At 47.0% G+C, this 144,179-nt stretch overlaps 5 protein-coding genes across 8 annotated transcripts in view; 2 read left to right on the top strand and 3 right to left on the bottom strand.

Moving 5' to 3' along the window:
• Window positions 1-19,851: 19,851 nt before the first annotated feature.
• LOC135243426 (ORM1-like protein 3) lies at window positions 19,852-26,782 on the bottom strand. Of its 2 annotated transcripts, none has more exons than XM_064315249.1 (4): window positions 26,480-26,782; window positions 25,122-25,310; window positions 24,045-24,196; window positions 19,852-22,976 (listed from the first exon to the last, which is right to left on the bottom strand). In XM_064315249.1, the coding sequence occupies exons 2-4, from the start codon at window positions 25,293-25,295 to the stop codon at window positions 22,841-22,843; spliced, it is 462 nt and encodes a 153-aa protein (XP_064171319.1). In that variant the 5' UTR covers window positions 25,296-25,310; window positions 26,480-26,782; the 3' UTR covers window positions 19,852-22,840. The 2 variants fall into 2 exon arrangements, with proteins under 2 accessions (XP_064171319.1, XP_064171317.1); XM_064315247.1 differs by having other exon boundaries at window positions 25,122-25,307; window positions 26,480-26,781.
• Window positions 26,783-39,419: 12,637 nt separating this feature from the next.
• Window positions 39,420-64,695, top strand: wnt3 (wingless-type MMTV integration site family, member 3). Its single transcript, XM_064315886.1, has 4 exons — window positions 39,420-39,826; window positions 56,227-56,468; window positions 59,925-60,190; window positions 62,148-64,695. The coding sequence occupies exons 1-4, from the start codon at window positions 39,747-39,749 to the stop codon at window positions 62,625-62,627; spliced, it is 1,068 nt and encodes a 355-aa protein (XP_064171956.1). The 5' UTR covers window positions 39,420-39,746; the 3' UTR covers window positions 62,628-64,695.
• Window positions 64,696-65,287: 592 nt separating this feature from the next.
• On the bottom strand, window positions 65,288-106,031 carry LOC135243306 (vesicle-fusing ATPase-like). The gene is made up of 22 exons (XM_064315038.1): window positions 105,954-106,031; window positions 102,388-102,473; window positions 98,635-98,734; window positions 97,782-97,821; window positions 93,746-93,912; window positions 92,815-92,922; window positions 91,765-91,840; window positions 90,845-91,000; window positions 87,998-88,197; window positions 85,196-85,361; window positions 84,839-84,913; window positions 83,856-84,043; window positions 80,710-80,805; window positions 80,222-80,339; window positions 79,246-79,403; window positions 78,380-78,446; window positions 77,155-77,234; window positions 74,105-74,239; window positions 73,778-73,891; window positions 70,059-70,114; window positions 69,140-69,225; window positions 65,288-67,427 (listed from the first exon to the last, which is right to left on the bottom strand). Exons 1-21 carry the CDS (start codon window positions 106,014-106,016, stop codon window positions 69,195-69,197), a joined length of 2,280 nt encoding a protein of 759 aa, XP_064171108.1. The 5' UTR covers window positions 106,017-106,031; the 3' UTR covers window positions 65,288-67,427; window positions 69,140-69,194.
• Window positions 106,032-125,917: 19,886 nt separating this feature from the next.
• On the bottom strand, window positions 125,918-135,292 carry LOC135243383 (26S proteasome non-ATPase regulatory subunit 11A). The gene is made up of 13 exons (XM_064315170.1): window positions 135,134-135,292; window positions 132,816-132,917; window positions 132,253-132,449; window positions 130,871-130,928; window positions 130,392-130,586; window positions 129,482-129,626; window positions 128,764-128,824; window positions 128,269-128,331; window positions 127,782-127,907; window positions 127,643-127,678; window positions 127,441-127,492; window positions 127,048-127,190; window positions 125,918-126,720 (listed from the first exon to the last, which is right to left on the bottom strand). The coding sequence occupies exons 1-12, from the start codon at window positions 135,222-135,224 to the stop codon at window positions 127,048-127,050; spliced, it is 1,269 nt and encodes a 422-aa protein (XP_064171240.1). The 5' UTR covers window positions 135,225-135,292; the 3' UTR covers window positions 125,918-126,720.
• Window positions 135,293-137,816: 2,524 nt separating this feature from the next.
• LOC135243669 (cyclin-dependent kinase 5 activator 1-like) overlaps window positions 137,817-144,179 on the top strand; it is a 7,356-nt gene continuing 993 nt past the window's right edge. Inside the window, exons 1-3 of one of the 3 annotated variants that reach the window (XR_010326741.1) lie at window positions 137,817-138,582; window positions 140,120-141,725; window positions 141,966-144,179. The exon at window positions 141,966-144,179 is cut by the window's right edge and continues 993 nt beyond it. Coding sequence is in view for 2 of the 3 variants with exons in the window: in XM_064315650.1 (XP_064171720.1) it covers window positions 140,338-141,249 (912 nt within the window). In the remaining variant the exon portion in view is untranslated. Of the gene's footprint in view, window positions 138,583-139,748; window positions 139,793-140,119 lie in introns of all 3 variants that reach the window. The other 2 variants (XM_064315650.1, XM_064315649.1) reach the window with 2 other exon arrangements.

Raw genomic sequence — 144,179 nt, forward strand, 5'->3', positions numbered from 1 at the left:
ACTCACCAAATGCTTCCAATCTTGTGTTTTTAAGCAAAATTTTAAAAATTGGCTCTTTCCCACAGACAAGTGGCCTTTAAACCTCTGAGAGATGGTACCGTCTGACAGGCAGTCATGACAGCAAGTGAGTGTGGAACACTTCGGCTCTCAATTTCACAAGCACAAGCACACTAACAGCAAGCAGAAGTCACCGTAAATCCAGTCTCATAACTAAAAAAAGCCAACTGATTGGATAAAAATGCATTGTTTTTCTTCACGCTGACAGATGGTTCTAGCCAAGCCAGTACATACAGTGGAGCGATTCCGATTAGCCCTGGCCTTGAAACACCGCTCAAAGGTCTTCAGTCACAATTTCGCTTCCCTTTTACATGAAAGACCCACCAGCTTCAGCCCAAAAAGACGGTGAAAAGCTCCATTAAAACCAGGTAGCGTGACCGCTACGGCGATCGAATGAAACAAGCCAAACGCAGCGAAGGAAATCACATATTGCACTTTGCCTACCCTCTTATTAGGGAGTGAAGTCCTCTATGTGTACTCTCTCTCTCTCTCTCTCTCTCTACGTCTCTCTCTTTCTGTCTCCTCTCTCTGTCTCTCTCTCTTCGCCTCCTTTCTATCTCTCTCTCTCTCTCTCTCTCGACGTATACCTCTCTCTTCTCTGCAGGCCCTGCGCTCTTGCAGTGGCGCCTGGGCATGAATATTTCACACTCCCATCTCTAAATGAGGGCCCGAGGAGAGGATGCAGGCTGGCCAGCCCTTCAAACAGGGCAGCAGGGCCACGGCTAGAGCAGCTACTTTCATCCCAGGAGTCCCTGTCTGTTCTGTGCTTCCTCTCCCACTCTCTACCTCTCTTTCACTGCTATTTTCATATTCTCACCCTCGCTCTCCCTCTCTCCTACTCCCTCTCTCCCTCACACCCTCTCTTTCTCTCCCTCTCTCCTAATCCCTCTCTCTCTCTCTTTCACTCTCACACCTTCTCTCTCACTCTCTAAGCTGAAATTATATAAAATACATGTCAATTACAGCACATCCAACAGCAGCACAACTGCAGAAAGGCAGACAGGCACAGCATAGCTTGGAAGGATCGGGAGGCCAATAATCTCCACCCCAGGGCAATGCCTATTTTTAGACAGTGATTGCCACTTTAGATTAGTGTCTGGACTGGGAGTTTGCTGACCCCCGTTCGGGTCATTAGAACAGCACAGGCGAGGCAAGTACCCCAAAGATACCCCCCCATTCTGATTTGTAAAGAAGAATACCAGACAACAGTCAAGGGGGGTGGGCATAATTATTATCTGGAAATAACAAGAAAACAAAAGAAGAAATAATATTCTGGGCTACATGCATTTCTGACCCCAAAAACAATGCACTGATGAAACTAACAAGCTCACAAATGCTGGAACTGGAACACAATAAGCCAGATCAGTACTTTTAAGAACCCACAAATAAAATTAAATCCAATAATAAAACAAAGGTCCCCAAACAGAAAATGAAAAATAAGTATCTAACCCAGGGACAGTGAATTTGAATGAAACAAAAATGGCAAACCAAGTCCTAAAAATATGTCACACGTGTTTTCGCTTGGGGGAGATGCAATGCAGATCCTGAGAGAGGGGAGGCATATGGGGAAGTGAACTGCAGGCTGTAATACATGCAAATGGAGCCAATTTGAGTCAGAGAGGTGGAGGGATGAGTGGGCTCGGAAACAGCGCCAGGACAGCCAATGAGAGCGCGTCGCCAGAGTTAGCGCAAAACTTTCAGCAGAAACGTCGACGTCAGAATAATCAGCCCTAGTCTTTTCTTTATTCATGAAGAAGAAGGTGGAACGTGGCCTCTTGCCGAGCACCCACGGACTGACCAATCTGGGCACTACTGCCCTCTAGTGAAACAACACGAGAAGTACAATCATAACTCAGTGACAGATTTATGGACCTGTGGCTTCTCGAGACACGTTCTTTGGAGCACAGAACTTTTTTTTTTTTTTTTTTTTTTGGTTTGGCAGCTTATCTTCTCAAATCACAGCAACTGGCAGCCCTCTGCACAACCCTGTAATAATGTAGGTCAGAGCTATTACAAAACAGCAGCTCGAGCCCAGGGCTCATAATAGAGCAGTGAAACCGCGTCAAAGGCTACGCTCCTCCTGCTAGGAGTAAAAGGTTCAGGGAAGGAGTCGTTGTTATTGTCTGCCCTTGGACTGACCAGTAGAGGGCACTCTGCACTCCAAGCCCCCACAAATTAATTTAGCAAACCGAGACATAACCAAGGGAGACTGAGGTTAGTCTGTGGGAGGTCCAGCACGTCCCACAATGCAACACAAAATCTTTGCTAACTGGCTCCTCCTCAGCTATGTCCAACGCGCTCCCAGATCATTGACCACAGGTCAGCACAGAAAGGTAATTAAAATGGCTCAGCTTTGTGTTCAGACAGAACAGTGATCTTTTTGCACATGCCACAGTAGTCCTCCCAGAATGCTTTGCATCTACACACACAAACTCTATTTAATCCTGCAAACTGTATCAATGGTGTCAAAATGTAAAACTGAAGTTATTCTCATTATCTGAGAAGCCCTCAAAATATGTTCCCATTCATATTCATTTTAACTGTTTGAAAAGGTAGGAATGTGTGCTCTCTTGTCCTCGAGGCAAATGCGATATTGCATTTGGTCATTCACTCTTGACTGACTCACTGTGTACACACTTGGTGTGTGTGCTGATGGGAGCCAACAAACTTCGACACACCCGTACACATTGTAAATCTGACAGTGTGCATACAATGATATTTAAATCTGCCATATGCCTTGACATGATTTGCATAGCAATTCTTTGGTGAATATCATGCAAATGTAAATTGGTGGCATATGGCATAAATCCACTTGTCATTAGAGTAGACAACTCGTGTGCTGTCATTCTGTCCTGTAGTCCCAGAACAAATTCCATGACTGCATTCATAATAGCATCCGGAATTGTGAATTTCTCTCTAATTAAGGTGTGCATCTGTGGTGCTATTTCAAAGTCAGGTACTTTATATAAACAGAAAAACGCCCAATGTGGCACTGCATGTTAAATCTTTTAAACCATGTGTACATTTTAAAACACATGGCAAAGGTTTCACCCAAGAACCTATGACTTATAATGTTAATTCTCATTTAAAAGTGCAAGCTGTTTCTATTGATAATGTATCCATAGACAGACAAAAACTTCAAGAGAACAGAAAAACAAGTAGGCCTATGTATGTTATTTTTAGTATGTTCATGCTTGATTTTCTGGGGTCTGTTTTGGCCAGTGGATGCTGTGAAGCACATGGTGGCACATGTTTTGCAAAACGAGCTACATAAACACCGTTTGCTTCGATTTGACGGTGTGGCACAAAGCGGCAATTTCCATCCGTAGCGGGTCCTCCATTAAAAGCACGCGTGTGAAATACACTGTCCCTCCAATCGTTCTGCTAAACCTCTTTCTGATTGCTAAAACAGGTTTCACATCACGATAAGACTCGCCGCAACATTCGAGCATCGTACACCGGCGGCAAGCGTAATGAGCCAAAACCACGGTTATTTTCTCTGGGAGACGCTCGCCGCCTCCGCAGAACGCGCGGGATAACCGGACGAAACGGCACGTCGTCCGCCGTCGAGCGCCGACGCAATTCTCCGTCTGCAGCTCCTCGCCGCGGGCAACGCCGCGCTAAATTATTTTTCAGGGTGCTTAAGGGCGAGGAAGAGGTCGCGCTTCCGACGTTCTCAGGAGCGAAAACACAACGGAGGGAAATCGTTACTCTCGGGATGGCGACAGTAAAAGGGGAGGGGGGGAGGAAAGCAAACACAATTAGCCTCTCGGGTCAGACAGTGATGACTGAACGATGAGAGCGATGAAACAGAGCGTAGAAGAGACTGAAAAAAAGGATGATCTGGACCATAACTAATTTTGGAAAGGGTCTGAAATGGAAGCACCTGAAGAGCTGAAGAGAGGTGGCGGCAGATTGCTTTACGAACCTCAGAAGGGACGGAACCTCTGTGCCACGGGCTGTCAATCATTTGAGCTCTAAAGACACTGCTGCTCATTGCAAGACACCTTCGGTTCAAATTCAGTAAATTAATTCTTCTTGCCCTCTACGAGGTATTCAGTGTGGTTCTTAGATGACCAACATGTTGGTGCATACCAAGCAGGCAGTTAGCTACAGCCTTTGATTGTCTGTGTATTGGCTATTCTATATCAAGCAATGTAATGCCTAGCACTGTATAGCAATAGACAGGATCCTTGATTCACCTAACACAGGTCACCTGCCTCATTTCTGTATGGTTTGTGCCCCTAGTGGTATAAAATGGAATTGCTACAGGGGCAGTCCATGAGTCGGTCACTGAGGGTGTACAAGAGTATCTTGGGCAACACCCTAAAATCACAACCATAAAAAGGAATGGGTCTCAGTAATGAAAATAAGCCTAGTGTGCGCGCGCACACACACACGCACACATATACACAAACACGCGCGCACACACACAAACACACGCACACATACGCAACAAAAACACGCACAGGCACACTCAAACACATACACGCACACGCCCTCCAAGCAAAGCACCCGGTCTAAGATCGTACTTTCTCGGCTGAGATGCGCTAGCGGCGCACTCGGCTCAGACTTCCTGCTCGATTATTAATGCAGCCACATGAACACCGCCCGAATGCAGCTCATTGACATCTGCTGTGGAACCGGGGCGGACGCGTTCGAGCAACGCAGCGGAAAATGCAAGTGGAATCGCTCATTAGACGGGAGGAGAGCCTGCTTTCAGGGGCCAGCAACACAACACAGCACGATAAACATTAACTGCTAGTTTCCTGCGGTAGCTGTTTTCCCCCCTTCGGTAATGAACCTCTGTAATGAACATGCATTGTTTACCATGTTTGAAGAGGAGGTAGAAAAAGCAGCAGTTCATAAACTGCTGAACATTCCATCTCAGTCCTCACAGGGATTTCTCAAAAACCTAGTATTCAGGGCCTAGCGGCTTTCAACATGGAAGCAATAAAATCTACTTGAACTTGACTAACAGAGTATGACAGACTTCACCGTAAACATTGGATCTACCAAGTTTTCTTTCACTCAGAATGACTCAGGCATTCTCAAAGATCTTGATTTTCTGGAGATAGCTACATAAAACCTAACTTGCGGTGGCATCAGTGAATATATTTGTCTGTGACTTGACATGACAACATCTCACCCAGCTAACAGGTGACAATCCTCTTTTGAATATTCTAGGTGAACTTTCGGGGGATTTTGGAATATTCCAAAAATGTTGCCATTTGGTTACAATATGTCATGGTTAGAGCTTTTGATACATTCTGAGAGGTTCCAGAAATCCCCGGGCCCTTGTTTGGTTATGATACAACATCAAATTCAGAACTTCCAGAAAGCATTTGGGTACATTTCAGCAAGGTAACTGGCTTGGTGACCATGTGACACCATTTTCAGGACTTGCAATACTTTCAATAAGACCACAGAGAAATACTGGCAGAGGACAGTCGTCTACAGCTCAGAGCGCAGCAGCATGTTACACTGAACACAGATGTACGCTCGGACTGGGGCAACAGCCTAAACTTGGGCTGCTGTCAAGTGCTGACGTTCTCCTGGGGGGGAAGAAAACCCCCAGCCAGACTCTGCGTCGCTTCCCTCAAAGACCGGGGCCGTTCGGCTGTTTGGCGTCAGGCTGCTCGCTTTGATCAGAGACAGCCACGCTCTCCCTTCTGTGTTCGTCTCCCCAGTCAGACCCTATTTTTTATCCAGCAAAAAAAGCAAAACACTGTCGAGGAAGCAACGAAGCCGTCGGTGACACGCTGAAAGACACAGCTTGCCGAGTTGACAACGCAGCGTCTTCGGAAACGCGTCGGCGAGAGATGACAGCTGTCACAGCTGTCCTAAACCTGATGCAAGTGCCATTATCACCTTTTTTTTTTTTTTTTCAAAAATAGGATATCAATTATTTTCAGCAGCACGAGACTGAAACACACAAACCTGAAACTCAACGTTCACTCTTTATTTTCCGACGTTCATGAATATGTGCCAAATTGCACAGGGAGTAAAAGCTAAAACATCACAGACACTCCCAGCAAATGTTTCTGCTACATTCCCATCGTCTTCAGTGTAGTGTTGAAAGGAAAAATTAATTTAAGGAAATAAACATCTCACAGTCTCTTAGATGGTACAGTAAGGAATGGAACGACAGTATACCAGCATCCGAATCATCATTAATGATTACTAAGGAAGCAGTCATAACTAGGGCCTACAGAAGTTCTTCCGTGAGCAGCACTGCATAGCCTGCCATCACTGCAGTGCTGGTGTAGCCTATTCTCAAGATTCCTGTAAAACAATCACACCTTTATGGTACATTAATCATATGGTACATTAATTATCACAAGGGAAGCTTCTAACGTGCGGACTGATTGGACTTCAAAGCAAATGTGCACTGACACTCCATCACCGGATGTTTACTCCACAGTAGCCTAACAATGTGCCCAGAGAATGTGCCTCAAGAATCCCACGCTTGATTGGGTTATTTACTACGCTGAGAAATTCACGGCAGAAAACATTTTTCTTTTTCATTTTTTAGAGGGTTAGGGTTAAAGTATTTTCCAGAAACTTAACTGAAAGTTTTCTATTTTCACAAATGGCCAATTAACCTGTTAATAATTCCTGTTTCCTTAATTCCAGAACTGAAAACATTTACATGCATCTAAAGTCACAGGAAAATTATTTGGCCTTTTGCCATAACACACACAGTCAACTGATTCACCAATCTTTTTTCCTTGCGACTTCTACATTGTAAGATTTAGAGATATACCAAAAATAATAAAACAATGTTTTGTTGGACACTGAGGTCAATGATGAATATAAATTTTGATAAAAATATGCCTTCACAAGTGCCAGCGCTGAGGAAAACTACATATACTGGCTTGCCAACTCCACTGTTGTCTTGTAGGCAGAGATGGAAAAGGTCTCATGAACCCCATAAAATACACTAAATATTTTTATAACTAATTAAAATGTTTTGAAATGGCCGGGCCGGTGACAGGAGACAGTATTTTAGCTTCACTCGTTTCTAATTTCAGTCTTCTCCTCCCACTCACACCGCGAGCAGCATTGCAGAGCAAGTACTTGCCGTTTTATTTCGGGGGCCGAAACAATTCTGAGTCTTAACATTTTGTGAGGGTGTTGTGACACTGCGTCAGCGTCTCCACCGCCCCTCGTTGAGTCGCACGAACGCGACTCCCAGGTGCAAATGGGAGCAGAGCGAAAGTGTTCAGGCCCAATGCTTCTGAACGCGCTTTGTTACAGTTCATCGGCGCCGAGCACACCGGTGTTACTGACACCACCACACGAGCTGCTGACAGCCAGAGACATCGAAAGCTGTGAAAGAGTTCAGTTATTTCAGTTATTAGTCCTGGGAATAATGTTTTTTTTTTTTAATTTGCAGTTTAAAAATATGATTAGTCGCATTAATTTGTTTCTTATTCCTCAAAGTCACACTAAAGTTATTTATTATCCTCCTCATTGTTATGCATAATATGACATAACAGAGGAGTCTTGGCAAATTACATAGACACACAACACAACAGAATAAACGCAGAAGAAACTGTGGCTAGAGAACCCTATATTCAGTACTATATAATGAAACTGGGTTTTTTATTGTGGGTCAGGCCTTACCAGAATACCAGGATTGCACTGCTGGCCTTTTATAACATGGTTTGTTTATTGCTGACCAAGGGTACCTGCACAGTAGCTCACAAACCCAACATGGCAATGTGTGGTCTCTCCAGTGTTCACTGGGAGAGAGTTAAAGATGTACTGTACTGCGGAATGACCAAACCCAAATCCCTTCTTCAAAGATATGTAGCATTTGGTTGTACAAACTGCCAGTACAATGCTGTATCAATAGGCACTATGTTGATATTTATTATGCAGGGACACAATAAGCAGTATCCTCTGTTTTATGAGCAGGCAATTTCCCAAGAAACCTTTGCACACTGTAGCCCTAGAAGTTAACCTGCACTTTCAGTTGACAGCTTCACCTCGCATGAATGTATAGCATGTGACCTCCACGCCACCCCCAACTGGAAGCTCCTGCTCAACAGAAACAAAGCAAGTCCTTACAGAGCGGCCACACCAAGGGGAAGTCAGAACAGGGGACCCACAATGCTTTTCTTCTTTTCACAGTGGAGCAGCAGATTCTGATTTATAGGGCCCACGGTACAATGTCCTTCTGTCATTTTTTGCTCAAAAGATGGCATAAAATTAATTTATTTTAATTCAATCACTTGATGAAGAATGGTCCATTTGACTCTGGTAATTGTTGGCCTACTGCAAAAATCAATCATTATCGAACCGCACAATAAAAAGTTAAAAGTATACACTGGCACCACTCAGTCTAATTTTTTTACATCGCTAAGGCACAAAGACTTTTCGCATGTGGAGATAAAGAATTTCAAATCTTACACAAAATGGTATTTGAATTATAAATGGAGCTGCAAAATAAGGACTATTAAATTATGGTAAAATAGGCAGGTAAAGGCCAGGCAATATTGCTCGTCTTGGCAGGGGTGTCATTGTGAATGTAAATGAGAGAAGGCAGATATTCAGTTACAAAATCACGCACACTGTTTTCTCCCAGTCTAATACCTTGGATGTTTTTCCCTGAATAAAATATCAAAAAAAATTCTCAGTCGGTCAGCATCTACATCATCAAAAGTATGGGCAGATCTCTCAAATCTTTCTTGCAATGGATACCGGCCATACTAGCAGCTCCCAGACACAGGGTGGGACCCAATGGAGGATTGTGGGAGAGACTTAAGTGGTCACATGACAGTGAATGAAAAAAAATCACTGACTACACTCACTACAGTATAATGCACTTCCCATTGACATGTGTAAAAATGAACCTATAATGCAAACGTCATGGTTGCAGTTGTTCATTTTAATTCCATATTTGGACATGTCTGGCTACTATCTAATAATGGGTGGTCACAGTAAATGCATTCACTCACTGGAGTCATGGGTTGAGAGAGTTTACTGTAGGCAAAATGTACAGCCTGGAATGAATGGTCTGTTTTCATCATTAAAAATTCCTATGCTCTTTGAAATCCCACTGCACCCTATGGCAGGCATAAATAATTGCTGTGCTGTTGCAGGGGCTTTAGTCATCTTACTTGAATGTGGTGTCTATTGGGATGTCTGAAATGGTCGTTTCTACACAGTGGGTCAGATCACACATGCTAGACGAATCACACAAATGAAAACATGTTATATCACCTCTACAGACATTCACACTAATCAAACCAGACACAGCATAGGGGAATGTACATGTAAGGGATTTCTCACACACACACATACACAGGCGCACACACACACACACGAACACACGTGCACACGCACACAATTTTTGAACATATCTTGACTTGGCATAACTTATTGTGATACTTGTTTGGTGAAGGTATGAGGACGGAGTGTGGCACAGTGGGTAAGGAACTGGGCTTGTAACCGAAAGGTCGCAGGTTCGATTCCCGGGTAAGGACACTGCCGTTGTACCCTTGAGCAAGGTACTTAACCGACATTGCTTCAGTATATATCCAGCTGTATAAATGGATACAATGTAAAGTGCTGTGTAAAAAGTTGTGTAAGTCGCTCTGGATAAGAGCGTCTGCTAAATGCCTGTAATGTAATGTAATGTAATGTATGCACTGTATTCCTTCCCAATACTTTGGGCCAGCAGTGCGTGGGAGCTATCAGGGTCTTTCACAGAAAGCAGGATTCTGAAAGACAGCTACAGTCTCCGAACTGTGGCTCCCATCATGCTGCTTGAGTACCATACAACTCTGGTTCTTCCAGAACGTACCATAAAGCACTTATAGTATTTCTAGAAAACTCTCGGGGAAAAAATAGGAAGTTGAAGAGCGAAAGGATGTGGCAAAAAAAAAAAACACTTTTAGCTGTTGCGCCGTTCTCAGTCACACAGTGACTGCTTCCTGGCTCCACCACAGAGACATGGATGACTGCATTCACACATTATACAAGCGCAACACCCATATTTGAGGGCACAGAATTTCCAGTCCCCCTGTTTGTCTGCAATGCCTGCAAGCTGATTTGTCTTTTTTTTATCATCACTGTCATTTTGAATCACTAATTTATTTCTTATTCTCAAGAAAAATTGTAAAAAAATGTTTGTTTGTCAGTCGCTCTTACAAGTGCAGTAAGAGTGACTGACGAACATTGACATGTACTGTCAGGTCTTAATGACAAAATGGATTGTGTGCAAGAGCTGTAAGAAAGGGCATAGATGAAGCATAGCGAATAGCCCGCAGCCTGGTATCAAATTTGGACTGTGCCAGTGCCGACTGCAGCCGGCAGCCATGCAGGGTGACACACGATTGGCTCTCGCGTGGACCAGGGATGGGAGGGCTCCTGCCAGCCAGGACAACAGTGTCACGCAGCAGTGCCCCCTGCTGGCCGGAGGCCGAATAACCCGCAAGTCAGTCTGTTCCCCTGGCTCGCGTGAAAGCACGTGATAAGCTGTGTGGGTAAGAAGCAACGGCTGATGTCACGTGCGTGGGAGGGAAAGCCCGTGCTTGTTCGTGCTCCCCCGAATCAACACAGTTACGGACGGTATGGTGGGTGCTGCAAAGCGAGCAAGTTTGGCAATTCCAAACTGGAGCAAAAATGGCAAAAGCATAAAAAGACGCAAATAATATATCAGTGATGAAGCTCGAAGCTGAACCAGAAAACCATAAAAGTGTTTACGATCATGATCTTCTTTACGGGGTACTCTTAAACACAGCCATAAAAATACTACAGCGTACACTGGTGTATTTTCTCTGTGTATTATCTGATACTACAAAACAGGAACAAGATTAATCTGTTTTCCATGAAACAAGGAAGAGGCTGAACACAAGATCTCATTGGCCACCACAGGGGGCCACCACAGGGGGCCAGTGCGATTGGGTTTCTGTTTCTCATGAGTTCTATGGTGTTTCATCCTAAACAAGGTGGGCAATGCCTACTGCTGTGACAATTCAAAGTAAGAAGTTCTTCACTGTGAAAAATGCGCCTTTGTCTAATCATATTTGACACACCTCAGAAATAGGCTCAAAAACATTTTGAGAAGTACAAATTAAGTGAAATATATACTTCTTTGATCAGTGCACTGTCTGTGGTAGACCTTTCATTAAAAAGCGTGACACATTTTTGCATGCATTAGCAATATACCGTGAATTCCAATTGCAATTTGCAGCCGAGTTCTTCTGTCTGTGTAACTCTTACTATAATTAGCTCACTTGATATATACGTTCAAGAAGTTCTGTGAATGCGCAATGAAACATTTCAGTCTTAACAAAAGACTATTCCTCGGTTCTAAAGGGAGGCCCCAACAGTGGAACAGTCTAAGATTGAGACGGCTAAGAATGAACAATTTGGCAAAATGAATGACGAGAGAGCCGGGTATCAGCATGTCTCTGTATGGCATTCTCATGCCTTCTGATTTCTAAACCCATCCAATACATTATCCAACGGCAGACGCACATTGCAGTGGACGTATTGCTGGCACAGTTTGGAATTATGCAGTACATACACACACATACACACACACACACACACATATATACATGCATAAAAGGATTGGAGCAGGCCAGTTGCCAAGACGTATCAAACATCAATGTTACAGAACGCTGTCACCCCTGTATATTAAAGGTTGGCTAAATAATTTTATCTTTTATACATTACCGCCAACCTGCAGCGGCTGTACATTCATGCCTTCATCACTGAGCACAGTCCATGCACCGCCTGCAGTCATCAAACGCCTTGCCTAAGCATCCCACCTCCACCTTCATTCAATCTGAATATGCACCATTCACTGAAACATCTACTATCACATGGAGCCTGGATTCATAAGCAGACAGAATTACAGAGGGCTCAAACTTAAGAACACAGGAATATTTGGACGCCAAGAACAGGCTGGCAATTCAGTCCTAACAGGCTCATCTGGACAGCAGAAGGATAAAGTACTGTCTACACAGCATGTGCGTGTATTGCATGTACAGCCTACCTGTAGGCCTGGGTGTTCAGGGATAGAAGCCAGCAGCCAGGGGCAAGATTGGGGCGTTGCCGATGAATAAATCTACAAAAAAGAAAAAAGGAAACTCATAAGAAAACAGGCGAGACATATAGTCCCACACAGTACAGTTTTAGCAGTGTTAAAGTATATGCTTTCATTTATCCCCGCAAAAGAGTATCGATCGCATCTTGCCCCTTCGTCCAGTTAATTTATGAAGGGTACCGTATTAATACATTTAGTGGCCACTGGAGGTTTTGCCCATGCATACATTCTCCGTCCGCACAGAACCAGTCGCCCATTTATTTAATAACCACTCAACCCCCATCGCCTCTCGGTCCCCAGCCCAGAAAAATGAGTAATCTCATAAGGACACTTCCATCCTTTATGGTTTTAATCACTTCATTCCTTCACCCACTGCCCTTTAGACTACAGCTATATATATCTGTGTCCCCTGAATGCCTCCACAAGGAGATTTTTTGGAAGAATACCTTCCATTAAAGGTCAGGGCAGAGTCGTAAAAAACATTGCGAGTCGTTCTTCCGTTCTGTTTTCTGCTTGTAGGCGTTTTATTGAAAACGAATGAGATTTCGTTCGTGTGGAAGAATTATATTTTTGGGTGGACTAAAAAAAAAAAGTCCAGTCCAGCTTTTATCTTATTCGTTTCATTTTATTTTTTTGTTCTATAGAATTTTCCAGATGCGAAACAGGCCTATCGTGACTGCTGCATGGCTTCATGAACTTGAAAATCAACTAAATGTGCCTTTGGCCCTCCCCCTCAGTCTTGCCTACGGCGAGCCGCTCCCATTCCGCTCGTACCGATACGAAGAGGCGGGCGGCGGCACCGTAGCTGCCGATGCGTTTGTCGCGGCACGGAAGCAGCGGAATGGCGGGGTCCAATCTGGTAACAGCTTGAAGACGCGGACGAGCTGTCTGTCCCCTCCGACGCCAGACGAGCTGTTCCGAGCTGTCACAGGCAGCTAGCGGAGGGAAGTGAGAAGAGCCATTTAAAAAACCACTAACACACTTTCATGGGGAATCAAATAAAAATAATATCCATTTAGGAAAGATGACGCCCGCACAGTCATGGAGAAGACAGCATTGCATGCACAGAGATACACTCACACAATCACACCCACATGCACATACACGCACAACACTCACACACACAAGCACACACACACACGGGCACACGCACACGCACACGCACACACACACTCAGACACAGACACACAAGGGCACATACACACAGGCATACACTCACACACACACAGGCACGCACACACACATGGGCACACACACCCACACACACACAAACAGGCAAATACTCACTCTCACACACACAGACACACACACACACAAACGCATACACAAGCATACATTCACACACACATGGGCATACACTCTCACACACACGGGCACACACACAAGCATACACTCTCACACACACACACACACACACACACACAAATATATCACATGCAGGCACACACTTGCTCACACCTTCATGAAATTATATAGAGAGATTTCTGAGGAATATCTGATCATTTATAACCTACTTTACCATGGGAGCGGTACAGCCTTAGCTCCAGCCTTAGAAAACTACATTTCCAGAAGCAACATATAACTAACATCAATACAAATACTTAGTAGTCACAGCCAATCAAACGAAAGCATCCAGCTGGCCTCTTAACCTCTAGTTAACCCCACTCAAGGTCTAAACCTTAGCAAAGATAAACAGAGTCAAGGCTGAAACAACCACCAGAGCGGTTAGGAATTTCATCTCCCGTACCAAGACCAACGCCTCAGATGGGCAAGGTGCTGTGAAGCAGGTAAAAACCCCAGTAAAAATATTACCTACGCAGGGATCAGTAAAAGGAACAGTATGTTCTTCTTGTCTTCTGAAAGAGGCCCCTACTTCACGGGGAAATTTGAAGAATGTAAATTATTCCCCTAACCTAATTCTTCTGCATATAGCATACATAATTTACATATGCAGTCACTGGCAAGAACTAGTCTGAGGGGATTTGAATTGCATTAAAAAGTTTTAGTTTTTCAAGGCTTTTTGGAAGTGAGCCTTGGGTTTCATATTAAGTATGTGAGCTACCCTTTAAGTGTTTGTGTTTTTTTTTCTTACCAGTGTATATGGTGTACATGTTATCAATATGAACTTGTATCTTTCTTGTGACCACAAACCTCAGAGGGGTGTCTCATGGCCCAGCCTGCAGAGCATCGACCACACGCTCATCACGAGCTGTGGCATCCGGCTGTGCGCCCTTTGTCGCACGTCTCTCCCTCTGCCCATTCTACCAGTCTCTCTACACAGACCTGTCCAATAAAGCTGAACAAGCCCTAATATATATATATATATATATATAAAACAACCTCCATCTTTATCAGTGTTGTTTAATAACTGAAATGACTACATTTGAGAATTCTACAAATGAGAATTTTACATTTGAAATAACATTTGTCAGTATTTGGAACTGAAAACACTACGACGCTAAAAACATTTACCGTTCTTAATGGATTTAATAAACCAAACAAATAAAATATCCTTTCATATCCTTTTCACATTAAAATGACTATTTCAAAGGTTTCAAAGCTGTTTTTAATGTTCCCAACAAATCATATTTTTAATTTGTTGATATCACATCTTTCAATCTTCCTCTTCCCACTCTCTGAATGTTTCACATGGGGATCAAGGCTGTGGACACCAAACACTTCACTGACTGTAAAACTACAAACAAATCTCAAAATACACTACTTCTTTTAAAATATACATTATCTCAAAAGGGTCAATTACTTGTGCAGTATATGTACTCACAAATTCTGCATGTCAAATGGAATTTGAATGTTTGATTAATAACAAAAGACTTAAAATACTTACATTTTATGCTTGCCTCAGACTAGTTATTCAAGCTTCTACTGACACCTGGTGGCATCATATTGATATTGATTTTATCCACTCAATACCTGAGGAATTGCACACAAGCGAGTGCAAAACCGTCCTTTTCTCTCAAGATAACACTCTAACATATTAGAAATGAAATGCACACGTGTTACAGTGTCTGTACACAAACAAAACTGACAGATTTTGTAAAGAGGGAAAGCAACATTTTTTGTAATGTCACCATGTCCATAAAGAATTACTCTCACGCTAAAAATCATTTTGGTATTTTTCCTTCCCGAACTTGGTCTTCCAAAACTCCCACTCCCCACTCTCACCTCTTCGTAAGTTAGGTGCGGTGAAAACACGTGTTTGAGACTTCCGTCGTTTTTTCTTGTCTAACACACAGCAGGTTTGGCTCACCGCCACGTGCTTCGTCTTTGAACACTTCTTTCCACAAACGGTTTTGCTTCTGTGATCAGGTGTCCACATTGTCAGCATTTAGGACCAAACTGATTTCACCTGTTAAGTCCATAATTTAACCACAGAAAAATGTAACCTGTCTAAAGCAGTCATTTTCCATACAGAACACAGCAAAAAATGAAAGAAAAGGCTGAAAAGATCAAACCATTCAGCAGTTCTGGGAAGTTCAGAAGGGAACATTCATTCATTCATTCTTCATGGAGTGTGGAGCCATTTCTGACAGCATTAAGAATGTAAATCATCCCGCAGTGAATTTGGGCATTCCTGGTACAGATTAAATGTTCACATTTTCAAATTTCTAAAAGTAATTTCATATTTCATACCGTTAAACAGAAACTGTCATTTCAATTTTCTGTCTCTTGCTACTAACACACATGCATTACCTGCACATGCATCTTCAGTATCTCAGCGAGAGGACGTACGAAAGCGCGCCGCATGCACTTTGAGGTCAAAGGTCATAGGTCAGAGGGAGGAAGCCCCCTGGGAGACGGTTGCCAGATTACAGGGCAGGATGCACAGGGGAGGGTATCTGCGCAGGAGCAGGAGGACCAGGGGGATTTTCCTCACATCTGGACATGTATGTTATATGAAGAATGAGGCAGTGAGAAAAAATTTACGCTCGTCCAACTGCCTTAATTTCAGCCCATCGGCCTGAATTACATACAAATACTGTCAGACACATAGTACAACTGCCTCTCTCTCTCCCTCTCACTCACAATCTCTCTCGCCCACTCTCTCCCTCTCATACACGACCTTTCTCCCACTCTCACCCTCTCACACGAGTGCTCCCTCCCTCTCACATATAACCGCTCCCTCTCCTTATTCCCCACACACACACACACACACACACACGCGCGCACGCGCAAAAGCAGCGAAAGAACCAAATGCCCCAATGTTTTTTTCTTACATGAATACACAGCTTTATTATGATGTCTCAAAATACTATACAAAGGCATAATAAAAATAATATTTTCAACACGTCAAAAGCTTTATAAAGTTTTCTACCTGATCAGAGTACATTCTGTCGAGACTCTAAACAAGAAAGAGTGTGGCAGCTTCTACACCAGGGATCTCAAAACTCCAGCGTCTTCTGGTTTTGGGGGCGTTCAGTGCCAAAGTGCTTAATTTCACTTGATAGGCTGGAGTCCACGCACCTCGTTCCCAAAGACTGAAAATGGCTGCTGACCGAAAAGAAGCTGCTAAATTCTGCAGACACAGCGACCGTCCAGGACTGGAGTTTCAGATCCCTGGTCTAAGTACAATAACTATTACAACCCATTAGTACCGTGATTTCAACCAATGGCTTGTCTGCACCAGGCTTTACAATTCAAAAGACCTCCATTTCCATCCATCAGTAAACAAGGTAGTAAAACCTTAAAGTGAAACTCGCCTTATGGGTAATAACAATCATCCTTTCAAAATTAAAACAATAATTCTGAAGTCAATAATACAGACAGATAACTCAAATACGTTCATGCTATACTGTTTCGGCACCTACAGTTAGTGTACATTGTTTCAGTGTACCATTAAAGAGATTTCTGTACCTACCGGCTTAAATTAAATAGATTTTTTTGAAGACCTCCTTCTTCAGTCATCAGGCTATAGCTGTTGACTACGTTACGCCAAACATGCATACAATGACCCAACAAATATATTGGCTAAACAAATGGAACTTTACACTCTCTCAGGGGTGTACTGGGAGCCCTAAAGCAAAGTTGGATATACTGTGTTTTTATTTTTTGATAACTCTTCACTACTTTAAGTCACACACAGTTCATCTGCGCTAGAACGAGTGTGCTAGAAAAGCTTCCGCAGACGCCACACATGATGCTGTGCATGACCACTCCAGAATGCCTCCAACAACGGCTGCGTTCCCATGTGAAAGCGCACACTCACAGCGCGCAATGCGGCTGCAGGGGACTGATCCGCACCGACAGGACGCTGAGGTTCTGTTCCTCCTCCTGTCTGAGAGCCCAGCCGGCACACTCACACACTTCCGGGTGCTGCCATTCTAATCCATGCCCTCAACCAATCACCATGCTGCCCTAGCAAGCTCTGTCATCGCCCGGGAGCTCCCGCGGCGCTCGTCGTTGTCACAACGAGCTCCGTGGTGACGTTGCCGCCACGATTTACTTCCAGGTGACCTGTGCCCTGACTTCTCCAACCAAGCTTCTCCTAGCCAATCAGCATTCAGCCCAGGGCTCATCCCCCATTCTATTCTGGGGAGTATTTTCCAGGATTAGAGAGAGAAAGAGAGAGAGAGGCACACAGAGAGAGAGAGAGAGGCAGAGAGAGAGAGAGAGAGAGAGGGACTTCAATTCTCCAGAGCTTTCTTTCTAGTGTGTTCACCAACACTATTTGCACTTTAAAGCTGAAGACATGGAAAACAGAGAATGAAGAAGGTAGTGAAAGAAGAAAAGGCCATCGTTTAAAAAAACGAATAAATGAAAAGCCCTTCAATTAATGACAATTAATCAAATGAGGAAGTGAGTCATTCCGCTTAAACTCCGTCAGCGATGACGATGACGTCTTCCCCGTCTGAAGTGAGTAATCATTAAAGGCCGCAGTTACACAGGCTCCCGAACGCACAGTGCAAACCACTCAGCCCTCTAAGTCCTGCATATCAACCAAATAACAGAAAATACTAACTGCCCATGTATAATTCATCCCTGTATTTCAGCACTCTGCGGATAAACCCTAGTCTTTGGCAAACCCGCATTAGCTGGGGAACTGGAGAAGTCGGAAAACGCTAGAAAAAGCCCATTTTCTCTGGCTCTAGCTGCTTGTGAAGCCACAGCCAGCACTCCGCGTATAAAACTGCAATAAAAAGTATAACTCAGCTGCAATTTGTCATTTGGTATTAGGAGCCCGACCACAGATCTCTTTATAGCAACCAGATGGTCAGCTTCTGTGCTGCTTCCATACATTTTGAAGCCTCGCACTAGGAGGCGATGGATGCTGACAGCACTTTATGGATGTTTACGACCGCTATGATGCGTCCAAGGCAGATCACTCATTTCCGCTGGCACAGTCCTCGGTCAGCCCACTTCATGCATATTCATACAATGCATAAAATTTCAACAACTCAGTCTCAGCAACAGAGAGAGACAGAAGTTCCATTGTCAAGGATACGCAGCTAACCATCTGGGTAGTCAATAGAATCTGTGGCCTAACTTTCCCTGAGGCGACACGTTCATCCTTTTAATGCTGAACAGGCTTCAGGCTCCTGGATATTCTGTGCGGACAAAGTTGGCAACCTGTTTCCACGCAAGTGACTGGTCTCGGCTACCTAGCAACATCACAAACCAGCTGGCACCGGAAGCCCCCAGTCACACAACCATGGATACATTTCACATGGTGACGCATTTCCCAGACAACGTAATACATCATAAAGTGCTGGAATAATTCTTTGCGTGAGACTGACTGTAAAGTGAAGGTATTCCAACAGCAAGTGACCCTTCAGGCCAAGCTGAGCTTGTTTCACTGAGAATATAACACTATAAAAATGTGAAGAAGCCCTTATCCCTCCTCTCTCCCTTAAAAATAACTCATCACCATCATCCGTACCCTCCAAATAAACATGTAGCGCAAGCCCTCGACTGACGCGGAACAGAACCTGATTGGGCTTCGGCTGCGCTCCACCCTTCCATCTGCCCATCTGATTGGCGGGAGGGTTTCGAATGGGCCGAATGGGAAAGCAGGGCAGAGGAGAGGCCGTCGACTGCAGGCCATCTTTCACTGGGTTGCTGGATTTATTATCAAACTCTGTAACCATGCAACCATCAGATTCCGTAGCCAAGCAACAATCAAATTCCGTAGCCATGCAGCCTGGGCAGAGAGCGGTCTACTCTCCTTACAGTAGCCAGCAGCCATGCTCCCTTATTCATTTCCCATAACCCACCAATAAATACACCGAAGAAGAAGACGCTGAGGGCTGTGGGAAACACGGGGAAGGAGCTGAAGGACGAGCCCACGGCACTGGACCTGCAGAAGCAGTGAAGACACATGACCTGTAGTCTGCAGTCCAAATGACGACGTATAGCCTGCCGCAGCACACACACAAGTGAAACACAGCTTCCTAATTCAGTCCCTTATTTCAATACTTCACAGCCTGTTGAGCTATGGAGACAGACCAACATGGCTGTGCGGCTTCACTTGATACAGCGTTTTTCGCAATGTACAAGATTTGCAGTCGCCACGGTAACAAGTCGCCAGAGAAAAGGAGGGAAAGGGCACTGTGCTGGTTACAAGCCAGCTTGCTCTGCAACAACTGTCGACATCAGGGCAAAAGACAACGCACCTGCGCCAAATAATCCTTAATAATACTGCACCGACGTGATTAAGTCATTACACAAATAAAAACAGGTGGAATAGAGGATTCCAGTCGCTGTATGATTGTAATAAAAAATAAAGTGGATTTGAATAATTCACATTATACTATAATAACACCTGTTTAAATAATCAGGTAGACAATAATTTATGAATTAATTTCTTCCTCGGGTATCGTTGTTAGGTGTCAGGACCCTGAGTTTAAGTGCTTTTTCCAGTAATGAGACCAGAAGTCATGCCACCGTAACCAAGTCAATGGTCTGATTCCAGACAGTTAATGTGGCACAGCCAAGACTCAAACCTGCCGTACCTACGCATTTCTAATTTAGTCACAACGAAGAACACAAATACAAATAATATTTGCCGCAGAGAACACAGAGACTTTTGTACTTAGATTTAGGCCTACAAAGTAAAGAGATTTCTCAATTTACATCCTATTTAGTTAAGTTGCGGAAACCGCATACCCAGTCCTGCAAAAGGTGATGATGTTCTTCTTGAAAAGGTCAGAACGCACCAATCAGACTTCACCAACATGAGACCGCCCAGAAGATCATCGCCTACCCCCTGCCATGGCTACAACAGGTCTTCCACTTAGCCAGCTCGAAACAGAACACACATCAATGACCCCGTTAGCTGCAACGGTTACATTGCTTTCGCCATTTAATCTACTGAAGCACATGAACTGCCAAAATCCCGGAATGTCAGTATAGTGCCAGCCACCCCTCCTCCCCCGCAGAGGAGCCCCCACCTCTCCGGGCACAGGCACCAGACTCACTGGACACACCGCGGGGCCCGGTTCGGGGCCCGGTTCAGAGCCCAGCGGCCCGTCGGCGCCGGGGCCTCACTCTCACTGCCACACAGTGCTACGGCATTACATCATTTTCACCCCAGTGACAAAACCCAATGCGCTCCAGTGCGGAATTCAGACCGCGGCCAGACATCCAGGAGGAGCTGACAGACGGACGCTCGTGCTGCAGATCGGACTGGGCAGCCCAGCCAAGATTTCACAAGTGAAACTGGGCCAGTGGAACTCGGCTGAGGCTGCAGGGACATCCGTTCCAACGACAGAGGTGTAAACCTGCTGGTCTGAAATAATCCACAGTAATAAAACTATACGGCACAAAATAAATCCCAGATTGAAGAACAGCTGGAAGGTTCTATGAAATTGTTTTTAAAAATTGTAAAACTGTCAACTAAGTAAAAGCCTTCCCTCTATTACACAATTCGTGGCCTGGCTGAAAAGACCAGGGCGTCTGCTGGTTTCTGTCCAGCCCAGCGCACATTTAGTTCCCCTTTTAAAATGCCTTCTAACGACAGAGAAAGCCAAGCTGACTGGACACACTAAGTGACCAGTACCACTACAGGGTAAGCGCGCACTTAGCCAACATGCTAAAACTGCAGATGTACTCCGCACCCAGATACAGGCTAGCGTACAGGTCCTTTTTTTGCGAGGTCTCTATGGCTATATCCTCAGGTACTAATGTAAATATACACTCATTTCAATGTAACACACTAACATGTAGGTCAAAATCTCCCGGGTGCACTTGTGACTGTGACAGTTTAAGTGCGTGGAGTCCATGTGACGTACCATATTCTCAAAGTGACTTGACAAAAAGAAAAAAAAAACCGTAAATCGGACAAAAATTGGAAATCAGTAGTCCCAGTGAGTCGTGCTCTGGAGGGGAGGTCTTGCACTCCCATCCGCTCTCAGCTTAAAGTTTGCAAGTCGAGACAACGGCGTGAAGTTTGGGCGATGGATTCGCCGCGTTTGCAGTCTGGCTGAAAGACAGACAGCTGAAACCAGGGGAATCAGCCCTACAGAAATGGGAAAAAAAGTGACAAATCGTTTCGAGTTGTGCGGGCAGCAGCGGAAGAGAGGCAGAGGTAGGCCGGCGCTGAGAAAAAGATTCTGATTGGGTCGTTGGCCAAACGCTCGGCGCGCCGTCTTCATTGTGTGGGGACCCTCTGCCGGTTGAAAAAACCGATGAAAGAATACCCATCCAGTCACTCAGAGATGCTCCAGGATAAAAGCAGGACTGTGCTTAATAAAGTGGCCACAGCAGATTGGACATTCTCCAGATTGACCAAGTAAACAAGAGTGATGACATGGCGAGGGCATTGGGGATTATCTCCTGCAAGGGACTATATGGGTGGGATTATCTCCTGTTTGGGACTGCATGAGTGGGATTATCTCCTGTAGGGGATAGCATGGGTGGGATTATCTCCTGTAGGGGACAGCATGGGTGGGATTATCTCCTGTAGGGGACTGCATGTGTGGGATTATCTCCTGTAGGGGACTGCATGTGTGGGATTATCTCCTGTAGGGGACTGCATGGGTGGGATTATCTCCTGTAGGGGACTGCATGGGTGGGATTATCTCCTGTAGGGGACTGCACGGCTGCTCTTTTGGCAGACAGGCGTTGCTCCTCCCACATTCCTGAAATGCAAACAAACTGTGCTTGGACTGACCCAGGTTCATTGCCGACTTTTGTCACATTCAGACTGACGGATGAGTAAACTGATCCTGGTTCAGCCGTTGAAGACAGGAAATAAACACCAGAGCAATGAGAGCAGAGGAGCTCACCAAGAGGGAGGCAAGGACAACAGTTGTGATGGAAGAATTGGACAGTGACCTCTGCTGGTAGATTTAGGGTGAGCCCAGTGGTATTCTATGACTACAGACTCAAAAGACGGCAATGGGGATTCGTCCATAAATATCACAGCGGTTTTCAGCCAATTTCAGAAACCGCCTCCCCTACAAAGCCGCTGCTACACGTGCGTTTTGCCAACAAGGCCAATAAATACTGCGAAATAACTCAGAAGTTCGTCTGTTTGTCTGAACCCTCTTGGCGTGTCTATGCGACGTCGACCCCTGAGCAAGCAGCCTTATGTTGAGACACGTCAGGTGGGCTGAGAGTCTGGGGATCGGTGGACATGTCCGCCTCCTCCTCCGCCTCCTCGTCCCTGGTCCTACTCATGGAGAAGGAGAGGGGCCACAAAGGGAGGGGCTGCCCTTGGAGACGAGGGGTTCCAGGAGGGGAGGGCCCGCCCCCGGCCCCTCAGTACTTGTTGATGCCGAAGATGCGGACCCCGTGCAGCTGGGGCAGTTTGGGAATGAGCACGGTCAGCAGGGAGACGGTGTTGACCACAAAGTGGACCCAGTCGTACTTGGTGTAAAAGCTGGTGAGGAAATACCTGCGTGGAGGAGAGGGAAAAACAGAGGAGGGTTAGAGTGCTGTGGGACCCCATCTCCATCCGCTCAGCAGCAAAGCTCCAATAACACTAGCGCCAATAGCACCAGAACCAGAGGCTTCTCTGATAGACCACTGTTTGGGAACAGTGTGACATAAGCCCATGCTGCTATTATAGCTACCTGTAATTACTGGGATGAGTGTGCAGGCTGGTACACTGTAGGTATGTTTTCACTTAGGGATAATCACTAGGTGCATTGTGCATGCTAAGCTAAAATGATTATAGCAGCATGGGTATTTTAACAGTGTCTTTTCTGTTTGCTGCTCACTTATTGAATTAGTGGCTTCCTTGTACTTCTGCTCTTGTACTTGCTTCTACTGTTACATGCATTCAATGCCTCTATCCATCACAGCCTTGTACAGTAAGTCACTCTGAGAAAGAGCTTCTGCCAAACAGAATAGGGAATAAATAAAGCAATCAATCTTTGTAAAACAAATTTACACTCCCATATTCATACTTTCCATTAAGTCTGAAATGCCTTTGATAACGGCCCTGACTGGGAAGAGGCCGGTTTGACCCAGCACAAAGCTCAAACCTCCCCAAATGGAAGGGCCTCTCGGGAGCCCTAAACGTGTCACAGGACATGAGCGATGCAGCTGTAGGCCGACGGTTAAGCGTTGGCGAAACGGGCGGCCCTCAGCTGCACTGGCCCCAGCTGAAGGGCTGCAATGGGGGGCGGATAACTGATTTATGGGTGTAGGACCTCAAGAGCCAATCACAACAGTGGGTGGAGGCAGTGGAGGAGGGCTTTTTACAGCATGAGGGGTGGATCCCAGCAATGATTAATGGATGCGACCATATATGGAGAGGTAGGCGGAGTCTGTCGGTTACAGATTGATGGACAGAAGAACATGGGACAAGGTCAGTGATATACACTACTGTGGGTGTGCAAAGGCTGAGGAGATCTGCCACTGACATACGTGCCTGTGTGGAGGCATGCTGGGATATATGAAATAGTGGAAGCTGCTGTGGTGGGGGGGTGGGGGGTTAGGGGCGGAGCCTAGTACTCACATGACAATGGGAGTGATGGTGAGGAATTTGCGGGAGGCGGTGAACTGCACGCCGTAGTCCATCTGCTCCCAGTGTGTGAGGAGGCGGGCCTTGCCCTGGTCCGGGGTCTCAAAGGGGGTCCCCTTCACCGTGTGCAGTAAGAGGTACATGCACTGGGAGACACCGGGAACAAGGAACCATAAGCCCTCCGCAGCTCCTGAACGTTCATGCAGCCTGAGCACGCTACTGAACACGCGCTCGTTTCTGCAACCTGAAAGCGCTCCTGAACACGCATGCGTTTATGCAGCACACTCCTGCACATGCACGCTTTTATGCAGCCTGAGCATGCTGCTGAACATGCACGTGTGAATGCAGCCTAAGCACCCACCTGCACATGCACGCTTTTATGCAGCCTGAGCATGCTGCTGAACATGCACGCGTGAATGCAGCCTAAGCACCCACCTGAACATGCACACGTACATGCAGCCTAAGCACCCACCTGAACATGCACGCATTTACGCAGCCCAAGCATGCTACTGAACACGCACACGTTTATGCAGCCCAAGCAAGCTACTGAACACACACGTTTATGCAGCCTGAGCACGCTGCTGAACATGCACTTATTTACACAGCCCAAGTATGCTACTGAACACGCACACGTTTATGCAGCCCAAGCAAGCTACTGAACACATACACGTTCATGCAGCCTGAGCACGCTGCTGAACATGCACTTATTTACACAGCCCAAGTATGCTACTGAACAAGCACACGTTCATGCAGCCAAAGCATGGTACTGAACTCGCACACATTTATGCAGCCTGGACACTACGGAAGCTCTAAGCCCTTTCCAGGCCATTTTATCATTGTAAAAGCATCCCTGCTTTGATTTCATTAAACCTCAATACTACCCAGTATATAAAAGAGCCCACAAAAGCTACAGACTCAATTTACAATCAATTCAGAAGCGACACTGTGGCTTCTGTGTGTTCAGGCTTACATTTTAGTCGTTGCTACGCCCATCTGAGAAACATCAACTTTCCCTGCTTTTCAAAGCATTTCCTGTACAGGCGAAGGCAGCGAGCAGCTCGGCCCTCTCACCAGGTTGTGGATGAGGTTGGTGAGGGTCCAGACCACGGGCACGCTGGCGAAGGGGATGCTGAGGAGCACGATGTGCAGCAGGCCGATGCCCAGGACGTAGGACAGCCACATGCCCCGGCTGTTCATCACCTGCGTGTTGGGGTTCACCTCGCTGTGCGCCGTGCCCACGTTCATCTCGCCCGGTGTCTGCTATTCCGCACACGTAGGGGCCACAGCGACGCGCGTAAGTCAGTCAGTCAGTCAGCCAGCCAGGAAACCACAACGTAAACCGATAAAAAAGAAACGGGAAAGGCAATGGAAAAGCAGCAATCTGGTGCGTGTTCCCTGAGTCCAACTCTAAATTTTTTAAAAAGTTGCCTAATGTTAGCATTACTGCACTGCATGAGCGACTTATGGACACGTAGTTTACTTGTGTTGTTAAAAATAGCTATTACCAGGGTTTAAAAAAAATTACTGTATAAATAATGATACTTCAGTACACCTTGCTTAAAAAAACATTTCTACAAGAGGCAGGAAAACGTACATTGTGGCAATAAGCACTGTTTTTAGACAAATACTGAAAATATACCGATTATATTCTGGACTTCACATTGCTACAGACTTATCTTTCTTGACTGGTAAACTTAAAGCATTTTGCCAATGTCTCGTTTTGTGCAGCCGCCTTAAAGTGGGGTCAAGTGCGGCCAGATCCCCCTTCCAACTCAGCTCGACATAGCAGTCTGCTCAGAAATAAACCTCACTGAACTGAGTGCTGAAATGTAGAGCATACTTTGAATGAGAGTTCGCAACGTAAGGATATTTTCAGCGGGCCTAGCTATGTCTGAATAACTCAAGTGGTGCTCCGGTGGTGTACAGCAGAACGGAAACAAAAAAAAACATTCACTTTCAAGTCACGCAAAGAAGCACCAACAGGAGTACCAACTGCGTAGCCCATGTAACCTCAGACATGCTAATGTTTCACACGCTGATTTAAACTCACTTGGCTTCAATGTTTCAGAACTATTTTAGAAACAATGTCGCCTACTTCAGCTTCCCTGACTGAAATATCGTTTCAATAGTTCAATGTTCCACGTTATGTACTCGATGTACCTTTGGTTCAAAGGTAAAACAGCACTTGACACACTGTGTGCACAAAACAGCCACTGTGCGCCAGCGGACTTCAAGCACAGCAAGTGACACAGTTCCATGAGCGACGTAACGGTAAACGATTTAGCCTACTGACCACCCGTTCTCCAAGGTTTCCGCTATTTTGCCACACTGCTTCCCCCAGATTAACATCTTTCCCTTACGATCAACTCGTGTAACTGTAAAATAGTTTCAATCATAAATAGTCACTTTAGTCCACGTTTAATACTCACAGATAGCACTTGCGATCCTCGCTGAAGACGTTAAAGTCGTTTCGTACCAATCCAGCTAACGCTAGACTACTTAAAAGTGCAACTACTGTGAAATCAGTTTTTATATTTGAAAAGTCAACTACGCAAAACTTAATTTCTCTTTCATTCCAATGTATGCTCAAGTCCTTGCGCGACTTCTGAGATTTTCTGTCATTTGTACTGCGTTTCATACGAAATGCATTGCTATTTTATTCCCCGTCACTTTGTTTCCTTTGCGAACAGCTGGTGACAACACAGCTGAAACCTACCACAAAACGTCATCACTTTTAGGGTACACAATATTCTTAACGTCACATGGGAGGGAGCCCTCGATGACTTATGGGAACTGTAGTTTAATTGTATTATCCTGTACGCTCGAGTGTCGATTCATGTCAGCATTAACTTCCACGCTTAAATGTATCGAGAGATCGCGAAATGCAGGGAGAGGGATCACCTACACGCACGCACGCGCACACACACACACACACACCTCACAAACACACAACTCAGACCGTCACAAAAACACATAAGCGCGCAGACAGACACAAACATATGTTCTTTGCACAGACAGCAGTCAGCACACTACATGCTCATAACAACGAAGCCCTAAGGGGACTGCATGAGGTGTTGGGTGTCGTGATTGCGTATCATTTTCTTACACACGTCTTCTTTACATGTGCCGTCCCAGAGGGACAGAGTCAGGTTCAGCTGTGACAAATCCCCTCTGGTTGGCACAAAGCGGAGAGAACACCTGCCGCAGGACACAGGTGGGGAGCTTTGATGGTCCCGGTCCCCCGATTCTCCCAAAACACTGGCGTTCTGACAGGCGGCTTTACAAGAGGCTAGTGATCAAGAGCCTGGCACATGAACAGATGACGCCATTAATCCAGAGAGCAACTCAGGCGGCGCCCCAAAAGCAGGCATGTGCAACCTGCAGAGTAGCTAATCAAAGAGAGGGGTACAGCAATGACTTGTTCCAGATCCACAGCCTCCCTACCATATAGCCAACTTCTCACCCCAGGCTCAAAGGTGAGCTACCTTACAGTATGTTCAGCAGTTGGTCATACAATATGCCTCCATTTTTCTTCCCTCTTTCACAATGACAACCGTCAAATAGGTTTCTCTGCTGTTCTGTGGAGTTGTACTAGTGCAAGGTACACTCTCAGAAAAAAGGTATGAAAAAGTAACAAAACTACCTATACACATGTCATTGGGGTGATACCCCATACATAGGCTACATAAAATTGTACTCCCAGCCAGCAGTACATTTGCACTATTTCTGCCTATAAAAGGTACTTGTACCCAAATAAAACATTATTGTGCTTTCAGGGTACATTTGGGAAATGTGTTCCCTAAAGAACAAAAATGCACCACCGGTACCTCAATTTCTGAGAGTACGCTATAACGGTTATTTGTGACCAATCCAATTTTCATTCCAGATGATTTGAGCCCTCTAATCCGTTCCCTGCAATCAGCGAGATTACGTTCTTTCGCTTTAAAATACTGCTGCTGGTCCGTTTCTTCTTGCATCGTTTAGCCTACATTGCTGTAGCATTTCTTAACAGCTTGCCAAATGATTTAAAAGCAAGAGCTGTTAGGTTTCTGAGTTCGGGACACTCTCCAAAACACCCCTTCAGTCGAAACTCTGAGCGTAACCTTACATTAACTTAAAACCATTTGATCCCTGTTGCGCCACCATCATAACCGCCAAAACTGCTGGCTGAATGTGTGGTTACACCTTGAACAGCTGAACTTCCCACCTCAACAGGAATCGGCAGCTGAACTTCAAACAGTCAAAGCCTTTCTCCCTACTAAACGGCGTGGCCACGCTTTAGATACCTGTAGCAACAGGCCCTTACGATGACCTCTCATGTCAGCTAAACTCTGTTTAACACTGGTTAGCATTAACAAAACACAGTGATACGCGATAAGGCATATATGATTAACCAAACACCGTGAATAAAAACATACCACGTCATACACTGATCAATTTATTGGGTAGCATATCCAGATTGAATAAAGATCGTAAGGTTAGGGTTAGATACGCCTGTCTTGGTAAACTACGTGAAATTAAAAGCTAATGTTGGTAGCACATCTTAACTTTACTTACTTATTCGTGTACGACACGAATCTTTCTTCATCTTTCTGGACAGTGCCTCGCTTGTCGAATAGCAAAACACAATGTTCCCCTTTAGAAGTTGCAAACACTAACATTAAAACAGCACCATCAACATCAAACAAGCACCGTCGCCTCCGGAAATGCGGGAGCTTCATGAAAGTGGAAGGCAGAAGCGTATGTGCTACATAGATTGTAGACTTTCACAAATATCACTAGACATTCAAAAATTGGAATCGATAAGAAATAAAGGATGAAGATGTCATTTTCATTAGTTTGTGTGCATGTACTGTACGTTTCACAGCACAATTTATAAAGTAGCCTAGCCTCTGGTTGGATGGGGCCCTGTGAGAGGCCTTGAGCAGGCTCAAAACTGCGGGTCAGGCCAGACCACAGAACTAAATAAATTATAAATAAATATTTTTAAAATAATATGAACGAACGATATGTTTATATCATAATTATAACTAATTATGATTAAGTTCTTATACAGTTCTGTGGTCGGGACACTATGATAGCTACGTTTTAAGGGCGGTTGAATTGTATCTCCAGAATGAAAAAGCACAATCTGCTTTGTTGCCAGCACAGATGTGCATTATGCTGCGCTTGCCAGTGCTTACGCAACTATATTGACTTCTATTCTGAAAATGTATTTTTGGTAAATTCTATATTTAAACATGTTTGGCTTTGATTTATTGCGAACTGGGGTCACAGGAAAAGTATTAATTCAATGACATGATTTAGAATAATCTATATAGTTATTTGTATGGCTATGTTTTTACCAACTGCATCCAAAGGACATATGATCGATTTTTCCATAGATTTTCCAAATGCACAGTACTTCACAAAGTTGTATGTATCATATAGCCCTCCTGGTATTGTCCTATAAAATTTGCTGTTTCACCTATGACCTAGAGGGCAATCTGTAAAAAACAGTCCTGGCCAGAACAATGTTCCAGGTATTGCACCACGGGAATTACGTTTTCTCATACTTTCAACTGCAAAAGAACACTTGCTTGAATCTGTTATCAAAACTAAAGTACAAAGTACATCTCAGTAACACATATTAGAAGTTTTAAAATATTTTCTTTCTAAATGAGTTGGTTGTGAATCTGGTCCCTTCTCTTGAGGATGTGCATGGGCCTGTGTCCATGAAGCTGCTAATCTAGAGTGCTAACCATAGTCAATTCACAAAGTGCTGATCTAGGATCAGTCTCACCGTTAGCTCATAATGGATAATGCTGGCAGGGGACAGACTGGTCTCAGATCAGCACTTTTAATCTGAGACCCTTAATGAACGTGGGCCGCAGTACGCCGGCTAGATCAGCGCTTGGGTTACTCAGCGCTGCCGTCGCTCTGATAATAAGCGTCACAACAGTCGGGCCCCGGCAGCGAAATTGTGCAGGACACCTTTCAACGCCCCCTTCTGTCACTCGGCTGCATGGGGCCTAGATTACTTACACCCAGTACCAATTGTAGTACCTTGCCTGGAAGGGCAGAGTATTTCTCCTCCGACAGGGATCCTTTGCCCCTGGTGGAGCTTTGGGTGCGCTCCTGATCCTGTTAGCAGCGCGGCTCGTGCGCATTAGGGCAGGCATTGTGCTGCAGAAAGCCCGGCTCGTCGGCTCAGCCCGCGGTTCTGGACGTACCTTCGGGACTGCATTCCAACGGGGCTGTGTCACCTGCTATCAGAATCCCGAAAGCCACACCAGAGAGAAGATGGAGGAGGGCCAGCGTCATTCACTGTGGCGGTGCAACTCTTGGCGGGAATGGCGGCCGATTGCGTCCTTCTGCAAAGCCTGGTGAAGAAGAGCCACATGCTTTCGTTGCGCCGTGTGTGTGTGTGTGTGCCTGCATGCGTGTATGCACTTAATTGATTCATCCATAAATAGTTCAATTACTGTTGCAGTTCATTACCTTGTACTCTTGATGGTCTGAAAAAGTCCTTAGCTGGCCTGGATACAGCCTCTCTCTTGTCCCACATCTCCATGCCTAACTGCAACCCCAACCCTGAAACTTCACTCAGGTTGGTGTATTAGAAAATGGCTGAATGGGAGCCTTGCATTGTGAAGGCTGAGGTTTGATTTATTGTAGCTTTTCATCCAGCACCTGCTCTAATTATGTTCATTACCACTCAAGTTCTGCATGGCTGCACTCTTTATAATAAGCAAACACCTGTCTGTGGGGTCAGTCCTGAGATAGGTAAAACATGGTTTCTGTGTGGAACACATATCAGTGTCTCCACTGCCTTGCTCACAGTCACACCCCCTAGGCTATTTAATTTGTACTTCTAAAAGTAACTTGATCCTGCAAAGGTTTGGTTTACTGTGCCCGCGATACGCTCTTTTTATTATCGATGTCATTGTATTCTTTCTCTTTACAACGGTGCATCATAGTTTAAGAGCATTCTTGAGTTGATACGAAGGATGCCAACTAATGAATGTGAAAATTTACTTTCTTTAAAAGCTGCTCTATATTATTGCAAATATTCTATTCCTTCCTGTCATAAGCATCTGAATAAGCATCCGTCTTAGTGGCCTGGATTCAATAAAATTGCTTTTGCTTTCTACTGCACAAACGCAATTTGGTGATCTTGTTAAAGAAAACAGTCTAATTTTAGGGCACTGAAATACTCCAACTGAGATGTGAATTCTGGAGCAATTTTCCACAACATGTTGGATAAAGAAAATGTCTGCTAATTCAAAAGGAGGAGAACAAATAGCCCCAACCTCCTCACTGGATTCAATCCGACCAAATTAAATTGCCTTCAGCACAGATTCCCATGTACACACTGTTCCTCTATCCACTACCAAGCAGTGGTAATGGATAGAGGAACTGTTTTCTCTGTGCTCTGCCTGAAATACCTCCTCTCAGGTTGGGGGCTGGGGCTGAAGACCCTCTTCCTGGGATCAGTGTTAGAGCAGGCTGAGGTAAAACAGCTCTTCCTGGGATCAGTGTTAGAGCAGGCTGAGGTAAAACAGCTCTTCCTGGGATCAGTGTTAGAGCAGGCTGGGGTAAAACTGCTCTTCCTGGACTCAGTGTAACAACAGGGTGGGATTAAATGGCCCTAATTTTTGCCCCCCTAGAATTTCAGAATTTAAAAACAATAAAAATGAGAAAAACAGAAGAAATGAGCCATAAGAAGGAACATCTCTCATTCTGGCCTTGTTTTTATTAAATACAGCCAACAGGTGTCGCCAGCACCACAGTGTGAAGCACACTGGACTAACACCACCATGTTCCTCCTAGTCTGAGTGGACTCTAATGAAAATCAGCCAAGAAGCCACTGTCTATTCTCCTCTACTGTAACTTAAAACAAGGGCCTGGAAATTACAGGTAAGAACATATGTAAATATATTAAACATACACTATAATATGTATAAACATACTATTACATATACCTATATGTAAAACATCCTGTGACCCAGAAAGCCACACTTGGGGGCTTCCAATTTGCGGTTAGCAACAGGATGGACATCCACTCAAATAGAAGGCCTTTATTATTAACGAAGAACATAGGTTCCTTATCCTGATGTTGCTATCCTAAAGAATAGCTGAAGCAACCTGTGATAGAAGTTCACATGCCCTGTAATGTTTCTCAAAATTATACCAGCAAGGATAGACGTCCTATTCCAACTGCCCATAAAGCAATATTAAGAATATTGCACAGGAAGTATACTGATGAAACCTGCTTCCAGTCTAACTCCTGTTTTTTGCCTCATAGCAGATGCCCTACTTAATTTGCAAGTCCGGAGGACGGAGTGTGGCACAGTGGGTAAGGAACTGCGCTTGTAACCGAAAGGTCGCAGGTTCGAATCCCGGGTAAGGACACTGCCGTTGTACCCTTGAGCAAGGTACTTAACTCATTGCTTTCATATATTCCAGCTGTATAAATGGATACAATGTAAAGTGCTATGTAAAAAGTTGTGTAAGTCGCTCTGGATAAGAGCGTCTGCTAAATGCCTGTAATGTAAATGTAATGTAATGCAAGTGTGGAAGAAAAAAAAAGAAGAAAAAAAGCTTACATTCAGGAGAACTTGAATAGTAACTTTTACCAGAGTTTCACTATTTAAAGCCATTGTGTCAATAACTTTTCGCAATAAAATTATGGTCTGTAGGGGCTGTTTTTCATTGACATTCATTTCACTTACTCTTCAAGTTACAAGTACAAGTGTTTCTACTTTCCAAAGTATACATATTTCTGCTTCCCTTGGATACATTCATTTGGTTTTTATTGAGATTACTTTCTAGTATATTAAGTAATAAATGAGACTTTTTAACACATGCTAATTGACACGATTAAGTACTTTACAGAACATTTTAGTTTTTTTTTTAGTCTTCCTCCAGTCAATGATCTAAGCCAGACTTACTGCCAGCCAGATTAGGGTCTGTGAAGAAATACAAACTACACTCTGTCACAGATTGCCAAACAAGCTGGTTAATTACAAACTCTTAATAGTGCTCTTTAAGCAACAGATTTCTAATGATTTGCCTAATTGTTCATGGTCACAATATTGAATTAAACAACTAATTGATAAAATTGCATTGAAAGTAATTAATCTTGGCTATGTTTAAAAGTAAAAAAGTATCTTCGCTAAGATCACCTTTCCACACAGGAATTAAAGCAAGGGACTGTCCTGTGTTCTCATATCCTGATTTGTGTTCCATTAAAAGCTCAGTTAAACCTGAACTTGGTATTCCTTTAAAAGCTCAGTTAAACCTGAACTTAATTTTTAATTTTTTTTTTTTTTTAAACATGAACATCTGTGCACGTGTGTGTGTGTATGTGCATATGTGTGTCTGTGTGTGTGCTCGTGTGAGTCTGTATGAGTGTGTGTATGTGTGTGTGTGTGTGTGTGTGTGTGCATGTTTGTGTGAGTGTGTGGTGAACAGTGGTCATGTGTGTGTTTGATTGCTAGTGTGTTAACATGTGTGTGTCTCTGTGTGTGTGTGTTTGCTTGTGTTTGTGTGCTGATGTTTATGTGAGAGAGGTGCACACGGGACCCCTGCCATGCCTGTTTCTACGGCGACCCAAAGGGGGCTCTAACCAGTTCCCAGTGGTTCTCAGACCTCTCTCCCGGTTTGGGGAACAGGGGTCGGTCACAAAGGAGGGACATGTGTTCAACCCCTCCCACCTCCCACTCAATCTGCAGGGCCCAAGACAGACAGCCAATAAAACCCGGATTAGGAGGGCGTCTACACATTGCACTGTAGCAGAAAAGTTTCTACACCCCCCACCCCACCCCACTCTGCCCCTCCACTCACACACACTTCTTTTCTTTCTTTCTTTTATTCAGTTCTTCATCTTCTTCCTCTGCCTCGTCTCCTCCAAACTCACAGTATTTAAACACTCCGCACAAAGGGGTCTTAAGGAATTACACATTTGACTGAGGAAATCCAGCAAGTGCTAAAATCCCCTTCCTCCCTCCCCTAACTCTACCCCGTTCCCTCCCAATGTCCTGTTGCAGTAATTGTGTCTCCTCCATGGCATTCCTCCTATGGTCCTACACAAACACACACTCTCTCTCACACACACACACACACACACACACAGACAGAAACACACACCCATACTTTGGGCTTGAGCCTGGTTTTACAGAGACACACATGCTTAATATGGACATGGACAGTGCTTGTGTCTCTGTTGCTAATGTGCACCATGAGACTAATAACATATTCTGGGCTTCTGTGCCGTCTGCATGAAGAGGATTGCTTTGCGGTTCCAGAGCTGAATCAGCATGGAAGCATGCTGATAATTTTATAAGCAGCAAACAGCTTTCCAAAGTGCTGCTCTTTTTGGTGGAGCGCTCCTTTATAGGAGCCAACACAGACTGCGTACAGAGGCCCTCCACAGGACAGGCCTGCTTCAGGAGGTCCAGGACGGGGAGGTCACGCTGGGTTGACAGGCTCAGCGGGCAGAAACAGGTTGCCGCGGTAAGCCCGGCGGGCGGAGGAACGAACCGGCTCCGGCTGCAGAACCGCCAACCGGGCCCGAAAACGGAACCGCGGTCTGAGCGGCAGACCGGAGCACGCCGCACCTCCGGCAGGTGGAGGAAGAGGAGGGGAAAAAAACGCACCGGCTGTAACTCAAAGGAGCGGCCAACACTTCGCACGCCGCGGCGTCCGCTTCCCCGTTTCAGACCCGATCGGACCGGATCCTACGCAGTGCTCATTTTGGACAGGACCACTTGAAGCCCGAGATGGGGGGGAGGGGGAGGGGGTGTGCAGTTGGACAAAAGAGGGGAGGTCCCCGTACAACCCTTTTTTTAAAATTAAACCTCTGAGCATTTCTTTTTCCCGATGGTGCTCCACACCTATTGGAGTCCGCCACTCAGCATTCCGGGAGTCGCGGTATTGAGCCCCGCTAATTAAAACACACTTAAGCCCTACAATTGGGGGGTGGGGGGCAGGATTTTTTTGGGGGGGGAGAGGGGATATGGGACGGGGGGCTGAATTCATGCCGCTTGTAAACACGGCGGAGGGAGGAGAGAGGCACGGCCCAGAGACTTTATTCACAAAAAGAAGAGTCAACAGCGCCCCCCCTCCCTTTAAGAATTACCCCCTTCAGAGAGCCTGCAAACACAGAGGCACAATACTGTGGGGTCTCCCTCCCCCCCCCCCCTTCTCAATCACAGGCAGGACAATGGGAGAGCCCCTTTGCCCCCACCACCTCCAGACAGACACTTCTTTTATTGAAGTTCTTTGGTGTTTTAATCCCCAGCTTCCTCCAGGGGTAATAATGGACTCCCAGAGACAGCCTTTTCCAGCCAAGCCTCCAGCCCCCACCAGCCCCCACCCCCACCTTCTCCCGCTGCTGGATCCATCCAGGCCGCTAACACTGCCCATTCCCCTGAGCTAAATGTGCTGACCACTCACTCTCAACACACACACACACACACACACACACACACACACACTTAACTATATTTAAATATAGCTAGACTACCACAGTTTAGCCACTGTACATCACCCCTGCGTGGGTTGAAACATGATCATTTCAAACTACCATACCGACACTATGGGCTTCTCTCTGAAGAGTCTCTCACCCTATCCCAACCACACCTGCACTATGGGCTTCCCTAACCCTACCACACCTGCACTATGGGCTTCCCTAACCCTACCACACCTGCACTATGGGCTTCCCTCTGAACAGGTCATATATATTCTTAGACAATGGGAGGAAAACCCAGTTTGCTGAGAGCTTCTCAGCTGGTGTAATACACACAAGGCTAATAACGTGGTAGCTTATGGTTGGGGGAAGGCTAATATACAGCATGCCCTCAAGTGACAGCCGGTTTGGCTTGGATGAAGTGAAAGAACAGGGACTGCACCTGGTCATTAGCCGAAGATGCTAAGGACAGAAATCAGGGATTGAAATTGGTCTATTCCACATTACAATGAACTTTCTCTCAGAAATGATGAGAAAAAAGGAGTTTCAAAATGTAAAATGCTGTGTGTGTGTGTGTGTGTGAGAGAGAGAGAGAGAGAGAGATAGAGAGAGATTCCTGTCATATGAATTGTTGCATACAACTCGAGCTTCTGACGTATTGTGTCATTATATCAGATCTGTGTGAATAGTAAGCTGAAAGATATGTGTATGCTATCATTTATCTTGTCCATTAGCACTGTTCACTTCAAGCAAACCTGATGCACAAGCACCCAATAAAGCTATGCTGAGAATGCCTACTGTGTCTGACCAATAGGTCTTTAATAATATGATGTAACAGCTTCACAGGTGTTGCACAGCGATGCTTACAAATTTGCAAACATTATAGATGAGAACTTAGTAATTACTAGTGGCTGGGACACCACCCTTGACCTCAGGGCTCTGTACCAGGAAAATGTCGTTAAATTCCTTGACTCTGATTCGCTCCAGTTGAGCTCCAGCTGGATGAGTGTCTACGATTCTAATTATCACTCTGCACTCTGAAAACGCAGCCCAAATGCTGCAGCACCCAGACACGGGATCGCTCGGAGCCAAGCATACGCAGATGTCTCTCCGTAAACCGTCTTTGTGACAGTTCTGTGTAGAACTGAAGTGAACTGAGAGGTTGGCGAGGCAAGGCCAACGGTCAAGGGGACCGTATAGCGAAAGGGCGGTCCTAATTTCAGAGGGCGGGGAATGAACGCGGCGACCCCGCGGACAGGGTAATCGGCGGGTCGTGGTCGCGACCGCAGACGCATCCTTCCCCCGCTCGTCACTCATATGGCGCTTTCCTGCACAGAGCTGTCACAAAGACGTGGGGAATGATGACGAGCAGAGGAAGGATGCGTCTGCGGTCGAGACCAGGATCCGCCGTTTACCCTGTCCGCGGGGTCGTCGCCTCCCCCCTGTCCCGGAGACGCCACGTTCATTCTCCGCCCTCTGAAATTAGGACCGCCCTTTCGCTATACGGTCCCCTTGACCGTTGGCCTCGCCTCGCCAACGTCTCAGTTCACTTCAGTTGAATTTATTTTCGTCAATCATTCCCCGCCCTCGTCAATCATTCCCCGCTCTCCCCACGAGACGAGCAATCCATCAGCTCCCGAGGGTGCGTTGAGTCCAACGCCTCGACCTCGCCAAATTCGAACGCCGGGGCCAGCAACCGCACGGCGGCGCCGCTGATGGAAAACAGACCGCGTTCGTCATGAAGACTGGCCAAGCTGGGGCGAGGCTTCATCTGATTGGATACCTCAGTAGTAAAACTGTTTTGGTAAAGAAAAAGAGTCTGATGCAGTATCACAGGACAGATAACCCATTATTCTCCACTGCAGGGGTGTCCAATCTCATCCAAAGAGGGCCGGTGTGGGTGCTAGTGTTTCTCCTAGAGCAGCACTAAGACACCTGAGTCTACTTATCAAGCTCTTGATTGAAGACCATGATTAGTTAAGGACTTGAATCAGGTGTGCTAGCGCTGGGCTAAAACAAAAACCTGCACCCACACCAGCCCTTTTTGGATAAGATTTGTGCTGTAATTGTGCAGGAATGGGGTTGACTGGGGTGGTGGGGCCCAATGTGAGATCTTCTCATGGGCCCCAAAATCCCTGGCAGTGCCTCTGGGTGAAGGTGCAGGACCTCATATTAAGTGAACCCACTGTGTGGCTCTTACCAAACCCCCACGTCACACCATCCTAAACAGCAAGTTAAAGGGGTCCCCTGGCCCCCACCTATGAAGCACACAGGGACATCTCCAGCCATTGCCCTTTTAATTGCGAAAGACGGTGACATGGGGTGGGGGGAGGGTTCAGTCGTTATCCCGCTTTGCGTGCAGCTATCGGAGCTACGAGGAGGAACGTCCCACTCGAGACCCGCTGGCGTGCTACTGGGGGGGGGAGGGGGGGCGCGCCTTTTGATACGCCGGCAGGTGGAGGGGGACAGGGAGTTGTGTGCCAAACGGTGAGTTCACCAGCTCCAGCAGCAAAAGGAAATGGATCCCTCCTGCCTCCCCTCCCAATGCACTCTACATGAGTCAGGGGCGCCACCTAGAATGCAGTGACCAAACACCACATTCCTTTGATCAAGTTACCTCGTATAATAGGTCCTTGAAATGAAAGATTTTACTGTAAATTATATTTATTTTTGAAGATGCCATAGCCCCAGAGCACCTGAACAGAATCTTGTTTTATATCCACGCCATTAGCCAAAGGTGTTATGAAATATTGGCTTAGCAGGTCCTGTTCTCTGTACTGATGAGCAATGCTTTTGATACCTTGACGGTGACACTCATATAATTGCGACTTTGTATATCAGTAGCTAACGGTACACTTGCTTCCTACTTGAAATGCACTTTTTGAGGTCAACCTGGCTTGACGTGTCATGGAAATGAACTCAAACTGTGCGTACTATGAGAAAGAATGGCAGAATATAGTGCAAAGTTCAACACACCTGTGACGCACCACAACCTTGCCCGGAGTATGTTGTAATCCCACACACCCGCCATTCGAGAGTTGTGCGTCAGAGGTCGGAGGTCACCACAGGGGGCAATGTCTGTCCTGAATCTATAGCTTACGGTGGTTGATCAGGTGCCGTTTGCGGTGTCTTTCCAAACGATTTCCCTGAGGAGGTTCTCTGCCTTTTCACTCCCTCTCCCTCTCTCTCTCTTTCTCCCTCCCCCTCTCCCTTCCCGTCCCCCTCCCTGAGGGGCGTCAGTGTTTACAGCGGAAAAAGCGCTGCCTACGGGCCGCTTGGGTGTGCCACACCGGCTGCCAAGCTCATCCGTGGGCCTTTTATGGCTTTATTGCCGCTTTTGTGTCTATATTGCGATGGGGCAGACTACCCGCTGCCCCCCCCGCCCCCGCCCCCGACCCCCAACCCTGCGGCAACACAACCTAACTGCCCTGCTTGTATGTGTGTGTGTGTGTGTGGGGGGGGGGGGTTAAATTAGATTTGGGGGAAGTATCTCCAAAATTTCTTCAGATCGGATGGGACACTTTTTTTAAGCATGTGCTCCGCCCTCTTTTATTCTTGCCACTCCCCCCCCCCACCCCCGCCCCATAGCCCTCCATCTAACCCCCCCCCATGACTAGAAATATCATAAGCTCTCCCCCCTTTCCCTCTCTCACCCTCCCTCCCTTTTTTCTTTCTTTTCCACATTACCAGGGGGTGGTTAGTGATTGACAGGAGGGAACGAATAATAATTTTTTTTTTCATAACCCTAGGCCATCCTCTGTGATTGGCTCGCCGGCTGACATCTCTAAACGTTGTTCCTCTTCTTTTTTTCTTTAATATCAGCCCTCGCGATGAGCCGACCGGGTGGGGGGGTGGGGGGGGGGGGGAGAATAGAAGGAGCTACCTTAGGGAAGAAGCTCAGAGAGAGGGAGGGAGAGAGGACAGACAGGCAGGAGCATACGCGCGCGTGTGTGTGTGTGTGAGGGAGAAAGAGTGCAAGTGTGTGTGCGTGCATGTGTCAGAGACACTCACACTCCTCACTGCAAGGAGACACACACACATCCATTTTTCTGTCCTGTTTGAAAAGAAGGGGAAAAAGAGGGGATAAAGAATCTTAATATTATCCCCCTCGTCCCCTAATCAACTTTTTCCTCCTCTGTTTTCAATTTTGGGATTTTTTTTTTTCAATTTTTTTTAATTTTTTCTTACCTGACTTGGAATTTAAACTGATCAATTTACCTATCTGTCAAGGCAAGACATACCTCATGGATTTATACCTGTTTGGATATTTTATGTGCGTGTGGTTGTCCAGTTCCAGGGTGCATGGAGGCTATCCCATCTGGTGGTGAGTACCCCAACCCTCAGCTGCGTATCTACATAAACAGAAAACACAACACTGGCAGGAATCACTTCTTTGGTTATCATCTGAAGGGCAAATGCTGTAAACTTTTAATTTGACTACACGAGGGAAAAAGTTGCTTGATCCAAAGAAATCCAACCTCAACAGAGCTCTTAAAATACGAAAGATCCTCCCTGCTATTCCCGCAGTCTCTCTGGGTCCATCTCTCTTGTTTTACAAAGCCACTTGCTGTGAGAGAGGCTGATCGGAGCTATTTTACGGAAGTGTTTTTTAAGTCTTTGACTCTTTGACTGGATGTTACATTCGACGGTGGAGGAGACAGGGATGATACAGGCTCACGAGCAGCCTGATCTGGGGCATTGTCTCCTGGTGCACCCCCTGCAGAAAGCTCCCAGCCCAGTCCCGACAACAGAGCGTTAATTGAGGAATTAGTATGATTATCCCTGCGCCGGTCTCAATACATTGTGTTAGCCCGGCCGCAAAAAAAAAACAAAAAAAAGAACAACCACACGGCTTGAGCTCTGAACTAAAAAAAAAAAAAAGATGAAAAAGCGTGAGGTCTGCCCTTTCATTTCATTTCAGCGCCGGTGCCGCTCGCGTTCGACCTGAGGCTCTGTTAGCGCTCTGTTAGCGCGTGGCGTTGATTTATTTCTCTCATTAAGGGAGCACCACTCGGGCTGAGACCGGGAGCCTGTTTCTGAGGCTGCGGAGACGTTGGGAGCTTCCCCCATTTTAAAGGCGACGTCTGTCGGCGGGGGCTGAGACTCGGCCGCCCGTCCGTATTTTGTTCTCGGAGCCGCTGTACCCCTCAGATGCGACTCGGTCTCCCCTCACTGTCGACTTGATTTCAGGGTGCTGGGGCGCCAGTGCAGAACACACTGAATTTGTATTTTAAAAAAATCCTGTGCAGCTTTTTTTTCAACGAGTCTAGATTGCTTCGTACCACAATAATTTCCAAGTTATTACTTCTGTCAAAATAAGCCAGAAAACTGGTTTTGACACATAAATGTTTTATTGTTTTCTGTACATACCTCATACATGGTTCAAATTATCGTTTCTCTTTTGTGAATTCAGCTAGTATCACTATTTGTTAACGGCTGCATTCAATTCAGAGAGCCATAAAGCAATTTAGCACTCTCTGGAAAGTTCCAAATATATATCTGGTGTTTCAGTTAGGGCTCTCGTGGTTAGCATGGTTAGCGTGGTTATCGGTTTTGCGTACGCACTTTTTCCCAGATTAATGCTGTTAGGTCTTCCTTTGTGAAAGGTTGTGATCGCTCAGACGGCCGGGCCTCGTTTTCCCTACTTTGCGGGGGCGCGACTGGCGTGCTCCCCCCCCCCCCCCGCACGGTCACATATGGCTCTTAGCGCAGAGCTCTTCACTTAGCGCGGCTCGGGGAAAGCGATCCGAAAAACCGAAAAAGAGAGAAGCAGCAAACCAGCCCCCTTGCTAAAGACCGGTGACAAAGAGATGTGGTGATGTGGATCAACGTACCTCAGGGGAGACAGCGCCACGGTTCGCACGTGATCCTCCTCCGTCCTGACTCCTGGCGTCCTCTGGTTTGGTTCACGGGTCGTCGGAGCCGCCAAATGACTCATTTGGGGTACCTGGCTGCGCGGTGCCACCAGACACAGCTGACAGACGCCGCGGTGCGTTCTGTCCGGAAACCACCGAAATGCCCCCGGGAGGGGCCTCTCATGACACAGGTGTGACTGCCACCAAAACAATCCTCCCCCACCCCCACCAAGCCAGCAGAAAGTCTCAATAGGTACCGAAATCAAAGTGAAAGTTCAAATGAAAGAAAGAGAGAATGAAAAAAGTCAAATAGAAAAACATTGCTTGAGGTGAGGGCAGCCATATATGCTAGACAGGAAGCATTGCCCACTGTCCTTGCCATGGACACACACACACACACACACACACACACACACACACACATATACACACAAACAAACTCGCAGAAACGCACGTGCATACAGGCACACACACAATCGTATGTGTGCATGCAATGCACATTCACACGCATGTACACAGACAATGGCATGCACGCACACACACAATCATACATGTGAAATCACTGACATGCACACACAGACACAAACACACACCCGCGCACACTGCTCTGTGTTGCAGCTCTGACGGGGCAAAAACATCGCAGGAGTTAACCACACAATCACAAGATGGCGGTTTTTAAAACATGACTGCATAAAGTGGTTTTCAAGGGAAAAGGTTAAAAGGCAAAGGGCAAGAGGGCTCTTTGGACCAGAGCGGTGTTGGGAAAAGTCCGGCAGAAGGGCTGGGGTGATGTGGCTGTGGAGGGTCAGAGAGACACAGGCGGTGATTACCCCCAGCCTGACGGCACACCGAACGACATGCACCCCACCCCGTCTGGCGAACGGAGGCGGCTCGCTTTCAACAGCCCCCCAAACCCCCCCCCCCCCCCCCCGCAGCTCCGCAGCTCGCCCACGCGTGCTCCACATGAAAGACGCAGCCGGAGGGCTTCTCTCCGCGCCGCCCGCTGCCGCTGCCGCTGCCGCTCCTTCTCCCCCGAGTGTCGCCTGTTCAATTACATCATGCCGGCTTAGCAAAAAAAAAATGAAAGAAAGAAAGAAAGAAGAAAAAACTTTCCAAACCAGAGCGAGGCCGCCTGGTGAGGCCGCGGCTTGTGTGTCGCGCACGGTAGCCTGAGCCCCGTGGCTGCGGACGGGTTTCCAAGCAACACGGGAGATCGGTTACAGGCGGGAGCCAATCGAAATTGCCGCCGACCGCGAGCCCGGTGTGTGGAACCTGACGTGCGGCTTCTGTTCCATCCTCACACGTCCACCACAGCCTGGAGCTGAGCAGCGCTAGGGGCTAAGGGCTGAGGAAAGGCTCCCAGCCCAGGCCTCGCCCCAAACACCATCGATTCGTTGGTCTCCGGGGAAAAAGAAAAGTTGTAATAAGGCATTTTATCACCACACAGTGATCAGTGATCAAAATTGGCGATCGAGCTAAATCTGGCACATTTACATCACATAATAGTGATGTTGATCAATGTGCATTGTCCCTGTCATATAAATAAATAAATAAATGATAAATAAATAAATTCAAAATAAAGAAAAAGAGTGATGTATAAATCTAGTGTTGAACATTTCCATAAGTTGAAGACCTGTTAGAACCATCTGCAGTGTTTCTGCTTCGCAGGTCTGTGAAGCCCTTTCTGATGGCATTTTGGCTCAATCAACCAAGAAACTGCTGTGAAGAAAAAGAATCCATTCAAAAACACACAGCAGCAGCACTTCTTTGTCATATCTATTTTCATTTATGACACATGATATAATACAAAATATTATAGCTTTTTCTAAGGGAGTCGATTATATTTCAATAAACAAAAAAAAAATCTATAATGTTCCATGGGGATCTTTCAATTAATTAATTACATTGCAATGAATTCCCTTAAAATTGGCTGAATTCAAATGAAATTGACTCTGACTACATAATGAAAGTACTGGCAGCAAACTCCATTCTGCCACCTCCCAAACAGTGACTGATTTGGGACAGTTAAGGAGAAAGTGGTGATGACGAAAGGGCAAACAAGGGACAAACACCATTTAAGTGGGTCAGCTTTAATTGGGAACCAAGGAAAACACTGCATGTGCTTCTGTAAATAAGGCCCATTGAGCCATCTGACAGCCAAGAGTTCCTCCTTCCTCCTTCACTGAGTGTGCTTACAAACAGTGCAGTTAATATGTAAGAAACTGGCACAGTGCAAAGCAGCACACACACAAAGCCTTATTTTAGTAGAAAATATTCGCTTGCTTTAAGTTATTTTTTGCTTCCATTACCCCACCTACAAATCTTGAAATTAGTAAAACTGCCTCACCTCCTTGGCTATTTTTTTGTCTTATTTCACAAGAAAGTAACAAGAACAATATTTTAAGCCTAAACATAAGACTAAAATGCTTGTTAAGATTGCCTTTTTTTGTTTTTTCAGTGCACACACACACACAGAGGCATATTACATGTGTGTGTGTGTGTGTGTGTTCTTACCACTCACTCTTACACTTCCATTATCTCTACATTACTGCATAATAGACGATACAATGGCATCCTGTTAGATCTAAAATCTGTTAGGTGTCGATACAGTGGGGTAATACTGAGCACCGTTAAGGCTGTTCCAGGATGAGACTAAGCTTCCCATACTTCAGGGGCTGTGTGATTATGGAGCATCACTCTGAGTGGCCTCTGTGAGTCAGGAGAAGTTCATTAATGTGGGGTAAAGGTAACAGTGAAGAGAGAAGCCATTGGTCAGTGCGCGCGCGTGTGCGTGTGAATTCGAGTGAGTCAGGGGTCATTCTTTCAGTCCGGCCTTTCCTCGCCATTGTAAAAGCAGTGGAGCAAATCCGATCTCTCCCAGGGCAGCCGTGGGGACTGGGCCCTGGACTGGCCGTCCCCTGGAACCGGAATAATGACACGGATCTCATCTCCAGGACTCAGGAATGCCATTATCCCCCTGCCGCCCCCCGCCCCCCCGCTCCACATCGGATGGGTTTAATGATTCCTGCCGCGGGACGGTCCGCTGTTTGCGCTCCCGTGCGAGCGGATCAAGGATGTTGGGGATTCGCAAACGCTTCAGACGGAGAAAGGAAGGAAAACGAAGGGCTCACAAGCGAAGGAGTGATAAGGCTCCAGCGACAGCCACAGAAATGCACAGCGCAAACGCACCACACGGAGACCGGACGCCATTTTGAAGTGCACAGTCAAAGCGGTCCAAACTTTCCACAGGACCTCGCTGACAACCTTCACTCTCTTCTCTCTTCCGCAACCCCATACAGTCAAGAGAGGTTTTATCCAAGCTCGGAAAGCAGTGGGTTCAGGTAGTAGACTCAGTTAATGAAGTGGCCTTTGTTAGCAACCTCTCTATAGGAGTGATGTGCGCGAACTGCACAGTTGGCCTTACAGCGAGAGAATACGGGAGTACGTGTGAGAACTAGGGCCGGGATGTTGTACTACTGAACGAAACTGGCCATTCCGTACAATTCGGTGGTATTTCTTGTGACTGGAGTGCTTTCCCATGATGCAATGCTCTTCTGACAGGCTGACAGTTGTGTGAAAACGTCCTCCCTCCTCCGTGTGGCCTGTAGGGATATCAGCCCTGCAGGAGCCTGCATGCCCCAGCAGTGGGTGCTTTCCTCCTGAACCCAGTCACCTCCTACGCATCTTAACCACCGGCAGTGATTCAACCTGCCATGCAGCAGGGGCTTTCAACCCAACCTGATCCAGGGACCCCCACATAGCCTCGAAGGTCTCCAAGGGACCCCCATTACAAGTTAAAATGGGATAAATAAATAAAAAAAAATTTTAAGTTTCATATTTTAAAATATTTTCCCAAATCTCTAGTCAATGCAAAGCAAGTCTGGCCAGGGACTCCTCAACAGTACGTTCAAAGACCCCCAGGGGTCCGAAAACCCCCTGTTGAAAAGCCAGGGTTCTGAAGTGTAACAGACAATTTCAGGCAGCAGTTTATCTCCACCCTACTTGGGCTTTTTGTTCTAATTCTGATAAAAAGATCACTAGAAATAAGTCTGTAAAATCTGTTCACTCGAGGTCAAAAGCTGTGCAGTTAGAGAATGTCCCTTTAAGGACAGTGTGGCTTTAAATTCAGGGCAGCAGGTTATATAGACCTACACAAAGAGACAGGGTGCTTTTCCCAGAAAAGCAAAATGTCTGACATTTTAGCTACATTTCTTGATAAGTACATGGATGACAGCCAGAGACTTTTTGTGTCCCTATAAGAAATGTTTCACTGTGAGTCCATCTACAAGTGAACCAGTCTAGGTGTATACAGTCAATGAGCTCATTTAGCCAGTGTATCCGCACACATGCACACTGACGCTCCAGGACCAGAACTGACCAGCCCTGCTGTAGCAGAAAGAGCAGTTGAGACTGGTGATGAATCTGTGGCAGTGCAGTCTCTCTCTGTACTGGTGCCGTGCTGGGTCTCACTGATGCTGAATTGCTGTGGTTTTATGTGTCATTAAGGCAGCGGTATGGTCCAATAATACTGCTGAATTTCATTCTTTGCCTCTGATCAGGACTGATTCATACATCAGGTGGGTGTAATCTCTGGTCGATCAAGGGGTATTAATTGACTAATTAACAATCGGGTAGACAAGAAAACCAGCTGCACTACTGGCCTCAGATTTGAGTTTGGCGCATACTGGTGAAACAAATCTGTCAACAGTGACATGACAGAAAGATTGCTAGTGTCTTAAATATCCAGTGCCTCCTCAGTGAGATCTTAACTCTCAGACTAGAAAACCACCTCTGCTTTTCCTGTGGCTCTCAATGTTCTGCTCACTCATGAGGCACTAAAGACACAAGCTAAGAGAGTAGAAGAATATGCCACCAGCTCAAACTCTATGACTCTAGTTTTCTACAAAAAAATTTAAATAAGCACCTACTGAATTTTAGAGAATTCAAAAATCGGCATTAAACACTAGCCCTCCAGGAAGGAAACTGCCAACTTCAACCATCAGACAAAAATACACCGTGGCAGATTTAAAACTGTGGGGTTTGCAGTCTATTGTCTCCAAAAGATTTGTTGAATGAGTGAACACAGGCATGGCAATGGAGATGCATGTGCCAACCTCCAACATGCTCCTCTCCTTGCACAAGGTCCAGCAAAATGATTTTTAAAATAGCTTTGTGTCCTTTTAAGTTCTAAGATCTGCACACGTTTTCCTGTAATGTCATGTCAAAAGCAAACTTTAGACCTTAAAGACAGGGAAAACTGGATAAGGAGAGGAATGTCATATTTCCACAAATGCGCACACACACACAGGCACACGCAGACAGGCACGTGTACGCACACAGACACACATACACACACACACACACAAAGGCAGCTGCTTCTGAGGTACAAGCTCTACCTTAATTAATTATCACGAAAGTGACACATCTTCATCTTGATCCAGAGCGTGCCATTCTCAGCATGTTGAAGCACTTTAAGCCTCCACAGAGAGAGGAGCAGTCACTCACAGACTCAGAAGGGCCTTAATTGTACATTTTAATCATCAGTTTATACAGACACACAGAGGCTGGTCGCCAAGTAACGCCTGTATCTCGGGGTAAAAAGGTTGGGCAGAGAGGTCAATGACCTCACTCTAGTTATCTCCCTGCCCATCATGCATTAGGAAGGGTGGCTGTCTGGTCACATGGGTTTGACCACAGAGCTGGACTGTGGTTGTGGTTGTGCTCACCACTGCAACCTCTTTCTCTTAAACGTGACCGGGCTGGTCCAACATTGTATAGTATGATAGTGGCCATCAGTCACTATCAGAAGACAGCTCTGGCACATTCTTAGTTGTGCTCTCATGAAGTAATATGGCACGAGCAGCAGTGCTGTATGGTGAATACACTCGTGGCTACAGGGGAGCTGTTAGGCTGGACGCAAAGCCATACAGCATGTCCTGGAGTGCCGTATTGCTTTTATAAAATGGTTACAACGTACAGAAACTGATACAATATTATTTATTTTGGAATTCTACTTCATAAGTAATGGTTTGCAAGCCAAGTGACATTGATTACAAACAGACAGTTTGAGTAACTGTTACAATATCAGATTACAATACAATACCAGAAGTGAAACCAACTGAGGCACCAGATTTTATGTGGAGCTATTGCTGTTGGTCAGTGTTGGAGCATTTCTGTTGGCCCTTTGGCTTGTGACTGTACACTTAGTTGGCTTGAAGGTAAATTCTTCAAAAGGGCAACACTGGGTGTGCTAGGTGTACTGCACCATCTGATGTCAGTGTTAATCAGGAGGCTGCACTGGGAGATTGAGGGCGAGGGTTCAGAGTGGATGACTGTGGGATTGAATTTCAGCTGGTAAAAGGGCAATTAATATGCCAGGGGGGACCAGCAAAATATTATCTGATAAAGTTATCAGTCCTTGACTGATTGATCCAATTAACATTTTTCACTCTCAAAGCATATGGTTTATTCTGTTTGTCCTGTCATCTGTCAAACACCACAACAGAACTACACTGAAAAGGGACAGCATTCAGTGATTATTTTAAACTCCATTTCTTTAGGAGAATCTGCAGTATAGCTCAATGTAAAAGTCTAATGAAAGTCTATTACTGGACCATACCAGCTACGATTTCCTCTGCTTTCACTGCAAAGGTGGAAGGAATCCCCCCCCCCCACCCCACCCCACCCCAATCCCCCTCCCCAGTCCACATTTTTACCACCTTCCATCAGCTGGGAAGGAGGAGGGGGGGTGCAAACAAGGAGAGAAATGATGGTTGGGACATTTTTCAGGAGTCCCTATCACTCTTTATCTGATCAGCCTGGAGCTACTGGACAACAGGTCAGGGCTGCAGAGAAGGGAAAACTAGAAACTGAACTACTGGGACCGTGCATTCCAGGTTCTCCGAGTCCCGTCCAAGTTTCGCTAGCCCCTGGCGTGGATCAGGCCCGCTGGGTCTCCCTCCTCTTCCTCGTTTCTGCTACTGCCTCAACTTGGACGTGAAAGGGAGAGTTGTCTCAACGAGTGGGTGAAAAAAATAGTGTCTGATAAAACCATGCTAGTTTTGTGACCATGTAAGTTACATCATAGCCCAGAGCCTAGCCTTCCCATTAGCCTGTGCAAGGGGAAGCATATTTCAGCTTGTCCTGTGGTAAACTTTATGCACATTAAGCTGACGTCACACTGGCCCTGGAAAATACTAATTTAACTATCAGAATTAAATATAACAGAAATATATAATACTATCTATAAGATACAACCGAATGTGGACTTATATGGGCAAAAAGATCATTTATATTTTAATTCTAGATTCTATAATTATCCTTAATTGTACTAAAACACATACTCAACTAATTTAAGACCTCAAAGACAGAGGTTAAATATGACATAGCTTCACCGAGTGAAGTAGTAAAAATTTGTAGTAAAATAATATTAATCCAGGAGCTCAAAATGTTAAACAATCAAAATTATTCATAGATTCTACGCCAGTACCATAACTAGTTAACAGCAGATATGTCACACGCTTAATTTGACGCGGCTCTCCATATGTTACATAGTACCTCCGCCACAGGTGGATTGTGGGAAACTGTGACTGCCCTTGCTGGGCACTGCGTGTGGGGCCAGTGCCACGTCCTGTGCTTGTTGCCTTGTGAGGCATGTTGGGAAAGGTAATGGGCCTACATGTAGGAACAAAGACACCCTGCTCACCTCCCCTTCTCCCCACCGTCACCCAACACAACATCAATGTGAAGCTCTAAACAGTGCCTGGGGAGCAATGGCGAGAGGAATGGATTCTGACAGGTTGGGTCTGACTCTAATCCCTCTCAGTTCTTTCAGCTCTCTCTCTCTGTCTCTCTCTCTCTCACACACACACGCATGCATACATACTCTCTGTCTCACACACACCTTCTCACACATACACACACGCATGCACCCACACACTCACATTCTGTCTCACACACACTCACTTTCTCACACACACACAAACTCTCACTTTCTCACACACATACACACACAAGCACACACAGACACATACACACACTATCCTGAGAACAGGAAGATAGGCGTCCACAGATTCACACACCTGTGAAGCTGCTGCTGGGTCTGGCTGGGATGTTGTCACTGGAGAGCACGCAGAATAGAACAGAACACCACCTTATTGTCCACACAGGCATGGACATCTTAACAATGCTTCATCTTCCACAAGCACACCTGTGTGTGTGTCTGTGTAAGTATGTGTGTGTGTGTGCGTGCATTCCAAGAGCCGCCCACTCACACAGCTGAAGAGACTGTCTGCATCACTTGGAGAAATGTCATGTGTTACAGAAAGGTGGGCTGTATGAGTATCTGTAAATCAGTCTTTGGGTAAAAGGCGATGAAATATGGCAGACAGGACAACACATGTCAAAGATCACAGACTAGAGAAAGTGGGTCAAATTTGGTGGGACTGCTAAGCGTAGGACTGCATACGCAAGCAGCATGAGAGGGAAAAACAAACGGAAGTAGCCGAGTAGATGTGTCCCAAATGAGACTATGAATATTAAAAAAGTTAGTGAGAGCATGACTGAGAACACCTCATACTACAGCGCTCTGCGCCGCTGCTAGGGGTCCAGGGGGCCGCAGCTTTTTTGGTTTATAGGGCAAGAGGTGCGTTTAACCACTTGGTCACCTAAAAGACATCGAGCAAGTAAAAAAAAATTATAAAAATTGAAGAATAAAGAACAATTTTCATGCAAGGCTTGGGAGACCTCTGTGGGTTTAAGGTAATTTTGGTGTCTGGGTGGGTGCTGAGGTCATAGGTCACAAGTTCAAAAGTTGAGAAGGTCCTGGTTCTGATCAAAACTGTTCAGGAGCTTAATCTAGAGCTTCAAGTAATGTAGTCAGATATCTCGTATATAGTTCTATATAGTCTGATATTTAATGCTAACAAGGGATTTCTAATTATCCAAGAGAATGAGCATGGTTTAAATTTCCCCTATTGCATTAGCCTAAAAAAGTACTGCACCTTGAACTTGAATTCCTTTAAGGGGAAGGGGGGGACCATGTGTCTCAGTCTATAGGACAGTGCATATGGGACTCTCAGTCCCATATGCAAATCCCCCATTCTATTGTGGGGGGGGGGGGGTCCATTTCTCTGTTATGGTACTTACTTACAGTGGTCCCATCTCTTCCTGTAAATTGTTCTACTGCCCCCTGTGTGAACAAGCTTGTAACTACATGAGTACAGGTTGACTGCTATCCTTTTCTTACATAAGGGAGAGATTTTCTATAAAATATAATTTAGAAATGGCAATGCTTTTATTGGATATGTATAGTAGTGAGTGGGCATTATTTTCCATAATCAGAAAAAACAAATTTGCGCAAAATAATACATTTTGCATAAGACAAAGATAAACGTTCCATTTTGACTGGACCATTCCTGATGGTGAAAGCTATTATTCATCATTCATCTTAAATTATTTTAAAGGTCTTCCCCCTGTGTGCAGACACTATTATCCAAACCTACATGCTAGAAACAAGAGGATTTCCAGAGTAATGAGGATGGTAAAGGGAAAGAAAGTTGCTTAGGTGCTTAGACATCAGTAGCTGAGACACATATTGCACAATTAAATGCATGTTATCCCTAATGACAAAAATGGTGTCATTTCGTAAGACACATTGGCCTGGACTCTAACTAATGTTAGACCCTACCTTTGAGTCATGACCAAATGCAAGATTTTTAAAAATACTTTTTCCTGAACACTTGTATTGCATTTCAAGTGAAATTTAATGACAAATGTTGACAGTTGCTGTTCTCAGCCTATACATGTTGTTCAGTTGCTTCTGATTTTCTACAGACTGATGAACAACAATACAAGAGGCTCGACTAGTAAAATAGGGCAACGAATTTCGCTGAGCTTGTATTGTTCCTGTATTTACCATCAAAGCACTTAGTTGTCTAGAGACAAGCATAATAAGACATAATTCAGCGCACGGCCAGTTTATTTCCCTGACGTAAGACAGAGCAGGGAATAACCCTCAGGTCCAATGTCAACGGCGCTTTTGCCTCATTTTGTCCAAGATGCACACTGTTGAAGCCGAACTGAAAGGCTATTGCGTGAGCGATTCTCTCAACATTGCAACATCAAAGGAGCAGCGTCGGCTTGGACACATCAAGTGAAAACGGGAGAGGATTAATTATTTCGACATTACGAACAGCTCTCATGGCCTTCCATGAAAATCCTGTGAGCCACTTTACCCCCAGGAAACCCAGAGAGCTTCTGAAATGCTACCTCAACGGTTGCTTACTTGCTGTTGCTTGTTGTCGTTCACAACAGGCAAATCTCTGCAGTTTGCAGCTATGCCAGGATTTTGCAAGAATATTCTATCTGGGCACTGTGCATCCACACAGGCTCTCTTTTGAGACAAGGCAAGTTCAGGTCTGTTTGTTCATTAGATCTTCGTCCAGTATTGATAAACTGATAAAAACAAATGGAATAAGAAAATTCACCGAAAATGAATTGTCATCAACCACAGACCTAACATGACTCAGCCGGGCCTTGAGGAGCACGCGTCATTTGAAGGCTGTAACGCAGGGAAGCCCCGCGTCTTTCTCTGCACCCGCGTTTCGAGGCGCCCCGTTCGCTCGCGCCAGAGCGAGCCGCGCGGCTGTACAGCGATCGCGTCCCCGATTACGTCCACGCCGCGTCGCGGCACGCCATCTGGGCTTCCAACGCGACCGCGAGTGCTGGGACCACACGTTCCCTTCCGCTGTGGAGCCTCTGGCCGGACGGAGCTCGTACCCGCAGTCCACGGCGCGCCCACGCAACAACCACTGCAGTGGGTTCCAGCAAACAAAACCTGTGATCGCGCTGCGCACGTGCTGGTTTGAAAGCCAACCAGTAAAGCCCAGAGATTGATGTGTGCCTGTGGTGTCCAGGGCCCACAGAGCCCACAGAGCCCACAGAGCCCACAGAGCCCGTGCACTCTGGAATGACTCCGGTCAGCCACTCACTCACCGGCGGGGGAACGAACACTCCCTTTACATCTTGTGAAGGACTGGAAGTGATTTACACACCCCCTCTAATGTCATGGGAGGTGTACGTGGGGGACCCTGTCCGTGGTTCACTGCACCTTAGGAAGGACATTCAGGCACGTCTGCGCAGTTTGGGAGCTGTAAGGAGCAACACTCACCGAAAATTACGCGGGCATTATGGCTGTATTAGCGCTTTGTATCAGTTCACCGCAAATCTTATAAGAAGCAGTTGTTCTGTCACAGGTTCACTGGCAGGGCGGACGTGGTCAGGCAGGCGTGCGTTATCTGTCGCAGGTTCACTGGCAGGGCGGGATGTAGCAGTGGTTCTCTGTCACAGTTTCACTGGCAGGGCGGGATGTAGCAGTGGTTATCTGTCACAGGTTCACTGGCAGGGCGGATGTAGCAGTGGTTATCTGTCACAGGTTCACTGGCAGGGCGGGATGTAGCAGTGGTTATCTGTCACAGGTTCACTGGCAGGGCGGGATGTAGCAGTGGTTATCTGTCACAGGTTCACTGGCAGGGCGGGATGTAGCAGTGGTTATCTGTCACAGGTTCACTGGCAGGGCGGGATGTAGCAGTGGTTATCTGTCACAGGTTCACTGGCAGGGCGGGATGTAGCAGTGGTTATCTGTCACAGGTTCACTGGCAGGGCGGGATGTAGCAGTGGTTATCTGTCACAGGTTCACTGGCAGGGGGGGCGGATTAGATGCGGGAGCAGTGGTTATCTGTCGCAGGTTCACTGGCAGGGCGGGATGAGCAGTGTTTCTGTCGGTTCACCAGGCAGCAGGCTCGGTTTGGCAGCTGGACGTCAGTCTGGCAGGCGGGATGTAGCAGTGGTTATCTGTCCGTCATGGCACATGGCAGGCGCCGGTATGGGAGTGCGATGTTGTTTCCTCTGTCGCAGGTTCACTGGCAGGGCGGGATGTAGCAGTGCTTATCTGGCAGTGAGATAAAGCAACAGGGCACACTGAGCTTTTTGTAGCTTTATTGTGGTATTTAAAAGGCCCAGCAAAGCGCAAACTTTTTACTTTTTTTTCTTTCGCAAGTTCGGGGGGGGGGGGGGGTCGCTTAATGAGAATAAATCCCTGCCTGCTTAAAACTTTTTCGGCTTTCTCTCCTAAAGCCCCCAACCCCCACCCCCCCCCCCCCCCCCCGCCCCAATCCCCTCCTCCCTACCTTTGAGAGCCTTTGCCTTTGCACACATAATACAGGCAAAACCCGTTCGGTTAACCCCCCCCCCCACACACACACACGGGAGCTCCACCCGCCTGCCTCTCTCCTGCAGCTGTGTTTCTGAGCTGCTCAGAGCGCGTGGGGAGGGGGTGGGAATGGGGGGCATGAGAGAAGCATCTCGGGGCGGAGGAGCTCCTCGTGCCAACGTGCTGACACGTCAAATTTCAGCCAATCAGAGGCGAGATGTGCAGTGCCTCTGTCGGCTGATTAACATCCTCCCGATGGGGGGGGGGGGGGGGATTGCCTCAGCCGTGGCTTCTGTAACAAAGACACAGTGCCCTGGTGAACTCTCACACCCCCTCCCACGCGTGACAAAGCCCCACCCCCAACATTACCCAGGAGCCCGCAAACAATGTTCAGCTCCACGTTCAGCTACACATCAAAACCGACAAAAGTTGAAAGGAGTCAAAAAAAAAGGTTTTTCAAATAAATATACCTACAGTTCAGAAGGATATTGGGAAGTTAAAGTTGCAAAGGTTACTGGGAAGTTAAGTGTTGTGAAGGTGCTTGGAAGGTTAGAGTTGGGAAGGCTACTGGAAAATTAGGGTTGGACAGGTTACTGGAAAATTAGGGTTGGGAAGGTAAGAAGTTTTTTTAATCTCTGCTGTTGCTACTGTGCTGTTGTGGGCTGTGTGGTTGGAGATGGCGGTTATAAATTAAATAAAACAAGCTACTGTTTGGAAGGTTATTGGGAAGTTAAGACTTGGGAAGGTTATTGGGAAGTTGAAGTTACGAAGGTTACTGGGAAGTTAAGCATTGGGAAGGTTCTTGGGAAGTTAGGGTTCGGAAGGTAATTGGGAAGTTAGAGTTGGGAAGGTTATTGGGAAGTTAGAGTTGGGAAGGCTATTGGAAAATTAGGGTTGGACCGGTTACTGGAAAATTAGGGTTGGGAAGCTATAGAAGTTTTTTTAATCTCTGCTGTTGCTACTGTGCTGTTGTGGGCTATGTGGTTGGAGATGGCGGTTGGTCGGGGGGGCGGCGGGATGGAGGATTGCTAGGGAGGTGGGGTGGAGCTGGCAGCGGGTATGCTGGGGTGTCATAGCTGCCTGCCAGTGGAGCTGGCGATCGCGTTGCGCCCCGCGGGTGCTGATGTCACCGCGAGCAGCTGTGATCACGCCGGTCGGACGAGCTTCTCTCCGCTCCGCGGTGCACATCCCACAGCGTGCCTGTCATTCATACCGAGCCCCGCCCATCTCGCCCAGCACAAACCGCATCACAAACCAACCAGCACCCTCTCAGACCTCGGCAGAGACACGACTGCCCGAGGAAACGTTATTTTAAGCGCTGAGAAACGAGGTGTTACACGCCATGTTCCACCGTGCATCTACAGACGTATCACCTTGCAGTTAAAAGAGTCTTAAAAGTTGTATTTACCCGTGCAGTTGTAACAAATACACGGCCAGTGAAACCCGCGCTGGTGTTATCACACAATGGGAGTAATCCAGCAGCGTAACCGAATCTGCTTCTATTCAGCAGCGAAAGACGCCAGGCTTAGCATAACTGTACACAAGCGCCAAACAGCTATGGTTAGGAAACACGGACAAGATCGCAAGAGGTTTGAGTTTATAAATAAACAACAAAACTGGTAAAGAACTGATAGAAATGTCATTGCACAAGCTGGTAGCTACTGGAAGCTGTTAGACAGTTTTGTTGGAGCCTGTCAGCAGGGTAAACATGTTAAAACAGGGACATGGCAAATGTCTGTATATTTCTTCTGCGAAGGAGAAAAGAAGCCTATTAAAATTAATTACCCCAATGAAATTATAATGTTTTTTGGCAACCGCGGCAGGCTTGGATGGCATCAGTTTGATGTTTAATCCCGGTTTGGTGGATGTCGTCACCGGACGAGACAATAGGGGTTTTGATCAATGCGGCCCGATTGATACCTCGGCCTGGATGAACGCTCTCTCTCTCTCTCTCTCTCTCTCTGCTGATAGTCACTGCGTTCCATTTGGGGGTGGGGACCACATAAATGCAAATTTATTTGAGCAGGTCAAGAGACTTGTGGGGAGATTTGCACACTTAAGACAAACGCTGACAAGAGTTTCCCCACTGTTCTCGGTCATGGTTCCACAAATTACTCCTGAAGACGCCCAAATGTATCACCGGCGTGTCATGGAGGAGAAGGCGAGGGGAGCTTCTGGACTCGAGGAGGCTGTAAGTTGGAGCAAACAAATTTAGTGGCAATACTTTGGAGCACAAAAGCAGAGGAGCGTTGGCTGAGGCACAGGAGTTCAGACAATAGGCTGGGGAGCCTACTGATAGTACCCCACAGCACACCACGGCAGCACACCAGCGTGGACTGGGACTGCCTACAGGTTAAGGGTTGAAATGCAGGCTGTGCTTTTGCATAAACAGTTCCAGAAACAGTAGTAAAAGGGTTAAAAAAATATCCTGTACTGGTGATCTATAAGCACAGCAGCTAAATGAGCAGATGCTAGCTTCCTCTTCACAGCTTATGCCTCCTCATCAAGAGCTCTTCTGACTCTTGCCAGACCGTCATTGTAATAAGATTCCGATCTTAATGGGCCTGCCTGGTAAAACAAAGGTCAAATAATAAAAAAATAAAAGATTAATTTAAAAAAAGCTGAGTAAAGGTGTTTTGTGGCATCCCCCCCCCGTAGGTCCCTGGCCCTGGGGCAGCAGTACTCCTCTCTGGGCTCCCAGCCCATCCTGTGCGGCTCCATCCCCGGCCTGGTGCCCAAGCAGCTCCGCTTCTGCCGCAACTACATCGAGATCATGCCCAGCGTGGCCGAGGGCGTCAAGCTGGGCATCCAGGAGTGCCAGCACCAGTTCCGAGGGCGGCGCTGGAACTGCACCACCATCGAGGACAACCTGGCCATCTTCGGGCCCGTGCTGGACAAGGGTGAGGCAATAGGATCCCCGCTAACAGCGTTAGCGCTCGACAGTCTGCCCCAGAACCGTCCTCCGGCACGGGAGCCATTTTAAAAAACAAAAATCATTTTCCAGAAAGAGGCGTGGCACACTGTGGGTCTCAGCAAGCACAGGTAATGACGGCTGGTGTAGCTACGGGCTGAAGGCACACCGTTCTCCAGCACCCATCTTAAAATTGACATCTGAGCAGGTTTGGTTCAACAGTTCAGTTTTTTTATATTTTCAAAGCTGAAAGAATTCTGAACATTTTACCAATTTAAAAAACGTGGTTCTGCAAACTGTGTGACAATGTATCAGCAGAATCAGCCTGCGATTCCCAAATCAATCAATCAATCAATCAATCAATCAATTAATTAATTAATTAATCAAATTTTATTTGTATAGCTTATTTTACAGCAATACGCTTTACAGCAAATCAGTGCGAGACCCTTTCACAGAAGCACAGTAATCTGGACAGGCCCCGCTACACCATGATGTCATTCCCATTCACACCGACCGCCACGGAGCAAACAGCACCCTTCTCAGTCTGAGATCCGCAAAACGACACACAGAGGCGCTTCATTAGAGGAGGCAGAAATACGCGCTCGATACCGTCTAAGCCCCAAAGAGCACAGAGCCCGTTTCACACTGAGCGAAGCGCACAGGACGTCCATCAGCCCCCGTGTCAGAGGGACAGGGACAGAGAGCGGCAGCACGATCCGCCGTGGCGCCGAAACAAGATGGAAGGGAGGCAGAAAGGGGAAGGGGGGGGCAAATGAGATTATGAGCATAAGAAAAGGCCCGGGGGGGGGCGGGGGGCGGTTCAACCCCTACTGCGCGCGAGGGCCAGCGCGAGCCGTCTCGCTGCTCCTCACCCGGCCCGCTCCCACGGACGCCCCCATTCACACGCCCTCTCGACTCTGACACCAAAACGGGGGCTCAAAGGGAACCTCCCTGCCAGGGCGCCGGAGCGAGGCTGCAAGGGGGGGGGGGGCTGGGGAGAGAGGGGGGCAGAAGTTTAGGAAGAGTATGGGTGTGTGTATGGGGAGGGGGAGGGGGGCAGAAGTTTAGGAAGGGTATGTGTGTGTGTCTATGTATAGAGGAGGCGGGGGGCAGAAGTTTAGGAAGAGTATGTTTGAGTGCATGGGGGGGGGGGGGAAAGAAATTTAGGAAGGGTGTGTGTGTGTGTGTGTGTGTGTGTGTGTGTCTATGTATGGGTGGGGGGGGCAGAAGTTTAGGATGGGTTTGCGTATGTGTATGGGGGAAGGGGGCAGAAGTTTAGTAAGGGTATGTGTGTGTGTCTATGTATGAAGGGGGGGGGGGGCAGTAGTTTAGTAAGGGTATGTGTGTGTGCATTGAGGAGGGGGGGATACTGCCATGGATTCTGCTGGGGGGGGGTGCTATAGGGAATGCCAGCTCGGGCAGAGCTGGGCCTCGGTGGCGTGCGCAGCCGGGCTCTTTGTGTGGGTAATACGGTGTGACACAAGGGGAACAAAGGCGGATTCAGGGGCCGATTCAGGGGCCCAGCAGGTAGCGGGAGCGGCGGTGCTCTCGGCTGACAGCCAGCCCTCAGCGGGGCCCGCAGTGCGAAGACGGCGCTGGGAAGGGCCTCGCCCGAGCTGGCTGCGCTCTCCCCCGACCCCCCCCGTCCCCCTCGCCGCCCCCCCGTCCACCGTCCCCGCTGCCCAGCGAGCACTGGCCACACCGTGAGGCGAGAAGGTCCTCAGTTTGCATCTGACAAACACTTCTCATAATAGCGCCCTTCATAACAGATAAACCCTAACCCCAACAAACACAGGAAACAGCCCAGTGGAGCAGAGCTTCAAAGTATGACACCGTAGGTCAAAGTTCATTCGGAATTAATACCCCTATGGATAAATGCAGCAATCTTTCTGCTTGAACAATAGAGGCAGCTCTGTGTATGGGGGGGGGGGGTTAGGCCCCTGCACATTTGACTAGAAACAGAAATCGCCAGCGAGGCTACGGCTCCTGCAGCCTTGAAGGCGTGCGGATGGCGGCCCATTAGGCGGTAACGGGAGCCCGTTCACACGGTGCACACGTCAGGTTCACAACAGCGGCGCGGAGCGGAGGATCAAACGCGGACAGCGAGTCTGGATCTGGTCTCCGTTCCCCATGACCTCATGACAAGGCGGCCGCGCCCGCGGCGGCGGCTCCGCCCCCCCTCCCCCCACCCCCACACCCCCCGCCACAGCCGCACGTCTCTCCGCCCGGATTTCAAAGGTGTGGTGTCGCCCCCGATGCGCGCTAGCCTCCCCCCTCTGGACGGCGGGAAAGCGTCTGAGGAATGTTTTTTGTTTTTTTCTTTCCTCGTGAAGCGCCCCCGGGGCGGCGGCGGCGAAACGCGGCAGGTACCTCCGCGGCTCCGGTTTCGGGAGGCATGTGCTGAGAGATGGAGTTACGCCCCTCTCCGAGCGGGGCGGCTTACTGTGAAACCGGACCCCTTTGTTTCCCCCGATCGAGCACACTTACCGCGGCTCACCTGTTTCCCCAATCCCCGCCGGAGGGCGAGGGGAGGGAGGGGGTCATCCCGGCTGCAAACCCGCCTCGCCTCTTTCGACGCGGGGCGGCCGGGGCCGGGGCAGGGGCCGGGGCGTGGGAGGACCCGCGACACTAACATCCCGCCGGTATCCCTCGCGGTGCCTGGTCCCAAAAAGCACTCAGGTTGTCCCTGAAATGAGGAACCCGAGTTCAGTCAGGCACATAAGGATGGTTCAGGACTCTTCCTTTAGGTGAGATGATCTGTGAGGCTTACACAGTACAGAGCACACATGAAAAGAGAAGCATGCTTCAGATCTAGCGTAGCAGGATGTTCTTACGCGTATTCCGGCTTTCCCCTTCCTGCTCACAGAGTGCTGTGATGCACATCCTTCAGAATCCTGGGTGACAGATAGGCAGCTAACGCTTCAACAGTCTGGCAAGTTATCTGCGCAACACAGGCAGCCAGCACACGTAGCGCAGGTGTAGGAGGACTGGAACCTGGACAAGAAAGCTGCGAGGCTGAGTTTGAGGCGGAACACTGTTATTGAACACACCGCAAAAGCTCCAACATGTTCAGGATTATTTGCATGACACTTCAGGTGATGTCATGATGGAACAAATCCATTAGTAGGGCATTGGAATGCAGCGTTTGATTCAGCTGGAAATTAATAGTGTCAATCAGTCAGTGACTAGCACCATTCTGTTTTCAGTTTAGTGAGTTACCAGCACTGTTAAAAATAGCCCTTTAAAGATTTAAAGAGAACAAAGGAGCTCATCTTGGTCATTTCCATGCATTCCAGTTCTCATGGCCGGCCCATAAAGTAAATGAATGGAGTAGTCGCCATATTGAGTGATGTTTTTTAGTGTAACATCCTGCAGTGCACATCGGTTGCGCTCCACTGTTCGGGACATACCTGTGTGACGAGCTTCCTCCCCTCCTCTTCCTCAGCTACCCGGGAGTCGGCGTTCGTGCACGCCATCGCGTCGGCCGGGGTGGCGTTCGCCGTGACGCGGTCCTGCGCCGAGGGGACCTCCACCATGTGCGGCTGCGACTCGCACCACAAGGGCCCGCCCGGCGAGGGCTGGAAGTGGGGCGGCTGCAGCGAGGACGCCGAGTTCGGGGTGCTGGTGTCCCGCGAGTTCGCCGACGCCCGGGAGAACCGCCCCGACGCCCGCTCAGCCATGAACCGGCACAACAACGAGGCGGGGCGTACGGTAAGAGACGCCGCGCTACTTTAGCGTCACAGGTATGGCGGGAAGGCAGAGCGTAGACGCCGTGTGGGTGCAGGTCTTTGTTGTAGCCTAGCACTAAAACACCTGAATCTACCAATTAACCACTCTTAGTCGTCCATCAAGACCTTGATAAGTAGAATCAGGTGTCTTATTACTGGGCTGAAACAGACTATCTGAGACAGAGCATTTAGGTATAGCATGAAAATTATAAAGGTCACGTAAATCTATCCCCAAAGTCAAAAAGCACCAAGGTCTTCCTGGTCATTTGGAAGGGCCGAACGATATCACTACAGAAAATCCGTTTGATACTACCCCTGCAAACTGCAGCTAAATATTCTGGGATTCTGTGTCTAAAATACATTTTTTTTAAATCAAATCTGAAGACCGCATATAACTCATCTGCCATGATGGAGTGACACTGGAATTGTCAAACCATCAGGTTCCCATTCACGAACGGCAGCGTCTTCCAATTAAAAATAAACTCAGAAGAGGAAATTACTGATCCAGGTTTCCCGGAGCTGCGGGACGATCAGCCTGAGTGCAGCAGGACCGTGGCTCTCTGATCAGCGCGAGTATCGCTGGAGCAGCCCCTCTCCTCTGACTGATCCCCGTCCCCGATGCCATGCCAGCTTTCAGTGCTCCCCGAGCGCCCCCAGGAGGTGCCCGGGACACGAAGTCAGAGCGCCCCCCCCCCTCCCCCTCTCCCCCCCCCACCCCCACCCACCACACCACACCTGCCAAAAGGTGCCACAAACACCTGCCTCCGCGGCAGGGGAATTCTGCGCGCTAAATATAGCGTGGAAATTACAGCAAACAAAGCCAAAGCGGAGGAGGCTAGCGCGCTAGGCCCGGGACGTCACCGCAGCTTAGCGGAGCGCTGCAAGGACCTGCCTCGCCGCTACGCAGCCGCGGAACACCTGCCGCCCCGGGGGGGGTCCAACCCTGAACCCGGATCACACTCGGGCAGGTGATCTGCTACCCTCTAAGGTCACAGAGCCCTGACTCACACCCCCAAATCCCCCCCTCCCCCCACCCCCCCGTAACTCCCCTCTCAGTCATTTTCCATAACTGTAAAAGAAAAGAGGAGCACCTCACTTTGAACGCTGCTCAGAGCTGACAGATGCATCATTACCTTGATGAGGTCATACAGACACACGGGCCTCCTTTTTGAAAAAAAGGACAAAACAATTACGTGACTTTTATTTGATTGTGATGACCAGCCTGTGCCTGCCTGCCTGCCTGCCTGCCTGCTCGGCATGCCAAATGCCCATCGTATGAACACACACCAGTAAGATATAAAGGTTTGATGTATGCAGTGCACGTGTAAAGGTCTCTCCGTGTATTTTAGCCGACATGTAAGTATATATGTTTACGTACATGTCACATTACAGGCATTTAGATACTCCTGTTCAGAGTTCAGATGGATACTTATTGAAGCAGATCAGGTTAAGTACCTTTCCCAAGGGTACAATGGTAGTACCTCACCTGAATTGAACCTGCAACCTTTAAGTTCCTTACCCATTACACTGCACAGTGTGCGTGAGTGCTGCACTGACTGAGACTGCCCCCCCGCCCATGTGTGTGTGTGTGTGTGTGTGTGTGTGAGAGAGAGAGAGATACAGTGATTGAGACTGCCCCCCTGCCCCCTGTGTGTGTGTGTGTGTGTGTGTGTGTGAGTGCTGCAGTGACTGAGACTGCCCCAGTGTGTGTGAGTGCTGCAGTGACTGAGACTGCCCCCACCTGTGTGTGTGTGTGTGTGTGTGTGAGTGCTGCAGTGACTGAGACTGCCCCCAGTGTGTGTGAGTGCTGCAGTGACTGAGACTGCCCCCCCGCCCCCCTGTGTGTGTGTGTGTGTGTGTGTGTGTGCTGCAGTGACTGAGACTGCCCCCAGTGTGTGTGAGTGCTGTGTTGACGGACGGCTGTTCCCCTCGCGCTGCAGACCATCCTGGACCACATGCACCTGCGCTGCAAGTGCCACGGGCTGTCGGGCAGCTGCGAGGTGAAGACGTGCTGGTGGGCGCAGCCGGACTTCCGCACGCTGGGCGACTTCCTGAAGGACAAGTACGACAGCGCCTCGGAGATGGTGGTGGAGAAGCACCGGGAGTCGCGGGGCTGGGTGGAGACGCTGCGCGCCAAGTACGCCTTCTTCAAGCACCCGACGGAGCGCGACCTGGTCTACTACGAGAGCTCGCCCAACTTCTGCGAGCCCAACCCGGAGACGGGCTCCTTCGGCACGCGGGACCGCGTCTGCAACGTGTCCTCGCACGGCATCGAGGGCTGCGACCTGCTCTGCTGCGGCCGCGGCCACAACACGCGGACTGAGAAGCGCAAGGAGAAGTGCCACTGCATCTTCCACTGGTGCTGCTACGTCAGCTGCCAGGAGTGCGTGCGCGTCTACGACGTCCACACCTGCAAGTGAGGCCGGGCGTGCGGCGCGCGGACTGTGCGGCTCGCGCAGCCCCAGAAACACGCAGACAAACGCGAAAACACACACGCGCGCACACATGAACACACACGCAAGTACACGCGCACACACGCATGCATGCACGCATTTACACACAAACACACACGCATGCACGCATTTACACACACACACACACACAGATACGCAGGCACGCATTTACACACAAACACACACACACACACATACGCAGGCATGCATTTACACACACACACACACACATACGCAGGCACGCATTTACACACAAACACACACACACACACAAAAAGGCACTTCTATACCGAAATCCTTTCTTTTACCTTTATTCAAAAACCATTTGAGAGAAAGCCACTCCCCCAGCACTGTCAGACTTACAGAAGGTCCGGGCCCATTGGGGGGAGCTGTTTCTTGGTCCCCAAATTACTCCTTCCCTCCCCCTCCCAGCAACATTGAGATTGAGATCCACCCCTTGCTTAAATCTGATCCTAACCACAGGAGGCTGGGCGACTGAACTGTTCTTCAGCTGTAAGAGAATCAGAGCAGATAGGGCCGGTCAGTAAGAGCGTGTGCAGCCGTGTAGGGATGTGTTCCTCTCCTGAATGCTGAGCAGCCCTGCTCTCTCCTGCTCACAAAACCCACACTCTCAAGCTCAGGTCTTGGAGGCTGTGCACTGAAGCAAGCCAAGGCCCTGCACCTGCCACTAATGAGCACATGTGAGATCACAAACAATATCAGGCCCCACCCCCCGTACCCTGAGTCAAGCCCCTGCAGTCAACCTGGATGCCTGAAAAGATAAGCTACGGCACGATTCCATCGGAGCACATTTCTGAAATGTGGGCGACGGCCTGAAGAGAGGGGTACTGCCTTCTCACAGCAATAGAAGCTCCCCCCAGTAATCCTTATTCAGCTGCATGTATGCAAGAGAAGGGCCAGAGAACCCAGAAAACAAAGAGCTTTCATTCATTCCTGTTTATACAGTCCTCTATGCCTCAGTGGAACAGATGCAACTTCAATTCTCCTGCCTGGTGGAATTTGCACTTACGATAATTAACATTAGCGGTAATGACCGGGAGATTTAGCACTTGCTCGTTTCTTTTAACCCAATTAAATTTCACATCGTTGAGTTCATACTGCAGTGCTTTCTTCTCATCCCGAAATTTCTCTTAGCATTAATAAAAAGGGGGAACTAGCAAACAGGAGCAGAAAAAGGCCTCTGGGATGAAGGTGAAGATGTAACGCGCGAACCATATCCATGCTTTGCGCTTGAAAGTTCTGCCACGAACCCCAAGGCACGAGCACGTAGACCTCCTGAGGATTTTATTACCACTGGAAACGGGGCAGGAGAGCTCTGTGCTCTTAGAAATGGGGCAGAAGAGCTCTGTGCTCTTAGAAACGGGGCAGGAGAGCTCTGTGCTCTTAGAAACGGGGCAGGAGAGCTCTGTGCTCTTAGAAACGGGGCAGGAGAGCTCTGTGCTCTTAGAAACTGGGCAGGAGAGCTCTGTGCTCTCAGAAACGGGGCAGGAGAGCTCTGTGCTCTTAGAAACGGGGCAGAGGGCAGGATAAATGTCATCTGGGCCAGCTGGAGAAACAACGACCGTCGGCGGTTGTGGACCACTCCAAAACGCCGAAAATGGAAGGGAGGGAAGGGTTTCACTTCACTCGTGCGAGGCCTCACCGCGACATCACCCCACAGCCTTGCAGCCTATGAGTTATATTTAACAACGGAAAGCGAGCATAGAGTAGGCTTTTACGCTATGATGTAGCTTCACGCCTGCACCCCCTATTTAAAGGTCCCCCATGGCAGCCCCACCATTTTGTTTTGCCTGTTTTTTTTTTGTCTTTCGCTATATCCAAAGTTTTGTACAAAGTTTTTAAAGTTAATATTTCCCTTTTTATTTTATAATCTGAAATGCTATGTTTTTATAAATATTATTTATTATATAATGTATATACCTGTATGACTGAACTAAGAGTATATATTTGAAGAATAAATTCTTGTCTCATGCTTGCTTTGTATTTTCATTCCCAGTCATTCTTTTGCCTGTTAAAAACAGGGTTTTTTATGCAATTCTGTCATCAATATATTATGATAATTATGCCACAGATCAGAAAATCGCAGACCAAGCCTCTTTCAAACAAAATTAACTCTATACCAACAACAGCTTACACTGGATGCATTAAAAAATATATAATTTTGATGCCTTGGGCACAAGGCGAATGCAGGAGAATTAAATCCAGTCAATAAATAAATGAATAAATAAATAAATGCCATTGGTCGAGAAAAGTAGTCAATATCAGCATTGTACAGTATCACACAGTGTGTTAACTCATACTGATATACATACAATAATTATGACAATAGATTTCACTCACACTGCTATTAATCTCATAGTCTGAAGGCACTTCACAGTGAGGAAGAGAAATTCATCTCAACTGTCACCAATAAGAAGCATCCACCTGGTCGATGTGCAGCAGCCATTTTGTTTCTGTCACCACACATCAGCTGAGGAAGAGGAGAGTAATATTAAACTAATGAAACCAGTGAATGATTGGACAGCCAGCGAGCCAGAGACAGGTCCACACAAACGTGCATAAGCATACATACATGTACACTGCAATATGAAGGAAAAACATCTTGGTTTCACGGGTGTATCTGTGCTTTTATTGCAATAATTCATCTGCATCTTGCCATACATCTTGAATAGTCATAACAAAGAGCCTTGAACAACAAGCACATGTTCACATGAAAAAATACAGAAAGAAAGAAATAAATAAATAAATAAGTAAATAAATAAATAAAATATTACATCAGGTTGAGACTGGCTTTTACTTTTGATACTTTTCGGCAGAGGGAAGAAAAACACATGAAAGCACATTGCAGGGCGTTCAGTGTGTGTAAACGGCAATGAGCACGAACGACTACGGTTTTGACTGAGATTACCCACACGCACAGTGAAGGGGGAGAGGCAGAGCACACTCTTTCCCCCAAAATTACCAGACTAAACAGGATACCTGACCATTAATCCGGATTCTGCACAGCGTTTTTGGAGGGGTGGAGGGGTGGGGACGGGGGGGGCGGGGGGGGGGTTGGTGGGTTGCGGGTGGGGGGTGGTGGACTGGTGCGGGGTACACAACAGTGGCATTCACACGGATCACACCATCTCACAGCAGGAGGGAGAAGAGAGAAGGAGAGAGGGTTCTGTGCCACCCTCCAAGGGGGGGGGGTGCCCCATTCTCTGCTCTTCCCCCTTTTCTATGGCCTCTGGGAGAAAAGGGGAGCGGGGGGTTAGGGGGAGCGGGGGGGCGGGGGCGTAGTGCCAACTCACATGGGACGGAGTCGCGCGCGGACGAGCTAGGCCACGCCGCCATCAGAAAACGCCTTCGGATTTTACATGTAAGCGGACCCACGTCGTACGCTAACGATTAAAATCGATTAAAACATCTAAATAAATAAATGCAGAAAGTACACAAATAATCAAATGCTGACGCTCACCCTACTTTTCAGAGGGCGTGCTGTCAACAGCTGCTCGTTTAGTGGACGGACACGGGTTCGACCTCAAAGCGAAAGAGAGGGGACCACACCCCTCATGTAGTGTTAAGTGCTTTGGATTTTTTATTAAAGGAATGCATTCTCATCACTCTGATCTGCTTTCGTGGAGTAATGGTCAACAATTTACCTCATCTCTTCCTGTGGGAGGGGATCATGTGACAGGAAGGACCCTGCTGTGGACTCCTACCTCACCCACGCCAACAGGAAGCGCACAGACTACAGTAATACTGTCTAGGACACGTGGACAACGACGAGCACTCATTACTACCATCATGCCAAGCAATGTTACTTTTGTGCCAGCCACTGCATTAACACTTCCATCTAACGCAACAATACTAGCAAAACCACACAAGTACACTGACATTCACATATGCCCAAGCCGTATTCCCTCTCTCTTGCACACACACACACACACACACACACACACAGTTATTCTGCACTGGAAACGCAAAATGTCACAGAAGAGATTTCAAGGACACAACAGCTATTCTTGTATGACTTATTCCTTTTAAAGGAGGTAAACTGCTTGGTGCTCCTGCAAGACCACAACGTACATCAGCTCTATTTACAAGGACACAAGTATTGTTTATCTCTCTCTCACACACCGACGCACGCACAAAACACAGACACAGTAAACTGAGAAAGAATTTAGGAGACAGCACTTAATATAATTATCCATCCTAAGCATTTTATATATAATTTTTTGAAATAATATATATATATTATATACAAAAATATATAAATAAATACGCATGACGGGAACGCATATACACGCTACGTACAGCACTTCTCATATATCCACTATACGTACACAAAGAGCACATCTATGGGCCTATACGTAAAGACTGTTTAAAAGCATAACCTATATAGAAAGTGAATGACACGGCTAGGCAGGCAAAGCACAATGCACAGCACACACCATCGAGACTGCATTTACACACGGGACACACTGCATCAGCACTCCAGACGGGCACTCCGTGATTAACCAGCGTGTGTACGCATCTTTTGATATGACGGTGGAGTCGGGGTTGCTATGGTTACCATTGAAAACATGCAGAGAGGACTAGGACTAATAGTGCAGAAGAGGAGAGGTCTGTTTCTCCGTGTTTGGGAAGGAGGGAACGTTTTTTTCTTTTTTTTTTTGTCCGAACCCCTGGTTTCCCTCCGGGTTGGCTCTCCTGGCGGGACGGGCGCTGGTCCGGTGACTCTATTCGAAGAAGCTGCGGTCTCTGGAGAGAGAGGCGGGGGCAGGGAGGGGTCGGTCATTAGATATCGGGGTGATATTTTAGTGGGTTTGGGGGCCATGTTGATTCAGATTTCGGGGGTCTGTAGAGCAGCAGAGGGGGCGTTTCATCTCTTCTCTTTAATCTCCTGTATTCACGCCTCATTTCTAATTCATGCCATAACTTTACTGACTTAGGCTATGCTTACCGTATGAACTGGACCTGATGTTCATGGCTATGGATAACTGATCTGAACCTTATCTGAACTGTGTTCTGCAGCTGTTCCAATGACCTTCATCGCGCACGTATTGCACGTCGCTTAGGATAAAAGCTTCTGCCAAATAAAATATAACGCGGGATTCTGTAGGTACGCAGAATCAAAGGCCACTGACTGATAGGCTGCAACACACCTGTACCAGCTCAGGGAGATCTGCATTTTTAACTCAGTCATCATACAGGCGGTTGGATGTGAAACTGAGTACAGCCTTACTATTTCTCTCGTATGTAGTCATATGACTACACCAGGCTCAGGTTCAGGTATGGCCATTTGCTTCCTATGATCATGCGACTCCAACTGGCCTATCACGTGACTCCTCTCTTCAGATCTTTCTGCTCACTTTTTTCTTTCCACTGACCAATCACTGCTTGGAATTCAACTTTCAACTGACCAATCACTGCTTCTCGTCTCGGAGTCCACTGGCCTGTCGCAACCTTTGGTTTTTTTTGCGTTTCCTTCAGTCCCTGTCATGTGACTACACTGACCTATCACTGAGAAGATGAAAAAAAAAAAGAGTTCACAGGACAAAGAGAGCTTAATGTTGCAGTCATGCAAATCAAGAAAACCAAGATTTCAGAAAATGTATGCATATGTATTGACAATACATGCATTTGCATTTAAAGAAAAGCAGTGGTCATTAAAGGTCTAGTACATTCTGCTGCTACAGGCAACGCTCAGCACACAAGTAATCAGCAGGGCTGCTCATTCACAGTAAGAGCAGGAGGCACCGACATTCATGAGACTGAAATGAGGGAGGAAGCGATCGCATGTTCAAACACACATTTGAACATAATCATGACTGAATTATGACCGCACAACTATGAGGAGAAACACAGAAAACAGAGGAAAGCACTGGTTGCCAAGGACTTTAATGTGAACCGCTAGGACCAGAGGCGCTACGCGGGGGCGGAGCCAGGAATTCTGGGCCCTCAGAAAAATTCAGAAAAATATTGCTCAGGGCCCTCCCTCTTTATAATAAAACAAATGGAAGTTTTTAAGCTGTGGCCCCCCAAAAACCGTGGGCCCCTAGAATCGTCACCACCTTTCACCCCACTAGCGACGCTCCTGGTGATATGCACTGAGCACAGCTGTAAGGAAAGGGGGTACCCTGAGGGCTCTATGGGGCATGGTGGGAAATGGGCTTGAGTGCTGGGACCTGTTGGTTGGCCTCTGTATGTTTTGGGAATGGGGGTGAGTCCTGTGGAGCAGCCTGGGATGGCCTGTGAATGAGTTAGACACTGTCCTGGCCCAGGAGAGAGGGGACCGGCTAAAATGGCCGAGTGGATGTCCCCAATGTAGACGGGTGGAGCGGGTGACGTAAGGAGTCAGGGTGTACATGGTCGCCTCTCAGTGGAAGTAGGGGGGCTGCCTAAACTCTAGGGGGGGAGGGGCGTAGCTTTCCATTCTATGTGGTTGGGAAGGTAATTAGGGGCACCCTTACCATAAGTGACAGCGTCTGTTAGCCACTACATCGGGGGGTGGGTGGGGGAGGGGGCCTAAATTCGGATGTGATTGGCCTCGTCCAACCTGGTGGTTACAAAACAGAATCAAATCAAACCAAGAAAACAAAACTTAGAGACATAGAGGGCTGTGTGTGCAGGGCAGCTGGGAGACAGCGGTCACTAGCAGAGTGTGTGTGTGTGTGTGTTTGTGAGTGTTTGTGTGCGTGTGTGTCTGTACGTGTTTGTGTGCATTGTTTGTGTATGTGCATGTGTGTGCATGCGAGTACGCATGCAAGTGTGCGTGTGTTACCACAGTAGCCTGAGCAGTGGTACCTCATTGTTCACTAAGCATCACCTTTGGCTGTGTGTGCTGGTACATGGCACTTGTGCAAACAACACTGATAATTAAGTATCTGAATATAGTCAGTGTGTGAGGAGGAGCAACCTGAAAGTGTGTTTCTGTAGTCCCCAGAGCCACTATCCTATTACAATGAACGCATGAAACTTTGTAGTTTCATTAAAAAATGAAACAAGACGCTGTTTAGGTCTGTGCTGCAGCCTTTGACAGCTAAGAGGGCAGGAAATCTGCAGGCGTACACGGTCACGCATCAGAACTGCTATCCGTGATTCTGTCAGGCTTGGCGCAGCGGTGAAATACTCGCACACGCTTTCAATACCAAGCAGGACAGCAGAGGGTCCGGGCTCCAGGAGCGCATGACTCCATTTTACTGTGATCGGCCACAAAGGGCAGCAGAGAGAGGGTTGGCGGTAAAGCAGAGGGATGCAATGCAGGTGGGGAGGTGAGGCGAGAAAAGGAGAGAATGAATGATGTCCGAACATGACATGGTGGCGGGGGTTACCGTGATTGATGCGAGGGGGGGGGGGGCGGAAGCGGGCAGGGGGTAGATGGGTACTCACGCGCCCTCCTCCTTGAGCAGCGACAGGAACTTGCTGACTCTGTACTCCTGGTCCATCTGGAATAGAGCAGTGCGGACACACAGACACACACACATACACACACACACAAACACACACACACACACATGAACACAGACAGAGACACGCACACACGGACACACACACGGACACGGACACACACAGACACACACACACATGAACACACACAGAGACACGCACACACACGGACACGGACACACACAGACACACACACACATGAACACACACAGACACACGCACACACACGGACACACACAGACACACACAGACACGGACACACACACACAGGAACACAGACAGAGACACGCACACACACACACACACGGACACACACACACACACACACACACACACACACACACACACACACACACACACACACACACACATGAACACACACAGACACACACACACACAGACACACACAGACACAGACACACACACACACACACACACACAGACACACACACACACACACGCACACATAGGAACACACACAGACACACACACACACAGAGCACGGTTAGAGACTGATATTCCCCGCAGGCCTGTAGACGCAGCAGGCTGGAGCACCAGACTGCAGCCCTCTCCCTGCAGCGCGTTTCTGAGGCTTCAGTCTCAGCTCGGGCCCCTGAGCGCTGCTTTCAACAAGAAATAACAACAACAAATCGCCGTCACCGCAGGATCAAGCCTCCGCGCCGGAGACAGGGCGAGAGAGCCGGGCAATTATCGCCCCCTCCCAGGCCGGGGAGGGGGGGCGTGATGCCCCAGGGTGTCTGTACGTGGTCGGGGAGTCTTCAAGTGGGGCTGCCTGACAAGGCCTGGCTAAGAATCCATGGGGGTCCGAGTTTGGAGACCCCCTTACCCACCTCCTCGCCCCCCCAGCGAGACTACTGGAGGGGGGGCATGTTCAGCACTGACAGCTTGTGGAAAGGCCCCTCAGGGATGTGGATGCCTGGCGCGTTTCGGAGGAAATTTGTCGATTTGCAGCCCGTCACTGAGAACAGAAAGGCCGCTACAGTTTTATCCCTTTCTACAGAATCAGCACTTCTGTCTGCTTTTCATCCAACACGCAAGCAGCAGACAAACCACGTGGCTGAGAAACGGTGTATAATCCGCAGGTCAAAGTCTCTGTGCCAGATAGCTGAACACTGCAAAATCGTGTGTTTTTCTCTCAAGTAGAGATATTTGCCTTACCAACTAATTTTGAAATTAGTCAAACTGTCTCACCTCACTGGCAATCTTCTTGTCTTATTTATCAAACAAGTAATAGCCATCAGATTTTAAGTACGAATATAAGACAAAAATACTTTTCTTTTAGATTGACTTATCTGGGTTGTTGCAGTGAAAACAGTTGGCAGCCATGTTGAGCCCCAGTCTAGAAGCTGAAGATCACAGAATTCTTATCGACAGATAAAGATTAGCATGATTAGCCTGATGCTAATCACAGCTAGGAGCTCTGGCACCAGGAGAATGCCACAATCAACCCCGATTTTATTTGCCAGCCCCGATTGTATTGAAGTCCCTTTGCGAAAATAACTGCCTCAAGTTTATTTTTGGCAAAGTGCTGAAATACTCGTGAACACGAGGAGTGTTCTGCATTTTACATCGCTGCCATTGCTGCTTATAGAACTCCCAGAAGGGTCTTTTAAATAGATCGCTCCCCGTCTATGCGCATAGCGACGGAGCAGGTAGCTTCCTGACGCTTCATAGACAGACGGTTTCTTCACGGCCGGCCCAGAGCCTTTGCGCCATTGGGCCCAGAGCAGACGTGCAACCACGGAAACGGCAGCCGAGAGTCGGCACAGGCAGGGAAAAAACGAGCTGAAAAAGACTTTTTTTTTTTTTTTTTAAACAAAAAAAACATGCCGGCAACGTGAGCAATAACTTATTTTTCACTTTGCCCGTGGCTGTTGGGAGATAAAACGCTAAGAACTCTTTAAAAAAGACGAGGGAGCAGGAGGAAGAAAAAAAAAAGAAAGCAGGAAAAGAAGAAAACGAGTGTAAAGCGAAGGCAGTCTTGCCGGGGGGGGGAGCGAGCGCGTCGTCGTGTCGGAGCAGAGCGTCTGAGCGCTGCAAGTCCCAGCAGACTCCGGCTCATTCCTCTCTGGGGAAGCAGAGCGAACGGCACAAGCGCATACCACAGCAATTACACAGTCTCCAGCCCTGCGAGAGCATCCACGAGCGCACAGGCGCACAGAGCACAGTCTCCAGCCCTGCGAGAGCATCCGCAAGCGCACAGGCACACAGGCACACAGTCTCCAGCCCTGCGAGAGAATCCGCGAGCGCACAGGCACACAGTCTCCAGCCCTGCGAGAGCATCCGTGAGCGCACAGGCACACAGTCTCCAGCCCTGCTAGAGCATCCACGAGCGCACAGGCGCACAGAGCACAGTCTCCAGCCCTGCTGGAGCATCCACGAGCGCACAGGCGCACAGAGCACAGTCTCCAGCCCTGCGAGAGCATCCATGAGCGCACAGGCGCACAGTCTCCAGCCCTGCTAGAGCATCCGCAAGCGCACAGGCACACAGGCACACAGTCTCCAGCCCTGCGAGAGCATCCACGAGCGCACAGGCACACAGGCACACAGTCTCCAGCCCTGCGAGAGCATCCACGAGCGCACAGGCACACAGTCTCCAGCCCTGCGAGAGCATCCACGAGCGCACAGGCACACAGTCTCCAGCCCTGCGAGAGCATCCGCGAGCGCACAGGCACACAGAGCACAGTCTCCAGCCCTGCGAGAGCATCCGTGAGCGCACAGGCACACAGTCTCCAGCCCTGCGAGAGCATCCACGAGCGCACAGGCACACAGAGCACAGTCTCCAGCCCGGTGAGAGCATCCGCGAGCGCACAGGCACACAGGCACACAGTCTCCAGCCCTGCGAGAGCATCCACGAGCGCACAGGCACACAGAGCACAGTCTCCAGCCCGGTGAGAGCATCCGCGAGCGCACAGGCACACAGGCACACAGTCTCCAGCCCTGCGAGAGCATCCACGAGCGCACAGGCACACAGAGCACAGTCTCCAGCCCTGCTGGAGCATCCACGAGCGCACAGGCACACAGAGCACAGTCTCCAGCCCTGCGAGAGCATCCACGAGCGCACAGGCACACAGAGCACAGTCTCCAGCCCTGAGAGAGCATCCGCGAGCGCACAGGCACACAGAGCACAGTCTCCAGCCCTGCGAGAGCATCCACGAGCGCACAGGCACACAGTCTCCAGCCCTGCGAGAGCATCCGCGAGCGCACAGGCGCACAGAGCACAGTCTCCAGCCCTGCGAGAGCATCCGCGAGCGCACAGGCACACAGAGCACAGTCTCCAGCCCTGCTGGAGCATCCACGAGCGCACAGGCACACAGAGCACAGTCTCCAGCCCTGCTGGAGCATCCGCGAGCGCACAGGCACACAGAGCACAGTCTCCAGCCCTGCGAGAGCATCCACGAGCGCACAGGCACACAGAGCACAGTCTCCAGCCCTGCGAGAGCATCCGCGAGCGCACAGGCACACAGTCTCCAGCCCTGCGAGAGCATCCACGAGCGCACAGGCACACAGGCACACAGTCTCCAGCCCTGCGAGAGCATCCACGAGCGCACAGGCACACAGGCACACAGTCTCCAGCCCTGCGAGAGCATCCACGAGCGCACAGGCACACAGGCTCTGCAGAAAACCCTGCTGATGCTCACCTGCAGGGACATCTCGATGAGCATCAGCAGCTTCTTGATTCCGATCCACACGCGCTTGCCCTTCACCTGCTGGGCGATGGTGGCTCGCTCCTTGTCTGTGAAGTTTCCCAGCAGCTGCAGCCATCACAGAGAAACACACGCAGGACTCAGTATCAACAGCGCACAGACCAGGCTGCTGTACTGTACTGCACTGTACATTACGAGCATTACATTGAATGTCTGCGTTTGTTAAAAATTATGAACTTGAGCACAGTCAAATATGCAGTCAACTCCTCTCTTTCGTCCTCTCCCTCTCTCTCTCCTATCCCCCTGGCTCCGCCCGCTCACCTCCAGGGCCTCCACCAGGTGCTCCCCGCTGGAGATGTTGGGGATGTGGATGGTGGTGCTGAAGGCGTCCAGCATCTCCATCTCCTGGAGGACGTCCTTACGGCTGGTGGTGCCGATGATCAGAAGCTTGCGGCCCTGCAGTGCATGCGGGGACACACACACACACACACACAGGCACACACACACATCAGAGCTTGCCATGAGTGAGTGATGGACACTATAAACACCACCCACTGCGGTGGGATGGGCACTCCAGCCCCTGCCCATAGTCCAGAGTGGGTGACAGGGCATGGTTCTGGGCTGGAGTCTGTGGCGCACATGGTTCATTGGGCACTGGCTGTCCCATGAGTCTTTGGGAGAGCCACCTCCAGTGTGGCAGCCCTGTCTGGAAAACCATCCCCCCTCCTCCGGGTTAGTATGACAAGACACAAAGAGACGCACCCAAAACTGTGATGCTGTCTGCATATCGTGCTTTATAGGCAAATGTGACGGAGTGTCAGTGTCAAATTGGGTCTGATTTTCTGGCTCCCGATTCAATTGCCTCAACACCATCCTCTGGCATTTGTATCATAACACTAATGAATTCACTGCCAGCATGTTACACCACAACATCTCACTTCATAATATTACATTACTGAAAACCCCATATAATACTAATTACCTTAATGAGAGTTTCCCCCATTCACAGTTACCTGACTTCAGCTAACCATGTTACCAACAATCACTTCATTATGCTAAGAGGCCTCACAGCTGAGGTTGCTTTCCACACAGAGGCCTGTCAGGGTGGAAGTCAGTAGACCGATGAGCACTAAAACACACGCTGTACATCTACGGTGCAAGGACCAAGTAAGACTTTTATATCACGTGAGTGAGCTCCAGACTAACTGAAGACAGCAAAGCTGTAAAACTGTTAATAACAATGGATTTTATTTATATAGGTCATTTAACGACCTTTAAGTGTGTTACAGCTAAGGGGACAGGTCACCTCAGTCATTTCCCAGACAAACCACCCAGGAACCGGTGGTAAACCGCACTCCATCCCATAAAGTATTTTATTTACGTTAATGACTTTACTCTGTAGTGTATCTGAGGGGGCATTTACATTAATGACTTTACTCTGTAGCATTTCTGAGGGGGTATTTATGCTAATGACTTTACTCTGTATTGTTTATTGGGGGGGGTATTTACGTAAATGACTTTACTCAGTAGCATATCTGAGGGGGTATTTATGTTAATGACTTTACTCAGTAGCATTTCTGAGGGGGTATTTATGTTAATGACTTTACTCAGTAGCATTTCTGAGGGGGTATTTATGTTAATGACTTTACTCAGTAGCATTTCTGAGGGGGTATTTATGTTAATGACATTACTCTGTAGTGTTTCTGAGGGATTATTTATATTAATGGCCCCAGCAACAGCAACAAGTGACCAACGGCAACGGCCCTGGAAACAGCCCCAGCGACGACCATGGCAACTGCCCCAGCGACAGCCCCGGCGATGCCCCTGGCGACCTGCGGCTACAGCCCCAGCGACCCACGGTGACGGCCGCGCCGCCGTGACGTGGCGAATGCGTTGTTGGAGTCTCCAGGTGGGAGTGTGGAGGCGCTGGATTCCCAGGGGCCCCGGTGTGGGGGGGTGGGGGGGGGGATTATTGTGCGGGCCGGCCCCTCCCACCCCCCCGTGGCGCAGGCTGTGTGAGCCTGCATGCAGATGAGGTGCCACACAGGCGGCTGCGCTGCCAGGCCCCAGATCTCCCAGAGCCCTTTCTGCTCAGCTCCGGCACCCCACTGAGCCCCAGCCTTTACAATCCCCACTGAAATACCAGCGGCCCAATTCAGCACAAAACAGCTCCCACTGACACCACACTGAGAGAGACAGAGAGAGAGACACTATCACACACACACTGTCATACACACTCACACACCCCACCACACACACCACATCACACATACACTCAACACCTCACACACACCACTACACACACCACACACCATCACACACACTCACACACACTCACACACACACACACATCCACACACCACACACACACACACACACACACACACACACACTCACACACACTCACACACACACACACACACACCCCACATCACACACCACACACACACACACACACACACACCACACACCACACACACATCACACACACACACACACACACACACACACACACACACACACACACATCACACACAATCACACACACACTATCACACACACTCACACACTATCACACACACACACACACCATCACACACACACCACACACACTATCACACACTCACACCACCCACACACAACACACACACCCACCACCTTCACACCACTCACACACACACACACACTCACACACTATCACACACACTCACACACACACATACTATCACACAAACACACACACACGCTATCACACACACACACACACACACTATCACACACACTTTATCACACTCACGCTCACACACAGACACTATCACACCCACCATCTCTCTCCCCCTCACACACACACGTCTCCACCACCTCTGTGAAATCTGACAATCACTAGTAGTGAAAAACTATAAAAAGCTTCTTACAGCATGAACAGAACTTGTAGAAGCACCTAGAATCAATAAAATACACCAGCAAGTAGGAACCACACGTGTGATTTATGACATAAAAAAAGATGTGGTTGAACGAGCCTTCAACTGAACATCAAATGGCTTTATATGCTGCCACCTATCTGCCACTAGCTAGATGACACTCACCCTTACAGGCACACGGGTTAGTCCCAAGCTATTATTCTCAGCCATGACATCATGCTAAAGCCAGACTAGCCCCAAGCTCTTATTCTCAGCTATGACATCACGCTAATGCAAGGCTGGCCCAAAGCTTTTATTCTCAGCTTTGACATCATGCTAAAGCCAGACTAGCCCCAAGCTTTTATTCTCAGCGATGACATCACGGCTACAATGGCATAATGCTGTGACGCTTCAGAAACGCTGCAGGAGCATTTTGCGACGGCTGGGTAAGGGTCGTGGGTCAGTACTCACGCGAGGCGGGGCCTTCTTCAGCAGCACCAGCAGGGCCTGCAGCACCAGGTTGGAGAAGCGAGGCCCGATTGGGACGTAATCTGAGGGGAAAAAGAGACCCAGCGTCACCAGGTATAATCATGAAGCCATTTTAAAATGGTCCCCTTTTGTAATCCAACAGTTTGTGCTGTCATGCATCTTACTGCATTTATTTCCACTGTCATTGTTGTGAATGTTATGCCATGCCATGCTAATGCACTCTTAGCACTTCCTCAGTGATTTAGAATTTTTTGGTCAGGTAGGATTAAAATGTTAGAATGTAACATTAGAATGTTGCTGGGTTAGTAACACAGTGGTTTCTATTAAGAATATTGTACATTCGTTGCATTTACAACAATTAATAGGTCATCTGATCCATTGAAAGAGTTCATTGCTTTGACTCCTACTGAACATGCTGTCTGGTTCAATTCCATTCTCAGTCTGGTTAATGAGACAGCTACGTTTATGACTACATATCCCAAAATGCACTTTCTCATTATTTCCCAGTTCTTTCCCGCTCCCCTGCCAGTCAGGTTATGACTGGGTGCTATGAGCGGGATCCTGATGCTTTCTCTGGCTGACAGGTTAGCCAGTGGCCCCGTGTGAACAGGGGTTTCGGGATAACCCAGGGGTGCATGGGTCCTGGCGTCCGCCCATTTTATGGGCGGGACCAGGGGTGAGGTCAGGACTTGAGCCCTCACAGGTACCGCACACTTCCAAATACAAGGGCAGGGGCTCCCCCTGTACAATATGGCAGCTGCAGGCGGCACTGTAGCACTTCTTGTAGCGGTAATGACATGCAGCCACCATGCAATGTTCCTGCAATGTTCAATGTCCCTGTTTACTGAAGTCTCTCTGACAAACTGCATGCTAAAGGGAGATTCTGCAGTCGACTGAGGCATGATTAAAAAAAGGTCAATCGTATGACAAATGGGTACCCATTTCCAGAGCATTTCGTTATATGTGTGTGCTTCCCTTTGTGCGTATGCCTGTGGGACGGGTGTGGTTGGTGTCTGACCTAGGCCAACGGTGAGTCCTAGTTTTGGTAAAGGGAGGACAAACCCCACCCTCATCACTGACTCAGCTAATTCCAAACTCATTCCTTGCGTGACAGAACTGATCTGGGATGACGTTCGAGGGCGCTGACTACATGAACCGCGGAGGTGTCCGGGAAAGGAGAGGAGAACAGGAAGAGGCGGAGCCTAACCCAGCAGACGCTCGATGTCATCCACCACCACGCAGCTCAGCTGGGACTTGTAAGCATCGTCAAACACCTGTAACAGAGACAGAAAATGGCAGTTGAGCACAAAACATCGAAGGCAGGGGTGTCCAATCTAATCTGAAAAGGGCCGGTGTGGGAGCAGGCTTTTGTTACAGCCCAGCGCTAACACATCCGATTCTACTAATCAAGGTCTTGATAACCATGATTATTTAAGTAGCTGAATCAGGCGTTGTAGTGCTGAGAATGCTTCCCCATTCATTAAACCCAGTTAATTGGGAGAATCTGTTGTTGCAGCGAGCATACAAAAAAATCATCAAATCGTCCCACTGTACTTACTTGCAGCTCAATAGAGCTGATTTGCTATTCTGTAACTCAACAACATCTGTGTTCACGAGTGCGCTACAATGAGGTACGTCTGATTGCCGCTGGCTGTATGTACCCAGAATAATGACTAACAGAATAGCTTTAGCATGTCAATGCTGGTTTGCTGGCAATTAATTAGCTGCTACCAGCTAGACAAACTGGCAAACCAGACACTATCCAGAATAAACATCCAGAACTGAGATATCAGAAATAGATATCCACAGCTTAGATATCCAGAGACGATATCCAGCTAAGCTACCCAGCTTAGCTGTGCGCGTGTGAGGGTAACAGAGATGTCTAATTCCTTTAAGGAACACAGTGGGTTGCCCCTCATCTTATCAATGGCAGTTCTTTTTTTGAGATGTAATAAATGAGTGTTGAAGGCTACGTGAGCATCCGGATTCTTCTGGAAGACTACTAGCGCCGTGGACAAGGCAACTCGTGACTCATTTTATCCTGTAGGGGGAGACACGGGCCTGGGCGCTCACCTTTTTGATGGCCTGGCACTTGGAGATTTCTGAGAAGCCGATCATCTTGTCCGGAGAACAGATCTTGATGAAGGGGAACTCGGAGTCCTCCGAGATCTTGGCGGCCAGGGCAGTCTTGCCGCTGTGGGGGGGACCTGAGGTGGACAGACGCCCGCACACTTACGTGAAGTACACCGTCAGTGCATCAAGCACAGTGTGTGCATGCTTGTCTGTGTGTGATAGCGTGTGTACGTTTGTTAGTGTGTACATGTGTGTGTGTGTGTGTGTGTGTGTGTGTGTGAGACTGTGTGATAGTGTGCATTAACGTGTGTGTGATAGCGTGTGTGCACGTGTGTGTGTGAGACTGTGTTGCTTACGTGTGTGATAGCGTGTGTACGTTTGTGTGTACGTATTGTGTGTGTGAGTGTGATAGTGTGCATACGGTGTGTGATAGCTGTGTACGTTGTAGTGTGTACATGTGTGTATTGTTGGAGACTGTGTGATAGTGTGCATTAACGGTGTGTGAAGGTGTGTACGTTGTTGGTGTCATGTGTGTGTGAGACTGTGTGATAGTGTGCATTAACGTGTGTGTGATAGCGTGTGTACGTTTGTTAGTGTGTACGTGTGTGTGTGTGAGACTGTGTGATAGTGTGCATTAACGTGTGTGTGATAGCGTGTGTACGTTTGTTAGTGTGTACATGTGTGTGTATGTGTGTGTGAGACTGTGTGATAGTGTGCATTAACGTGTGTGTGATAGCGTGTGTACGTTTGTTATGTGTGTGTGTGTGTGTGTGAGACTGTGTGATAGTGTGCATTAACGTGTGTGTGATAGCGTGTGTGCGTGTGTGTGTGTGAGACTGTGTGATAGTGTGCATTAACGTGTGTGTGATAGCGTGTGTCACTGTTGTTGTGTGAACGTGTGTGTGTGGACGGTGTCAGTGTGCATTAGCATTCTCGTTGCATGTAGTGTGGATAGCGGTGTGCGGTCTTTGAGTACTGCGTGACATAGCGCCGTCCGTCTGCGCTACCATCGCGTGTCCACACCGGTCACGCGCCCACTTGATGATTCCGTTCATGATGTAGCTGGCGTAGTCCTCCTGGTTCGTTCCAAAGGCCTTGGGGCAGTCAACGTTAAGAAAAATAAACAAACTGCAGCACGACATCGTTTGGGCCACTGAGAATCCAGAGATCCGTGGTCTTCATTCTAAATCTCATCATAACTAACTAACTGGAGGCGGCGCTGTGGGTCGAATGGGAGCTCGAATCTCCCATTTGTTTCGGGAATCTGTCACTACTTTAAAAGGCAAATACTTAAGACTACGGATCTCAAGAGTGGGATTATGTGGATCAGTTACTGGTGAGCTTCTGAAACAAGCCACATTGTGCTGTAAGCAGACAGCGCCCGTTTAAGCTGGGTAAGTACAGGCATCCAGGGGACTACAGTAGAGCAGACTGCCCTGGGGGTGCAGTGTTAGGGGGACTCACAGGCTTGATGTCGTTGTTGAGGGAGCCCATGAAGTCCGCTCGATGGACCTGCAGCTTCTCGGCCTTCTCCATATCCACCTCCACCGTGGTGCTCGCCTGCAGACAGACAGAGGTTTCAGAGTTCACTGCTGATTAGCATCTGGCAATCTGTTCCTATTGTATGCCATGCCAATGGCAATAAATCAGAGAGAGAGAGAGCGAGAGAGAGAGAAGGGAAAAAGACAGATAGAGACAGGGAGAAGGGAAGAGAGGGAGAGAGGCAGAGGAGGGGAGCAAGGGAGCAGGAGAGAGAGAGGGAAGGAGAGATAGAAAGAGAGTGAAGAAGAAAGAGCGGGGGATAGAATTAGAATGATACATTTGGTTATAGTGCACTCCATGCACTATTGACCTGGACCTGAAGGTTGTTTGGTTGATGGACAATGCCCTCTGTGTCTCCAAGATGATATGTTTTTCAGTGTCATTAAAGATCTCATGGCACCGACAGCCTAAAAGAGACTGAGAGTAGGGGTTTCCCCAGGGTCCTGCCAAAATTCTCTCAATCGGGCCTGTCTCATTATCCCGCACTTCAATTAGCTTAAGGAACTGGCTTCGGGGCACGACGAGGAGAGGCGCTCCACAAAAAGCGGCGGTTGAGCTAAGCCCCTCCCCCTTTTTGTAAAGCTCTTTGGGATCCATGAAAGGTGCGTGCGTGATGCCAGGAGGGGTGGGGGAGGAGCAGAGAGGGGCTGCCCCTCCCCATGTGGCCACTGCCAGAGCTTCATGCTGTTTCCAAAGGCCTGGGACACCTCCAGGGCTACTAGACCCCAATGGGCCCCACCTGCAGCTGTGCACACCTGAGGATGACCTCAGGTAATCAGCCCAGGTGTGTCTAGATAGCTTTGTCAGAATCTTTAGACTTACAGACTTACACGTACTGTGCCTTTGGCACCAAACCCCTCACTTTCATTTGACCAGCGTGCTCTTTTTTTCTTCTTCTTCTTCTTTTTCTTCATCTTCTTCTTCTTCTTCTGTGCCACCAATTAGTTTAGGTTTCTGTTTCCCTTTACTGTTCACTTTATCCAAAATGGGGGACAAAACAAGAGGCCAGTTTAGAGCATCCGGTGTAGCAGGCCGCAGTGATTACGCAAACGCGAATCAATTATTAACGTGGAGGTGTGGGAGGCAGCGTTGCCACGGCGAATCGAGGCCGTTTCCAGCACGTTGAGCTGCATGAATGAGTCGGGTTTGATGCAGCTCCTCTGTCTGCGCGCCAGCGAGCGCGTGTCTTAGCCTTCAGCCACGTCTCAAACATGCGAGATGGAGTTTGAGGCTGCCAAGATTTCAGGCTGAGAAGGATAAGATTGCCAGGGTTTTTTTCCATTCTTTAAAAAAAAAAAAAAAATCCCCAGCTGTCTTTAAATTAGCAGTCTCCAAATAATTCATTTAAGTGTCATGAAAAAATGCCTTTTGCACAGTGCATCATTGTATTTATAATTGCTGAAGTTTTATGCCATTCCCTTCTGCAATAGGGGTCTGCAGGAGACGCTTAAGGCGTTAGCATTTAGAATTAGCATTAGCACGTATCACAGTTCCAACGGTAACAGCAATTAAATGCACAGCAGCAGAACTACTCCCAAAATGCTTGCCCTGTTGCCTGGCTCACAAGACCAAGGAAGACTGGTGGTGTTCAATCAGACGTTCTTCAAGAACAGGGGAGTCACACTGAATTCCCAGGGGGCCGCAGTGATTGTGGGTTTTTGTGGTTTCCTTTCAATCGGCTTCCAATTAATGGCTTGAGAACAAGGTGTGTGGATTCCTTAGCCAATCAATGACTTGAGAACAAGGTGTGTGGATTCCTTAGCCAATCAATGCCACAAACGAACCACTGATGCCAAGATCACCCCGAAAACAAGCAGACACAGCGGCCCTCCAGGGCTGGAGCTTAATGGCAGTGGTCCAGTCCGCTGGCTGACTGGAGGGCCACTTGTGACAGCTGCTTGTGCACTGCAACGCCAAAGGCAGGAGAACCTTATGCCACCAATGGGCTGCTTTGGCAAGTTATTTATCAAGCCTTTGAAAAGGCTTAAAATATTTTGTTAAATCTTTTTCTGAAATCTTTTGTGTCCTTCTGTAAATTAACCACGAGCCTCAGTAACCAAATCAGCTCAGCTGCTGGGTACTAAACCATGATTAAAAATCATCAGCTTTTCAAAGCATTCATTAATCATACCAGCTGATTGAAAACTAATGAAAAATGAAAGATCCTATGGCAAGACTTGAGCGTATTTTTTTGCTCATCTCTAAACAGAAACGCAGTTGTTCGTAGAATGCTCTCCTCTCTGGCGTGCAGTTTTGCGAAGCACCCCGGGTGCTCCAGCGGCTGAGATTACAGGGACCCCCCGCCTTCGCACGGGTCCCTCAGAGTGACAAGGCTGAGAGGGTTAAAAGAGGTTCTTGACTGAGAGGGAGGGAGAAACGGAGAGAGCGAGAGAGGAGAAGAAAGGAGCGTCAGCTCGTCACACCCGTGTCAGCTCACGGCGGTGTGTTTCAACACTATTAAATATCGCGGGTCGAGGGGGGGCGCGGGGGGGGGGGGGGTTAACGCTTCTGCTGCTCTGACTGTAGACGCGCTCCTATGCCGCGAGGTTTGACTCCCGTGTTTTCCCGTTTGGGGCTCTTAACTGCTCTCGATTCCCAAAGGAGCACAGTGAGCGCTCGGCTTGGAATTCCTCAGGAATATCGGGAAGGGGAACAATTTGGAGCTCAGATTTAGTGTCCTTGCATGAGGGCTTAAACACTTAAAAGATCTTCTTTTGGCAGTTTGCCCTGGGCAAGTTGGGCATAAGGGCACAAACAGACAGACAGACAGACAGACAGGCAAGAGTTCAGGTTGGGTCAGGTCGGGTCCTAATTCTAAGATTTCATATTGGGCTTAGTATTTTTACCACTAAACCAGTGGTAACCAACCCTGTTCCTGCAGATCTACCGTCCTGTAGGTTTTCGCTCCAACCCTAACAAAGCGCACGTCATTCAACAGCTATAGATCTTGCTGAGTTGCTAATTAGTAGCATCAGGCATGCCAAATTAGAAATGAACACCTACAGGATGGTGTATCTGCAGGAACAGGGCTGGTTAGCGCTGCTGTAAACGGCGGGCGGTTGGCGCACCTTGATGTGGCGGTTCATGGCGGTGGACTGGGCGGCCCTGACCAGCCCCTCCAGCTCCGCGCCGCTGTAGTTCTTGGTCTCGGTGGCCAGCTCGGGCAGGTCCACGTCGCCTGACAGCAGGTTGAACTCCCGCATCTTGGCCGTGTGGATGATCAAGATCTGCAAGCGGCCCTTCTCATCCGGAAGCCCTGGGGGATGATGAGATATCGGATGACCCAGCACACACGTCATAAAGGGGTGGGGGCCAAATTAAAAACCAAACCAAACATTGAGAGCTGTTATTTTGCCACTCAATCAAATCAACCAAATTCTACTGATATAGCGAGTCTTAGAGAGGACTTGACACAACGCGCTTCACAGCAAACCCCGGCCTAAACCCCCACAAAGCACGCGGAGGGCAACAATGGCCGCCCTTCATGTCTCCCCCCGCAGAATGCAGAGGCCGACGGATTACGGCGCACCCGACCGCCCTGACCAGCCTCGGCCCGCAGCTCGCAAAATTAAAAACGGACAAAGCTCCGAGCTCCAGAGGCGATCCCGCTCAAGTGCGGAAATCCAGAATTACGGAAGCACGGCCCCATTCTTCCGCCTGTTCTCAAGAAATCGTCGCCTACGTTTATTCACCACGTTCCGTCGAATTCCGCCATTATAATGCTAATGCCCCTCCTCTTCTGAACACAGTCTACTACAGCTGGCGGTCCTCAAACTCTCAATCACGAAGGGCTTCAAGTGCCTGAGACTGAAAATGAATTTCTCCAGGTCATTCAAACACTCAATCGTTTTTCAGTTTTCCTCCCCTCCAGCAGGAAAAGTGAATGGGAATTACCCTGAATCTGCCCAAGATTCACACACTCATTAAAGTGCCGCATTTGTCCGTAACCCACAGCCATAGATAAATACAAGACAAAGTTCATAAAAGTTGGGGGGCTTTCTGAGGTTAGGTGAACGGTTGGGCTGAAACCACACGGCTCTGTCCATCTTACCGATCTCCATCTTCACCTCGAACCGGCCAGGCCTCATCAGAGCATCATCGATCAGGTCAGGCCTGTTGGTCATTCCTGAGAGAGAGAGAAACAGTCTGATTAACTGCAGTCCACCTGTCTCTGAGAAACACATCTCTGACACAAGATGGCTATCTCTACACCAGTGGTATCCTGTTCCACTGCAATGTGGCCCCCAAAAGGCTGACTGTTGTCTTCACCCCAACCGCCTAGTGCACAAAAATGGACACTAAACACCGTTCCGTGTTCCAGGGGACCCAACCACTACCCAAAATAGCCAAGCACCACCAACAAAAACTGTCCCCGGGTCAGCCCTCAGAACCCCCCCCCCCCCCGTACCGATGACCAGGATGTTGTTGAGCTGCTCCACGCCGTCGATCTTGGAGAGCAGCTGGTTGACCACAGTGTCGTGGACGCCGGTGCTGCCGGCCGCGCTCCCCCGCTGCTTGCAGATGGCGTCCAGCTCGTCGAAGATGATGATGTGCAGGCCGCTGTTGGCCCCCAGCTGGGTGGAGAGGGAGGGGGGGAAGAGGGACAGGATAGAGCCAGTTATCCAGGTTGGTCAGACATGTGGAGTAGCACTGCTGGTTTTAGGCGCTCCGATCGACCTCCTGCTTTAATTCTGCCTGCATGTGAACCAGCTGGAATGAGCGCAGAACAATCGCAAGAAATCGGGCCTAGAAATTCACTGTAGGCCAAAATCCTTGATTCAGAGCCTTGAGTTTCATTTTCTGTTCTTTTCTGCTCAGAAGGGTAGGTATGTCAGGTCATGTCAGGTTAGGTACACGTTGCCCTTGACCAAGATACCGGCCTCAGAACTGGAGTTGGTCCCTAAGCACTGCACTGTAGCTAGGATGGGTCAAATTACCCCACGGGGTTCAATAAAGTATATCTTATCTTATCTTCACTTTAGGCCAGATGGGAATACAAGCAGGGCCTTTCCACTCACCACAGACACAGGGGCTGTACAGCGGTGAGACTGATATCTGGCCTTCAAGGCTAGCAGTACTGCTGGCTTTCTGCTGTTTTACCTGGTAGTTAATTGATTGATTAATGATGATTAATGAAGTAAAAAGAGCTGTTCTGGATTTTGCTCCAGCTAACTCAGCAATATTGCTTAGTGAAATACCCCCTGGGGTCTCAGGTATAAGTCATCCCCATTAGAGGAACAGAATCAGACCAGCAGCACTACAGGCCTGGTCTCAGGTATAAGTCATCCCCATTAGAGGAACAGAATCAGACCCAGCAGCACTACAGGCCTGGGGTCTCAGGTATAAGTCATCCCCATTAGAGGAACAGAATCAGACCCAGCAGCACTACAGGCCTGGGGTCTCAGGTATAAGTCATCCCCATTAGAGGAACAGAATCAGACCCAGCAGCACTACAGGCCTGAGGTCAGGTATAAGTCATCCCCATTAGAGGAGCAGAATCAGACCCAGCAGCACTACAGGCCTGGTCTCAGGTATAAGTCATCCCCATTAGAGGAACAGAATCAGACCCAGCAGCACTACAGGCCTGGGGTCTCAGGTATAAGTCATCCCCATTAGAGGAGCAGAATCAGACCCAGCAGCACTACAGGCCTGAGGTCAGGTATAAGTCATCCCCATTAGAGGAACAGAATCAGACCCAGCAGCACTACAGGCCTGGTGTCAGGTATAAGTCATCCCCATTAGAGGAACAGAATCAGACCCAGCAGCACTACAGGCCTGGTCTCAGGTATAAGTCATCCCCATTAGAGGAACAGAATCAGACCAGCAGCACTACAGGCCTGGGGTCTCAGGTATAAGTCATCCCCATTAGAGGAACAGAATCAGACCCAGCAGCACCACAGGCCTGGTGTCTCAGGTATAAGTCATCCCCATTAGAGGAGCAGAATCAGACCCAGCAGCACTACAGGCCTGGTGTCAGGTATAAGTCATCCCCATTAGAGGAGCAGAATCAGACCCAGCAGCACTACAGGCCTGGGGTCTCAGGTATAAGTCATCCCCATTAGAGGAACAGAATCAGACCCAGCAGCACTACAGGCCTGGGGTCTCAGGTATAAGTCATCCCCATTAGAGGAGCAGAATCAGACCCAGCAGCACTACAGGCCTGGTCTCAGGTATAAGTCATCCCCATTAGAGGAGCAGAATCAGACCCAGCAGCACTACAGGCCTGGTCTCAGGTATAAGTCATCCCCATTAGAGGAACAGAATCAGACCCAGCAGCACTACAGGCCTGGGGTCTCAGGTATAAGTCATCCCCATTAGAGGAACAGAATCAGACCCAGCAGCACTACAGGCCTGAGGTCAGGTATAAGTCATCCCCATTAGAGGAGCAGAATCAGACCCAGCAGCACTACAGGCCTGGTCTCAGGTATAAGTCATCCCCATTAGAGGAACAGAATCAGACCCAGCAGCACTACAGGCCTGGCGCGCCAGGTTTGAGGCAGCTTTGAGTTCAGTATCCCTGCTGTTTACTTTGCGATGATGAGGAGGAATCTTTCGGCGAAGGAAAAAAAACAAACTCAGCGCCTCCAGCGCCGCGAGAACGGCCGCTGCTGACGGGCCGGCGCACAATGGCGACCTTCACCCCCTCCCCCGCACCTGTCCACCCTAGCATTTAACGCAGCCAAGAGGGGGGGCTCCATTAATGAGGGAGGGGGGGGGGCGCTTCTGCACCTCGCGAACCCGGGCCCGCAGATAAGGGCCCGCTCATTACAGGTGCGGAGTGAAGCCGTCGCCGTCCCGTCGGCACGGTTACGGCACCCCGCCCCGCCCTGGCAGGGCGAGAAGAGGGTCGGTCCCGGATGCAGCTCAAACGGCCAGGCCGTGACTCGCCAATCCCTGGGATCGGTTAGAGGTGACACCAGCCCTCAAAGATGGCGACACAGCCATAAACAACCGGCCAGATCAGACGCCCATGACGTAATGCAAAAATGGAAAGCCAGTGAGCGTGATTCCTTACGTCTCCCTCATTGGGTGGGTGGTAAGACGGCCAGACACTGCTACTGCTACTGTGTAACGTTACATGTACAATCGCGTGTTTGTGTATCTTGTCACACACGTGTGAGCAAAAGAGAGAAAGCAAAAGCAGTGCATAACCATGTAACCGTGGCGGTGGGTAACCACGGCAGCACGTAACCACGGCAGCGCGTCTCACCCGCTTCTGCTCTTCTTCGGCGTCGGCGAAGAGCTTGCGGATGTTGGCCTCGGACTCGCCCACGTACTTGTTGAGGATCTCGGGCCCGTTGACGATCTTGGGCTCGCGGGCGTTGAGCATCTTTCCGATCTGACGGGCCATGAGGGTCTTACCACAGCCTGGGGGGCCGAAGAGCAGGATGCCCTTCACGTGCTTACAGCCTGGAGGAGCGGAGAGAGGGGCGTACAGTCACTACACTATCCCCATCCCAAAACATAACCCTAACCCCATCCCAAGCTTTAACCCTAACCCCATCCAAAACCCTTACACTAACCCCATCCCAAACTCTAATCCTATCCCCATCCCAAAACATAGCCCTAAACCTATCCCAAACCTTAACTCTGATCCTAACCCTATCCCAAACCCTAACCATAATCCTAACCCTATCCCAAACCCTAACCATAATCCTAACCCCATCCCAAACCCAAACCTAACCCCAAGCAGCAAATTCCCAGGAAGACTTACATACACATAAAACTTCAACACGAGAGGGGCCAAATTCTTCCTGCTTAAAGGCTCCTGTACACTGAATGGCCAGGGCAAACTTGAGAAAGAAACATTTTTTCCTAACCCTAACCCAACCCATACATCCCTGAGTGTGTCCCCGATACCAGCACCAAGCGTCAAACTCAAAAAACCTACGGAGCCAAGTGTACGCAGCTCATTTTGAGTCCCGCGGAGCCAAGAGCTTCTCTCACAAAGAGCCGTTTGTATGCAGAGCAAACCTGGGTACAGCTTAACCTACAGATTTGTTTTGTTACCAGAAATGAAGAGCGAAAGTGGTGACGATGACAGCGGTAGAATCGGGGGGGATGAAGGACTCGTCTGTTTGGACTTCTCGCTGACCTTTAGGAGCGCCAAAAACAGACGCGGGGTGCACGTCGGAGCTGCGTCTGACGGGCCGCGTTCCCGTCGCCCCCCCCCCAGCGCCCCGAGCTTCATTCAGCACCTGCGCCCTCGGACGCTCCGCAATTAGGCCCTCACCTTTCGGCTATCAGCAGCAGCCATCTCATTACTGCGGCCAGCTGCCGGGGCCAGGGGGCGCTCCCAAAGGCCAGCTCCCACCCCGCCCCGCGCCCACCCAGGAGGCGGGGTGTGTGTGAGAGAGAGAGAGTGTGTGTGTGTGTGTGTGTGTGTGAGAGAGAGAGTGTGTGTGTGTGTGTGTGTGTGAGAGAGAGTGTGTGAGAGAGTGTGTGAGAGTGTGTGTGTGTGTGTGTGTGTGTGAGAGGGTGTGTGTGTGTGGAGAGAGTGTGTGTGTGTGTGTGTGTGTGTGTGAGAGAGAGTGTGTGAGAGAGTGTGTGAGAGTGTGTGTGTGTGTGTGTGAGAGAGAGAGTGTGTGTGTGAGTGTGTGTGTGTGAGAGAGTGTGTGTGTGTGTGTGTGAGAGAGAGCGTTTTTGTGTGCCTGTGTGCGTATGTGTGTATCTGTGTACGTGTGTGTGCATGTGTGTATTTGCGTGTGTGTGTGTGTGTATGCGTGTGCGTGCGTGTGTGTGTGTGTTCTAAAAGTCACCCACTCACACAGGTGGACAGGCTGTCCGTGTCACTTAGCGAAGCGTCAGATTCAACCTTTACGCCGGCTGAGGACAGCCCATGTGCTCTAAACGCCACAGAGGAAGGTCCGTGGCTGGACCCCAGCACCCAGCCTAACCAGCCAATCAGAGAACCAGCTGCTCCTTGCCAACCACGAGAAGACAACGACGCTTTGTAAGCCCTTCCATCTTTGGCATTTGGACCCAGGTTAGGGGCCAGTGCATTTTAACAGCTCACAAACTCAAGGTTAGGGGCCAGGGCATTTTAACAGCTCTCAAACTCAAAATAAGAATTGGTGCACCTATGACAAAGGCAGAAGTACAGCAGTCCGTGCATTTACTGCACATGCAGTATTGCGTTTAATATATAATAAAAATGCCATTTTTATATGCTGCATCACACACAAATTGGAACTTAAATTTTTTTTAACGATCAACAATTCCACGACTCTTTGCAAGTACATAACTTCCAAAAAATGGCACTAAGAGCTAATCATGATGGACACAGAGCTGTCAGCCTTTTCACTGCCCTCACATTTCCATTAGCCAGTTCTGTTTTCTGGTCTTACAGGTTGTCCTTTTGTTAATGTGTTTGTGGTGTCCTTCCCTCTAGCTGTTATTATTGATAGCTATTATTATGTGAAAATCGTGCTCGTAAAAAAGACCCATCGCAGCACTGAGCAGGAGCTGAGTACTCTGTACAGGGACGCGGTCAGGAAGGGTGTTTTCATTACTTTACATCACATTTACTGAGCACACTCTCAATCAGAGCGACTGGCGACAGTGGAGAACAGCATTATTCTCTGGAAGACAAAAAGGGCAATATCTCCAGGAAGGCAGAGAAAGCCCATTTATGAGCAATCAGCTGAAGTTACCCAAACAAGTAGTACTTCAGTTTGAAACTAATTCAAATTTGGTTTTGATTTCTCTTTTTAAAGCAAGGGATATATCACAATTGCTCTTCAGCACTTAAGATAAAAGAACAGTAATGACTATTACCGGTGTACGAAAAATGAGCTTCTACAGAATCAACAAAGTGAAAAGGACTCGTGGTATACGTTTGTGGATGCAGGAGAACACTCTATGGCATTGGCACCATTCTCACGGGGACCAGCAGCACCTAGGACAGCGTTAACTGCAGTTTCAGCTAATAAACTGCTCCCCATTCAGCCTTCACAGAGGCCACAGACTTGCGGTCACTGTCTCTGGAACCCCGGGTGAAGCAGCGCTCAGAAACCTCGCGGAAGCTGCCGGCCGGGCGTTCCCCCGGAGAACTCACCCATCTGCTCCACGATGTCCGGGGGGAAGACGCGGGAAGCGAAGGCTCGGCGGAAGATGTCGGAGAACTCCTTGTCCAGGCCGCCGATGCCCATGCGCTCAAAGTTCCAGTCGGGGTTGATGATGGTCTGCCGGGACTCCCTGGCCTTGGCCTTTCCTGGAGGGGTGGGGGGGGGGGGGTGAAAAAAGATATGTCTGTGTGTACTGTGTGCACTGTGTGGACTACCAAACTGGGTATGAAAGGTCACATAGAAATATACTATTATTATTATTAGTAGTAGTAGTAGTAGTTGTAGTATTACTATTATTGTTATTATTACTATTATTGTTATTATTTTATTGTTGTTGTTATTATATGCATGTCACTGTAATGAAATTAGGGGTACAAGGTATGACACTAGTAAAAAAACATAGCTTAGCACTGATCCCACTGGGGGAATGGGGAATTTTTTTCCCCTAGCGAACAATTTGGAATATTTACATTTTCAGCCTTGTCTTCCGTGTCTCAGCAACAAAATCTTATGATGAAGTCAGAATTAAAATGGAGCACGGGGTAACACCAAATGTGTCAGGATCCGCCCACACTGAAAATAGATGCGTCGTTGGCACCACCTTCTGGCTTCTATCAGTACTGCACATATTTATCTCTATTAAAGTACATGGTGGGAATGCATTTCCATATAAAAGGCTGCCCTAGTGAGCAGGGGAGAGTGCAATCTGTGCTCCTCAGATGGTCATCAGTCAGGCTCTAATTTCTGCACCGTCACAGAGATGTTCACTGCTGCTGCCGACTTCTGTAAACTGTGGGATAAGACTCTCTACCATTTCTACTATTTACTCTAAAACATCGATTCTACCGGTGTAGTTCAAAGTATTGAAGCCCAAGCTGAATGGTGAGTTTAACTTGATCTGGGAACTTACCGACCAGGGTAAGAGAAGAGCTTTCTGCTTTCTCAAAAATCACCTGACTGTTTCCCACCAGCAGACCAACCTCAATCTGTAGCGAGGCACAAAACAAAATATCAGAAACGGTTCTTTTCAGTAACAAGTAATGGTTTTTGTACATGCAGGGGAACAGAAAAAAAACAATATTTTTAAAGGCCACACTTTTTTCTAGTGTTGAAGATGCAGTTTTCTTTGAATATGAATTGGAGATGCTGGTTATGTAAATCTAGTTTATGAAAATCTAAGCTATCAACACACATTCTTATACTCCTGTTGAGAGACTGAGGAAGGTGTGTTGTGCCTGGTGATTCAGCGTGGCAGATACAAATCTGCATCTGGTGATGCATGCTGGGAAAATGGATTAGGCACACCTGATTGGTCATCAGTGGTAATATGTAATAGTTTACATATGCAATAGCACCACCTATGCAATAGCAGTGGACCTGGAACCCACCTTCCCTACTAGCACAGATCTGAACACCACTCCTGATTGGTGGAATTGTGTGTCATGTGACACTGAGTGAGAAAGAGAGTGGTGGGGAGCAGAGCCCATTATGGTGCAGCTGAAAGCTTAGGGTTCATCCCAATCGCTTATTTTCACTCCTTGCATCTCTTCCTCGCTCCACAGCTCCACACAGGAAAGGACACGAGGAAAAGGTGCAAGGCTATGATAAGAGGATGGAGGAATCAATGCAACAATCATTAGGAAGATGGATCGTCCTTGTTGAGTCGAGCGTCAGTTTGAAGCCATGTCAGTTACAGACATGGCAGATGTGGAGAGGAGGCTCCACAGGTGGATAATTTATACATCATGTGTAATGAATAAAGACTTCTGCAAAGACCGCACTCATTTATCCTTGCGGAAGCATCTCCTCGCTCCTCCAAGGAGCATTTAACAAACTGGAATGTCCTTAAAGATGGCGGACCTCGATCAATCTCCGGGTCTCGTGAGGACCGAGGAGACAAGGCCGGACGGAATAAGCCATTGGAATGAACCCTTAGTCCACGGGAGGACCTCCCCTTCACCTTCTGCTTCTTGCCGGACGCTGGCTCCCCCTTCAGGATGCTTGGGTCCATGGCCTCGACGTCCTTTATCATCAGGCCAAAGAGCTTGTCGCAGAAACTGAAGACCAGCTACAAGGCAAGGGTGGACGAGTGCAGCAGGAACAGGCCAGGAGCAGAGGGATGGACAGAGGGGAAAAAGAGGGAAAGAATGAGATAGAGAAAAGGAAGTAGGCAGACAGAAAAAGGAAAAGAGGAACAAAGAAGGAGATGAGAAGAGAGTAAAAGGCAGAAAAGGAGAGGGAGACAGGAAGTGAGGTAGCAGTACTGGGTCTTGAGCTCAGTTATACTGCTGTTATACTCAATTCTACTGGTCAACTGGATAGAGTCAGAGTTCAGCTCATTCTACGGTACACACGGAGCGAGCCACTGCAGCCAATCGATCCGGCATGTGCATCTGTGGTCTGCTCATTTCATTTACTTCATTACAGATGAACCAGTCTGGAGGAACACCCATCAGTCCGGCTGTAATGAAGTGGCTCGGCACCTTCACAGAGAAGTCTTTGTAGCCACAGGGCCAATTAGACTGAATCAGACGGCCGTGCCCCAGTAAAGAGCCATTATAAACGGCAGGACTGCACCAGAGCTACGCCGCTAGAGGTTCCTTCCGAAATACGCCCTCCCACGGCGTCCTTGTACCTGCAGGCCTCCCAGTACATGCTGCCCCCTCCCCCCAAAACCTACGGGCCGCTCGTACACGCACCCTCCCACTGCATACCTGCTGCCTCCCCACATACCAGCAGGCCCCCCAGTACATACTGCCCCCCCATACCTGCTGGCCCTTCAGTACATGCTGCCACCCCCCAATACCTGCTGCCCCCCCATACATGCGTGCTTCCCCCGTACCTGCTGGCCCCCATGCTGCCACAGCCCACCCACACACCCGCCCCCGTACCTGCTGGCCCACGGAGAAGCCCTGGTTGTTAAACTGCTGGATGAACTCGCTGGCCATTTTGTCCGAGTCGTAGGGGCTGCTGTCCGTGCTCTTCTTCTGCAGGAAGTCGATCTCCACGGTAATGGCGCCCACGCACTGCTTGGACTTATCAAAGTTGTAATTGGCCACTGCGGGGGAGAGAGAAAAGTGAAAAATAAAGCCTAACTCATGCCTCGGCCACAGAAGTTTCTGCTGACAGGGCTTTGTCGAGTGACACTTCGCATTTTTAGCTCATAAAAACGAGTAGTGGCAGTGCCACGGCCATGACAACCTTTTTGTGTTAGTTTCAGCCGACCACTCACAGCTGCGCGACAATTCTGACAGGCGTCTGCAAACCTTACAAAAATCAGCAGGTAAGTGAGACCTGTCGCCGTCCCTCAAAAGTGTCGGCTTGATGTCCAAACTGTCAAATTTGCATCTTTTTGGCCGCGGACATGTCACACAACACTCTGTGGCCAAAGCATAAATTAGGCTTAACCGACTTGCCAAGGAAAAAGCACAGCATTTACAGCAACGGCTGTACAGCAGGCTGGAACATTCAGTCATGTTACATATAACTTCATGTCAAAGGGGTATAATGGCAATTGCTATGTGCTGCAAATGAAATGGAACTTACTGATTTTATTTGCTTCTCTCCATTATTAAATGTGTAGTGTTCGTGTTCTTGTAGTGTTCCAGTCTTATTTATGAACAATGGAAACTACAGTCAGATCCTCAGTGAACTACAGCGCAGTCTAATCTAATACAATCCAACTTAATAAAACATTTTCCATACAGAAACTCATTTCACATGCAGTAGTCGTTTATTCCCAAATCGCAGTTTAATCGCTCTTCAAGCATATTTAACGCATATTTTTCTCCCAGACCAAACGCTAGGCAAATTACCCAGAGCAAATGCGAGGCAAATAAAGGCATGAAAACTGTTGAAAGCTCATCTCCAGGCTCTAAGAAAAATGGGAGGCAATCGGCGTGGTAAAGCAGCTGGGTGGAGTGGAGCTTGTCTGGCTCTGTCCGAATCAATGTGGAGATAAAAATCTCTTTACACAGACTTATCTGCTTATGAGAAAACCTGGCCAAACAAACAGGGGTATCACCTATCCCTCCCACCCAAACAACCCCTTGCTACTGGATACGGGGCTGATATCTTTCGTAACCCACGGAGATGAAGAGCCCACATTTGCAGGCCTGATACATCACTGCAGTGTTAATTGAAGAGAGTGCAGACAAAGCATGCGACCTAATCCTTATTCTCAGGTGTCTTGGATGCTTTTGGGTACTTTCATGACCATCATCTTTGCCGGTTGGAAATATTTCAAATCTAGTTAGCCTCAGTCCCATCCCAAGACAGATATATCTTAAGAAAACTTCCCTGCAAATTGCATAATAAAGGCCTAGCATCTCTATAGAACCCTTCTCTCTCTGACAACATGTAGTCATTTTTTTTTGGGGGGGGGTGGAGACCTCCGGTTTCAATGGAAAACTGAACTGTGGAATTTACATGAAATTTCACATTTTCACAGATGAGAGAAGCTTCAAGGACAGAACGGCAAACACATTCCTGGCTTTGTTCATTTAAAAATAAAACGCTAACTATTCTCGAGCAATGGCATTTGTGAAAAATGAATTGAGAAGCTCTTATCAGCAGTAAGGCTTCTCGCACTATAAATCGCGGGCGGCGGTATTCAGTGCGTTCTGAATTCAGCGACCTCCACTGCAGTCTGGAGGGCATGGAGACAGGCGGCTGCTCGTCAACAGAGCAGAGGGGCTATGAAAGTCTGAAAGTCTTCAGCTCGTGAATCCTTTCTTTTTCAGAACATTTTCCCTCCTTTCTTTATCGTTCTCCTCATCAGAGGCTGTAACAGGGAGAGAAGGCCGTGATAGGGCAGCCGAGGGGGGGGTGTTTGTCCCGTCACCCTGTCCTCTTCTGCGAGGCCCCCACATATCCTCAAACCCAGGAGCACAGCTGCCGGCTGTGAAACCCGCAGACGCTGAGCCAGCGGATCCACTGCAGTTCCGGAACACACCCGCTGCCCCCCCCCCTCCCACCCCTCTCTCTCTCTCCATCTCTATCTTTCTCGGCTGTTTCTCTCCTACCCCCTGAGAATTAATGATTCACAGGAAGCCACACTGTGAGGATCACCTCATTTCACGCCTGCTTTTATAAATACATTGCTGTCATGCTTCCATGCTCAAACCAAGTGGCACTACGGTGGCACACAGATGCTCAGGAATTGGTCTACTTAACCAGCAGGCATGTCCTACTTAACTTAACCAGTAGGCATGGCCTACATAACCAGTAGGTGTGGCCTACTTAACTTAACTAGTAGGCATAACCTACATAACCATTAGGCATGGCCTACTTAACTTAACTAGGAGGCATGGTCTACTTAACCAGCAGGCGTGGCCTGCTTAATCAGTAGGCGTGGTCTACTTAACCAGTAGGCATGGCCTGCTTAATCAGTAGGCGTGGTCTACTTGACAAGTAGGCGTGGCCTGCTTAATCAGTAGGCGTGGTCTACTTAACCAGTAGGCGTGGCCTGCTTAATCAGTAGGCGTGGTCTACTTGACAAGTAGGCGTGGCCTGCTTAATCAGTAGGCGTGGTCTACTTAACAAGTAGGTGTGACCTGCTTAATCAGTAGGCGTGGTCTACTTGACAAGTAGGCGTGGCCTGCTTAATCAGTAGGCGTGGTCTACTTGACAAGTAGGTGTGGCCTGCTTAACCAGTAGGCGTGGCCTGCTTAATCAGTAGGTGTGGTCTACTTAACCAGGAGTTGTGGCCCTCAGCCTGCTCTGATTCCCTCTTTTTCAGACCGAGCCCTGCCTCAGTAGGACTTCAACGCAACACCAGTCTTCCTCTTCAGATTTAGACTTTAGTCAGCCGTATCCCTCTTTCCAATATGCTGCCCTGGCAAAAACACAGCTTGAATTATTCCCTCTGGACCCGGGCCAGTCAATAGCACAAGTGCTGAACTGGAGAGCCACCAGGGCTGAAACAGCCATTTGTGGTCATTGGATGATTGGGGTCAAGACTTCATCTTCATTAGCTGAGGGGGTAACGCGCTTCAGCCCTGAGTCTGAGGGTCATCCAGGGTCCACGCAGTCGATAAAAGGCAGCGGTCTGGACTGGGCTCTGCCATTTTGGCTCAGGCAGACAACAGGGTGATGGATAGAGCTTGCCACCCATTACAGAGAAACTATTTATTAGCTGCAGGACCAGCAGAGTGGAATAAATACCACCCATCTGTTCAGCGCTCTCTATGGTACACGGCCAGCTGACTGACAGTGGCTTTCAATACGTCACATTAGCACAACAATGCTAGTTACCCAAAGGACAAGTTATGACTGTGAGAATGGCTATATACTGACTGGTGCTCTGTCAATGTGCAGTTTACGCTTTGAAGATACATGGTCTTCCAGCTCTAGTTTTCTCCATCTGCTTCTTAATCAATAAAAATAATGGGACTATACATATTTATATATTTATTTATGTTTATACCCAGATAGGAAGCAACTCTGGGCCGGATCTGGACTGATTCTGGCCCAAAGGTCAGTCCGTGGGGTCAGAGTGAGAGAACAGCCAGACCGAGCGTGGCAAACCGGGCTTGGAAAAGCCGGGACAAACTTTGACTTTGAAGAGCCGTGGGGTGTGCCTGTTTTGGTGGTTGCTCTGCAACTCATCTGGTCTCTACGGAGCCTGATTTGATTTGAAGACGAACTAAAACCCGCATTATTTGTGGCTCCCCAGGACCCGAGACGGGGACCCCTGAGCTGAATCTGTCCCATCGTGTGACAGAGGGGAATTGTGGATCAGGAGATCGCTGCTGAATGTACACCAACACGGCCACAGGCCTAACCCTAACCCTAACCCTAAACACAGGAGAGCAACGACTGTGCTCTGCATCTTCACTAATGCTTGGAACTCCTTTAAGAGCTAGTAAATATGCCATACTGTGACTACCACAGGTTAGGAATGAGTCAAAATGGCGGACTGCTTACCTTCCACTTCCTGCCCAATGGAGAGGCCGGCCCACTTCCTCTGAAAGGGTGAGAGAAGATTACATGTGAGAGAGTGCGTGTGTGAGGGTGCACGTGCGCAAGTGAAAGAATGAGAGTGTGCATGTGAGACTGAAAAATGCGTGTGAGAGAGTGTGCTTTTGAGAGTCGCTCGCCCAGACCTGGCGAGTTGATGGCAGAGCACGGAGACCAGTGCAGGCCCGGTGGGCTGCACTAATGGTCACAGCGCTCATTTGGTAGGGCTTTGCCAAGGCCTGCTTAAAATCAATAATGAGTGGAGCTATGCTCAAGGAATAACTTATGGGAAGAGAACCAGCATTGATATGTATGGCTCGATCCCCAATGGCCCTGATTTACTGGTCTTCCTGCAGACACAACCTTGTTGGTCTGATAACAATTTTGTTTTGGTGAAAACAAACACACCATTACCAAACAGAATTATCAAGCACGTTGTCTCGTGCATTATTGAAATGACACCCTGTGAAGACCCTGTGTGTGGGTGTCATTTCATTTCTAATCTGCATCTGACATGCTTGTACAATATTAAAGGATTTTACTCCCTCCCCTGCTCTGTGCCGATGTGCCTGAAGCTAGTCGTGTTCTGCTTTCTCCTCTAATTAAACAGCTGTTTCTTTTCTCCCTCAAGAGCACCTTGCATTACTTGGAGTCTGATATTTCTGAGCACTTAGTTTTTCAACTTAACAAATAACTGGTATTAAAAAAAAAAAATGACGAAAGCAGCTGCTTTGCCTAAAAATGATTATAAAGGAAGTCGAAATGAGCGTGGAAATTCAGCGGTGCCGATGCGTCGCGGAGCGCGCTGATCTCCTCGTACCTGCGGCAGGCTGAACGCGATGGTTCCTGGCACCACGCTGTGGTGACTCTTGACGGTGAAGACAAACTTGTGGGCGGGCGTGGTCTTGACAGTCACGTGTCTGTGGAACGGAGCACAAACAGACGCGTGGAAAAAGTGGGGCAAACGCCAACAGGGACACTCGTAAAGCGCCAACTGCGCTGGTCCGGACTGGCCCCAAAGGAAAGGATCAAACACAGCTTTTTTATTTGCATTTGTCCTTTTTTTTCCTGTCCATGCTCACGTTAAATCTACAGAAAAAGATCTAGTTCAGTGAAGACACAAAATTAGCTGCGTCGCTTAGATCAAAACTGAGATGCGGCAAGTAAAACAGACGGAAGCGTGCCATTCTGCAAGGTGGACCTAATGGCTAATAAGCTAACAAGTGAATTTCTCACTCGGCAGTACATAATTACATTATTACGGTGTATTGATATCTGTAATGCTGTTTACTTCCTTCATCTCAACTAATGCCTTTTAGGAGCGGCCATTAGGGCATCTGTTTTCACACATGGAATTACACTCCTCAGAGATGGTCGATACTCCGCTCTTCGGCAGGGGAACACAGTCATATCACTCTTCAGACTAGCAATGCTGCGGCATTAATGATTGGATATCACCCCCGCCGCTTGTACAGAGAGCGGAGCGGAGCGACATTAGTTACTTCCAGGCCCGAGGCAGCTCCCATAATCCTCCTCGGCATCCCCTGACACAGGAGGAGCGGTGCAGCGACTGGATCGCTAACCCACAAAGCCACAGAAAAGGGCTGTCGCGAGGCAGGGGAACCGAGCAGAACCGAGCAGAACCGAGCGGAACAGAGCGGAACCGAGCGGAACCGAGCGGAACCGAGCGGAACAGAGCGGAACCGCCGCATGAGAGGCTGTGCCGGCCGACCGCGAACACTCTGTGACCGAATGCAACAGACTGCAGTCACACCGCCGTGTTTTTCACCTGTTTTCTGTCAGAGAAGCTTTGTTCCAACCAATGTTTGTTATTCGCCCTGAATGAAGATTAACTGTCAAATCCGTCCGGCCACGCGACCCCTGTCGCATGCCCCCCCCCCCACCTCCCTCGCTCCCCACCCTTCCTGTCTCTCTGCACTGTCCTGTCCAATAAAGCTGAAAAAGCCTTAAAAAGATACGTTAAAAAAGAGTTTAATTACATTTTCATTCTCAGACCAAGAATTTAACTGGCTGATAGAGGTCATGTCATGAAATGTAAACCTAAACATTTTGACCAATGTATTGAAGCACTAGTTCGTCCTCAAAAGCCAGTTCAGCAATGACCCAAATGAATTCACAAATCTGTACTTGCAAAGAAAAAAAAGAAACCCTTGTACATATCTGTCAAGATACACACAAATTAATGTTCAGCACAATTGAGCTTTGTTGAACACAGTGCTGTCAGAAATGCTCTCCATGATAAAGAGGATTCCCTGACAGCTATTCACAGCTTACTGCATGCAAACCGGCCCCCCAGGACCAGAATTGCCCACCCCTGCTTTAAGTGATGGTGGAAACAATTCAGTCTTACCTTCTAGCTAAAGCAGCCAATTGCCTGTGATCTGGCAGGCATTGAGAGGACTGAGTTTAACACACCGGCATTTTAAGTGCCACTTAAAATGCTTCATTTGCACACTTAATTTGCAAGTGAGAGCACAGTCACTTAGCTCATAGTGCTTAATATCTCAGATAGGCATTTGATCACCTCAACAAGGACCCTAAGTACATATGTGTATTAGACTGAGACCACACAAACACATAAATCCTCATGGAGATGCATGCAAATGAAAACAGGGAAACGAAATTTCCCTTAGATTATGCATTATAAACGGGACCCACACCATGACCGTGTGAAGTGGCTGTAAACCTGTAGATTCTCATTTCATAAGGAGTGTAGCGTGTGACATACAAAGAAAAAAATTAAATGAAATGGATAATCCAAGTGGGGAAATAAAACTGGGTTGTAATTTTGCCTATCTGCACACTAATAGAAAAGACCCATAACCCCAGGACTGGTAATCTGTGGTAATATGGATTCTGGCAGGGAAACTGCTTCTAAACTCACAAAGGCCAATGCTTTATCTAAGGGGTGAGACCAAGACCAATACCAAGATTTCACACACAAACACACATGCTCATGTGCATGGTCAAGCACCTACAGACATACACACACAGGAACACACACGCACGGATGCTCGCACGCACACAGGCACCCACACACACTCACACTCATGTCATGCACACAAACACAGACAGTTTACACATACATGCATGCTCACACGCATGCACGCTCGGTGTCTTGCTTACATATGCGGATGAGAATACTGCACAGGGATCTACTGTGGCAGAGATGTCAGTGTGAAAAATTGTGTACGAGCACCCGGCCATGCACAAAGGTCCCCTCCAGCCACTGGGGGGCGTGGCCACTGCGTCACTCAGAGGCTCCAAGCCTGCCAACACTGACACTGCACTAGATTAAATACAGCTGTTTTGGGCATGCTTCCATTGCATTGTGGGTAGGCTAACCTCGCCAGCAGCGTGAGGGTGGGGGTGGGGGGGGTCAATCTCTGGCGAAGGGTAATCTGCAGACCCACGCCCAACCCCTGCCTGTCACTCAACAGCACAGAGACTTGCAGGGGGCATGGCCACACAACCAAGCTCAATCACGACTAGTTCTTAACCGATGAGTGACAATCGACAAGGGCTTTTTTTTGCTTATTTTCTTGTCTCATTAAAAGAGAATCTTGATTGGAATAAAACCAGACAGAAGCCATTACATTACTTACCCACTGCATTGCACTACAACCTTACCAACACAAATTTCTGTACCTTTTAAAAAAAAAAAATTTTTTTTAACCTAGAATCAATTTATATTGACGGAAGCAACTTAGGCTAACTACCTTGCTCAAGGGCACAATAGAAGTTTCTTACCTGGGCATCGAAGATTCAGAGATACTCAAATCTGGCTCTCAAGGCCAGGACTACTGCTGGTTTTCATTCCTCCCCTCTAATCAGGACTGATTTAAACAACAGGTGAGTCCGACCTCCAGCCAATCAGTTGAATTAATCAATCAACTAATTAGAGAAGAAAGAAAACCAGCGGTACTTCAGGCCTTGAGAATCCCTAATTTAGGTTACAAGCCCAGTTCCCTAACCAATATACTACATTGCTGCCCCCCCCACCCCCACCACCTGTACACTAAAGCAGTGAAGAACACCGATGACACATCGCGTGTGCGAGGCAGCACGCCCGGCAGGAAGAACATGGCGACTCTGAAGCCGGTAATAATAATGCAGGCCTTCTGTACAGCTGGTGCTGTCATATCCCCAGCGGTGCTGTTGCACAGATATAGTGTCGGTCTCCAGGGGCCCAGTACATGCAATGTAATGCATATTTTATTACACATCAGTGATATACAGGTTAGGTATTCATATAATTCATATGCATGAAACAGCAGAGACCTACAGAGATATGGAAATATTTACAACCAGGACTGGTCTTTGGATGCTTCCTATTCTGAGGGGTGAAAAGGAAAACTTGCACATTTTCATATTTGTATGCAGGTATTTGTCCATTCCACAAAGGAAGCTAGCAGTGTTTTCCCGTGTGTTTTAGATTAAATAAGGACCCAGTGTCTGTGCTGAGCTCTGTGCTGCACCGTGTCTGTGCTGCGTTCTTTCTGTGCTACGTGCTGTCTGCGTCCCACACCAGGCGCTGTCGGTCAGTACTCACTGTCCAGACTGCAGGTCCTTCTCGCTCACCACGGCACAGTTGGTCAACGACAGCTCGTCTGTCGGGCATCGCGCCGCTTGCATAGTCTGCAGGGGACACAGGCATGAGAGATGAGTGGAGAGAGGGGGGGGGGGAGAGAGAGAGAGAGAGAGAGAGAGAGAGAGAGCCACACACCCACACACACACACAGGGTTAGAGCTGCAGTCAAGGCTTTCTACTGGCCTTCCCACAGGCATTCTAATGCAGTAATACATGCAGCCCACTTTACTCCCACAGCCAGTACATCTAAACCCACAGCGGCTTAGCCTGCACTCAGCATCTCCAGTGTCTCTGCAGAGCCTCTCTAGAGGACAGCGGGCTCTCTGCTGAGCCTCTCTAGAGGACAGCGGAATTGAAAAGATAAAAAGATTTTTTAAAAAAAGATGAAAACCCCAGCACATCTGCGTCATTAAATCCGGGCCGCTCAAGGCCCAGCAGGCGCACAGAACACTGAAACGTTAGACATCAGTCTGCATCGTTTCCTACTGCCTGGAACCTCCCACGTGCCCCACACTACTCACACATCAGTCACATCAAAGACTATCAACCAACATCATACACCTCCAGCATGGCCATTCAGCATAACCCAACACCAGTCAAATCCAACACTATCATTTAGCCTCACCCAACATAGGTCACACAACATTATCATTCAGTGTGACCCAATGACAGTCACATCATGCATTAACATCCCATCTAACCCAACACCAGTCACATTCAGCATTAACATCCAGCCTAACCCAACACCAGTCACATCCAACAGTAACATCCAGCCTAACCCAACAGCAGTCACATCCAGCATTAAATGGAATCACAAGAGTAATTCACCACTGCTTTTTAAAAATGTAAATTTGTGGCTGTCACATGTAAGATGACTGTGGTGAGTAGAGACAGGGCGTTCTCCACCTGTCCCCAACACCTCTGCTCTGCGCCCGCCACCGTTGGCACGGTGACAGGCGGACGCACGAACGGATCGCGGAGCGTACATAACCTGAAGTGCTTCACAAACAAATATCCACCTGGATAATATGCCAAAAACATTGTATCCATTTATCCGCTAAGCCAATAACAAAAAGGCAAAGATTAAATGAGCAAACACAAAGCGCTGTTCACTTCAATGCAGAGCTGTTCCCTCAGCAACTAAAGTGGTGACAGTGACAGTCTTCACTAATGACTGCAATAAAACATCTAACATTTCGAATGCTGTTGGGAGCTGGAGCCTAATGCGGTTACTCTAGTCCCCCATGTGAAGCGGGGACTGAGGGAAGAAGCCGTAATTCACTGCGTACTGCGCTACATTCTGTAAATTGCTCTGCAGCTCTTACAGTCATAAAAGGCACAGGGCAGGGTGTGTAAACTGTCATCCACCAACTAACGTAAAAAAAAAAAAAAGCCAATATAAAACGTGTGCAGAGTCAATGGGGTGGGAGTGGCTCAATCCTACAACCTTACGGGTCCTTTCCCAACACTCAGTACCAAAAACTGGACCATGTCACACGCTTCAGAGTGGCTTTAGCAAGAAGCTATTCCACATTTATTCAGCATAAGAGATATTATCTTTCCCTGGCCAGTCACCAAGGGCAAAGGATATGAAAAACAACATTCAGCAAAGATTGAAAAATTTGGATTCATGGATTGTGTGGTCAGCACTGAGGCAGGCAGTGACCTCCCTTAAACATCCTGCCAATACAGACCTGGTTAGAACAGACAGCATCCGCCAGTGTTCTTAACGGCAGGGCTGAGGAAATGGAAAGGGTGCAGCTGGGTGCATAAAAACCGGCAAATCACCAGCGAGAGGGGGGCATGGGCGGGCACAGGGTCAGCGTCCAATCACAGCAGCCGCTGGAGCAGGAACCCTATCTGGGAGGGAAGCGCTTTACACGCCCCACACACTGCGGATAGGGAGGTGGCTCCAACAGCGCGATCAGAGCTCCTCTGTCAAGACTGCAGCCTGCCGTCTGCAGCAAAAAAGAGCTGATCTGGGAACAGTTTTCCCTTTTAGCTCTTAATGGATTAGGCTAGGATATGGACAGACGGACCCTGATCCTAGACCAGCACCGTCTACTCCGAAATGCTTCATCAACACGTGGGGCTGGGAGTGGAAATGAGCTGCTTAGCTACAGTACATCTCTGTATAGTGCACCGGATTACGAGCTTGAAGTCGATGTTTCATTCTGCGCGGTCCCTGTTAGATGAACTTAAAAAATAAACTGAATAAACACAGCCCCGCATCACCTGACTGCCAGAAAAGAAATCCACCTCGAAAAAAAAAAGGAACCGCGGGTAGCCGACTCTTGCCGATTGCGTGAGCGATTCGAGTCGCCCACACGCTAAAAACATGGGTGTCTTAAGTGGGGGTAAGGGTGACTGAGTGCACAGCGTTGTCCAGGAGGGCCGTCAAAAACTACAGATCTGAAGCACACCACGGCTGGGAAATATCAGCACCACTGACCAAATGTTAGGAAGAACGGACGGTGCTTGCTCAAATTTTTTGCAGCAAAAGCTTGAACAATTCATTTGCATAATTATTTTGCATTACAGTAATACCTTGCCGTTCCTCCCACACAGAATTCCAGATACACTCTCATCAGATTAAGTCATTTCAATTCACCCTCCACATTTCTGAAGATCACATAGGAGAGTACTTAACAACTGAATAATGAAAAAGAATATAACTCCACCCCCCCTAGTTTATTTTCTGTGCCACACCGCATCCAGTAAAGGCAGGTCTGGTTGCCATGGTGAAGCTCACACAGTGGCTTTGTGTGGTAATTCTACCTCTCCGTGGCCATTCTCCATTCCACGGTCCCAGAAATCCAAAGCTCATTATATTTAAACTCACAGAGCCTTAAACTGCCCCTGTGCTCACCACCACTACCCCATATGCATAAATGTAATAAAATCCAGATTTGTGCCAAAAAGTACATTTGCGCTACAGCAATATTCCCACAGACACAAAGAAGATCATTTGATATCTGAGTGGGTTCAGGCGACATTTGAAAGCCTGACTGCAGCACACGTTAATATCAGATGCTTAAGGTCAGCTTGCTTCATGAATGTTTGGGTAGGTTTTCCTATTGGACGTGCAATCCAAGGAGACTGGCCAGTCTCGGCACCCTGGGTCGCACACAGAAACCTGGCTCCCCACCCAAAGCTAACGACTATACTCTCTTAGCCAGTCCAGCGAGCAAGGTAGCCCACCCTTAGCAAACTGACACACCCAGACACGCAGCTTTTTCCGTTACGGAATCCCACAGGAAATAACTGAACATCGTTCCGTTGCTCGTGTTTTTTTGTTTTTTAAGTCTCACCGCCAATACCTCGGTGCGATGGGACAATAAACGAGAACGAAACATCATTCAGCTGAAACGCCTTCAGGGCTCAGAACACCAGAAAGCACACAACTGCTTCAGGGCCACAAAAAAAAGCAGTTTTAGCGAAGGTCAGAGAAACCCAACAGTTCAGCTTCCTCAGAAACATCCAGGAAAACAGAGACTTTTGTTTCTTTGCCAAGAAAGCATACATACCTTGAAAAATATTACGACCTGGGGGCCAGCGTGAGCAAGCGGGGAAGGAGGGGAAGAGGACATCAGACACAGGACTACTGTCAAGCTCAGGCAGGGCTCACATGCAATGACAGAGGACGCAACAGTCACAAATGAAAACCACAACTAAGAGGCTATTACAACGAATGGGTGCGGGGTGGGGAGGGGGGCGGGGGTGTGCTTGAGGTTATTCTCATTTACCTATAAGCACTGTGAACGGCTTATAAATGACTAAAATCTAGGCATAAATTTTACTTAGAGTTCATACAAAGGTAGACTAATAACGTAGCCTATGCATTTCTTATTTGTGACTGCGCTGACATTTCACACCTTGCGGTCTGTTCCTTTGATTTGGAATTGACGAAAAATCGGCTGAACTGACGTCTTCACTTTACTTTTCAAGCTTAATAGGTTCTTTAATAGGCTAAAATTATTGTGGTAACTTTTTTTTAATTTTTTATTTGGCATCTCCAATCCCACCTGAATTTGGAAAGTTCAATAAAAAAAAACTATGTACAGGCATGCGGCCCTGCTGCCACCTCGGGAGAGTGAAGGCAGTCTGCGGTTCTCCTCTGATACATGTGCCAGCCAGCTGCTTCTTATCACACCGCAGCCGCAAGCCACGCATGCACAGAGCAGGGGCGGAGGAGACCCATTCATACGCTTGTGTAGGGAGAGCTAGTCACGAACGCCCAGAGGGCCAAGCAGGAGTCACTGGACCAATCAACAATGCTGCATCCCCACTGACTGTACCCCTCACAATTCCCCAAGCAATGCGAAGCCCATCGTGCCCCGGTGGTGCTGTCAGCCAGTCGGCACTGGCACAGGTCGGATTCGATGAAAGACTTTGGTGCTCATTCATGCGCCGCAAGCAGCTTTTAAAATGAGCTCATAAGAATGTTTCGTAATTCTGTGATTATTACAATATAATATAATGTGTCAATAATGTGTCCTGCCACATATTAATAATATTATGTGGTTTACAATCTTGGCTAAGGAAATGGGGATGGGGAAGGGCGAGATTTTTCATGAAGAAATAAAAATTTTATGAAGAAATAACAATTTCAACCAGAGAATTGCAGCATTTCCCTAATCAGAAATAACCTGATATCAACCGCTTAAAAACACAATCACAATCCAGCCGCTGCCTTAGGGCATCGTTAGATTAGCCAATCTGGCCCTAAGTGTGTCGGCCACTAATTTATATATGTGGCCTTAAAAAGCCACAGTGTGCATCTTGAATATAAACGCAGAGCAATGTGAGGACTGGTCTTTCAGGACGACTTTGCTGCTCTTTGACAGACCACACGGTCACAGACGTCCTCACAGCCTAGGCTAGCTGTCCTGACTGGTGAAGCTAACTGCATTCTGTCTGTTCACACCACATTGGATTTGTTAAAGCATCGACAAGGGTAGGCCAGGCCAGTCTATCTCTCTGATTAAAACCAGCGCCGGCATGTCTCCTACGTCCACCTGCAGAGGGCGCTCTCTGCTGAGTCTACCGTACAAACCGCAAACCGTTTGCATCTGAAGAAGCCTTTCCCGTTTCCGTTCGTGTTAAACCGCAGTGTGATGGGGCCTCTCATGGTTGTAGAGCACATGCTCATTATCGGCTGCGACATCGGCGGTTCGAATCCGACCTTTGTCGCATGTCTCTCCCTCCTTCTCTCTCCCCTTTCTTCCTGCCTCTCTACACTGTCCTGTCCAATAAAGCTGAAAAAGCCCTAAAAATATATACATCTAAAAAACTGCGGTGTGCAGTTCACATGCACAAAGTTCAGAAACAGGAGGGCAATTATCATTCAGTTCAAACGGAAGGTATATAGCCTACACAAACAGGTATTTCACTGTGGCACAAATTCAATCAACATTCGTCCTTAATATGGACTTACAAACAAACAAGATACACTTTTCCTTCACGAGTTAATAAATCTGTCGAGTAAATTACGGTGGTCGATTAATTTGGCACACTGTACCTTTGAAAAAAAGAAAAAAATTAATAAACAGAGTCTTTAAACTGAGTCAGATTTATGGACAAATGTTGACTGAATCCCAGCCTGTATGCAAAACACCACCAGTTGGGCGCACAGTCATTCTGACAGAGTCGTCCTGCTCGTTTATGAACATCCAATCAGACCAGCAGGTGCACAGCTCCATTAGCCCTTTTATTACGCTTGTTAATCCACTAATAGAAAATATAAGCAGGGAACTGGCTTCGCGGCTTAGCGGGTGAAGCAGCAGAGGCACCTCAAATCTATTCTTGCGCGGAGATGATGTGCAAGGAGACCCCGCAGCACATCGCCCTGACCTCATTCACACACGCGAACAGGAGACAGTTCACCCCTCGGAGTGCATTTCAGAGCCCGAAGACGACTGCGAATTTCCAATGAACAACCAATGCCCTGAAGCTAATGAAGAATGTGAGCAATGTTTGCGCAGCCGGTCTCCGGGTTGTAAATGGGGGTGAACAGGAGCCATCCACAAGGCGTGATGAGCGTCGCATTTCGCCAGTCCGCTATCTCCTCAGTAACCTCCTGATAGGGGCTCTGGGAGAGGCTTGGCTGCTGCCTATAAAACCTGGATGACATCCCAGAAATCCCACAACTCTCGCAAGGCATAAAGGTGATATAAGCCTCACAACGCACATTCGGGAGGGAGAAGCCATTAAACATCAGCAAAGCCCGGAGGATTGGTCTCTGCACCACTCCTGTTTAACAGCTATCCTGACATTTCACCAAACTGGGCGTTGACTGCCTTACATGGGAAACCATTGAGAAATGGGCTTTCAGCATACAGGAGCCAATAGCCATGCTATGATCATAGGACTATGCTGGAGAAGTATGTGCATGTGAAATATCAAATACACACCACAGCACCAACACTGGACTGAAAAGAGAATAGGTTTGTGTCTAAGGTTAGTCATCACATCGCTCATTTTCTCACAAGATGTCCAAATTGAGCGCTGCTTGGAATGTAGCATTCCGAGCTCCATATTCCAGATTGGTATTGACCATGCTGAAGGCCCAGATAACCCGGCAGAAGAGAAAAAGATCCCAGATCCAGCTGGGTTCTCCACCCAGGAACCACCTGCTCTGCTGTATGCATGGGAGTGCTGTTGGACACATGCAGGCATTTTACCAAAGCATTGAGAGGGAGTGGGAGGGAGGGAAAGGGAGAGACAGGGAGAGGGAGGGAGAGAATACTACAATGTAAGGTTCCTTTGCACCATCACTGGCAGTCGCGTGTTGCCATAGCAGCAGAGGTTGAGAGCAGAGGCCTCAGCCTGCTGATATCTCTGCCGGCAGTACTTGTTGTGATTTACATCGCAGGGATCGTCACACGTGGTCGGGAATCAACACACGCAAACGGGGATCATCACACACAAACGACGATCATCAAATACACATGGGGGTCATCACACACAGGCGGGATCATCACACACAGACAGGGATCATCACACACAGACAGGGATCATCACGTATGGAAGGGGATCCTCACGCACGACCCTCGGTTTAAGCTGCCTGCATCTGCAGGTCCCATAAACGCAATCAGATCAAGAAAGGCCGCGCCGCAATGTCATTCGACCGGGGGACGAAGTAATTCATTATAAACACGGCAGGATTTACGGAAGGTTTGCGCTTGCAGGAATGATGCTTCGCACATTACGCCCTGGCCAGGGCGCCTGGCTTCTTCTAGCGCAAGGCCACTGGCTGGACACAGTGCAAAGCACCCTGGGTAATTTCAGACGAAGGCTATGAGAGGAAATTACCGCCAAAAACGCAGTGAATTAATTTAACTGAAGAAGCGGGTTCCCCCAGCTCACAGAGCAGGGATTTCATCCGCAATTAATCCCGTTAATCGGCCACTGTTCTGAGAGGGGAGCGGCGTAACACCCCTCCGTCTCCTCAGCGACAGGCAGCACCTGTCTGACACGGGCAGCGGGGGCGTGGCCTCCGTTCAGACTGAAACCCCCGAGAGCAGCATCACGTGCAGCAGCTCGCCTCTCATTGACGATGAAATCTCTAACTCTTACACACTGAGAGTAGTGATCCTAATGCCCAAAATGGCTGGAGCAATGACATCGTATCTAAATGGCCACCTGCTGCTTCCATGCACTAGTAAAGCACTGCTTTGAAGAGCGGAAGATTCTGATTGGTAAACGAGCCAATGGGTGGGCAGCGTGTGGTAGCTGTGGAATTGAGGAAGACTCACTGTCAGGAAGGCGTGGGACGAAAGAAATGGGTTCCAAGCGAACGCGACAACAAAGCAGCACAGACAGATGAAGTCATTCAAACATAAGAAAAACGCACAAAACAATACAAAAAAAAACAAACAAAACACCAAACAAAAAGAGGGAACAAGTATTTTTTTTAAATATTGTCCACAGGCATTTATCAAATCAGAGCTTTTTGGGTCATGTTGAAACATACTGTAACCCAATCTAAGACCTTCTGAGAAGCTTTTCATGCCATGAAACTGCTTGCAGTACAAATTAATCAAGCAATACCCTCACATCAATTACTTACCATTTTGGCTAATATGCCCCCTATTGAACATTTCACTGGCAGAGAGCCCATTTGTCTGGTTCGGTGGTAATGTGCAGTGTCGGCACAACGCGGGCATCGCAGTGCTCCTGGACAGCCTCTGCCAGGGGCGCAGAGACTGGCATTAATAAAGCATTACTTTCCTGTAAGTTACAAAAGGGCTGCTGAAAAGGGCATCTCTACGGCGCACCTTCACAGAAGCGGCCAGCAGCACTGCGCTGACACGGTGTTCAGCATTCCATTAGCCTGCGCAGTTTCCTTTAAAAACCCAATTTCCCGATGCCTAATCTGGCCATCGGAGAGGACAAGATCACCGCTCAGAGACGAGCGGCGGACTCGATCGAGAGGTGAAACAGCTCCGAGCCCGAAGGTCACACTCGCGTTCACGGCGCTCTGAGGCTCAGCACTCAGCGTGCGAAGTCGAGGGCTCGCGGAGCTGAGAGGGGAGCGTACAGGAACGGCGCGAACGAGGGCGTTCCAATCACGGCGTGACGGACGACACAAACGGCAGCGAGCTACGCGCGAACGGCGCTCGCCGTCATCGCAAAACTGGCTGAAATTCGACCGGCTCTTCCGGCAGGTCTGCGAGTTGAGCGCTACCCCGCCACGCCGACTCACAACTTCCCTCCTGTTCTTTTCTCTCGTGTATGAAACTGAAAAACAGGGACTGGACAACCCAAATGGAATTTCTGTCTGTGATTATATTTGCAGCTCGGCGCCGGAAACGTCCCGCGGTCGTCAGAAGGTCAGACCCGCCCGCCCCCGCGGCAGAACGAGACGAACCCCGCGCCGTGTCTCCGGCTCCTAGGACCCGCCAATAAACCCGCACGGAGGGGCGCAAACTACGGGCAAGCACGCACTCCCTACAGCGCATGCAGGCACACGCATGCAGTGTATACTGTAAATCTTTAAAAAAGACACGAACACGTGATCACATATACAGTATACACTTACTATTAGACGAGCAAGCACATATTCAGGCCGGGCCTGCATTAAGAGATTAGCCCACACAGACATGCATGTATTAAGCGCGCATGCATTTGCACGCGCAACCACAAACGTACACGCTAAAATGTGCCATGCGCCTGCTGTCCGGGATTAATCCCTACAGTCAAACGCACACTGCAGTGGCAGAACCAGCAGCACCATCTGTGTTTGGGTGTGTGCGCGCGCATGTGTGCACACGTGTGTGTATGCGCAGCATGCATTTGTGTTTTTATGCTAGGACTGGACACAGAGCAGGCAACCAAGTTCATATCCAGTTGAGGTTTTATCATTTATGAACACGTTGCTGACTTCACTGAGACTACACAGTCAAGAGCAGCTTTCATAGGTTGCTTTCACTGCCAGAACATGCCCTACAACAACAGACACAGGGAAGCCATGTTGAGCCATGAGTTGCTCATATTTCCTTTAAACGAATGAATAAATGGGCAACTGACACTTTCTTTCTTCAGCTACTCAATTATAAATCAATCACTGAGATCCATTTTATTTAGGATTTCCCCTGGAAGAGCTGGAGCCTGAATCCAATCCCCTTTCACTTCACCCGCACCAGCAGAGAAGCTTCTAAATATAGCGCTGCTCAGCGCTCACACAGAAGGTGGCAGTGGATGGAGACAGTACGGAAAATATCAGAGACAGACACACACACGCACACACACACAAAGACAAAGACAATCAATCGGGCTGAGACACTCTCTAACATACAAAGACATGCAAATGCACATCACAGGCAGATAAACAGACTAACTCACTCTAACATACAAAGACAGGCAAACATGTATCACAGGCAGATAAACAGGTTGACACAAAAGCGCGTGTCTGTGACAAAGCGGCATATCAAAAGAGCCAGATGCGCACACATCCACGCCACAGAGACAGCTCCATAGCCACAGCAGACGTCAGAAGAGGCCGCAGGAATACAGCATCGGTTGCCACGGCATTAGCACGCAGAACACAAACATGGCAACGGGACAGAAGCTGTGTTGATGATGTATGACGTTAACCACGGGAGGTGGAGCTCATCATTTGTTCATTAAAAATTAAAAATTCAGTGAATGTTTGAACTGGAATGGTTACGACAGCCATTTACATATCGTATAAATGCACTTGACTGCCCTCACAGCAGATAGGTTTTGAGAGAGGATTCTCAGATGAAGAAGGAGCCAGTGGAAGAGATTGACAGGCACTCGCCATACCTGCTGTGAACCTGCTGTTAACCTGCTGTGAACTCAAGCTAGCCTCTGGCCACGCCCAGGATTAGGGTGCATCATGCAGTCAGGTTACCATGCAACTCAGCTAATTGACTATCTAGCCAGAGAGCCACTTTAGCGCTTACGCTCAGGGAATTCCCTGTCACCGCGCACCTGTCACTCTTTTTCACCATGACAGGGTTTCGTCAAACAGAGCAGGATTGTTTTATCCCACAAAAATTCATTATCGATTTCCTGCTTTTCCTGCACATTCTTCCTCATAGATTCAGTGTAGTGATGGGATCATGCTTCCTTCTCTTTTTTGTAAACCGCTCCGATTGGTTAACAACATTTTATCATTTTAGAGAGTGAAATCTCAAATTGGTCCCGGTGATGTAGGCTAGTTGTTATTGCTTGAGGCACTGAGATGTCCTTGTGACCACCCTCAGCTACAGCGATAGCTGTTGTTACTGTATAATTGCATTAACAGGGTTTCACAGATATACTGAAAGTTAGACTTTGAACACGGGCAACGCCATTAACCAGCCGATGGCAGGAGCTCATTAGAGAAATAACGGCTTGGAACACAGCGAGGAATGCTGGGAAATACCCTTACAGCGGCCTACCGTGCTAAAAATGCAGCAGAGTCTTCTTAGGAAGTCACTGTTCCTCCTGGGCTCCCTCTAATAATTACCAGGTGAGTCTCATGCCTTCAGGCCTGAGTAAATCCCGTCTTGGCTGGATGGCAGTGAAAAACGAACCCGAACAGCCCATTCCCTTCCTCTTCCTCTCCCTCCCTCTCTCCTCACCCCTCCTCTTCCACAAATACAGACTCCACTGTTTTAAAGCAGGGTCTATTGGTTCAGGCTGACTATGGAATTCGAGGAGCAAGTCAATTAACTCAATTTTAAACGTATTCGTTTATTTGACAGGGATAATACACAGTAATAACTATTTCTGAAAATGTGCCAGTGTTGGGCAGGAAGGCTAATTTTCATCTGTAGACCCGAGGCTCCATGTTTTGGCTGTGGGAGGAAACTGGAGCACCAGAAACCAGTGGAAACCCATGCGAACACGAGGAGAACACGCTAACTCCACACAGAGAAGATCCCCGCCAGCCGGGACTCGAACCCAGAACCTCCTTCCTGCAAGGCATCAGTGCTAACCACTGCGCCACCATGCCACCAAAACAGGGTAGGTATCATTTTAAAATGCTCAATGTAAACCTAATCGTACTTACTGAAATACAGATTAACAATGCCCAAGAACAACTGACAAGCCCCAGCAGTAGTGTTAGCACACAGAAAACATGTACTACCTTAATATGCGCTATCAATTCCTAGGGCCTTACAAAACTGTCAATGTTTGGGATCAGATAACTCTTTAATTATGCATGCCTGGTCTGTTTTAAGACGCATGCCTCCCGCCCGTATTCCGCATCCCGTTAAAAGGAGATCAGCGGACCTTTTAGTAACCGAGGGTTACTATAAGAAGGCGCGGAGAACCGGCAGGGCTAATGAGGACGGCGTTCTCCCCTCAGATCGAATTTCTCCATCAGCGCTGGCGTTGGAGGCGAGGGCGTCACAAGGGGTGGAGACGAGAAAGAACGAGGCGGAGGAACGCTCCCCCGCGGCCGGGCGCGGGTGCGCTCGCACGCTCGCTCGAGTTCCGACGCGGGGCGGCGGCACGTTTTTGCGGACGGCGGACGGGACGGGCCGCACCGCCACGCGATGCACCAGGATCTCTGTAAAAGGGCACGGCGCGGTGCGGGAGGAGCTATGAACAGGTGTACTGGGCAAAGGTCCTGCCCGACTAGCGCTTCCCACTGCGGTGCCCAAACGCAGGAGAATCCCCCTCTCACGGGGATCTGAGCAGCGGCTTTCTGAGCTCCCACAGCAAGGCGCCCGTGCAAAAGGCCGACACCATGAATAATGCACCAAAGGAATTACAGCAGGAGCCCAGCCGGCACAGCCCTCCTATACAAACTGCTGAGAGAGAGAGACAGGGAGAGGGAGAGAGGAAGATAAGGAGAGGGAGGGTGAAGGAGACAGAGAGGGAGAGAGAAAGAGAGAGAGAGAGGGAGGGTGGGAGAGGGAGGGAGAGAGGGAGAGGGGGAGAGGGAGGGTGGGAGAGAGAGGGAGATAAGCAGAGGGAGGGTGAAAGAGATGGAGAGAGAAAGAGAGACAGAGAGAGAGACAGAGAAAGAGAGAGAGAGAGGGAGGGTGGGAGAGGGAGGGTGAAGGGGAGGGAGGGAGATGGACAGGGAGAGGGCGGCGGCTGCTGAATGTCCTGTCTGACATTGCCCGGACAGGCTCCGCCTCCACCATTATTACATCATCACACCAACCACTCCTGATTTAACCCTTTTCTTTCCGTGGCATGGTTGCACAGCTACGCACCTAATCTGCCTGAGACCTAATCTTCACTGGTGTGGTTTTGTAGGAAAGCTCATAATGAGATTAGACAGGGACAGGGTCAGACGGAAAATGCTTTCTGGGTACAGGTAGATATCTTACACAGCATGCTGCACACAGAATATCAGCTTAAATTTAAAATGTGCTAGTTGCCCACCAAGAAATCGCAATAAGAACATAACTTGATCCAAAACACCAAGTCGACATTACAGTCCAAATACCTTTGTGAAAACAACACAAACATGTACAAGTGGAGGTACATGTTCCGTGTGTGAATTTCTGTGTGCGTTCACTAATATTTATTGATTTTTTTCAAGAACAGTATATCTGATTCAATTAAGTCAAGACACAAGACTGCCTTCGTGACAATTGTGGGAAAAAAAATGTGACTCATTTGGCAATTTACAAGCAATGCTAACCCATTTTTGCACGCTGCCACTGATTCCCTCACAGGAGACGTGTGGCTGCTGGATAAGAAAAGGGCTGGAAGAGGAGTCAGTCTCCGCTCCTGAGGGATCACACTTATGTTAGTTTTTGCTTCATCCTCCATTCAAACAGTAATTAGCCTACATACTAAATATAACCTTTAATCTAAATGCCCACAAGCAATACAAGCCAGCACACATGTCTTAACTCGATAAATGTTTTGTTTTGAGAAATGAAATGGGGTAAATGTACATGGCCACAGGCATTATTGACTGAATCTTCTGCCAATCATGGCTAACGACCCCAAGATCAAGTAGGCCTCTTCGGTTCCTGGAAAATGTAGGCCAGAGCAAGACCGTGTGTGTATAATGTGTCTAACATTTCACATTTCATTTATTTAACAACTTTCCAGTGAACATAAAACATTCTCATAAGGTTACTGGAATGTTTTGCTAATGTTATAACATTGCCACTACATTGCAGAAACACTGTGAGAACATTTTGTATTCGCTGGGCAGTGTCAACACCTGCACCGTAACCTATCACTGAATCAGTGAGAAGAGAGGCTGTAATGTCTTAACAGGTTTGGTGTTCACCATGAAAACTTTGGAAGTCAGTGCCCCAACACCACCAAGATGAAGATACTGCAAGATAACGTTTGATGAACTAGTCTAGCGATTACTCAGAATCAGAAGTGGACCTAAAAACAATAACAACAGGTTTTTTTTGTCCCTTAGTTTCTGTTCTTCCATAAACCGGAGCAAGTATACACACACTCACACACGCTCACTCAACTTACTTAACAATATGACCAACATTCAGGCAAATCTCTAAGGCTCTGGCCAGTAGCCATCTTCAGATTTTGGTCAATGAATTCGTAATCACCATCACATGGAGAATTGTTCAAAACTATTAAATCCGTAGCAGTCCCGAAAGAAACCCTTGCGCTCTTCATTACACAGCGCAGTCCCAGGGGAAAACCCTACAGCTGACAGCTGCAGGAGGGGAGATGAGTCAATCTCGCAATAACATCGATTCACAATCTCACTCCTCTCATTTCTCTCGCATAAAATTAACTTCAAGGAAAGCCTGAAAGCACACAACGTAAGTTGGAACAAAGAGCGACCGCACTTGTTTCCAGTAACAGAAAGCGGATGAGCAAAGACATCAACTCGCATAATCCCTTGCATTTCAACCCACCCTGACTTTCCAGGTCATCGGTGCAAAGGGAATTGAGTTCTCAGGTGACTTGGGATTTTTTTAAAAAGTAAATATATATGTTTTTAATTTAATACAAATGGCAAGCAACATGATTCTATACAATCATTGCCAGATTCTATATGATTCTCATACAACCACCCAATTCTAGCCTATATGATTCTATACAACCACCAGATTCTATACAATTCTATACAGGTACCAGATTTAACTGAAGCTTTTCACATGCAGTCGGCATTAAAGTTTCAGGGACAAACAAAGCAGAAGAACAAGAAGTTACAATTTAGCCTTATGGAATATCCAATCAGCCTAGAGACACTTAATAACAGCTTGCTCTCAAAAAATGGCCAGAGAAACATGGTCAGACACACCTGCAAGCTGTTAAAGTAGCACATTATGTATTTCAACAGACCGTTCAATAAAATTAACGTGTGCGCCCTATAATCTATAAACCACTTCTTCTACTGGACTGTTTTTATTGAAATAAAGAACTAAGCGAATAATAAATCATACTGCAGATAAGAACACTAATTAAGTGCTTAATAATAAATGAGAAAAGGCTATTTATACAATTGATTCATGAATATTCAAATTAATTTGACATGGTGCGCTGACAGTAAGCTGCAGTAACTGCATCTGTTTTTCCAAGCTTGTGTATGAAAAAATATACACTGATATGCCATACATTTCCTATGTATTGCACACACAGATACATACACACACACATAAACACATTCATAAATATAAATGTGTGAATAAAAATGAATTGACTCATTTATAGAATTTCTAGAATATTGGTCATATCACGTGATAAAACACCCTTTGGTTTAGTCTGATTTAGTTCCCAGCCAAATGGATTGCTAGCTGCTACAGTGTGAAAGTAATTACTTTTTACAGCTGCAGAAATTTTGATTTCATTTTAATGGTCAACTTTAAGGTCCTGCTTTTCACAAAATTTATCTTGGGTATCGTAACGCTCTGCAATTATGAAAATATGCAAACTTCAAAATCACACAGTATCTGCTTTACAAAGAGAAAACGGTCTTTTTGTCCGTGCTCAAAATACATTTCCCATTGCTTCAGTCAAATAGGCCTAAATATTATACAGGTTTAATTCAAGAACAATGAACATATTCCTTTTCTATCCAAAATTTACCATATTCATTTGGAAGCCATTATTTGTGTGCTTATTACAAGCTACGCAATGAACTATAGCACATTACATAAGCACTGCAATTTTCACGTCTCATGTTCCCACGGAAACGGTATGAAGCATTACAAGAACAAGATGTCTTCTGTCATTTTAGTCATTACTTTTATTCAGAGTGGTTTGGGGCAAACAAGATAGAAGATACAGGCATTGACAATAGCACAAATTGAATAAATTCCCTGGCATCATTATGGTAAGTTGGCAGTGATTCATAAATTGGCAACCCCATCTTGGGAACTGAGCAATCATTGTACAAATCTGGCCCATTTATCAATTGCAATGAATATCAATTATAGTCACACACCAGCTATTGTACATTAAATATAGAGCAACTGTGCCATATGTATTTAAGCGGGGGAAGGGACAGGAAACCAAGTATGGCAAACACAGAGCATTCCAATTTCACTTAATCACTTTATCTTAATTTGGTTTTGGGTTAGCCAACATTAATTGCCGTAGAAAATACTGAGATTATGCCATTTCTTTTGTCAAGGCACACACATGTTCTAGAATGACAGGCAATTTCCATCCATGCACACACACACACACACACTCCATCAAAGAGCAAACCAAGCAATGTACAACATGTTGTATACAGACACAAACGTTAAAGAAATAAGAATGGACACATGGTAACCACGTTTTATTCAAGTAATGCTATTTGAGCATGCTCCATTTCTAACAGCATTCTGTTAAACTAAAGGCAAAACATAACATAAAAAACTGAACACACAAAAAGTTTGCAGTCATTACCAAGATGGCAGACCATGTTTCTATGCAACACAGTAACCATGGATATTCAAGGCAGGAATATCTTTTTTTTCTTTAAATGACAGACAGTCATTTCTCTCGCAATAAATTAACACGTCAATCACTCAGTATGCCAGAAATAAACTATCAACAAATATATTCTTCCCTTTAAAATGCTGAAGGGCTACCGAGATAGATGACGATTCAATTTGCTTATCTGTCATAGAGGTCATTAACTAACCAACTGAAAAAAGAGTCATTTGGTAGCACAGCTGCAGTGTGTGACAACATGGGACAAAGTCTTCTGCAGCCACCCATGCAATGGCCACAGAGGAATGCAGGCTACGTAATTACTACATTTCCCAACATGCCACAGTCAGAAAATGCTCAAGGATTGAGGCATGAGTTACGAATCAATAAGTATTCTACCTCTTCACTCACCATCATTTCTATGAATGGGGGACAAGCAATGGATGAGATGGAATAGAGTAGGGATATAATAATACAACTTGATGACGACACGATTTCTCTTAATTTATAACGATATGATATGATTAATAACGATTAATCATGATGCAATACGATTAACTGCGATGTGGATTTGACAATTAGATTTAACAGATTCCCCCACCCCATCCAAATGAAACTCAAGAGATCACTGAAATAACAAACAGCATAACATTCACAGTTAACAAATGTGTTTATTAACTTCAGTGTTCAAACTGCTTAACTAAAATTTAGCCACGTTAATTAACGATTCATCGGGATATGAATCAATTCATGTCACATCGAAGCGGCAGTATGGTGACATTGGCATCGCGGTGCATTGATGCACTGATGTTTCACTACACTCCCAGAAAAGACTATGCTGCCCATGATATCTTGGTCACAATGAACACTATTGGCTTGTGATGAATCTGCATGGTGATATAGGCCTGGATTTAATATGGTTGGTCTGTCTGGTGGGAGAATATGCTAGTCCACATATTCAGACAGTGCATCAGTGCATCTCTGCATGACTTAGCCTAAGTGTAACCTCAGGTTGCTAGCTAAAACATTTAACCCAGAAAATGTAGTTAATTCATCCACCAATATAAAGGGAGCTAATAACTGGACATATTAACACTGTATCATTTATAGTTGTTTGAAAAGATTTTTTGTCCCCAAAAGCTCAGTTTTTCCAACCATTGTTGAAAATAATAAATTGAAACAAGGCCCAAGGTTGGGGTGGACATGCTTATGAAAACAAGTAAGAAACTGGTAGGTAGGTGCGCCAGTGATATAACGAGAACTAGGGATCAATATGCAATGGAAAACAAATCGCTTCGAGGAGCAAAAAATGGACAGTTGGCAATGGACTGATCCATGACGTCACTGCCAGCGCATAAAATTCTCGCAACATTCTGGTAATACTGCAGCATGGTGACCTCTCCCCTGCTCTTCCATTGTTTTCACGTGCTGCACGGATGAGAGACTTCCTTTTCTCAGTTACACTGGCGCATGCACATGAACATGGGAGACAGTGGCCACATCCAAGCCTATATGGTGCCAGAAACCTTAAGACATCAACATCACAAATTACTATATAATTTTGAGAATTATTTCGTGGGTTATCTTTTCTGAGAAGGTGATTAAATTAGCAAAAACAATGGACAAATTACATATTTAACTACGTGTTATCTTGAGACAATGGAACGAACGCAGTGGGCGTCACAGCATCGAGGTTATTTGCGCATCTAATGTGACGTCCTCCGACCTTCACCTTTTTTGCGCCACTGATTTTGACAGTATACACTGCTGGGAAAGGTCTATTGCTGGTGCTGAAACTGCAGCATGTTAGCAACATTGCTTACACAGATGATTCGCTATAGGCTACTTGGCCTCGATGCTACGCGTTATTCACGCTAACGGGGACATTTACTAAGCTTACGGCAGACCGTGTTAAACTAAGAAAGACGTTCCGTTACGATGAGATTATCTCCGCAGCACTTGAGCCGTGCCAAGGTTAAACCACGGTAGCTAGCTCCGACTTTCCTGAGCGCTATCCTGTGCAAGTCTCTTTGATGCAGGGTGCTTCATTGGTTTGAAGGGAAATGAAACGTCAGTTCATTCAATTTTTTTCTTCCAGACACGTGTAGGAATTGATGAAAATTAGAGCCCGTTATGTAGCTATTATGCCGAAGGATGCATTAGCTAGGGTAGGAATATTCACGTCGAAATCTCTTGCTTGTTAAATTCAGTCACCAGGCTCAAAGCCTTGGACAAGGTCAGTTGGCCAAACACAAATATGCATGTTTTTTTTATTGTAATTTTAAAATACGATATAATATCAGCTAGTTAATTAATGTCCAGCCAACTCAGGCATACGAGTTGACTTTGATATACAGATCAGACTGTTTGCTAGTTGTGTCTATTAGCAATGCGGCATTATCTCGGTTGCATAATACTTGTCATGCTGTCTGTAGTTGAGAGGTTGTAAACTGACTGGAGGGTTAGCAATCCAGCTATACACATATACACATAGGCTACATTCGCACACACACGCACAAATAGATTATTCTGATGCAAATGTCACTGTCACTAGTGTAGGGTGCAAGGCGGGTGACTGAGCAGAGGTTTAAGGCAAGGGCAATAAAACCACAGTGTGCACCAGGCTTCCAAAACATTTGTTATGTAGGGTAGTCGTTGTACTAATATGCTAATAGAAAATAATTCAAATAATAAGGCTGCCAAGCCAGCGTGCATTTTCTCCGGACTCGCTGAGGTTTGAATGAGATGCGACTTGCTATTGCTGTGTTGCGTTTCTTAGCAGGCAAGCTAACAGCAGTATCTGAACACTTTTTTCCTATATCCATATCTAGCTAGCTAGCTGCCGAAAGACTCCTGCTAGAGTGTAATGTTGCTGACAACGAAGAGTAATTTCTACTTTTTAATCAATTATCAAATGAACTCACCCGGGCCGCCATCTTCCTGTTTGTTGTTGCCGAGATGCTGCTTAGAATGAAAAGTCAAATAGCCGCACTGATAGCGTTGGCTATAGAGCGGAGCTGCGCATGTGCGTACACATCATACGCAATAAAATAATGGCGTGCTTTTTCAAGAAACTCAGCGTATTGAGCTTTAATTGATACAGTCACTTGGTGTGACATACCTCACCCGAGGTCTTTGCTTGTTTATTAAAATGCGGCAGAATACACGGACAAGTGTTTCTTTTATTCACCATGCTACTTGGATGGGTCAGACCTACACCCACACCAAGAGTAGCCTACTACACCTTTTTAAGAGACACAGACGCACACGGGTTCAAACGGACAACTGGATGACCTAAGCATACGACTTATGATGGTAGCAATATTCCTGATTTACTTCATAGAACTTGTGATCCAGCACAGGTGTGCCTCAAGCCTATTTAGATCCTAGCCATATACAGAATTGGAAATATAGATGATAATTTGGTGCATAGTTTCAATTTTGCAAAACATTTCTTTTGGTACAAAGCTCTATTTGACGCTTCAAAACGCACCAAAACTTTGCTAATGCTTACACCTGTCAGTAATCCAATTCCAATGCATACTGTACACGGTTAGGGAGGTGGGCATATAACCAAGAGGTACCGGTTTAGGTCCCAGGTGAGGCACTGCTAGTTGTACCCTTGAGCAACGTATTTAATTAATAAAATATTCAGATGTGTAAATGAAAATCACAATTCTACATACACACTAAAATTGATCTACTGCTTTTTGATGTCATTAAGTGTTAACGGTAGAATATTATGGAGTTTAAAATGGTACGTTCTGGCAATATGTTAATTTCAAAGGTTGTGCGTGTCAATAAGATGTGTTCACCATGAGCGTACTACATTCACAGGTTTGAACTTTCATGTCATTAGCTGGAAAACGTATTATTATTATTATTATTATTATTATTATTAGCTACGACAAAACGCCCACAGCATCAGGTCTCATCTGGCCATGTGTCATCAGGAGTAGAGTGAGTTTAAGTCAGACATGCTGCTAGTTCTCAGTGTATTATTAGTATTTTTTTATTTTATTTTTTATTGTTATAATTATTATCATGTGCCATTAAGAGTAGAGTGAGTTTAAGTCACACATGATGTTAGTTCTTAGTACTGAGAGAGATGCCTTTCTTCCTGTTTACTTATAGATTGCAAAATAGCTCAATTGTCCCCCACATCAAGACATGGACATCTTTATTAATATTTTAATACATTGCCAACTGATAGCTCATGCTCATGGTACGCAAGGTGTGAATGCACAAGGTGTGTGAGCGCCACCCAGTGGTCAGAATCTACCACTGTAGACTTGTCACAAACTAACACCGTTCAGGAAAATTTTGAAATCCTTATCGACTTAATTGCATGAGTGTGCATTAATAATAGTAAATGTTCAAAAATCTAATTTTCAGCTGTGAAGCTTTAAAAATGCTAATTTTGTCAAAAAGCATGACAAAGGCCATTTGATTTAGTCAAGTATGCTTTCAGGAAATACGATAAAAGCACGGTATCCCTGATTTGCTACAATTGCCGGTTTCTCAACGTAAGGCAGTCTTCACTGCAAGTGAACCACATAACTAATTTGCTTTAATGTAAATGCACTGTAACACAGCATTCAGAATCCCATATTCTAAATACCTGTCCAGCATGTATTCCTGCTTCTCACCCAAATGCACGCTGGGGTAGGCTCCAGAGCCCTTGTAACCCTGACCAGGGTAAGCAGGTATAGATAATTCATGGATATAAATCATGGATGGATGTATGAGCAGTAGTTTGAGGCTCCTTGCTAGGACACTTCCTACCCATAGGGCACAGGTGTCAAACTCCAGTCCATGGAGGGCTGCAGTGTCTGCTGGTTTTCAGGGTTTTCTCAGCACCAGTGGCTCATTTAAGTCATTGATTGGCTAGGAAATCCACACATCCTGTTCTCAAGGCCTTAATTAGCAGCTGACTGAAAGGAAACCACAAAAACCCACAGGCACTGTGGCCCCCCTTGGGATTCAGGTAGACACCCCCATAATAGGGAAACTCATTAGAGCAGGGGTGCTTAATCTTAACCAGAAAGGGCCAGTGTGGGTGCAGGCTTTTCTAACACAAAAAGCAGTAACACATTGTGATTCTGCTAAGCAAGACCCTTAGCAGACCATAGGTTTATTAGTAGAATTGGTGTGTAAATGATTGGTTGGAACAAAAGCTTACAGCCAAATCCAGCTCTTTCTGGATAGGGTTGAGGACCCCTGTGTTGAAGCAAAGGGCACACAGTTTAAGATTAATCTTAAAATGATTCATCCTTGAATATTTAAACCAACAGGACTAAATAGAGAAATTATTTTTATGATGGTTAATTTTTTCAGGGGTTTTTCTCCCCTTCTGTGCAGTAATTTCTCACATTCAGCATGTTACACTGAACACACGTAGATCTAATTTCTTAATGAGCAGATAATTGAATGGAGGGAAATAAATTGGCCACGTGACACAAAGCAGATTTGGCCGGTGAATTATGAGTAAGTAGTATTACAGTAAGGCAAAATGGACACTAAACGCACCATAAAATTTACATCGGCAAAAAGTTCACCACCTACGCTGAGGAAAGCACCATGGTAATGAGCTCACCGGCGTCCTGTGAGGCCTATTGGCCAAGCCAGAGATCCAAAACAGCAACCTTGATTACCAAAGCCCCTGACCTCTGGACAAAAACCTAGTTTTCACACCAATCTGACTTCTAAAAAGATGGCATTGGCATTGTTTCACCAAAGTCACTAAAGAAGATTGGACACAAATGAGTCCCAGAGTTGCTTTCTCAATTCTGACCTTCAGAACCATAAATGTGATTAATAAATTTATATTGATTAAGTCTAAGCAGTGCCAATTCAAGAGAAAAGCCAAAGTGAAAACAAGGCAGACTGGATTCTTAATACAGATTATCAACGTATCAGACGCATCAACTCACTGAAAAATTAAGGTGGTAATCCAACAAATTTGGAAGTACGCTTCACATTCGTTTTTCTTTTTTGTTTTTTTTTAAATCAATTTGCAATGTAATTTGTAATCAATATTGATAGTGGGTGTTTCTCTGCTGACCAGTCATTACACTGCATCTCAGGCTTTCTGCAGACTTGAAAAGCTTTCTGCATTCTTTCACTCATCCTAAAAACATTCACAACAAATCCCCACTGCGCAGCATCTTCCTGTAAAGTTGATCAGGGGCCAGGGAACCAAGCGAAGCAGCCGTTTCTGGGTAGGATAGGATGTCAGTTTTTCAAGTTTGTGCACATGACTAACCTACACTTGCATACTACCACAGTGCAGATCAGACATATGTAACTTAAACACTCCTAATTACTCTAGAATATAGATGCGTACGTTGGATATTTGGAAGGGAAAAAGTGGAATGTTCTTATTTGGACAATGGCTGTGGGGGGGGGGGGCAAAATAAATATTAAAACTACTGTGACCGGTAATGTAGACTGTTCGTTCTCCCATTAGCAGCATGCAAACTGCTCGATTCCCAAACAACCCAACCACAAACGTGCAAATAACTCGCTGCCAGTTGACCAGCCTGGATTATGACTACCAATTCTCACCTTGTCAATGTAGTGTGTGACCCAAAAAAAGCATCGCAATTGCAAATAACTCCATACATTCTAGTGTCATGAGAGCATTTAAAGTTCTGTTCTAATCTGAACCATAGCCACCCCTCAAAATGCCCATTAAGCCAAAGCCAGCTCCAGTTACTTCTGTTATACATCCCCCATGATATTCCCCAAAATACCTTTAAATAAGAAATAATGTATAAGGATTATTCTTTTTTTAAAAGCATCCATTGACAGGGTGTTCAGGTTCACTCAGATGGTGATTAATAGTACCTCTGAGAACATCTCCATCTGCACACAAGGACTACAACAGCAACCTGAGGATCATTTTGACAGACCAGTCAGAATGACCAATCAGAGGTATAAGGTATGTACTGTAGATTTTTTGGACACCTATTCCTGTGTACCCAAAACTTAACCCCTTCCAAATGGAGCGAGACAACCAGAGCATCATTGGGGATTCTCAGACTGTATAATAAGACTTTTTTTTATTGATTGTACTGAAGGAGGGAAAAAAAAAAATACTTTTAGCCAATTCAGTTTTTATCGCAGTTTGGCATCCTTTACAAAAGCACTCTTTGGACAGGGCTTTCCGTTACTTTATTCCGTTTATCGTTATAAAAAAGACGACAGCATGAGGGGTAGACAAGGGATGCTTGGCAATGGTATGTACAAACAGGAAATGACATGACAGGAAGGAACAGCGTGCGTTATCAGGTGACCACACTGACCTACCAGGGTTTTTCCCTTAACACTTTCCGATCTTCACCATCAGCCCTGAAGGAACGGAGCAGTCAGTGAGCTTTTGGTTGGGAGGTTTAAAAAAAAAAATATACTAAAAATAAAAAAAAATAGTGGGGGATGAGGAAGGAGGTACACTCTCATCTGAGGGATCTTCCGGAAGGAACATTGCTTCTCCAGATTTTCTGATTTTCAGGGCAAACGGACAACATTGCACCAAGGGCTGGCAAAACTAGACTCTTTGGGCAGTGTAAACCGACCCATTTAATTCCGCAAGAAATTTATATTCATATATATATATATATGTATTTATAATGTATATGTTCTTTGTTATTTTACAGTATTCCCTGATGGCCAGCTGAGGCCGCTGAGTGTTTGCACACAAACCTGTAAAAGAAACGAGAAGAAAAAAAAAGGCGAAACAAAATTGTGATGATAATGTAATGAAATTTCGTCCGTTAAGGGAGACGTTAAAAACTTTCCGGGTGAAAGTGGAAGGGGCCACGAATCCCACTGCAGTTTATGGGTTTTTCTATCTTTTTTTTTTCTTCATTTAATCTTCTTTCAGGTCCCCCCCTCCCCCTTCCCCCCAAATGTTCCACACGCCGATCACACACATTCTCCATTGTGCTGCAGTCTTGAGTTCTGTGGACGATACACAGAAGGACAGTTTGGCATCATCACCCCCATTTCGGCAAAGGAAGTACCCTGAAAACACACTGCTGACCCAGCCGTGCAACCCACAATTCAGCTAACCAAGTACGTATATTGGCAAATCTTACTGTAGGGCTATTAAAACAAAGAAATGTGTTCATTAACAGTACTTAAACAATAAGATAGGGCTTTTTAGGGCAGTCAGTCCAAAGTAACCTACCCAGCTATGGAGTTGAAAGTGTACCTGACTGTAGTCTATGACCAGCACAGAGCTGAGGACAAGCCTGCCAGGCAGGTCGCTCACCTATGTTAGCTTACCTATGTTAGCTTCTTGGCTTTGTTGTAGAGCGAGTCCACAACTTTGCTCATGTTCTGAATGGTTTCCAGGGCTGCTTCGTATGTCTTATCTACAGGGGGCTCATCGAAAATGATCAGGACCCCTTCCCCCTGGTCCAATATACCTACAGTGGGCAGAGAAGAGGTCTCAGGCTTGCAACAGCCAATCAGGAAGAACTGTGATCCTAAAACAAAGTACCAAACGACACACAAAATACCTATACAAGGAGTAATGGGTAATTTGGAATGGACAGAAAAGGGAATTGGCCATTCTAAGAGGCTGAAGAGGGGAGAGGTGTGATAACAGAATTACAGGTTTCAATACAACAGGAAAACGAAACGGCTAATAGAAAAATAATGGCAAATTTGATTCACCGTGAAACTTCTTGTCGAGAATCATCTGTGATAATTTCCTCTCAACATCTCCCTGCAAGAGAGCAAACACACAGTCCAGTCATGGTAAACACCAGCTATTTCTAACCAAATTCACATCCAGGCCCTACAACACCAAAACCACTTTCCCAAACCCAGAAACAGTGCAGTTCAAAACTGAGTGTGGACCAGGCCAGGATCGCACCTTTGAGAGCTTGATGAGCGTTGATATGTGTTCTATCTGGGAAAACAAAAGAAAACGGAAAAGGAATGAGGTTAGGAGAAAAAACGGCCACTCAGGGATGACGCAGAGAGCAGACGCGCGGGACGTGAGCACCCCCTACCTGCACTCTCGAGAAGGGCTCAATGACGCGGATGAGGTTCTGTTCTAGCAGGTTGTCGTAGAGCTTGGTCAGGTGGGTGCTGATGATGGGGTCGTCCCTCAGCTCTGCTCTGTACTCTGTCAGTGCCTGTGAAGTGGGGGAGGGGGACACGGGGTTAGGGGGAGGAGTTATGTAATGAGGGGGGAGGGGTTATGAAATGAAGTAAATAGGAGTGATGTGATGTGGGGGAGGGGTTACAGGGAGGAGTGATGTAACGTGCACGGCACACAAACAGTGCTGTAAGGTGACGCACACAGACTCCACTGAGCATCACCTTACAGAACTGCAGTCGTGTACTGTGCATCAGGGCCAAGGCGACAAGCACATTTCATCCCCCGACTGGGATTAATACAGTACGACCTAACTAATATTCCACTCTGAAGAATAACGCTGCTGCCCTGATGGCAAAGGTACCTGCAAGCGTGCGTGTGCGCTGGGTGTGACTCACCTTTTCAAAGTCTGCCAGCGACCTGTTCTTACTGGCTTGTGCTACGCATTTCAGTGCATCTGTCTGTGGAGAGGGGAGATGGAGAAATCACACAAACGCTACCCAGCGTGCTGACACAAAAACACTTCCTTCTGACAGGATACGGAGCTAAAAGGAGGAGGTCTTCTATTCCAGCCTCACAGACTGTGGCCTGGCCTCATGGCGGGTGCCACCAACTGGCACTATTAAATGGGCACTTCACATTCTGCTCACTTTCCTTTTTTGGCATTTGAGTTTTAGTGCATTTCAATTGGCCCGGGACAGTGTTTATGTGCAATTTACAATGAAGGATGCTTCCTATCCAGAAGATTCTGACAACAAGCATAGTTTACAATGGCTGCCGTAAGGGCATTTGTGAGCACTGCAGTCTAAACCGAGAACATACACTTCAAGCAACTCCAAAGGAACTTATACAACACTGTTACGTTTCAACAGAGTCTGGGGAAGCGTGCGTACCTGCCGTCCCGCATACCGCAGAGCCAGCTTTCCACTGATCAGAGCCTGTACGTCTTCCGGCCTGCAGGGAACAGACAGGCAGCAGTCAGCGCACAGCTCACAACCCGTGCACTCAGACTCAACATCAGTGTCACTGGCTGAGCACACTGCAGCAGATACCTGCTGAAACTACGCAGCGCTTCCACTCAGAACTCCATCCTGTTTAATGATCTAAACGAGGTGGCCTGCAGGTTCAGTAGGGCAGGGGGTGAATATTCATGAGGTGGGACTGAATAAATTGTACATTAATAATTTGGCTGGACTTGCTTGCCTGAGAAGTAAAGCAAGCACGAGGTTTACAGATTTACAACCTTAAGGCCAAAATAAGAGAAAGCAATTTGTCCTAAGAGGAGGGGATTAGATGCCAACTAAAGCTTAAAAGCTCTGATTTAAACAATACGTACGTGTCTGTTAGACAATAACTGAGATTAAGACAAAGGTCAATGTAGAATAGATATGAAAACGGTCCATATGTCAACCTCTGGACATGAATGTAGCATCCTGGCATGTGGTTTCTCAATGTGATCTTGCCAAAGAATGTATCACTCACACTCATAACTGAAATGTCAAAATACCGTTGAGCATGTATTTGTAAATATCTTTGCAAACTGACCACCATCTTTGCAACAATACCAGCAGTGGAAATGTGAAGGTGAAGACGCAGCTCTTCGCCACTCACAAGTTGAGCATGATCTTGCACAAGAGCATGTATTTGAGCGCCGTGACTGCTCGGGGGCTGTCGATAGAGTCGTATCCCTCGAACGCCTCGTAGAAGTAAGAGTACGCCGTCTTCCAGTCCTTCTCCTCTGCCGCATGGATGATGCCTGCCCAGCAAAGGGACCGGGAACAAATGATAAAGTCCCTTTATGGTCGGTATCAATTTTACAAGCCACACCAGCAATTTTACAAGCCTATTTCACAAGCCACACTAACCATACTGAATTAAATGATTCATTATACAGCTTCACTGACATGCTCTCGAGTGCAGTGAGCAGAATGGCAAGGTGCTGCATAGAGCAGAAGATTATCACGTTAGCATATATATCTATAGCATTAGCGTATAGCATATAAATAGCATTAGCATTTAGTACATATCAATTCAATGCAGCGCAAACATCGCCTGCAGTCCTGGAAAACACACAGACGAAATGGAGCAACTACATCCAGCGCTGTACATGTCTGCATTTAGTTTAATGTTTTATGTGTTTAATGTACCAAATGATTCCCTCTTCCTGTACGCTGTTGCAAATATGTAGCATACAGGTGTATATAGAACAAATGTTTTGCCTGATTAACAATAAGCAGCCTTCAGCACCCTTTGTAGGATCAGGATGAAACTGCCTGTCCAGGGGCCCAGACTCCGGTGAATCCAGGCAGAAAATCCCTTCGGCCACCTTAATAACCACCTAAGAAAACCCTGACCAGTACCCCCTGACACTTTCCACTGCCTATAAGGCAATAGTCCTTTGCATTTTCATCGCAATGTGGGCACACAGAGGTGCTATGCGCTAACTCTATGTGCAGTCGCTGGTTGTCAGGTGGAGCTGACAGAAAGGCCGGGCAGGGTAGGCCACAGCCTGGGGGCTCACCTGACTGCATGTCCAGCGCGGCCTGCAGCTTGGGCGGGCAGTAGATGGCATTAGCCGTGGTCCTGGCTGACGTGAGGGCGGCGCGGGCTTTGGGGAGGTTGCTGAGCGCGTGGTAGGTCTTGCTCTCCAGCAGCTGCACCTCCACCAGCAGCGCCTTGTCGTCCATCTTCTTCAGCTCCTGCAGGAGCTGAGAGCCTGTAGGTGGCCAGGCAGGGGAGTAAAAGACCACGTCAAACATAAGAATGATCATCGGGATAATCTCTTACCTGAATGACCCTTTCAACGCAAGACACTGAATAGTCGTGGCCAGTCTTGCTGTAGTAAAGTAATGTGATTTCTGACGTGACTTGGTCTTGACTACTCCTAAACACTGATGCTCCATTTAAGCTAGTTTAAAAAGATAATAAATCTAAAGCAGCTTGACTGTTTCTACCTTGTCGGTCCCAGAACCAGAACCTCCTCCCGGGGCTGTAACTCACCAAGCAGCAACGCCTCCTGGTATCTCTTGGTGTCTAAATACAGGGAGACCAAGCGGGCCTGCGAGAAGAAAGGACAGAAAGATGGCAGGGTCATTCCAACAACTACTGGCTCATATCTCTGACACTACTGCACATAAAAATCTCAGTTTTGGCATTATGTTTAAATGCCCCGGTGCAGCACACATGTATGGGAAAAACACGCATTTATATTCTATTCAACACAAAACAGTATCGCCTGTTACAAAAATAAGGACCTATACCACAACATGGAATGTTATGACATAAGGCTCTGGCTACTACGTGTTCTCAATGCCACTGTTGTGTCAACTTGGGGAAAAAAAAACATTCTAAAAACAATGTATCAAGAACAGTCCCTTCTAAATCAATTCTTGTGCACTGCACAAACAGACACATCATAATATTCCAGTTTAAATCTCCGCTGCAACATCCTTTGTCGATTTGAAACGGTGGTGAATAACGTGCTGTCATCGTGCAGGGGACAATGCCCCAGGCACAGCAGGCAGCTAATGAGCAAGCAGCTTCGCTGTCGCTGGAGAAAGCAGAGGAATCCCTGTCATTTGGAACCTGCCTGGGTGATGCTTGGGCCAGCGTCCTCCATGGGATTCCCAGCCACAAAAGGCGTTTCAGAAATGCTGTTTGGTCCAGCAGGGTTCATTCCATAAGCAGCAGTTAGACTGGAGAATATTATATAACCATTTCTGCAGCATCTAATGACTCCAGCTCCACTTCCCATCCCAAATTCACATATTCATAATGATGTGAGGACAATGATGCATTACTACAGTGCTGGCGACAGTCATTGGTGCCCTCTGCCTCCAGCATTTTTGACTAGATTCCCAACAAATTTTCAGAAATCTGTATGTAGAATTTTGGCAAGACAGGACATTTGAAAAAGAAGATGAGAACCATCACACTGACCACTCATGCTGTGTGCTGCAATTCTGAATTACAACAGGACAGCCATCCACTCAGGCTCTCAAAACCAGGAATACACTCTGTACACAGCTGTCTCACCATGTCTAATGAAAAGGGGAGGAGCCTACCATGTCTAATGAAGGGGGCAGGAGCCCACCATTTCTAATAAAGGGGGGTGGGGGTAGCCCACCATGTCTAATGAAAAGGGGAGGAGCCTACCATGTCTAATGAAGGGGGCAGGAGCCCACCATTTCTAATGAAGGGGAGAGGAGCCAAAAATGTCTAATGAAGGGGGCGGAGCCTGATATGCTAAGAAATGGGGAAGGCCCTTGCATGCTAATGAAGTGGGAGGAGCCTATCTTGCTAATGAATGGGGGGCCCACCATGCTATTGAAAGGGGAAGGTGCCCACCATGTCCAACAAAGCTGACAAGGAGCCCACATTACCTCCAAGGCCTGGCGCAGGAAGGTCCTCTTCTCAGCCTTGGCCCACTCGATGCACTCCAGGCAGAGCTCCACCTCCTGGCCGGTGGCCGCCTCCATGTCCAGGAAGAGGTCCAGCAGCGAGCGCACCAGCCGCGCCGCCTTGGCCTTGCTGATGGAGTTCAGGAACGGCCGCACGTACTTCAGCAGGCCGCCCAGCTCTGCGCGAGAGGCACGGCAGGCCCGTCACCACCAGGGCTTCATTCTGAGACACATCAACCTTTCTCCCAAAGCTAATGGCCATCTATTAGCACTTGGCAATGCCAGGCAATGGCAATTAAGATCCTAAGACCTGAGTTTTCAACAGGAGGGCCTCTAAGGTACTGTGGGGGGTCCTGGGCCAGACATGAATGCAATGACTAGGCTATATACAGATTTGATTATATTTGAAAACATAATTTTTTTTTTTTGAAATATAACCCTCTTTAACTTGTGATGGGGGTCCCCACGGGGAGTCACGCGCTTCTACCCCCCCAAACGCCGTTCATAGACGTGCTCATGGGGAGCGGCAGGGTGTTGGGTCTTACCTGCCGCTTGGCCGGTCTTAGCGAGCAGGCCCCCCAGCTCCAGGATGCTCTGCTCTTTGACCCGCACCGCCTCTTCATCGCTCTCCTGCACATCCCGCTTCACTGTGGGGACAAGAGGCCCAGCATTAACAACAAGAAGAGGCCCGCCTTCACCACCTACATGGCAGACTCTCTCACACATGCACGCACGCATGCAGACACACTCACAGACACAGAGAGACACACACACTGACACACTAGATTGACCTCTGTAGTCTCCTATGCAGTGCCACCATGAGTTTTCTATAATGCATGCAGGGACGCCTAACAACAATTCACAGACACTCAAAAAATCAACTGTAACTGAAGTGTGTCCATGCTTTAAGAAATTCTACCGTGTACAAGGTCTTTTTTTACCAAGGCACAAAAAAAAAATCACGTCATCCTTTAAAGTGTTTATAAAAAACCCTGAAGATCAAATCACTGGACTGAGGGAACGCCTATAATTAAGGTTCTGGAAGATCCTGTCCTTAATTCAGATTACTGATAATTAGCCAGAGAACAGACAAGACAACAAAACCACAGCACCACAAATAACCACAGTGTTACAGTACAGTCAGCTCCTTTTGTTTTGTGGCATCACTAACACCAGTACAATAGTAGCCTTTCCAGAGGAGCATTTTTAACAGCCTCAGCCATTTGTGTTGGGACACATAGGAAAACAAACAAGGAAACCACATCAAAGTGGGATTTTAACAATGAACTTATGTAACTGGTATCAGTACACTGTGTCATCAAGTTTCCCTGTTTACACCTTCAAGTCCAAACTGGTCATATGCAACGCGAATGATGCAACGCAATAGAACATCTCTTTCACAAGCAATTCACCCATCAACACGACACAAAAATAACCGCAGCGTGGGACACCTGTAGCGGCAAACCCGCTGCTACAATCTGATACGTTGCTACTAACAGAGACGCACATCTGATACGCTGATAATACACCCCCATATTTGAGACAAGCAGCTTCATGACTCATTTTCTCATTTGCTTCTACTTTCAGGAACACTGGCTCATCACATCAGTTAGAGGAACTGGCAAACCAGCTGGTCTGATTTTACGTTGTTCTACACTTCACAACAGTAACTAGCAATAGTTAAATGGTTAATATAAGTTTTATGTAATCATCAATTGCCCAACAAGCGAATACACTGTCTACGTGCGTTCTGATTTCCATCAACTAATGCACGGTTTCTTTTCAGACTCTGAAGAAACTACAAGTTCTACACCTGGTATTTTGGTCAGCTAGCAATTGTTATATGGTGACACTACAATCGTCTATTAAATGAAAAGCTAATACTTACCTACTTATTAATCTGACTTGCAAGCGACAAACTATTGAATGTAGTGCTGAGTGAGCTCGCTAGCAGTTACGTGTAAACAAAAGTAGCCGGACATTTTGAAGACTTACTCTGTAAATTTCCAGGTTTTCAATAACTGGTCTAAGTTATATGACTTAATTCTCATACGAACGATGGTAGCAAGCAAGAAATAAGTGAGTTCACTCGATCAATTGTAGGCTGGTGTGACGGAAACTGCGAGTCAGGCAAGGACATCCCATGCTGCTACTAAATAGCTAGGTAATCAGTCACTTAACTAGGTAACTGAAGTAACATGTTTTCGGTAACTAGCATATAAAGCTCGTTGACTGGGAAACTTGGCTATTTATTTTAAACATCCATCTAGTACTGACATCTCTAACAGTTTGAGTTTTCTAAAGTTTTTTTGCACTACAGTCAATTCGCCAAGGAGCTAGCCTACTAGTACTAGCGAATACACGTTTAGCTTGCCAGGCTCTTAACCCAACTAAAAGTATTCTATCAGCTAGGCAGAAGAAAATTCAGCAACTTGTCTATATCGGACTGGCTGTTGGTTTGCACACACTGGCACTGACTAGGTTGCTCGAGTCAATGAAATGGCAAAAAGCTAACTTAGCAAAGCTAGTTAGCAAGCTAGCTAGCTGCCCTTGTTAGTTACTATATAGCTAATGGCTTACATTTTACACGGATCTGAATTAGAAAACGCATAATTGCACAATGTCGCAATTCAATATGATGTTCATTGTGAAAAATCAAATATACGAGACAAAGAGAACTTTAGACGCTCGGGATTTCCCATTCCCGGCCTACCACACGTTCCCACGGTGAGTCAGCAGCAACCGAACCGGCTCACGCAGACGAACTGCTAAACACTGGAGACTACAGGGACCCAGGGCAAGCAAGCTCACCGAGCCCTTGAGTCCAACTCACCTGATAATAGCCCGCACCGTAGAGACTTACCTATTGAATGTAAAATATCGATAGACGCGTTACGGTCCGTGCTGAGGAGAGACTGCGCTCTCTGAAACTCGACCACCGCCGCGGCCGCCATCTTACCAATTCACAGACTGCCTGACACATAACAATCCCGACAGCGGTACAGGAAATACCGCCAGAACAGCATTCTGGGACATTGAGTTATTAATCACGTTTAATGTCAAGGTAATTGAAGGTTACAACAATATGAATGGCAGCGCTTTGTTTTATGATGTTAGATCAAAGATGACGCTGATAATTAATTTCCACTCTGCTTAACCAGTTTCAGCACCCTGAAGAAACTCGGATCTGTTCTCCAAGCAACAATTAAAAATTCCCATTAGCAAGACACTGCTGATGTAGATTCTGTATTGCAACAGCTGTTCAATGAATCAGGTAAATTGAATTTTAAAAATTTGGAATTAAATAAAAATACGTTTTATTTGTATTCGCTTTTCACAGAGAACAGTCACAAAGATGCTTTATTCGCTAAATTTTTAATTGAAATTGTATATTAATTCAATTTTTACTTTTTTAAAAGCATCGAATGAAAATTAAGTTGAGCCAGTGACTTTACAATCCATTTAAGTATATATATTCAGACAATTTAAGAACTAAACTTCATCAGTCTACTGGAATCCAAATTTGGACAACGTGAACAAGTTCTCAGTTTCCTGAAATTTTTAGATGCTAGTTGGACTAATGTGCTACGTGAAGTTCTCACTCACTATGGTCATTAAACGTTATGATGCATCACAAATAATAGGCGTTTCCCTGTTTGTCTTTCTGCCAAATTCCCATTTTCATCCCCTCTGTGACCCTGATTCAGTACTATATATAATATTGGGTTGATATAAGTTAATATATTAAACATCATAGAATATATATATATTTAAATATAGTGATCTTCAGTATGCTTAGCACACAAAAAAACATGCAATTGTGGTGTCTGTCTTTTTCTCTTAAATACCTATTCATTGTTGTGTTTGCTCTTAACCCTGTGAGACCCTGTGTTGCAAAAATGCAACATTTATTTTCAGGCATTCTAAAGACACCATTTTCCCCATTCGGTTCGCCATTTAGTTTAGAACAACATTTCCCAGTTTCTGAGGCCCTGTACTATATTTTAGCAACATATTTGGAGTGAGACATTTTCTACTGTTCCTCAGAATGTCATGAGTACCCACAACCTAGGCTTGAAAATACAGCAATGTCTGGGTCTCACAGTGAAAGGGGTAATTCACTTCCTCCATACCGTTGCATAGCATCGAATCGGCAGCCATGAGAGCTGTCATCACAGACGATTTACAGCAGTCAGTAGAGGGTTTGTGATCTACAGTGTACATTAAATCTTGTACAGACGATAGAGGTCAGTGGTGGAAAATGGAGGAGGGTCAGATGGCCAGATGGATTCCCTCCACAGATCCACAGCACCAGTTCTAGATAAAGTAAAAACAAAAGTAAAAGTTATCAGCATCTTTCTTGCCAGACCCAACAGGAGGTGTTTTTTTAAAAGGAATACTGCAGCATGTAAAAACAACAACAAAAGATCAGTCACTCTGCAAAACAGACAGCTGGTCCTGATTCATCATTCAACGGCAATTGAAATAACAAAATTATTCAAATGAGTCATCTCACTCCATATGTGTATTAGCCTAGTTTCTCCTCATTTGGGATGACTGACAAGATTATTAAAAACATGCATACAAAGGGCTGATTTAGGTGGGATTTGAGAATCAAAGGAATCAAAGGACTCAAGATCAAAGGCAGGAAGCGTTTGCATTGATGCTGTTAGTTCAACATCCCTTTGCCCTATGATTCAATTTCTTAATCTATTGTAAGATTTGCTATCATGGGAGCTGTGCAATTGGATATCAGTAAATTATGTAACGCCAGAAAACGCTCCCATCCCAAATTTTTATTTCATAATGGATCAGGCAGTGATACACACAAATTGATTTGATTTAGTTTATTGTTTTCCCAATGAACAGTGAAGTTTGTCCAATGTTATATGATATATCCTGCATTTTAGGCTGGTGTTACATTAGCTCATTGACATGATAGTGTTTATTTCACCTTCCTGCCAGAAATACATGTCATTCTTTCATCTTCTTTTGAATTTGGCTGCATTTATTTTCTCCATATGAACTGAATGTCACAGAAGACAAATCAAATTAATTCACAGAAATGTTGTTTTTTGTCTGAAATATACATAGCTTGACGTGAGAGAAATGTTCATGCAGTAGCCTACTTAAAAAAAAAAAAACACCATGTACAGGTAAAATGTGCCCATTGTATTGAACTCATAAAAGATATCCTTGGTATATGTGGTCATTTCTGGCACTACGATCTCTACTTCACTCTAATGTGTTTTCTGCACCTCTGCACTATGAACTGATACACTTGATGTACGTCGCTCTGGATAAGAGCGTCTGCTAAATGCCTGTAATGTAATGTAATGTACAAAAATAATCTGTAATAGTAGGTTGGTTATAATATCCCTTGTTTAATATTAAACTCCTAGATACTTCAATGTAATTAAAACCAAAACAAAACAAGCCTGTTTTATTCACAAATGGTAGAACAGCATTATAAGCCCCCCTCAGTGGCAATGAGGGCGGGGCGGCTGTGACAGTCCAGCCCCCTTCCATGGCCCTTTGACTGTTGTTGTCGGTTGTAGAATGGAGAGGCGGTTACAGCACCACGGACAGAGCACACAGCGGCGCCCGACCACTGTTGAGCACTTCAGTATCTTCAAGCAGCGCTCCAACCCGAGACAGGGCTGTCTCCCGTGACCAGTCGCGCAGCATTGTATTCCTTTCTCATTCCGTCACAGCCGGAGTTGCAGATGCCTGCGCCGAGGCGTGGAGATTTTTTTATTTGTTTATCCAAGGACTGATTTTGTTTGTTTTGGAATTTATGAATTTCTCTTTTCTTTCTTTACGTCCTTCGGTCTTTAGCTTCTGCCTGTGGGGATTGGTTGAGGTACATTCACCTTGATGCGCACCGCACGAAAGGAAGTCGGCGACAGAGACACTACAGACAGCCACAAGAACAGCTGTCTCGTTAATTCGTTCTTATCTCGAGTGAAAAACGTTTTGTACTAGAGAAATATTGGTAACCGTGAACCGACGAGGATCGTGTAAAAATGAAAGAAGCTTTTGGTGAATCTCTTTAGTAAAACGTATTCAATTGAATAACGATGAGCGATTGAAAACGAATGCTTATAGAGAAAGTGATAGGCTACTTATTGGCGAGGGTAGGCTACTATTTACGGTCTGAAACGCTTGATTCCAGCACCTTGGACAGTAGCAAACTAGCGATACTCGCCTCGCTACAGTACTTGAAATAAGCACAACTGGATTTAAAAGACCAAGAAAAGGAGAAAAAGGCAAAGTTATTGGACACAAGAAATCGCATCCGTTTGGAAACAAGTGAGTATATCTTATTCGATTCATATTTCTCGTCTCTGTTTCCCATTTGCAGCCTACCGTGGCTGCCTGCCTCAGCCCACTGGGTATAATATGCTGCAATCAAATTCCTTTTCATTACTAAGCTTGAAATGTATTTATTATTATTTCAGTCTGGTTATCATTTCCTACAAGTTGGATTTATTCTATGTAGGCTAGGTAATTTATGGTTATAACATCAACGTACCTATTGATCGGTACATACAGTAAGTAGCCATTATAGACATATAATGTGTGTTAGATTTTTTTGCGTAACCGCTAGTGTTTTTAGTGTACTTTCATCAGTCGGGAAATGTGAAACAATTAGAACAATTAAGTACAATTGTCTTTTTCTACTTTCCCAACTGTGAGATTTACATGATTGTAAAGAAAAAGGCGATCTGATATCGTGCTGTTTACATTTATGGCTTCCATTTTATAGCTAAGATGGATGCTTTCGCATACTACTTCGCTTTGTTTAATGTAAACACAATGTAACTGTTTGGAGGACGGCGTTGTTTTAAATTCTCTTAAATCTGATACATTATCTAAATAACATTGGAGGTTTCTGCTGTAGTCGATATCTCTTCGTATAGCTATTTGAGAAGATAATTTAATATGCCATTTCTGGAAAATACATTATAGACGTTGGACGCTTAAGTAAAGGCCAATGCAACCATCCATTTGCTGTATCTCGGTCAGTGTAAGCGACTGTTATGACAAGTGAAAATCTATCGTCCATAACAAATATCAAGACAATATGTAGTAGCCGGGAAAATTAACCAAAACAAAATGGTAAGCCTTAAACAAAGCTTATTACAATTTCTGTATATTAGACTGCCAGTTATCGTTATTTATTTAGGCCCTATTTATTCATACGCGTGCGTTGAATTTATACATAATATTTACGTATGAATTCTGGTTTTCTCTCCTACAAACCATCTAATTGTGATCTGAGGAATTAATCTTCAGCCCTTGCAATAGTGAATTTGTTTCAAAGATTGCATTGTATTAATCTCATTTGTGCATCTGGTAAATCGTCTCGGTATGGAGGAATGCTAAACAAAGCTGTTAATGTCGATTCTGTGAAGGGAGAGAAAGACTCTTGTATTTCATTATTTCAATTGATATTCCTTCCGGCTATACTTCAGGTGCTGATGGTACCTCACAGCAACATAGCAAGACCATGAGAAAGGTATATTTGTTGCCTACTATTCTACAAAATGGTTTTATTATGATGACAACTGAATTTTTGGTACACATTAAGCAGACAATTCGCTTTTAAAACATTTTCTGTTACAGTCAATTTTATAGCCTATATCTCATACAGTCATTTGTTATTCCGGCGGTAAACCCAGAATTTTAAAATGTGCACCAATCCGTCTGCGTTTTATTGTGCATATTTCAAAGCGTATTTTAAGGCTGAAATACGAACACAATCTTCAACATCCTGTCTTCATGTTGAAAACAAGTCTGCGTTGCCTTCAGGTTGGTAATTAAAAGTAATTTCTCTTCCTCCCAGGTGGAGTTTCCTCGACAGGGCAAAGGAAGATAACGGGGGCAAGTGAATCTTACACAGTGCACGTGGCAGATTAAATGTCCAGGGCACGAGAGCTGCTGACACTTGTAGCCAGGATCTGCCGCCTTTGACACAGTGAGGTAGAGTCTCACCCCACCCTACGTCCCTGCTCTCAGCCTCCCCTGATCCGAGGATAGCACACGCCGCCTCACCCTGGTACCATGGGCACCGTGCTGTCTATCTCCCCCAGCTACCGCAAGGCTGGCCTCTTTGAGGACGGGCCAGCCACGGTGGGCCACTACACGGCCGTGCAGAACAGCAAGAACGCCAAGGACAAAAACCTGAAGCGCAACTCGCTCATCAACGTGCTGCCATGGAAGCGCATCGTGGCCGTCTCGGCCAAGAAGAAAGGCTCCAAGAAGGTGCAGCCCAACTGCGCCTACCAGAGCAACGTCACCCACCTCAACAACGAGAACCTGAAGAAGTCGCAGTCCTGCGCCAACCTCTCCACCTTCGCCCAGGACTCCGCCGGCACCCTCCCCGCCTCAAAGACCTCGGGGAACGTGGTCTCCTCGGTGAAGAAGGTGCCGCTGGGCAGCTCCAACGGCGCGGCGGGGACGCCGAAGCGGGTGATCGTTCAGGCCTCCACCAGCGAGCTCCTGCGGTGCCTGGGCGAGTTCCTCTGCCGCCGCTGCTACCGACTCAAGCACCTGTCCCCCACGGACCCGGTCCTGTGGCTGCGCAGCGTGGACCGCTCCCTGCTCCTCCAGGGCTGGCAGGACCAGGGCTTCATCACCCCGGCCAACGTGGTCTTCGTCTACATGCTGTGCCGCGACGTGGTCTCCTCGGAGGTGGCCACCGAGCACGAGCTGCAGGCCGCGCTGCTCACCTGCCTCTACCTGTCCTACTCCTACATGGGCAACGAGATCTCTTACCCGCTCAAGCCCTTCCTGGTGGAGAGCTCCAAGGAGGCCTTCTGGGACCGCTGCTTGTCCATCATCAACCTGATGAGCGGCAAGATGCTCCAGATCAACTCGGACCCGCACTACTTCACCCAGGTCTTCGCTGACCTCAAGAACGAGAGCCAGAAAGAGGAGGAGAGGAGCCGCTTGCTCATTGGGCTAGACCGATGAGGGACAGTGGGGCGGGGCTGAGCGGGGCAGGTGGAGGAGGAGCAATAGGCTATGAAGATTGCAGTGATGCACTCTTGTCCGGCATTTCTCCTTGTTTAAGAGAATTTGAGCCATTGAACTAAGTCCAGGGCTGCATTGGAGGTCTGGAAATTTACACCAGATTAGAACCACGGGCTTTGTCTTTAAGGGTATTTACATTGTCCTGTGAGGTGTAAAGAAAGTCCCAGAAACAGATTTACTACAATCATTGCAATAATTAATTCCCATTTTTAAAAATAAAAAAACTGAATTGACTTATTAAACTAGAAGCTATATTCTAATTTTCAATGTATTCTAGAGATGTAAAAGTGATTTCAGGTATATACGGTACATAAGAAAGTATGACAGTGGGTGATCTGTGAATAATTTCTCTACCTTTGCTCAGCATTTCAAATGTTATAGTGGCTGGAGTCCAGACATATATAAGTTATTTGTCTGTAGGCATAGAATGCCCTGATGAACTACTGGAAGGATTCTATGATGATCTTGTGGACCCCAGGAAGACTAGCAACAGCTCCGGCAACAGCTAATGGGGATCCAATATAAACAATAAACAATAAACAATCTTTGAATGTGAGAATCAGATGGGAAAGTAGCTATTTAGACTTAACTATTTATCACCTCCAAAAGAATTCCAATTTATTTGGCCTCAGTAGAATCAAGGAAAAGAAACTTAGCAGAAACAAAATTCACAGTGAAAAACTTATATCAACAATCTAATGCTAAAACTATTTAAATTGTTGGGGTGTTTGTGTAAATCTGAAATTAAAATGAAAGGCTTCAAAAGCAGATGTTTGAACAGAAATGCCAGACCAGAGTTTATTTTCTGCTTATTACATGTGTATATAAATTGGAAAAAGGAAGATTAAGGGAAAGGAAAAAAGACAAATATAAGATCAATAGATGAATAAAATTAAAGTACAGTAGGAATAGGTAACCCTGATCCTGGAATACTAGAAATGTTTTTGCTCTTTATGAATTCAAACTGCATAACTGTATTATTAGATTTAATGAACACAGTTTACCATGTGCTGATAGTATTCGGGTTTCACCATTCAGACTGAATATTCAGGCTTTAACTCACAATAATCAATCAAACGAGCAAATGAAACAGAAACAAGGTACATGGCTGGTGCTCCATGACTAAGGTTGCCAAATTTAACAGCCTCAGTGGAAATGACTGGAGATTCCATTGTCACCAGATTTAAGTACACATGGTTTTGGGTTGCAGCGCTCATGCCTGTAACCACGGCTGGACAACCACCCCACCGGTATGGGCTCTCTAGAGGACGTCAACGGCAGCCGCCTGGGCCCTGAGACTCTGAAACATTTACAGCCACAGAGCCGTGCGACATTCAAGGCTCTACGGTGGAGCGCAGCTTGTCTCCCAGCCATGGCTGAAAACACAGACTGCCAACCCTGAAACGGAAGAGGATTATGTGTATGCTGTAAGCCTCCTCAGGCAGTCTGGATCACCAGTGGAAATTCAGAAGGGCCAGGCAAAGAGGGAAAGAGATGGGTCAACAAACGAGTCTAGAAAAGGAGGACTTTTTGCGTGTTGACGCGCTTCAAGTGTTCAGGGATGACCTGCTTTGGGGTTCTGCTGAAAGGAACATGGATTTTCAATACCCTTAAATAGGTTTGTGCCGACAGAGGTTTATTTATTTATTCACCTATTTATTCACGGACTCTCTTTTACTGATGTCTTTTTAGAGTAATGTGCTACTGCATGTGTGCCATTGCAATCACTTTGGATGTTTTGGAGGGTGGCTGTCTGTCACCTTGCATGTTTTTTGTTAATTGTGATGCGCCACGCCTGTCTGTATTGATGGGACATTGTCAACCCAGATATCATGGCCTGTTGAGCAGTTGCTTGATAAAATATGGATTTATTTGTTTATTTATTTATTTTTTGCTGCATCACAATCTGGTTTGAGCAGATATCCCTTCTTTCCCTCTGAGAAGTGCCATACTTGGACAAAAATCACACCAGCCTCAAAAAAATCATCAATTACTATAAACGGTCATTTAAAATTTCTTTAAACAAATGAGCCTTTATTAGCAAAACCTCTCATCACACAATCTTCCAATCTTGGGAATGAAGGAAATAACTGATTAGACAGTACACATTGGAACTTGTCAAAAACCTAATCAACAGATTAAAAGGGAGAGCCTTTGCAAACTGGTCTAGGTATTTGACGAGAATGAGGTTAGAGGCTGATGCAATATATCTGTCCAGGATTTAGCAAAGGATTTAGAGGAAAACCAATCTCAATGTCATCAGATCCGAGAAGAGAAATCCTCTGTTGTTAGACATGGGGCCAGTTGCAGGCGAATCAGCAGGAGGCATCCTGCCAATTCTTGCGCAAACAAACATTAGAAAACAAAACAGGGTCACCCTTGCTTCTCTGAGCAGGGAGATCTTTACGTTCATTCTGGGTTTTCACTGAGCACAGACCAATCTAAGCTATCCTCAAACTAAACATAAGACGTTATCAGCAAACAGGTCCACTGCTCTTTAGCGACTCTGGGCTTCCAAAGGTTGGGTTTGAAAGATTTTCCTGGACTGCTTTGAAGATAAAGATAAATATGTTAAATAATATTTAACACTTTCAGACTAATGGATGATTATGTTAGCTGGAGTAGCAAATGCCAACACCACCTTAAGAGCAAGTGGAATCTGGGGCTCACCTTGTCAGAGATGTGCATAAAGCAAGCTATATCTGGTAGGAACACTCTTCCCATTCAAAAAGTAATTGTACAAAAATGAGAGTGCTGTGCTGTGCATGCTCTTTGAACAGAAGATTCATGAACAGAAGATTCATCTGCAGCGTATGAACAGATCGCAAAGGGAAACAAGAGAAACGCTTTACAAACATTTCTTTAAAAAA

The sequence above is a fragment of the Anguilla rostrata genome, chromosome 17, assembly GCF_018555375.3.
Source record: "Anguilla rostrata isolate EN2019 chromosome 17, ASM1855537v3, whole genome shotgun sequence".
Classification (NCBI taxonomy): domain Eukaryota; kingdom Metazoa; phylum Chordata; class Actinopteri; order Anguilliformes; family Anguillidae; genus Anguilla; species Anguilla rostrata.

Bases quoted from the DNA above. Each gene is read 5' to 3' on its own strand.
- LOC135243306 (XM_064315038.1), bottom strand. From the start codon at position 106,016: ATGTCCTCTTCCCCTCCTTCCCCGCTTGCTCACGCTGGCCCCCAGGTC. The intron at 80,806-83,855 runs GTGCGCCAACCG...GTCTGTCTGCAG, and splicing joins CCATGAACCGCCACATCAAG to GCGAGCACCACGGTGGAGGT. The intron at 69,226-70,058 runs GTGAGTACCCAT...TGTAACCACCAG, and splicing joins CTGCTCAAGGAGGAGGGCGC to GTTGGACGAGGCCAATCACA.
- wnt3 (XM_064315886.1), top strand. From the start codon at position 39,747: ATGGATTTATACCTGTTTGGATATTTTATGTGCGTGTGGTTGTCCAGT. The intron at 56,469-59,924 runs GTGAGGCAATAG...CCTCTTCCTCAG, and splicing joins CGGGCCCGTGCTGGACAAGG to CTACCCGGGAGTCGGCGTTC. The intron at 60,191-62,147 runs GTAAGAGACGCC...CTCGCGCTGCAG, and splicing joins ACAACGAGGCGGGGCGTACG to ACCATCCTGGACCACATGCA.
- LOC135243426 (XM_064315249.1), bottom strand. From the start codon at position 25,295: ATGAACGTGGGCACGGCGCACAGCGAGGTGAACCCCAACACGCAGGTG. The intron at 24,197-25,121 runs GTGAGAGGGCCG...GGTGTCTCCCAG, and splicing joins CCAACCTCATCCACAACCTG to TGCATGTACCTCTTACTGCA. The intron at 22,977-24,044 runs GTGAGTACTAGG...TCCTCCACGCAG, and splicing joins ACCATCACTCCCATTGTCAT to GTATTTCCTCACCAGCTTTT.
- LOC135243383 (XM_064315170.1), bottom strand. From the start codon at position 135,224: ATGGCGGCCGCGGCGGTGGTCGAGTTTCAGAGAGCGCAGTCTCTCCTC. The intron at 128,825-129,481 runs GTGAGTGGCGAA...TGTTCCCTGCAG, and splicing joins TGCAAGATCATGCTCAACTT to GCCGGAAGACGTACAGGCTC. The intron at 128,332-128,763 runs GTACGCACGCTT...CCCTCTCCACAG, and splicing joins TGCGGTATGCGGGACGGCAG to ACAGATGCACTGAAATGCGT.